The sequence below is a fragment of the Salarias fasciatus genome, chromosome 10, assembly GCF_902148845.1.
Source record: "Salarias fasciatus chromosome 10, fSalaFa1.1, whole genome shotgun sequence".
Classification (NCBI taxonomy): domain Eukaryota; kingdom Metazoa; phylum Chordata; class Actinopteri; order Blenniiformes; family Blenniidae; genus Salarias; species Salarias fasciatus.
This window is the reverse complement of record NC_043754.1, coordinates 10,710,336-10,850,305: the sequence shown is the minus strand read 5'-3', so window position 1 is coordinate 10,850,305 and position 139,970 is coordinate 10,710,336. Positions and strand designations below refer to the sequence as shown.

The following is a 139,970-nucleotide window of genomic DNA, read 5'->3' as shown; positions in this document are numbered from 1 at the left end:
TTCACAACAGTTCAATGCGTCATCAGTCATTTTCAGCACCTTTTCCTTTAATGCGCGTCTTAAAAATCATATATTTGTCAGTTCCTTTTCACAACCCACAATACTCTCTGCGCTTGTGAACCAGCAGATTAACAACACACGTTTAATATCGTCATCTGGGCCTTCAGATCACGTGGATCACGAAGCCTTTCCCTCACACGGCGGATGAAACGGCCAGATGTGACGGTCTCTTAGAAAATCCTTCATCTGCCACAAATGAAGAAAAAAAAAAAAAAAAGAAGAAGATAAAATAAAAATAAAAAAGGTGGGCGGGTAGGATCTCAGTAAGTGCAACGAAAAAAAACAAAAGGAATGAAATCGCTAAGCTGAATTAACACACATTAACATCTTCAGGTAGGCACAGAGTCAGAGTTAACACGAGTTTGACCATCCATTCTGACAGAGGAGATTCACTCATTAAGGCGTACCTCATGGTGTTTTAAGACCTTATTAAATATGTAACAGCTGCTGCCGAAGCAGCCCAGAACTAGGATGATAGCAAGATCCACAGTTACATTAAGTGAGAGGATCAGAGAGCTTTTTGTCGTGTTATATCAGAGTTGTTGGTTTGTCTACAAAAAAAACAAAAAAAAAAAACCCAAAGAAAAGTTCAATAACCGAGCCCAAGGTTCTTTTCTCTGTCCTATTTCACATTTCCATCCCCGCAGCTTCTTTCCAGTTTAAACAGCTACAAGAAAAAAATCCACATTTGCATGATTAATAAGTTACATTTTATACATACACACGTACAGAGAGGGAGCTCGGGAGTTGCTTGGCACATTCTCATGCTTCACCAACCTCCTACAATCTAAATAGCTATACAAGACACAGTCAGACAGGTCTTCTCACGTCGACGTCTGCGTCCCCGTTCAGTCGTGAGGCTTCAGCATGTGGAGGAGACGAGTACGAGAGCCCGCAACGGCCGTGATTAACGCTCGTCTGCATAATCATCCTGCAAAAGAGAGGGCGTGCACGACCCAATGCACTAACATGGAACAGTTCCGCTGTACATACAGTATCTTCACATACTGATAAAGTTTAGATTCATAATTTAATCTGTATATACCGTTTTCTTAATATGCTGGTACCAAGTATTCACAGTGACTCTAAAATAAAATTACAAGAGGAGGTTTGTACAAGAAGAAACTTCAGAGTCTGGCGAATGTTTGGCATCCCTTCATGTTCAGAGTTTGTGGTCGCAGATTGGCTTCAGCTCAGTTTGTTTGACTTCAGTTGGGGTTCGGTAGAGCTGCCTGGGCTTTTTCATTGGCACTAAGGAGGAGACGGTCCAGCTCCTCCGGACGTTTTTGTGATTCGCGCCATCAGCGGTGGACACAGGAGGAGGAGGAGGTCAAGTGGTGTCAGGAGGGAGGATGGGATTTTATCCACCTTTTTGAGCAACACACACACAACCCTGGGCAGACTAAATAAAGTACAGTACGTGCCCGGTACAGTGCTTGAGTTGACCGAGAAATGAAAATGTGCAAGAACAACACAGAAACACACACAAACACACACTAAGGTGGGAAGGTAAGATTTCACCTACTGTCCTTACCGCCACCACTCGTAAGCCATAGTAAACAGTTACCCCAAAAAATATTCACCGAGGACATCCAGCCAAACACAAAACATGTTTAAATACACTAAGTCTGGACTTCACTATTTCAGGTCAAGGTGTCTCGTTCACCTAAAGCTATTTTGCCAGCTGAGAAATAAGCTGCCGTTTGGCATTCAGTGGTTCAGGCCAGCAGGAGGAAATCTTCTACAGTATGGCTGCTACAATAGTGAGGTTAGAAGATTACAGCTACAGGCAATCGTGGAAGGAAGCTGAAGCCATTCTTTCCTGCCATAAGTCTGTGTCTTCTTGAGAGGTATTACCCTTTTTCAGTATCCCTTTAATACTGGTCTCATACATACTTCCATTAAGGAACAAGCATGCTCATTTCTTTCTTTTTTTTTTTTTTAAATGCATTTCCAGTTTATGCCCTGTTTGTTTTTTCAAAGTCTTTCCCTATAACGACTAAATACAGTACTACTGAGACGTGAGGAGGGCAGAGAATGATGTCTTTACGTAACAGGCCTCGCTCTGAGGCGAGTCGGTCGGCGGCGTCGCGTCTTTTGAAGTAGAAGGCGGCCTACGGGCTCCTAATTGTCACGTTCCCTTTTGTTTCCCCGGCCGTCCCATCAAATGCCCTGCAGAACCACACGCAGACCTACAGATCTGGCAGAGAGGACAGCAATACTACTGCTCACATATATTATTGGTGAGTTTATATATATATATATATATATATATATGTATACATATATATATATACTTTTGGTCATTTCAGATAAGACACCACCAAACATGCTATACAGTGTCTCTCAGTCTTCATTGCCACTTTGTTTTTTTTTTTTTATGCAAGTGCGATTTCAGCCCAGTTTGTCAAGTATTTGAAGCAGAGAAATAAACACACACGCATACGCTCGCGCACGCACACGCGCGCACACACACCAGGAGAAGCACTGTGGCATAGCGCGTCAACACAGCAGCCTGTGCTGGTGAGTCTGTGAGGGAGGCTGAAAGAGTCTTTTTGCTGAGTTGTTTTTGCACCAGCAGGCAGGACAGAGACTACGGTTAATGCACAGATTGAGAGGGGGCAAGTATTTGTGTGTACACTCTTGCAAAAAATAATCAAAAAAATTGCACAAACGAAATCGATGGTACTGAGCCGCACTGTGCGATTTGCATCTTTCTGGCGATTTCTGGAATTGTGCGCACGGCGGAGCTAACAGGGCTTGTTGACGTTGCACAGCAGCTCGGTGACTTTGATGAGGCGGGCCACCGTGCTCTGCGACTCCTCCTGCAGCCGCTGGTTGTTCTGCCTGAGGCTCTGCACCTCGGCCTGCAGGACCGCCTTGTCCTCTTTCTCCTGAAAGACATCGGCACACAACAAGACAAAAGCTGTCGCTCAGATCACTGTGGCAGGGACGGGGGTGGGGGGGGGGAGGCGAGCGACAGGCACAGCGGTGGCTTTAAAGGAATCTGGTGGTCAGACATGACGGCGGGACGTCGGATGTAAACGACACAGACAGTGCAGAGAAGCACATCAAACAGCAGTAAGGAAGCATGAAGTCGCAATCCCAAACAGTGCAGGAACATGGAAGTCAATGAAGTGATGACTGGCTGAACATTAAAGTCTTTATATAGCAGGTAAACACAACCAAACAGTTTCTGATTTTTTTTCACCGTTGGACATCATTTATTAAAATCAGTGCTTTAAGGTCTGCTGCTTGGTTAAGCAGGTGACTACAGGTACAGGGCTGCAACTATTTATTTTCGTGATTGAATAGTCTGATGATTATTCTTCGTGAAAATGTTTCAGCTTTAAAACGTTCCATAAAACAAATGAGTTGTTTTGTTACAAAACACAGGAAAGCAGGAAACTCTCATGTTTGAGAACATGAATCTACCTGCTCAACGTTATTCTTTCTTTAAAATGTTTTCACTTGAAAGAGGATTGTCCAATTAGAAAAATAGTCATTGGAATAATCAATAATGAAAATAGTTATAGTTGCAATCCTAATAAATGACTTTGGAACACAGGTCACAGAATTTGGAGAAATACCATGCTTTGTACACAGAGAGACAAATACAGAGTTGACAAAAAAAAAATAAATAAAAAAAACAAGATTATATTAACACAAGGCCTGCTTGTCTGTAATTGAAGGAGAAACTCTATCTGCCGAGAGCGGCCATGAAAGCTCCGAAGAGGCGGTGGGAGTTTCATTCGTGAAGTGGTCTCTGAGCTTTTTCACATACAGCTTTCCAGTGCAGCAACATGTGGAATAAACAAGAGCAACACAGACTTGCGTTCAGCAGAAATGTGCACAAACAAGCACAGGTAACACAGATTCATGTAAAAAAATCTAGGAGTATTTGAAATATCTGAAAATGTCTGTACACAAAGTTATAAATAAATACATAAATAAATAAATGCCTATTAGAGTGTTTTTTTTTTTTTTTAATTTATTACATTTCTACAGTGAGTCAGCAGTGACTGGCATGGATGACAAAACAAAAGGCTGCTTCAAAAAAAGAAAGCGCTGCACTCCAGCGACAGAAGCTGAGCGGCTGATGTAATTTCCTCCTACCTGCTGACTTTCCCAGCGTATTGAGAACATTACCACAGAATTAAAAAAAACATTCATGGAAGTCAAAACACCTTTTGCAGGTCATCCTGCAGCTTCTTCAGCATGGCCTCCAGCTGCGACACCTTCTCTTCGAGGTGGCCTGGAGAGTCACTGCGAAGAAGAGGAGCAGTGACACTTCATCAAAAGCAATTATGGTATTTTCGCGGCCTGTAAATGGATAAATGCGGCAAATGGTCCTGAGCGGTTTTGGTTTCGGGGCCGTCAAATCAACAAATGCACTCTTCAGAGAGATAAAGTTCTCATCTCCTGGAGTGAAACCTCCCTCCGTCTCTCACAGGCGTACTGAACCTCTCAATTTGCCTGATTGGCCGTGGAGCAGCCCGCCGCTCCAGCTGGAGAGCGCGTCCCCGTCGCCCTTAATGAAACCCGTAACGCTCGCTGATCAATTTATAGTAATTGCTCCATCTGACAAACAGATCTATTCTGAGTGGGTGCAGTCATCCCGTGATGCATTGCGTCTGGCTGCGGTCGTACATAATGACTGCGCCCTGCAGAGCACACGGAATCGGCCTCCCGGTGATGCATCTGAAGAGTCTGAAGGGAGAAGCGCGGCGCTGCTGTTAAATGATCTGAGTTTGAGCGGCGTATTTTTAGACCCAGGACGGGGCTGCGCGTTCGATCTCACGGCTGAAAACGAGGGAGTTCAGGTTCCGATGCAACCGAGCCTCGATGCTCTCTAACATGCACTTATAGCATATTACAGGCACTATCAGTTCCAGCAGTGATATGGTAATCTGACCTCTGCAGAGGCTGGCACAGAAGCTTTACTTTAGTGTCTATTGTGTTCTTTTATTGGCACTTTTTGAAGCTTCATAAGTTCACTCACAGCATGGAAGAGGAGAATATGGCAACCTAAAAGCCGGAAGGACTATTACCAAAAATTAAAATGGATTAGAGCTGGGGTTTTCACAAAAAGGAAGGCGACGGTGGAGAATCCGGCATGCTGTGCCTGCACAAAAGTGCATCACTGAGTCAGCAAGAGGTCGCTCTTTACGAGGGCAGAGGAGCCATCGCACTGAATCAAACAGTCAGATGGAGCCAATAAAGTCAAAATAATGGAGGCAGAATAGAGGTGCAGATCTTACTGAGTTCAGGAAAAGAGTGTAAATGTGTGTGTGTGTGTGTAATGACTGAGGCAAAGAAAAGGGAGAGACTAACTACAGAGGAATCAAACTGGTTCCATTTGCATGCGCTGCGCAGGAACCCACCTGTCCTTCGAGTCTCTCAGCTTGCCGTCGGTCTGGTCGCCTCCCGCCTGGCTGGGGTCGCTGGCTTTTCGGTCTGTGGACAACGATAATATCAATGATCTTTCAAACAGTTTTGACATCCGGATGAGAAAAAGACGGAGAAACTCCTCTTTAGAAATGAGTTCATGTTTAATTATAAGAGCAGCTTTGCTTGATAAACCAAAGTTAATCCATGATGGATTAATAAGAGCCATGATATTAACACAATACTTTCATAATGCAAACATGGTGAGAAGAACTAAGACACTTTATCTCATTTCAAATCTATAACCATCAGTAAGCCGATACAGCAGCTTCCAGCAGAACTTCCCGTTTCATAACCTGCCTGCAGGAATTTGATTCCATCCAGAAATTCCAATTACTGGACTGAGCAAACTTTTTAAGATTCATGCAAAAGGTGCAGGATCAGGTTAAGACCAAGACTCTGCGCCAAATAAAACCGTCTTCCCGTAAACACGGGCTTAATCTGTGAGGCTGTTAAGTATAAAACACACTCAGCCCTCACTAATATTCACAGTGTCTCATGCTTTGAGGAGTGATCTTTAAACAATTTACTAAAAATTTTGACATGTGAAACTGTAAGAAATAAGGTAAATTTAAAAAAGCTGTTTTCAATTAAATGTTATTTATTGCTGATAACTGAATCTATTCAGGCTGCCTTGATTTATTTGAATTTTTGACTGTAGAATTAACAAAAATGTAAAATCAGCGAGTGCTTCTGCTTTTCAAGATAAATTTGACATTCAGTGTGTCAGTTTTTCAGTATTACTGTGAATTTCTGGTGAGGGAAAAACTCTATTTCTATATTTTTGGTCTTGTTCGAATTTCTTTGATATGATAAGAATAATTTTGCATATCATATTATATGTTCAGGTACGTGATCATTGGAGTTATCTCATGCCTCAAAAAGTGAAGAATGCGTGTGTCACACTACTGAGGTTTATTTGCTCATAGCAGTAACTTGAATGCATGCATAGATAGAAAAACATCAGGTTTGTGATTGTAGCTAGAACCATACAGACAACAGCAGCGCCTGTAAAGCGGACCTTCCCTCACCTTCTCGGGACAGAGCCTCCAGGATGCTGCGGCAGGCCGTGGCCAGGTCGGCGATGGACTGCCACTCCTCCTCGGTCGTATCTGTGGTCTCCGACAGAACTGCGGGAGAAAGTTTTATTCGTTTTTTAATGTCTGCACAGCACAGGAAAACTCAGATTTGCACCTTTTTTTTTTTTTTGCCTCATGGTGAATCTGTAGTAAGACAGAGTGGCCACTGTGGGGCGCTGCTGTGCTACAGCTGGGGGGAATCTGGTGTAGAGGACACAGAGAGGCAGGAAATGTTATCCTGTCTGCACCAGGCCTGCAGGGTTATAGATTTCTGACCTCTGAGAGGCGTTTGACGGCAGTAGAGATGAAATGTGAGCTCGAGGTGTAAATCTGGACGATAATGAGTCCGATGTAAAGTTTATTTAAGAAAAACCTTTTCAGGGTAACATGAGGAAATGACATGAAATATTGCAGCTGCTTGATAATTCGGCACTTTTCTTTAAGCTTCTTCTAAAATACTTCAGCATTTTCCAATGAGAAGACAAGGACTGAAGCAGTCAGAAGCCTTTTAAAGCTGCACCCCCAAAAATCAGAGGGATCTGACGAGAGGATGAGCAAGCGCGCTCTTATGGCGGTTAAACGATGAGTCTCATGGTCTCAGCGGAGGCCGAGCAGATGGCGTAAGAGGGGCTCCTTGATTTGGGGCTGCCTCGAAACTCCACCCCTCCCACTACCCATCTGTCCCCTTTTTATCCGGGCGCTGGCAGGGGGTGGCAACAGAGCAGGGGTGATATTAGATTAGCGGAATAGGGGGCAGCGGGGATGAAAGAAGGGGAACAAAGGGGGGATGCAGGGGGGGAAGAGACGGAGGATAATGAAGAGAGGGGTTTAAGGGAGGAAAAAAATCTCGGGGAAAAAGGAATTTGAGGATTAAATCGGGCAGATATGATTCGCAAACACGTGTAATTGTTTCATTCGGGCATCATTTGAGCAGCTGTTGTGTCTGAGAGGGGAGCTTTGTTTGAGTCCGTGACGGGGGGGCTTCGCTTCTCTGCTCTCGTGTGTCACTGGTTTTGTAAATATTTCTGGTAGTTTGAACTTAACTCAATTTACAAGGGAATATGTATTTTATTTGTCTGAAGGGATCTGCGGTGGTTCGGCCTCACAGTGAGAGCGTGTTGGTTTGATTCTTGGTTTGAAGACCTTCTAGTGTGTGTCAGGGTGTGTGTGTGTGTTTTCTCAGGGTGCTTTCGCATTGGCCAGATTTAGGCCAACCCTGTTGACTTTTGATCTGCGTTCGTCGTGGCTGGTCGGTGGCCTTGCAGCGACTCCAGATCAACTCTGGGACAACCAAAATGTGGTTTGAAGGCAAACTGAGGTCCGGATGCATCGTGTGTGCCTCAGATTTGAGTCTCGAAGGCTCTTGCAGTGCGATGCAGATGGTTTTACAAACACACTTCTGTCCACAACTCAGAGCAGGAGCGAAGTGAATGCTGTGTTCAGTAATCGCCTCAGGCAGAGGGGCTTTAATCGCTCTGTGTAACAATGCCGCATAAAAGCCAAAAAAAAAAAAAAAAACATTCCAGTCCGAGACCACGTGACCCTGACGATGTGAAAGCACTCTTAATTTTTTTGACTTTGAGTTTCCTGCCGGTGTGGATGTGAGCGGCTGATGATCCGTCCAGGATGCATCCCGCCATTTGCCAGCTGCCATCAGCTTCAGCGCTTCGCAGCGCCGAGTTGGATAAAGACGAATGGGCGCGGGTGTCTAGATGTGATAATAAAAATAGGTGCTCACTCTTGGTGATTGAGTTATGGAGACTCAGGGCCCGTGAGTTTCTCTCCGCCCGGTCTATGCAGGACAGCCGGGACGAGTCGCTGGCCGAAGCCCTGTCGTCGTCGAACTCGGCCGCCAGGAACTGAAGGCAGAGGTCAAACAAAAACTGTCAAAAGGACTGCGAGCCAGGAGAGAACGCCTCCCTTTCGTCCCCGGTTCGTCACCTGCTCGTCCTCCAGGGCCGCCTTGGGCTTGACGGCCAGGATCAGATCGGGCGTGGCGTCCCTCAGCTCCCCGGCGTTCTCGTAGATGTGGTGCTCCGCCTTCAGGCCCACGTTGTCGTATACGTGCCTGTCGGCCCGAGAAGGGCGGGAAGGAAAGACAGGAAATCAGCTGCCGATGCTCACAGGCATTTTTTTTTTTTTTTATCAAAATGAAATCCGGTCCAAAGGTCAAAAGAGAAACTGGCGCATGTGGAGACAGTAATCTTCGATGGCTCAGATACGGGTCCGATGTCCTGCTCTTACAGATTTATCTCTCAAAGGTATCATGAGATGCAGTCCGGTCAAATATTTCAGTTCTGTTTTGTGCGATGATAAAAAACAGATAAATTCAATTTGGTGAGCAGCAGAATTTAATATCCTCCTTATGAATATGTCCTTTGTCCGTCATTTCTTACTGCGGCTGACCGGAGTGTTTTCAAACGCCGACGCTGCTTTGAAGGACTCGACTGTCAGACCAGGACTCCGAACCTCGCAGCATCAAACAAATCAGAATTTACTGAAAATCATTTCACTTTATTCTCATAATTATCTTGGAAACAAGATCATTTTTAATTCCGCTTGTTTCACTCGCTTTAAAGATCAGAAGAACAACCAAACTGTCACACGAGTGAGGGATTGTGGGTATGCAGTGTGTGTTTTTTTAACTTAAAAATCCAAAGAACTCAGGATTTGCTTTAACTTTACTTAAAATTTGCTAAAATACTTAAAAAAGTTAGAAAACAGGAAGAACAACAGAAAGAACAATCAGAGTAAAAAAGTTCTGATGAGAAATTAAACATGGATTTTTGTGAAATCTGTAATGATTACGGACTGTTGGTCCTAATTTTCAAGATGAGGATAAACCCGGGTGTGACGGGCGGGGGGACGAGCGCCGCTGGGACTCACCTGTCACAGGAGTCCTTGTAGGACGGCTGTCTCTCCAGAGAGTAGCTGCGTGTGAGCTGCGAGGCGCTGCCCTCCTGGCTCTGATTGGCCGGCTGATCCTGCAGCGAAGTGGCCCGGAGCAGAGGTAAGCTGGGCGGCGCGAGGAGCGAGCCGTGACCCCGCTCGCCCGGCCCTTTGTCACACGGCCGCTCCTCGCCGTCCTCCGCCTCCACCTGCGCCTCCCGCTCCTCCGCCTCGCCGACCCCGGCCGCCTTCAGCTTGTCCTCCTTCGCCTCCTGCTCCTCCTCCTCCTCCTCCTCCTCCTCTTCCCTCTCGTCCAGCACCCACGCCTCCCCCGACTGGTCCTCGCCGGGCTTGCATTCCGCGTCCTTGATGGCTTTCTGGTAGAGCTCCGAGAAACTTCTGCGCAACACGAAACAAGAGCGTTGTTCAGAAAAAAAACCACGAGTCAAAGGCGAACCAAGGAGAGGAGGAAAACAGTGACGACATGCAGCAAAACTGCTGCATCAGTCTGAGCTTCTGTTACACTGGAATCACACAGCTTCAGCTTTCTCTCACGATTCATGAGCTCCTCGTGACAATTTGTGCTTTGCTGTTAGAAAGGAAGTATAAATAAATCAGGGGTGTTCTCTGAGAACGTTTCTGCTGTCAGCTTTAAAATGTTGCCTGGGTTTAACTCTGGGCTGTTTGGACCCGTTTGTTTCATTAATTCAGCCCTTTCTCTGATTTCAGCCTGGATAGACTCAATATGTTCGGGAAAGTCTTTCCAAATGTGACAGCCACATTCTGACATTCATTCAGTCACATACATTCATTCAGACCAATAATCAATTTTAAAAGACATCAATTCCATCTCATATCCATCACGCTGACTGCAGGAGGAAACCTGAGCACACACACACGTGCACAGTAAGAAGCTCCACACAGGAAGAAGCTCCACAGCCCAGGATTCTAGCTGCTGTTCTTTTTGCTGTGTGAAAAGTTCAAACCAGTCCGGCGTCGAGCAGCCTTCACCTCAACTGATCCGTTTTACATTTCTTGCAAAAGAATTTTTTTTTTATTTTGCTGTATTCTGTCTAATGTGTAGCTTCAATCAAATCTGATAGGTTCTTGATTTTCTATTTCTCTGAGTTTATTCAGGTTCAGTTTCTGTTATCCTTTTATTTGACTGTTCTTTTTTCGTTAGTTTCTGTCAGTTTGGTTTAGCTTCTTTCATAGAACGGTTCAGAGTGACACGCTGGACTGACTCATAGTTTTAAAGGGTAGGATAATATCCCGTGCTCAAGTCATGTAAATTGGCCCAATATGTAAATTCCTTTAAATGAATGTTCCTGTCTAATAATCTAAACGGATCCGTCGCTCTAATAGGTTGCTGGTTAGAGTGAAATCCTTTTCGGGATGCGTTGCTTGTTATCCAGTTAGCGTGTCTCTGACTTCAGGCCAGCAGCATCAGAACAAGCTGTGACCCCACAGCGGCCCTCGTCTATTCTCAGTGACCTCCTCTTTCCTCCTCCTCCGCCTCTCTCTACTTCCTCCTGCTTCAGAGTGTGTGTGGTCGCTATTCTCTTCTCTCTCTCTCTCTCTGTCTCGTTTCCACACCGACCTGCGAGGCTTCCCGTTCTCGTCCGGCGGGATGACGGTGATGTGGATCTTGTGCGCCGTGCGCAGCAGCCTGGTCCTCTCCTCGGGGCTCAGGTGAACCAGCGAGTGTCCGCACAGGCGCACCACCCGGGCCCACAGCTGCAGGCCGCCGCTCTCGGCGTAGCAGAACCGCTGCAGCTCCGTCACGAAGCCCTCCTCGTTCATCAGGAAGCCCGGCTGCCCGACGCCGTCCCGCAGCGGGGTGACCTCCAGCGCCTCGCAGCCCCGCGTGATCAGCTGGGTGGAAAGCGCGCGCGTGAGATTCAGAAATACACAAACTAAACACAACAGCGTGATCACCCACCTCCAGCCGCTGCACTATCTCCCGTATGTCCTCCGCCTGGTTCTCCATCACAGTGATCGACACCGACTCCCCTCGCTCGTAGTAAATATCCAAGCAGGGCCCGCCGTCCTTGGCCTCCGTCACCGCCTTCCAGCCGATGACGTCGCGGCAGGAGCAGTTAAACACCACCCGGCGCGTCAGCCTCTCGATCAGCACCACCGACTCGGCCGACACCCCCAGCAGGCAGGGCAGCCGGTGCTCTCCGGCCTCCCACTCGCTGACCATCACCGCCCACACCAGCGCCCCGGCGCTGTGCAGCTCGGCTCCCTTGGCGCCTTTCAGCTTGTCTTTGCGCTTGCCGCCCAGCGAGAGCAGGGGGAACTTGGTGGAGGAGTCTATAGGCGTGGTGGTCACGTAGTTCTCCGCCAGGTCCTTCAGGTATTCCTGCCGCGTCCGGGTGGCCATGGAGCGGAACTTCTCGGACTTCTCCGCCGCGTTTTCGGCGTTTACGGCCTTCGCCAGGAGGAAGTCTCTGAAGGCGGGCGAGCGAGGGAACCGAGCCCCCTTAGGGAACAGAGGGCCAAATAACGGCATGTCCTTAGAGCGAGTCACAGCCACCCTGAGACAGAGAGAGAGAGAGAGGGAAAACAGACATTCACCACATGCTTTAGATGTCGTGTGGTGTGAAAACCACAGCGGACCCAGTCAGACCTGTAGTAGGTGTTGTCGGTGCAGGGCTCATGGACCTGAACGATGATAAAGACGTGCTGGAAATGGGAGCGGATGGACTTGGGGGTGAAAGGCAGAGCGCCGGGCTCCTGGAACACGATGGTCACGATGTCGTTGCCGATGTGCCGCTTCCGCAGCAACTGAGGAGCGAGACCGGGAGGGGAAAGAGACAACCGGGTCAGAGAGACGGGATAAACTGATTCGCCGGGTTTGCTTTGATCGAACATCTGCTGTGATTCCTGCGACACCGAGGTTCGTTTTTGCGAAAGCAGAAACAACAGTTGTCGTCTGAAACGCTGCCATCCTGTTGTGCATCAAACAAACAGGCTGAGACTGTGTGAAAAGCGGCTCTCAGTTCTCAGACAGCGGAGACAGATTTTAATGCCTGCTGGTGTAAATGGACTCGGTGACGCTGACTGAAATATCAATAAACTGCTGCAGGAGTTACACTGGATGTCTGTTATTTCAGGTATCATACACTGATTATACTTTCATTACATAAAAAAAAAACACCTGTTCAAGGAATCTGAAATGAAATCTAAGAGTGAACATTATTTTCTTTAAATTCACAGGATTATTCTAAAATCAAAACCCAAATCTCTCCTGCTAAAATACAGGCAGTTTGAAGATGAATTCTACGGCTTGGAGCTCATCTTTTTTTAGTTTCAGAGGAAGAAACAAATTCCAAATCCTGACATGGTTTTTAAGTGATATTCTGTATCAGCTATTTGTATTTTTCATGCATGTAATTCAAATCATAAGTTAAATCACACTTTTTTAAAAATGACAACTCATCACAGCGTACTCTGGCAATCTGATATTGATATGAGATTATTGTAAATTCCTGGATGCATCAACTAATCACCGTAACTATTACTCCGAGCGGTTATTAAGAAACAGTTTCCACTCGATTGCTTTTAACAACCGAGCACAAATTAAGCAGCGCAGCTTTGACATGAGCAGAGCAGAGCCGTGCTCTTTTCACCTCTGCACACACGCCTTCCGGTTTCTTTGTAAATGACAACAGACTGGTTTAAACCACAGATCACACATGAGGAGGTGACAGCCGGCTGCTCAGGAAGACAGCCTGCGAGTTACAAAGACCTTTCAGGGTGGGAGGGGCAGCATCGTCTCTCCGACAATATGAGTCGGTACAAAAAAAAAAAAGCGTGAATTATATCTCAGTTGGATGATGCTTATTTTACCTGTTGTGTGTTGTTGGCTGTGTATGGCAGCATGGTAGACACGTGGAACATAATCTCATAGTCCTGGTAGCGAGTGTAGAGGGAGTGCGTTCCGGTCGAGTCCGCTGTGCAGCCACAAAACACAGAGACACACACTTTATATCACACGGAGAGACATGCATGTGGAGATTTAGTTGAATAAGTGGACACATCTGAATGAAAGACTGAAGTCAAACTGTCACAGTCAGGATAGATCTGTCCCATTTTCTGTCTCCTGCTGCCCACTGAGGGGAAAACAGCTCTCAGATAATCAGCAGTGACTATGCTATTTTGCAGGCATTACTCAGATTACATGTGGCCAGATAGGAGTTATCTTGGGCTTTCAGTGGTGCTCTGATGCCCTTCGGATAATGGCGCCGCGACAAGGTGAGATGCGGCCGACAGATCCGGGCGTAGCGCGCGATTTCAGCTCACTCTTGTTGTCCAGCTGAGCCCGGTATTTCTCCCAGCCCTTCAGCCGCACCCGCTCCCCGAGCAGGTCCAGGAACTCCTCGAAGGCCGGTCCGGAGCTCTCGTTGTTGTACATGTCCTCCTCGGAGCTCTGCCCGGCCCGGCAGTACATCACTCCCACCTTTCGCTGAAAATTCAGCTGCGATTCAAAGACAGACAATTTAAAGATTTATTATTAGAAATGTATATAAGAAACATCCAGAGACTAAAGGGGTATCCTGACTTGGTTCCACTGAAAGCACCAAGCATCTGACACTGGGAAGAAGCTTCATGATTCTAGTTACTCACTCCCTGTTCATCCAGTTTGAGGAGGGTGTCCCGCACTTTAGGTGAGTTTGAGGCCAAGCGGAGGCAGTGCAGGTTCAGCTCAGGCATGATGAACTCCAGCAGCCTCTTGGGAGACAAGCCCCTCGGGGTGGTGTGACGAGCCGCGGAGGGCACCGACTCCTCCAGGATGGATCCTCGCAGCGTTTTCATCTGAGGGTGGGGGGGGATTGGCGTTCAGCGCAGCCGGTCAATTTTTTTTTTTACGCGCTGAACCCAAAGTGAGCTTCGAGGAGAGAGAAGTGGTGCTTTTACCTCGGTGGTGCGAAAGATGACTCGGTAGTTATACTGAGCTCCGCTTGATCCTTCTTTCTCATCCCGACGGAAGCTGATGGCCACGGGACCGAGACGATCGTCCATCCCGAAGAAGTTCTGGTGTTCTGTGATTGAATTACATCCATGTAAATACAGTGACGTGCACTAATATGAATGAAAAAAAATAAACTGACAGTATAGAGGCTCTGACAGGCATTAAGGTTCAGGAATGACAGTCTAATGATGTCTCTTTCATACATGAGGAATATTCTTCCAAGGGTTTCCTATAGAGAAGCTGAAAAAACAAGATATGATGCAAATAAAAACTCTTTATCTTCACAACTTTATCCAGTTTAGGCTGATCACAGCTGACTTTAGGTAAAAATCACCAGTTAGATACACACAAAAGCACACACAGAGACAATCATACTTACAGGTAATCAAAGTCACTAATTCCCTTCAAACACATGGCTGCAGGAGGAAACCAACCTATATCCATCTTCTATAATATTTTTCAGACTAAAGGCCGAGGCACTGAAACTGATCCCAGCTGACGGCAAGTGAAAGCAAGGTGTCCCCCGGACAGGTCGCCTCTCCGTCACAAAGCAAACACAGACGCCACAATCCAGCCCAGAGGCAGCTCCTCACTCCATCCTACTGTCTGAAACATGCTTCCCTCTCTCCATGAAGACCTCCACCTTCCTTCTCTCCACCTTCCAGTATCCCTGTTGCTCCACCGATGCACGACATTGCACAAATTTAAAGTGTAAATTGCGGCAGTCTCTTCACTTTGCCAGCTGTAGTTCCACAGCATCACAGAGCAGATCTATTTACATCAGACGGCGCAGAAAGGTTCCTAAACGTTAAAGCTGTTTGCAATTTGATGGATTATTGTGCAAGGAATTTTTTTTTTCCCTCAGTGACATTATCATTGAAAAAGACAAAAAACAAAACAAGAAAAGTGGATGAACTTCAAAGAAATCATGACAAGATGAAAGCAATATTAATCCATTTATCCAAAAGCTTTAACAGCAGTTTAAAGTCTGAACTTCTTCTTCAAGTTGACAAAAGCATGTCACAACATACTTGGATGTACCTGACATTGCAGCATCGTACTGAAAATATATCTAAATATGAATAAAAGTGAATATATGAATAAGAATCGAGTTACATTTCCCATCACTGCAGTGAGACACAAACCTTTCATGTAGAAATATTTGCGATAGTAATGAGCTCCCAGGTCGGCGTGCTCGATGAAGTAGTTGCTCTTGCCCTGCTGCTGGACGTTGCTCTCTCTGGGCTCCTCCAGGACCGAGACGGCGTCGTTGGGGGTTCTCAGGCTCGACCAGAGCCCCCTCCTGCCCTGCGATCGGCCCAGACCCACCTGCTCCTCTCCCCCCGTCTCGTTGCGGAAGTGGGGGCAGCTGAGGAGGAGCTCGTTGTCGTTGCCGTCGCCTTCGTCCAGCAGCAGCGACTGCTCGGGGTCGTCCGGGTTCCCCCCGTTGCCTCCTCCGCCCTGCGCCGGCGAGGACGGGGTGGACTGGCAGAGGGGGCGCAGCTGGGAGGCGGCCGAAGCCCCCGAGGTGATGTTCTTTTTCCGTCCGATGCTGTCTCTGTTCGTGGCCGCCTCGGTCAGGTCGAACAGGATGCTCTGAACGTCATAGTGGGCAAAGTTCCTCACCCAAGCTCCGCCCCCGAGGTTGTCATACGGACCCGGCTGAGGGATTTGGGGAGGACCGGGTTTGGACTTTTTACCCAGACCTTCGGGCTTCGGTGGCTTGACGGGTTTCGGCGAGTCGCTGGAGGAAATGGACAGACCCCGGAAGAATCCGTCAGGCTCGGGAGGCGTGCCCTGCAGGCCCAGCAGGAGGAACGGGTCCTTGAAGCGGAGGGCGTTGGGGCTCAGAGGGCCTTGCTCGTCCCTGCTGGCCTCCTGGATTTGAGTCTGCCTCTCCAGTGACGACAGACTCCCATATTCCCTGTGTAGCAACACGCCCGAGTCCCCTTGAGCCCCCGGGCCCGCCTTCTCCCCCGCCACCCGCGCTGCCTTCCCCCCGGCCTTCCCGGAGGAGTCCAGGTCTCCTAAGGTCACGTCGCTGTTGCTCCTCTGCATGATGTGGCCCCGGCCCACCGACCGCAGGTTGAGCCCCACTCGGCTCGGGGTGAGGCTGTCCGCGTCGGCCCCGTCGCCGTCCCTCCTGGGGGGCCACTCCACCACGCCCGCCTCCGGCTTGGGCTCGTAGTTGACGGTGGCGATGGGCGGTCGCACATTCTGGCGGCGGAACTTGCGGATGAAGAGGTCGTCCGACTGCATGGCGCCTGAGATTCTGCTCAGAGCGATGATTCCTTCTCCCTGGTCCAGCGCGTCGCGCCGTCCCCCGTCAGATCTGAGCGGCGGTCTCCGAGGTGCTGGTGAGAAATGGAAACGGCGTGCACCAAGATGGAAAATCCCACTGAGCGAAATCAACGAATGCAGTCCTCATTCACACCACTTAAATCGGCTGAACCCTCTCAGCCCTCCGGCTCCCGTGGATCCCTCCGAGAGACGCCGCGCTTCGTCAAAGAGTCCCGGGGCGTGAACGGTGAAGACGGGGGACAGAATGCGGACACTGCTCGCTGTGGCGGTCCATCCAGGTGTGCGGGTGCGCGGCGTTGGGGAAGTAATCCAGTTTCGGGGTGCTCCTTCCTGTGGGGCGAAGATGAGACGACCATCACTGGAGCCTCGGTCCTCTGTGCGGGGGAGGCTCTGTCTGCGTCAGCGCGGCGTCCATCCGATCTCCGGCGCCTGCAGCCTGCCGTTCGCTCTCATCCGCTGTCCACCTGCGCAGACAGAGAAACAAGAAAGTCTCCTTAACCTGGCTTTTCTCTGGATTCACCCACACTCGCTCTAATTTTAATCAGCAGCTTTCTATTCAGGCCCTCGCTGCTTGTCGGAGGCCGCTGAAACACTGTGGAGGAGAAACGCTCCGATAAACAAATGCTGGATGCTAACAATAAAACCAGCAGGTCTGACGTGTGTTTTATTGTTGAGTAATGCCTTGTACCTCTGTTTTCTGTTTTCTCTCCCTATTATTCTTTCCTTCAGACACTTTCCGTCCCAAAGTTTCCCTAAATAGTTCCACAGCAAACTTAATACTCACCACATCCACCCTGCACACGCTCACAATAGACAGTATTAACAGAGGGGAGGGGGCCTTCCTGGCCGACTGAAAATGTGGCGGCGTGCAAGAGAAACGAGTGTAGGCTGCTGTCTCTCTCTCTCGCATACGTTCACACAGGAACAGACGGTCCTGTAGTTTACTTATGGACAACTATTTAAAGCACCGTGTAAGTTTTCACAACAGAAACAGTTACAGCCAGAAACACCCGGATCAGATTTTAACTGAATCAAGAGGTTAAGAAATATTAAATGGAAACAGCTTTTTGACTGAGAACCGAACCCCCCCTTTTTTTTTTTTTTTTTAAAGTCTGGATAAAATATATTGTTTTAGGTTTGCAGCTCAACTTACCCCAAAGTAAATTCATCAGCCAGCGGCAGATCGGCCTCTTTCTGCGTCACCTGCTGCTCACACGGCTTCACTGACCAGACTGACGACAATCAACTCGAGCTGAAACCTGTTTGTCTCTGCGAGGTGCAGACCTTCTTCCTGTCGAGCTTTTTCACACGTATCTCCTCACTCGCCCTCGCAGCCTGAAGAGCAGGTGCAGCGGTGCAGAGCAGCTGCCAGAAGAAGCCACTCCATCTCACACACACACACACACACACACACACACACACACACACACACACACACACACACACACACACACACACACACACACACACACACACACACACACACACACACGTTTCCATCACTTCTGACTTCATTCACTTCCTGATGACTTACAGCAAAACCATAACCTGCTACATGCTCGAACCGAAATGTTGCAGAACAACTTCACCTCAAAATCGAAGTTATGGGAACTTGAGCTCATCATCGCACACACGCGCACGCACACACACACACACACACACACAAACACCATAAAGTGAGGAAGTCGCAAGAAATCACTTCCCCCCCGCCGTGCCTTCGTTTTGTCCCAGTGCCACAGTGAACGAGCACATGTTCAACTTTTGTGAATAAAAGCTCTTTGAACGTGTAAATCTTCACTAGCTGTTAGCAGAATCAAGCAAGCTTTGTGTTTAGATTCCATCAGTGCCCACTTGTTGAAAGTCAACGCGATCAGTCAGCAGGAAGAGCTGGTGGAGTGGATTCTGTCAGCTCCTTAAAAAGAGGAAACAAAGCTCGTAATAGACTCGTCTGCTATTGTTTTATACAAAATGAGTCAGCAAATGATCACTGTCGGCTTTGTCGGTGTTATTTACAATCTCATTACGACTGATATTCTTGAATGCATCATTTGTTTTTGGAGCTTTGAAAACGGACACACGCTTTTCTTGTGTGTGAACGACTTTTGATCCATTTTCTGTAGATGTGTGTGCCACACATGAAAATTGTATTTTTGTAACATGAGGTCCTGATTGTGGGTAAACTTGTCATTCATTTCAAACATTAAGTCATTTAATAGTCACAATTTTACTCTAAGCTGTCAGTTTACTTTTGTCTTATTCAAATCTGCCTGATTATTTTGTCAATTGTTTGACTTGCACTTTTTCCATGATGCATTTTGCTGAAGCTCAGTTTGCCAAAGCACTTTGTAAAGCTCTTGCTACATAAATAAAGCTTTGAAGATCATGATGTACCGGTTTAAATTATTCATAACAACAATCATATATATTTGACTGAGGTGGAGTCGCTCTGCTTTAAAGAACAAGCAGGCTGCTCCTCAACCCAAGTAATCGCCATATACAATATTGTTGGGTGTAAATGTGTCTTTCTGTCACATAATCCTATTTTTTTTCCCCCAGAACAAAATAAAGGACACAACCTTCATGATGATCCCGACTCCTCCCTGCCCAGCCACCTGACACATGAGCCCCGGGTCACATAGAGCCGCCTCTGTGCGCCGGCTCAACGATGCCAAGGCTTCTGACATTCAAAACCTGCTCATGCTCCTTTCTGGGAACTCTCAGATAATCTGTAGCATTGTCGGCCGCGTAACAAACGTCCGCCTGTGTCATTAGGTACGACACCATCCTCTGCATGCCTCACAATGCCGTGAAAAAAGTGTGAGCAATCCTCTTTATATCCGCTGCGTCTAAAAGTAGGAGTGCGGAATATTGGCAGCTGTTTTCGCTCTTTTTCTTTCTTTCTTTCTTTTTTTTTTTGTTAGAAAACCACAGATTTCCTTCATGTTGTTCCAGCATCAGACTGAACTTCCAGGCTCGGCCAGAAACGCTCCTGTTCTCCACCGACACAGCGCAGGCGTTGAACTTGGACACTTATCACTCACCGCTGTTGTTAAAAATAAAACCGAAAAAAAAAAAAAAAACAAAAGAAAGAAATAGCATGTTCCCGGGTCTCTTAAGACCCCCTTAACTCATGAATCAGTCCTTGTTTCCATAGCAACGTGTCCGGTGCCCACCCTCTCCTGGTGGTATTCAGTCCATCGCAGCTTCAACAGAACAACGCTGCCTGTTTGAGTGGAAGTTATTTAAACCGTTGAAACCTCGACTGACGATGCTCGTATCGGTGACCTGGTTCCTGTTAGTCATCAAATAAACCAGGCAAAACGCATGCAAATGGACGAAATGAACACAACTTCCACGGACATTCTTGCTCTTAGTATGGAGGCTACAGTTAAGGATCTGTTTGTATTTAGTCAGCTGGGCAAGAAGAAGAGAGTCTCAATTTATACACAGATAAATCAAATGTTACTGTTCACATTCCAGCTGGATGCTTATCAGTGAAACAATTTCTTTAAAAAAAAGGAAAATTGTGAGAAAAGGGCTGAAAAGTAACTTCATCAATCAGTTTAATTTGATTTATTTATTTATTTAGTACACCAAACTATAATGCCAAAATGTGACTAAAACGTCAATAAATGTCATTTTGATGGTTTTTATAAATCACACTCACACATACACTCCACCTCAGGAACAAGGTACGACACCCTGATCTTCTGAGTGAAGAACTGCCTTTGTTCTTTGAAATGTTGAAGACTGACAGCCAGAATACAGCAAAGTGATCGACATGTGTAACTGGAGCTTAAACTATGATCATTAAGGTTCCGGTATGTGTAACTCCACTCAGTTAAGCTCCCGTTCAGAGGATGCTAGATTGATATTTAACAGCCCATCAAACTTTTGCTGTTCACGCCAAATTCTGATGTGACCTTTGGTGGCGGAAATTAAGGCTGAATAAAACCAACATCTTTCTCACATGTGGCCTCAGTTTCCTGTTCTTGGCAGAGAGCAGCGCAAACCGACGTGGTATTTAAACATCGGAGCCCATCTGATTTAAAGTTCAACAACTTTCATTAGTCTGCGTCGGTTATTTCAATTACTGGGGCTTACAGGTCACCTCGAAACATTCTTCATCAATAAGATGCTTATTCAACCCGAGAGCTGCGCCTCACGGTGTGTTTTCTAGAAATTCTGTGTGAAAATTGGAGCAAATCAGAAGTTTTTCAGCCCGTCGGAAAACAACAAGACCCTGTTTTAAAGTCTCCGATGCTCAGTTTGATCCTGATGAACGCTGAATGCAGTCCCACCGCCGTGGGATTGGCTGATTAGATATTTATGCTCACATGCTGTTGAGCAAGAGTACCTAATGTTTTAGACAGTCAGTGTGTGTGTGTGTGTGTGTGTGTGTGTGCCAAAGAGCAGGCTGATGCCAGAACCCATCCAGTAGAGCAGGATGTGTCTTCGTTCATCACTGAATGGACACAAGTGATTCTATGATATTTGTCTTAAAGATTAGCCCCTCATTTGTTTTTATGAGGATCTTTAAAACGGAAACAACTCAAAATGTTACCCTTTTATGTTCCTAATGGGTTTGGACTAAACTGTGAGCAGCTTTGAGCAGGAACCACACAGACCTCAGATCAGTTTATCTGCCTCTTCAGCGTCTCTCCAGAAACCAGTATTAGGGTGTTTTTCATCTGTTTACCACCGTGACAGAGCAATAAACACATTTCCTGTGAGTGAAAATGAAGAAATAGAACAAATAGTTCTCACCAAAAAGATTTTCAATCATTCGAAGAGGTCAAACGTTCAAAAAGCAAGTCAGTCATCTTCTTACCGTCTGTGAAACGCAGCGTCTCCGATCAGGGCTTCGGCAGAGCGCACTAATGCTTAAATTACAGGTTGGCTGCGTCTCCAGCGGTGATGTGTTACTCAGCGAGAGCGGTCCTTTGAGCGGCCGCTATGGAGAAGTGTGTGATATACCTTAACGGCTCACACACAGAAGAGGAACTGCAGGGTTCTGCCTCTGCCTCGGAGTTTCGGCTCAGTTCATTTGGCCCGTCGTTGTCATTCCTGTTTCCTTCTGCGTACGTTGCGGTGATGGTTAAAGAGTCACTGTACGGTACATCCTCCCAATAAAAAAGAAAAATCTGCCAAGTTTTGTGATTTGAACAGCTGTGTTTTGATCCACGAACCAACTGCTAGCAATAAAATAAAACAAGAAAAAACACAGAATATTATGAAGAAGCTTATTTTATCCCCATGTTTTTCTTAGCTTAACAATCCAGTGAGCCAATAGCAGTTTGGCCTAAAACCATAACATGATTAAAAATGGATGATTTCGTGATGATGGGATCAATAAAGAAACGATGAAATTACGACTGGAGACAATAAAGTGTGATGGGAGGCATTCTTTTCAGTTGTCGAGTGATTTTGCTGTGACCAAATACGATTTATAAACAGTTTGCAAATCTCATTTTATTGCACACAAACTCATCCATGCTCAATCTCTCAAACATCCAGATTTGTTATTTCGATAGAGCAAAATGGTACAAATGCATCACTTTTGAACAAACGCATCACCTGAATATGCAAAAGCATTTTTGTCCACAAAACCATCTGAAAGCAGCGCAGACTGGCGGCTCTCTGTCCTGTCAGGGAAGCACATGCTCCACAGCTCCACAGCTCCAGCAGTAGATGTCCGGACCACATACTGTACACTCAGAGGAGCTGTTGATGGAAGCCAGGCTTGACCCCAGATGCCTCTTGAACCACAGCCCTATCACCAGAAGCTTGACCCTGAGCCGGACTGGGCAGCAGAAACCACTTCAGCTCTCCCGATTAAAAGGCCTCAGCAAAGCACTGCTGCTCTCTGTCTGATCTGGAAAAATTTGCAATGTGCAAAGTCGTCCTTTGTCCAGCCGTTTTACCATAATCTGTGGGATTATTAATGAGACACAATATGCGCTGTGGAGTAATCGAAGGGGAAGTCTCCCATGCATATCCTGTAACTATTCTCACGGCGTCACGCAAATATAATCTGTGTCCGGTTGAATTTGGGGTCTAAGAAAATTAAAATTCACCACTAAAACGGGCTCGTCTGTTTTCTGTGGCCACAAATTAAATCCAAACATGCAGCTTATGCTCTCCAGGATTTTTTTTTTTTTTTTTTTTTTAAGTATAGAGCATCCATAAAGGCTAGAGGGAGGCGGCGGGCCGCTGCCCTCCACAGATTCCCTGGTGGCACCAGAGCCAGTCTCTACCTCTGGGAAACTCAATAATGCATGCAGACAGGGGTGTTTAATCCTGCTTCCATCAACCTAAAACTCAGCCTGTGGACGGTAATGATCTGAGTATTGTGCTCACTGTGAAAAGACCACTTCTCAGTTTGCTCAGCATAGGTTTTTCTTTTTAAAAGGTTTATTATTATTTATGATTATCTGCAAGTAGAAGCCAGTTTCTCAAGGCCTGCAGTGCACAAGATGGAGAAACTCCTGTGATCAGATATTAATACTACAGCTCAGCATGCAAGAAAAAAAAAATGCTTATAGACAAACATACCTGGAGGAAATCTTCACACACTTCTGCCTGGACATGTCTCTGCATTACCTCACTGGATTAATGTCCACAACAGGCCAGGTTTGAGGTTTTCATTTAAATGAAGACAGCGTGCAAAGCCCTGCTCTGAACCGTGTCAATTCCAGGACAAGGTCAATGGGCCCCGCGAGTCCCGCCTCAGGACACGAGCGGAAGTCAGAAGAGAGGCGTATTAAACGCACCGATTTGGGGAAGTCACGGCCGCCTGACTTCTTCTGCACCCACACATGCGAGTCTGCGTCCTGTGAAACAGGAAGAGACGACTGACTTTTGAACTCCGAGAGGATGAGTTTCGTCATCGCTTCTGCTCAACGCTTTTCTTCTTCCACACCTAGAGCCGGGCTGCCTCGCTGCAGCTCCAACACGCAGACGTCCCACAGACACAGCCGAACTTTCAGCTTTTTACCGTGATTGCTGCAGCAGCTTGAAGACTTCAACTGTTTAAGTAAAGAGAGCGTCCTCATCCAGACGACAGAGATTTGATCTGTTTTCCCTTCAGGTGCAGCTGCAGCAATCGGCTTAGCAGCTTAGCGGCAATTAGATGTGATCAGTGACAAAACTTGTGCTCTTACGGCGAGCTTATCAAGCCCATCACATCGGGCTGCGCTGCTTGTTGTGTGGAGTCGCAACTCCATGCGGCGATTGTTTTCTGTCGGAGAAAATGCAGGCCCCAATTGCAAAAGACACCACCTGCCTGCACACATGACGCACAGAGATGAAGAAACACATGCATGTCCCTGTAAACGTTAAAAATAGTGATTCAGTCTGCAGGTCAGATGCTCCTGTGTCACCGTCTGACTGTAGTTAAAAGCCAACATCGCCGATTCTTAACCACAAGATCTACATTAACTCCTAATAGTGATTGATTTTTTTGGGGGGAATTCAAAGCCGGGCTCAGCCTCACTCTCAGCATCGATCGCACACAACGCTGACATATTTGAGATCAGGTTGCGTTCCTGAAAATGTGACCTGAACCGAAGCAACTGCGACTCTTTTAAAGGGAGTAAATGTGTATTAATGCGGCTGGATCTGATTCAGAGAGCGAGTTCATTCTGATGCCCAGCACTTGCTCCCAGGCATCCACCATCTCCCCTCCCACCGCCACACTGCGGACAGCGAACTGGGCCAAGTCCACAGGCTTTTAAGTGGATGCTTCTGCTGCACTCTCTCTATTTTTTTTTTTCCAGAGTGTTTTTATGTCTCTTTTTCATTCAAACTGTTTTGCAAATGTCAGTCTGAGCCATTGCTCCCCAAAGACAAATAAACACGCATCTCCCCGACACCTGGTGCTCAATTGGGCTGATACAAAGTAAAAAAACTAAAGAGAAAAAAATAACAAGCTAATGTCAAGGTGAGAAGAGAAAAACTGATTTATGAAGAACTTCAATCTGCCATTAGCCTGAGTGGCATTTTTCAGAAACTGACTCTGCTTGTCAAGTCAACAAGGTTTAAACACCAAGTTTACCCTGTCAATTATTTCATTCCAAACAAGCATCTCTACATATATTTTTACTCTGTATTCCTTTCATACTTTTCCCGAGTTCTCACTCTAATGATGTTTTTCCCGCGCCGCCGGGCGACGCTGGCAGGCTTCAGAGGAGCGGTTAACTCGCTTCCCCATGTTCTCGGTGATTATATTCTTCAAGTATGACAATTAAAGAGTCGCAGCGCCCCGTATATAAAGACGTACAGCATTAGCTACACCTGTCTTCCTTCATCCTTTGTCATGTCAGCGACGGTTCAAGCTTAATAAAGCTGCTTAAACAGCGACTTTAATTATTTTCTGTGTCAAAGAAACGACGACATTCGCTCCGAAAAAATCTGCAGAGGAAAATGTGGTCAGAGAAAAAAGACCAATCAGCAAAAAGAATGTGAGAAAGCTGTGTAGCACTGTTGCTGTGGTCTTATTCATGTGGAGGTCAAGGCTCCCTCGAGGCTCTGCAGGGTAAAGCGATCTCTGCACAAAGAAATAACATAGCTCCATCGAACTGCCATTCTTCCAATATGTCCTTCAAAAATTGAAAAATAATTCTTCCAACAGATAAATTATAAATAGGGCTGGGCAAAATAAGGGCGAGGGTTACGCTGTGGTTAATTATTCATTGTTTGGTTGCTCCCTTGTCCACTCTCATACCGGTGAGGAGGATGCACATGCAGACCCTGGAGTTGGCTTGTTACGGTTCATGCCTACGTCCGACTTCCCTTTGCATGCCTTCCTCTTGGCTTACAGTAAACTCGCATGCTTTAAGGTCATCTACCATATGACTTCAGTGGCGTCGGGTCCGCTTTCAGTTCATTTTGGATTGCCTTTTTTGCAAAGACGTGAGGCTTTACCGAGAAACGGAGCTGTGGAAGCATTAGAGAGTCTGAATATTCAGTTGGAGTTGAAGCCAAAAACATAACTTATCCCGTGCACGCACGCTGGCTTGTATTATTTTTACACAGTGAACCTCCCCCTTGAGTAAATGCAAAGAGGAAGTATGCTCAAATCAGCTCCTTCTATAGTATTGTCCATATTAAAACCTGACTTCCTCCTGCAATAAATAGACCAATCTTGATGCTGAAGCACGGCAGATACAATACAAATTTCAATGCCATTGTTCCAATCAGGCTCTCTAGGTGCTGCTTTGAAACAGCCAAATGAAGGTACCGAGCTGCGGCTATTGTTTGACATGTTTTGAACCGTGACATCAACGCTACGTGCTCTCAGAGCACCGCCGTTTCCTGTGTATCTGAAAATACACCTTACGGCAAACCGCGAGGGCCAGCAAGGGTCGGGCCGCAGAGATGGTGCGAAAGCAGTTCTGTCTTTGCTGACTCTATAAAACAGTGTCCACATGTGGCACGCTGTCCACACAGTGACAGGAAGAGCAGCTGCCTCTCTGTGACTGCCTGTGTGTGTGCGTGTGTGTGAGTGTGTGTGTCAGTGAAAGGAACTGGCCCTCAGCTTCATGACTGTATCTATTATGTTGAGCTCAACGGTTCACTGTCGAGCCTCTGAGCCGCCGTCATCCGAGCGAGAGGAAGAGAGATTGCTCAATATCGCTTTAATAGGACTCGACTCTACCTTGTCTGCTTTCAGAGGAAGAGCCGCTGACCTTCTCCGCTTCCTCGCCGTCCCTGTTGTTCGCTGACATGTAGCCAAGCGCCTATGAAATGGCTGCAACGCCGACACAATCCAAACCAACCCACATTTTTCGACGGAAAAAAAAAAAAAAAAAAAAAAAAAAATCTTCCTTCGTGGGAGAAAAATCGAACCAGAAGCTGTTTACACTTACTCTCAGCAAGTGTTGCTGACGTTGATCGGCGGGAAAAGGCCATTTCGAAATGACTGCCATCAAACTTACAAGCCGCACTTGTTCTCTAAATGTCCGACTATGAGCTCAGTGAAAACAACATGCGTCATTATTGGGAAAGAAATAGACACTCACAGCGAAAGCCTCCAAACAGGTGATTATTTCTGCATTTCTAACAAGTCCACACACCATTAAAGTTTATATACTGGAGAAAGAGTTTGTCATTTTTCTGTTTTTTTTTTTCTTCTCATTATAAAATAAGCCTCAACACACCAAGGAAATAAATAAAAAAAAATCCAATGTAAAGGGTCACAATATCTCTGAAATGCAAAAAATGAAACAGGAAAATGAACTCTACATTTTACAGAGTAAAATGCAAATGTAGATTTGCATGTAGAGTTTCTTGTATCTCCGTTTGATTTGAGGTTTGGGCCGTAGCGTCTGCAGCCAAAAACCGGCCGACAGCGGACGACGTGCAGGAGACACCGTGAGCGAGTGACACGTCCATCGTCACCAGGCGAACACAAAGAGACAGTCACCGATGCATCCCGACACTCGCATCTACCAGCAACGTACAGCCATCAGTTACGCTGACAAGCATGTCTTTAGATTGCTGGAGAAAGCCAAGAGTACTGCTATAAAAGTCCCAGGAAAAAAAGTAAAAAAGTCCCATACGAATATCATATATAATTAAATGTAACTTTACATTAAATGTTTTTTTAATGCTTAATGTTATGGAGGAACGGTGCAGCAGCATTACAGGGTTCACGCTACAGCAAAGCTCTCAAGCTAAAGCCTCAGAATGACCCATTTTGACTCCGGCAGTTACAAATGATGCGAAGTCAAAACAATCATCTGCATAAATATGTGAGATGAACTCGCGCTAACAGGAGGGGGGTTGTTCGCTGCGTATATCCACATTATAGACAGGCCTTTGTTGCAGCGCCGAGCCTGTTTTCTGCCTGGTGGCCTTGTGTCACACCAGCAGCTCTGCACCTTCTGACCTACATAAAAACGAGCAGCTCGTGCACCAGTATGGTAACTCCAGCGATACAAACAGAGACTTTCCTCTGAGAAGCCATGTGGGGGAGATAGTAGTCGCGAGACGGAGCGGGTTCCGTGCATCCGCCGCCTCACAGCTGTGAATGAAAACATAAAGAGGGTTGTTCACCATTCCTTTGAAAGCCAGCGTGTTGCTAAATGCGAGTTTATCAGCTTCTGCCCGGAGCCAGCAGAGTTAATGCACCTATTAATTCTTTCTTCAATAAGGTGTAAAATTGACGCGTAACTTCTGTGACAGCGCGGCGCATATTTCCACCGCATTAATAAACATATGGATGAGAATTAGAGGAAGAGTGGCAAAAAAAAACGATATTTGAAGCAAATGTGAGACATCCCTCCGACCCTCCTGACCCAGAGACACTGAGTTCACACAACCTTTCAGCCAGTTCCCCTGTGAGCCACCATAAGAGCAGACAGACAAAGCAGTACCGAAACATATCTACTCTCACTTCTTCATCAGTGACGCCTCCAACATGCAAATGACGGCTGAGGTTACAGCTTCCTCCTCAGACTTGTGACAGGAACAAAGAGAGCGGAGACGTCCAGCGATCGTCACTCTCGGATGTCTTCGCTCTGACGGCGGCGCGGGGACGTCTTCCCGGCTCTCTGATCTCTATCGACCAGGCGGGGTGATGAAGTGACGTGATGCGAGGAGCGCGTACGGTTGATCCCGCTCAGCTTTCAGCGGCGCTGAATACCCCAGAGTGCTCTCCTCCAGCAATAGCAGTGAGGACAATGAGAAGGAGCCGCTGCACTGCCTAATGGTTTAATGTATTGATGACATAACCCAGAGAGGCTTTGTGATTAAGGACAATACGCCTGAATATATTTCTGGAAGTGGGGGGGAATGTCACATCGTGGAATTGGAAGATTATTGGCTGGACCTGCGTTGGTCACCACTCCTTACTCTGATCGCAAAAGATGAAATCATTACCAAAACAAACACAACTTCATGTATTCATATGGGTCTGAAACATAATTTGGCAAAAGGAATTGTATTCAGAAGTGTTATTTCTCTGTTCGTTCTCAATTTCACACTCAAACAGCTGATGGATTTTCAGAGGGGTTTCTAAAGTGATAATGATGACTATTACGGCTTCGTGCCATTTCGTCAATCTCACTAAATTGTCTTGTGCACACCGTGGGTGCAGCAAAAAAACCCACACAGGAACATTTAATGGCACAAGTTTTTTTTAAAGCTGCAGCACTGAGGGACTAAAGTAAATCAGTACGAGAGAGAGAGAGAGAGAGAGAGAGTCGACTCCTCAAATGTTAGAAATCTCATCGAATGTTTGTCTGAATGATGCGGCGCGATTACATCAGCCCTGAACCATGAGTCATTCTTTGACATTTCTGAATATTTTATGCTGCTTTCTATTTATGCAAAGTACTACTGGGTGGTTACACGAGGGCAAGGAGAGGCCGAGGCCGGATCCGCAATTAAGATCACAGGCAGGCGGGAGACAGGTGACGACGGAGCGCAGAGAGGCTGCGGCGACGCACCCCGGCGGCCGGCGCCGCCGGCACCCTGCCATCCCGCGAAGGGGGGAGGCTCCGCCTGCCCAACTGCCTCCCTCGCTGAGCCCCCCGCAGGGAGCCTGCCGGGGAGTAGCCATGCAAAATGGCTCCAAATGAGAGGGATGATACCGTGCTGACTCAGACCACAACGAAATCTGCCTGGTAACTCCGTCTGAATCGCGGTGACTGAGTGCAAACTCTTATCTCAGTCACTCTGCAGGGATCCATGCAGCATTTTGGACAACCTGGTGTCTGAATCCACCCGTGGAGACGGTTTCATTACTAGCAGTATTTGTGTTGTTTTTTTACCTTCCACTCGAGCTCACGTGAGGAGTCCCAGTTTCCCTCTGGACAGAAACAGGCAACCAAAGTTGAAAACTGGCAGGTGAGCCGAGTCAGAACTTATCAGCTTGGATCGACTGGCGATGGTCAGAAGCTCGGGCTGGCAGGAACACCTTTATGGTTTGCCAACCAAAAAACAATGAAGAGTGACAACTAAACCTGAGTTCACAGCTTTTTTTTTGGCTCTCATGCAGTGCGGGAAGCAAAACTGGGCTCATCCTTTCTTGCGATTGAAATGCACACTCATAGGTGAAAAACGATTACGATATCAACGCTTCCTTTTTCACCCTCTTAGTCCACATTTTTTTATTTTCCTGTAAACATATAGAACTCATGTCAAACCAGAAGTACAAAAAAAAAAAAAAAACAAGTATTGTACAAAGATATGATCTGACTTCAATTTCTGCTAATATTCCAAATATGGAATTATCCAAACTGGAGCTGAAATCGACTCTATTAATCAGCCTGCAGATATATTTTACTAATTTTCCATTTCGAGGAAGTAAACTAATTATTTGTTGATTTGGTTGGTGGAAAAAAAAAATGTGATTACTGAAGACTTCTTTATTTATTTACTCAGTATTCTCACTACCAGAAATTAGGAAACAACCCAACACCTAATCAATAATAAAAACAATCATAAGTGGTGTGTGACCCAATCCGCACACTTCTCATCTTTCATTATCACCAACACACTAACTCCAACTCCAAAGTAATAGCGGGCTGACATGTAACTCTGTGAGGTGATTAGATTATAGGAAATAATGGGAAACCAGCTGGCTCTCATTGCTACAGCCGCAGAGCCGATCCATCAGGTGGACCGACGCAACATCTAGCGTGGCTCTGTTTGGAAAAATTGCGATTAAAAACTATTTTACACAGAAAAACGCACCAGACAAGAAGAGGCTTTTAAATCACATTTTCCGTTCTCTGTCAGTAATGTGGTTTGGTCAGGAGGTGCACGACGTACGGCTCGCAGCGTACGGAGTTCAGAGGATGGCGGCTGAACTGAAGTCCGGAGCAGCCGCTGGTCGGCCTGGACGGCGAGCGGCGAGCACTCGGATGTCCGTGCACTTTACTGCAGACGTACTTACCATTCATCATAATGAATAACTATGGACGGACCCGGCAGGGTGGTTTCTGATACACGAGGTAAACGTCTGGTCAGTGTTAACCCTGATGAACAACATTCCCACCCTCCTGTCAGCCTCACTGGGACCACACACACACAAACACACACACACACACACACACACACACACACAGCTGAGTCACATTGAAATGTGACACATCTTTCCTCCGTGCAGCAAATTATCAGTTAAAATAAAAAGCTAATATCAACCACAGCGAAGACCACATCGGACAGGAAGCCGTGCAGCTCAATGGAAATTAAATGCCCCGTCCTTTGAGTGCATTGGCTTATGTAAGCTGCTGCTGCTGCTGCTGCTGCTGCTGCTGCTGCTCGTCGTCCCCCCCATCAGCTCTCCATCCCTGCTTTTCTCTCCCTACAGCAGCCCGTCCGGCCCCCGAACGTCTCATAGCCCCGTCTAACACCGGAGAGGGCGGCGCGGGGGGCTGAGGGGGGGGGGGAACCGGGGTGCGGGACTAAAGCCGTCCCCTCATTTTTCGTCTCTGCCACCTTGAAAACAACACCCCAATTCAGGTTGTGTGTGTGTGTCTCCATTCCATCATTGTCTGAGCACATCACATGCAGCCGTGCAAACAATCCTCTTTATCCACGCAAATCCAGAGCACACTGCAGACCGACGGCTTCCTTTCATCCTTCAGAATCATGCATCCAGAATAAAGCCTGATCTTCTTTTTGTCCCTGCATCTTCTTTCTTTCATTCACTGACTGTCCCTCCATCCAGCCCCCCCCCCCTCCACCTTGCCCTCATCTCTGAGTCCTGCAGCCACGAGCGCTCTACAGCGAGGTTTCGCAGTGCCTTCCTGACAATGTCATAACACTGTTTTTAAGAACAATCTCGCCCCATTGCAGAGAGCACAATGGAGAGAGACAGGAAAAATGTTGGAGGTGAGGAAGAGGGGGGGGTTACAGTCGGGTGATGAGGAGGAGGAGGAGGAGGAGGAGGAGGAGGGAAGGAGGGCAGGCCTGGGATGAAATGCGACAAAGGTTGCGAGTTGGTTTCAAATGTACAATGCTGCGTGTAAACGCCGTGCGCCGGGCACCTCGGCCCGCCGGATAAAACGCAACTGAAAGAGGGTGACAACAGCACAATGGGTCCAGAGGCAGAGGGAGGACGAACTGCATGATATGATAATGCCAAGCCATTATTTCGGATCCCCTGTCGCTCTGAGACATTGTCTCTGAGTGGATTGTATGACTACGGCGGCACATGCATGCCTGCACAGAGGTTTCAGGCGCACACGGCGTGCACAGGGTCGTCCATCCGAATCCATTATCATCAGAAAGAGGACGCGGGGAGGCTGGAATGTGATTTCTCAGTGCGGAAAGAAAAGGGCTTACCTCCACATTTCAGTTGTGCTGGACCCTGCCTTGTTTCATCCTGTTCCTCTCCGCCGACTCCCTCCCCTCGTCTCCCCATGACAGCATTTTTCTGCTATCTATCTCCACGGTGAGGCTCGTTCTCCTCCTCCTCCTTCAGTTCCTCCTTTTCTGATGTTCTCTTCCTCTCCCTGCTAATAAAAATAAAACCCAAGGCGTGCGCACACTTCCTCGATCGCCCGCCCCCCCCCGGTGTCTGCCGGCTCCTCTATTCTGTTGTTAAAGTCAAGAGGCAGGTTGATTTGCGCCGTCCTCCTCCCTGTTTCTCCCTCTCGCGCTGATTCTATTCCATTCACATCACACTAAAGCCAACCCCCTCTTTCTCCTCCTCCTCCTCCTCCTCTCTCTCCCTCTCACACACAGCTTCACCCGGCCTCTCTCTCTCTCTCCTCCCCCCCCCTCCTCCTCCTCGTCTCCTTGTCAGAGGGGTTGAGGCAGCGGCGGACGGACAGCAGCGGCCGAGAGCGGCGAGCTCGCCGTGAAACGAGACCTCAGCAGCCGCCAGTGTGAATTTCAACATTTGCTCCGGCAAAAAAAAAAAAATCCCGGTGTGGCAACATGACACACACACACACACACACACACACACACACACACACACACAATCAGAAATGTGGCAGATTAGCGGATGATGCAATGCTGTATCAAGACAGCCGCCACCTCCTCCTCCGGTTTCTCCACCTTTCGTTCTCTGATGGGAACAGATCAAACACGTCCATTTCAAGTCTACTTCTTTGGTGCCAAAACGGACGCTTCTGCACAAGACTGATAAAGACACAAAAGCTTGGGGGCAGAGGTGAAAATGCCAGTGTGTGTGTGTGTGTGTCGGTGTGTTTATTTGCAGAGAGCTCTGTGTACTCCACAAACGCGGCCAGTGTGGGTCGAGGTCATAACAAACAATCAACCTGCTTGAGAGCAGCGGCGGCGCAACAGCCTGGCCGGGATCCTCCTTACCCATCAGCCATTGCGCCATCTTTTAAAACAAACACATACCTGTGAACGCCCAATTAAATGACGATCGGGAGCGGAGGAGATGAATCACGGTGCTTAACCTACACGGCGGCGGAGCCCGGCGCCCGGCACCATCCCCCTAATTACTGCGCTGAGTTTCGTCCCGGCTGTACCATATGGCTGTGTGTGTGTGTGTGTGTGTGTGTGTGTGTATGCATGTGTGTGTTACGAGGTCATCGGCTCTGGTCTGGGGTTTGGGGGTGGGTGCAGGAGGAGGGAGGAGGAGAGGGGAGGCCTGCGTTGCTGGCGGAGAGTGTCTTGTTGAGATAAGGGGAATAAAAACCGAGGCGAGAGGTGATAGTGGTTCCAACTGCTCGTCCAAGACACAAACATACCTCACAGCGCTGATCAGCAGGGCCTTCTGGATCCGTCTGCCTCCATCAGTGCCTGTTTAAACCAAATGCACATTAATTAGTATAAAAAAGCATGTTATTATTTTATACCTCATAAAAAAGAGAAATAAGAAACATCAGAAAAATCCAGTGAGGCATCATCTTAATTCAACAGTGAAAAGAGTGAAACAAACTGATATTATTGCTATACTGGTTTAACGTCCCACATTACGGCAAAGTCTATAACAACCTGAACCCAACCAACTAGAGAAGACATTTAATTTGTTATTTTTTAGTGTTGGAGCAGGATCTGTGATCATGAGGATGAGGTGAGTTTGGGAAACGGCCTCAGTCAGGGCTGCAGTGACACCATGTGGACTTTCTGCGTCAGGAACAGACGGGGCAAAACTACACAAATTACACCAGCAGGTTTTACAAAGCCCTTTAAAAATGACTGTGTGGATGAAATCTGACGCTGCTCTGCATAATGCTCTTTTATATCTATTCTATCTTCAGCTGTGTCATCAGTAATTCTTATTTTCATAGAACCCACATTAGGTGTTTTTTAAAAGACAGTGATTGTAGCCATTTGAGTTTCATCTTTAGTGTAGATCACAAGATGCACACACACCTGAAGACTTGACATTTTCTCTCCTAAGTCCAAAAAAGCAAAATGAATGGGAAAATGAATGACTTGGAATAGAAGTAAAGACTTCAGGCTAAGACAAAAACAAGACACACTCTAAAAACACACCCCAGAGGGCCGGATTTGACCCCCGGGACTTATGTTTCACGCTCCTGTTTTAGAGCCTTTTTGCTACAACATCCCATCCAGCCACAGATCAGGATGAGGAAATGTGTAACGCGGGGCGGATGTGAGAGGAGTGTGAAATTCCTGCAGGATCTCTGGAGGGCCGAGGCTCCGGCCAGGTGCAGAGAGATGGAGATGGGTGTGATGTGATGTGGTGTTGGGAGAGGCTGGAGCAGAGCTGCAGGCAGAGTGTGTGTGTGTGTGTGTGAGTGTGTGTGTGCATCACCAACCTGCTGGCTTAATATAAAGCAGATGACTCACCTGTTTAAGAAACAGTGTTCAGTGTGTGGCGCAACCTGCAAACAAGAAACCACACAAAGCTATTTTTAACTGAGCTGCCTCAAAAGTATGAAGTCCAGCTGCTCATGATGATGAACCTACAGAGGATTCACACATGGCTGGAAAAGTTTAACATCTGCTTTTACCTTCAAAAACAAAGTTGTATCTTGACTTACCGGACTGGATGCAGTGCAGGAGTTCATCTGCTGCTCAGGTATCTTCAGTTCCTGGAGGTTGTGGCACCGTGCACGTGGTCGGAGAGGCTGAATTATTGCATTTTGCTTTGAACCAAAATGTGCTCACAGCAGTAGTTTTCGACAGCGCCCCCTCGTGGTCATCCAGACAAAGTTCCTGCCTTGACATCCAGTTGGATTTTTTTTTTTTTTTTTTAATCTACTTTGACCTCTACATTGCTGAACCCAAAGACATTACAGTGCTGGCATATGTGCAAAAATAATTCCCCAAATCATTGACAAGTTATTTTTGCTGTAACGTCATATCTCAAGTTGTTGCACCTGACTGACGCCTTTTTACAGATGCAACACGATGCTTGAACATATAATGCGCGCACAAGGAAAGTATTTGAAGTAAAAATAGTCTTATCAAATATACACCATTAAGTCCAGCAAGTTCTAATTCTTCTTTTCAAACACGGTATTTGAGGACAGTAATACTCGATAATCTAGGCAATGTCTGTAATCCCACTTTAAGGGGGATTAAAAAAAAGGTGTGGTTTTAGTTCAGTTTTACAGCTGGAGGTTTGGTAGCATGAAGTAAAAATATTACACGTCAACTAAACAGACTTTAAGAGTAAAAGGCAGGATCTGAAATGCTTACTGAACGACTGCATGTTGGTATAACCTCTACTTCCTGTTTGCTTCCGTTGGATCTTCTAAGTTTGCTGTACTGAAGGAAAGAGTGCTAATCTGTGGATGGAGGACTGTCTGTTTCTGCTGTATCGCCACATTCTGACAGACATCCCGGCGCAGTGTGAGATATTGTAATTGCAATCAAACTTACTCCCCACCTCATCGACAGGCCTGTGAACGGCGGGTTTGCATGAGAAAGCTTCAAAGACAATTATGACGATTTTAAAAGCTTTTTTTTTTTTTTTTATCAATTCAACATGTTTTTTTTCATATCAAACGTTCAAATGATAGTCTCAACTGTGTTTCACATAAAGATATACTAAATGATTTCAACAAAGAAATTTTAACAACCTTCTCGACATGTAAACATAAAAACACAAAGTCAATGTCAGATATCATTTTTAAGTCTTTTCCTGGTAATATTGTGCAGCCTGTTCGATAACACTGAGTAAAAAAAAAAAAAAAAAAAAAAATACAACTGTACAATAAATTTACATTCCTCTAACAGTTCAACATGGCTTCAGTCTTCAGTATGTACAGTCACAGGGAACAGAAGTCAAACAGAGGGAACATGACTTGTCTCACTGATCACGACGGGGGATTATCAGAAACGCGCCGACCGCGGTCGTCACAGACCGACTGCGGCGCGACTTCTGACCAGTTCAAACACGAGAAAAAAAAACGAGATTAAGATTTCACTTTGTGAAAAAAAACAAAAAAAAACCTGAATCGACCAAGCTGGTTCTCGAGCTACAATGTAAAAGGTTTTCATGTTTTCATTGTTTAAGGTTTTCATGTTTAAAAAGAGACAATTTACAGGAGTGAGACGAACTAATAAAAAGGTATAAGCACGTTATTAAACGACACTAATCTTTGTGCTCTGTCAGATGAATGATGCTGAAATTCAGGCACTCGAAGAGGATTACTATAAAATACTTCTTACTCTAATGTGTTGGGAAGTGATTTGAAGGGCCAGGGACCTTCTACCAAAGATATGAGTGACTGATTTATTCCACATCCTCCCTTGTTAACACACCCAGCTCAGTAATGGAGTGTGGAAATTAACCAACGATGACCAGGAGAGAAGCAAAAAACTTCTGCTCAGAGCAACACAAGCGGAGCAATTTTTCCAAAAAAGCATCATCAGGTATCGTAAACGGAGAAGTCTGTAGGAGTTTAGTGTTGGTGGCATAAAGGTTGTAAAGTGCCAGCAGCTGAGAATCCCTCTTCTGAGCCGTCTCTTCAAAATGTAACAGAAACAAGAGGCCACGGCTTGAAATGCTAAATTCTCTTTGTGGAACCACTGTGTGTTTCTCTCCTGACCTACTGTGAAAACATGGCTGTGCAAAACGTCGAGGATCTACTCATGAAAAGACCAGCGTCATAAAGTAATCTATGAGAAAGAAAACACGTGTGTATATATATATTAGACTATATTCGACTTCTGCCAGTAGCTCGTCCTGAATCCTGCATCGTGGTCCTCGGGCTGAAAATCAACAGCGATGTTTCACTTGACGACTTCTACAATCAAACCTGTCTGGGGTTCATAAATAATTATAATTACAACATTTTCACTTTGCAGATGGAGAAGACAAATCTGTTTCAAATTAAAAAAAAAAAAAAGATAAAAGTCTGAATTTTACAAAATGCAGACATGTCAAATGACGGAGTGAATTGATGTCGACTAGAATTTAGCGATAAAATGAGCATAACCTCATGTGTACGTTTTGCAATTTGAGGCAAATTTTTTTTTTTTTACAATATTAAACAGACACCTTTTATTATTTTAAAGCACTGTTTTGGTCATCAACAGGATCTTTTTACACAGAAAATGATTTTTTTTTCTTCTTTTCCCCACCAGTGTTATTGTTACCAGTCTCTCCTTTGTTCCCACGTTTCAGCTCCAGATTCACAATCAGTCATTTCAAAGTTTGTGAATCATTTTTTTCCATCTGAAAAGTTCTGTTAAAATAATAATAATAATAAAAAAAAAAGTCCTCAGACAGTGCAACAAAACCTTTATGTGATCCGTTATTTGTTCACACTGTTGGCTTTGAGAAGGCTGGGGTTCTACCACTTGCCCCTCTTGCTCCAGTCCTTGGGCGTGAAGTGGAGACATTTAGGATCGATGCGCAGGTGCCTCTTCTTCATGGCCTTCTCGTGACCGTCCACGATGTCCTCCGACAGAGTCAGGATGTACTGGCCCTGAACCCAAGAGACGACAGGGTCAGCGTTTCACTTCATCTGCTGCTTAACGAACTCAAATCCTTACATAAAATTAAATATTTTTTACTTTGTACAGCCAATTTCAATTACAAAAAAAAAAAAAAAAAATCCTTAAACCTAAATACATTTGTAAAAATTTCACTTAAATATGAGTTGTTTTTTTTTCCTTTTTGTGTTTGTCCCTGATTGACACTCAGGGTCAGGGGTCAAGCTACACCTGAGCCGAGTCAGCTGGGATTCGATTGACCCCAATGACCTCCAGTCAGGTGAAGTTACTGTCTCCACTGTAATTCACGCTTGATTGATATTTTCTGCTTTTCTTTAAAAACGGCAAGCAGGTTCTTCTCTCTTTCTGAAGCAGGTCCCAGGCATCAGCTTCTAATTCTTAAAACATTTCACTCAAAAGGAGCAGAAGCAGAACGCTCCTCTCTCACCTTGTAATAGTTGATTAAGTTGAGGTACTGAAGCGTTGAAATAACATCTTCTTTCTTGACACTCGTGATCTCGCTGATCTCACTGTGCAGAAATGAAAAACAAATCAGCATCTTAATTCTGGGAGTGATTCTCTGAAAACAAGGGAAGAAAAAAAAACAAACGAGTCTCATACTTGATGGTGATTTGTGGCCTCTCTCCGTTGTCGGGTTTAAGGTCCATGAGGATTTCCAGGATGGTCTGTGACCAGTAGGAGCGGTACGACAGCAGGCCGAGGTCAGACAGCGGCTTCTCGGGCGTGCCCGTCTTACCCTCCACTTTGGAAAGCTCGTAACCTGAAAGGTGAGAACCGATCACACACACACGCACACGTCAGGTCAAAAAGCACAAGTATCGAAATGCAAGTAGGAAAACAGGGACTTACTGAACTCGATGAGCAGTTTGCCGTAACCTCTTCGCTGGTAAGGAGGCAAAGTAAGGATGCAGGCAACGTTATAATCTTCAGTTGATTCTTTTTCCTGCACACAGGGATCAGAATCCGGGTTACTTTGGCCCTGGGTGGACTGAGGACTGGTTCCAAAAGATCATGAAAAGTCTAAATGTGCACAATGAAGCCAGCGTGACCTGCATGCCATCAGTACCTTGGAGAAGTAGCCCACTATGTGAAACCCTTTGGAGTCATACTCTGTCATTACATAGAAAAGGAAAGGGTCCGTGTCGTAATACAGTGTTTTGTGGTCCAAGAAACACTTTGCAAGTAAACACAGGTTCTGGGAATAATTCTGGGGGAAAAAAAAAACCAAAAAGGAAAAAGAAGATGTGAGTTAATCTGAAATGAATCAACAGTACAAATGTTGTGAGGATGAGGAGATAAAGACGCTGGCACTGACTTTGTTTTTCCTGCCGTCGATCTCAAAGAAGGAGATGGTGCCTTTGCGGTAGATCTCGTTGCCTGGAGGATGTCTTAGATTACATTTGGTCTGCAGAAAAATCAGAAAACAGACTTAAACTATGACAAACAGCCACAAGATTAAAAAAAAAAGCAGTGTGATACAGACGATCCAGAGAGATTCTTACCAAATGTCTCTGCAGACATTTGAGGCTTTTGAGATACTTGAGACAGAATTCACAGAGGTAGAGGATGGGCAAGGCGGTGAGCTCCTGCGGGTACGGCGAGAAGTACCAGGGCTTCAGGCGGTGCCGGCCCAGCTCGATGCACTCGATGTTTTTCATGCGCGTCACGATGTCGTCGTGGCTGCGATCGGACACCAGGCTGCCCGTCATGCGCGGCGCAGACGGGATGCCGTCCGAACTGTCCTGCGAGTCCTGGAGGCAAACCATAACATTTACACACTTCTTTCTCAAGTTGTTCTCCAGTCGTTAAAATTATGCTAAAACAAAAAAACTGCTTGATTAATATGCGTTGTAGGATTTCTCTTTAAAATCCCGCGGAGGCACAGCTGAATTTGGAAAGCAACACACAATCGACGGGCAAAAACAGAAAATAAAACAGACCTCTGGTGGTGGCAGAAAGACACTGGCACTTTGGGGGTTGTTGTACTGCAAAACCTTTATCATCTGGCAGAAAAAAAGACAAAAACACAGGCTTTTTGAAACTAAAGAGGAGAATAAAATGATGCTCAATGACAGGTGTTGGTTGAAGGATGATCGAAAGCAACATTTGTAGTTTTAGTACATCAAGTGGGGGTTCATCAGGAGTCCGCAAGAGATGAGGAATGAAAGAGACGGCAAACATTAAATACAACCATTCAGCGACCGTGGATTATGTTAGAAAGTGTGTTTCTGTAAAAACCCGCTTGGTGGTGAGAACATGGGAGGACGGCAGTGGCATATATGCAAACTCAATACATGTGAAATTCATTCTGAAATTGAGTTTTTTTCTTTCATGTGTTGATCTTACTGTCAGTAACAATGTTGACTCTCAAGATATTTCATTCCTCATGACTTTTGATTAAAAACACAAAACTAAACGAATCTCTGACCCTGATAAAAAAAAAAAAAAAAAAACCATAACAAAATGAGCTTCTGTTTCTGTCAGGTTACTGTTTGCTGCTGCGCCTTTTGAGAATCGGCTGAAGTGGCTGTTATAACACTAACGCGTTCTGCCGTGGGGATGTCAAAAAATAATAACGGAAAAATACAACCTGAAATTAGGAGTAAATATTTCACAATTCATCACAAAAAAAACCTGAAAAAAAAAAAAAAGACGGGATGGAGAAACTTTCTATACTGTCCATAATGCCATTTGTTAGTCAGAAAATTCCAGCCCAACATGAAGAGAACACTTCAGATTCAGAACACATCACAAAGAGTCGGGAGATGCAACAATCAACGTCTCACTGCAAACTGACAATCAGATCATGCAGACACACAAATGAAAAGTATTAACAGGAAACTATTACATTTTAAAACAAGCCTTGAACCTTCTGAGCATGAATAGAAGAAGCACCATTCATTCACAGAGAGGAAATAAAAGAGGACGATTTTTCACTCTTCTTGTTAATTTATCTGAATTGATTGAAAAAAACGTGAAACCCTCTCTATGTGGAGCGATTTTCACCCAAACTGTGAGCCCATACGGAGATCAATATCAATGCTCTCCTTGTGTGGCAAATATGTAAATGTGTTGCAGAACAAAGCTTCTGTAACTCTGATTAAATTGCATTTTTGTGTGAGTGCTCAAAATACATAAAAAAAACCCCCCACAAAACAACAACAACAACTATAAAACAAGTGAACGGTCTGAGAGTCACTCACCTCATCCGTCCCCCCACAGTTAGCTTTCCGCTTCCTGCCGGGCTGAGCCGGGATGATTCGTCTGGCGTTGCCGTTCTGCTGTTTATAGAAAGTCGTTTATGAGTAAAAATATGAAAAGACCTGATCACGACATGAGACGGAGAGGAATATTCCCCACCGTTGTGAGCGAGGCGAGCTGTTCATGGTCTGGGTCTCGGGACTTGAAGGGGGTGGTCTCTCTCACCGCAGGGAAAACAGCCGCCTGAGGGGCTTCAGCTGGAGTTGACAGGGTGGTGACGGGGGCGGCCGGGGATACCTGAGCTGGCACGGGGACGGGCTCCACTTTCCTCTTCTGCGGCAGACAGACGTGGTCAGACATGCGGCTCGCGGTCTGCGGACAAAAAAAAAAAACAAACTCCGAGTCACACGTCTGCTTCGGCTGTTCGGCCTGACCGGAGGCTTCTGGTTGTTTTTTTTATGCAAAACACAAAAACGTCATGAATGAAAGCTGGGAGCTCCAGTTTTGCGTCATGAGCAGGTTCATGTTGTATCAGTTTTCACACTGACGAGAGCCAAAACTGTGTTGAATAGCCACAGCAAATCAAATTGGAAAGGTTTCCCAATTGCAGATTTTATTTGCCCAATGTGAATTAAGCTCTGTTTAAACCTGGTATTAAGATGTGATGAGCACAGACCAGTCTTCAGGAGTCGGTCCTGCAATTACAGGTGAATCTACAGGCTCTCTGCTGTCATCTCCATGTCATTTCATTTTTTTACATTTTAAATCAACACTTGCTGATCATAAAAGCTCGTAACAGAATCCGCCTTTGACAAGATGTACAGCAGAGCACCTCGTCTGAAGAGCTGAGATACGGCTGATAAGTCCAGTGAATACAAAACATTTATCATCTACACAACTGGATCAACGTCAAGGCTGCATTTGAGTGCAGTCCTGTGCAGATTCGGCCCACAGCGGTCGGTCACACTGGACAGATGTTAACACCAGGTTTAAAAGAGGTTTCAGTCATGTCTGGAATGGGTAAATTCAACTTGTACCGGTGTGGGGAGGGTTTTGCCTCTGGAAGGAGCTGTGGCAGTTTGTTGTAGGTTGAGATCTAGACTCTTCCTCTGAATCGAACAGAAAGGAAGAGAAGGAAGAGGATTAAGCGACATTCACGTTAACCCCCAGGTCGTAGCTCAGCTACTCACTGTACACACAACTCAATTAGTGACTCCAGGATCAATCAGCACCTGACACGGACACTGTAATGCGTGTCATTTCATGAAATTGGTTAGTAGACGACTGAGTGAATATCAAAGTGCTTTCATTTTAAAATGCTTTGCCAAATTATTTTTTCTAAAATCATCATTTGAAGTACCAAAATTGCATTTCCTGTTGGGAGAATTGAACAGACCAGTTAATACACAACATGATAAAATCAGCATACTGTCATTTATCAAACAACACATTAAGATGTTTTCAGTTAAGATGGTTGCAGTAATGAGCAGTGATCACATCTACTAACATGTTCAATCCTTAATCATCATCAAAGTTTTCATATGCGATTTTGCAGCAACTTTTACTTTTACATAGTTGCATTTGCAGATGTCAACAAACAAAAACAAATATCAGCTAAACTCATAATAAAATACATAAAATTGTTAAAGCTGCTTATTTAGATTGTTTTTTTTTTAAACAATATTTTAAAAAAAAACCTGATATAGTTATTTTTAATGGGGTGTCCTGCACTCACCACCACTTCTCGCTCCGGAGAGCTGGGACGGGATCCTGGAAGACCATTCTTGGTTGGCGTTTTAGCTTCTTTCTTAGGAAACTGAAGCTTCTTCATGTCCAACCTGTCCGATGTGACCCATTCGTCCAGGCGCTTGTTGACTTTAAAACAAGAAGAAATTTAACACTGTAGCGACGTGACACTTTTCAATCCAATCTCAGATGAAAGTCAGTCACTGAGGCAAAATGTGTGAAAGAGTAAATCCACATGTGAAACATGTAAGCCCTAAGGCACGACTGAGCAGGGCTACATGACATAAAACTGGTACTGAGTCACTGCAAAGAACTTTTTCAAAAAAGGGGTGATTTTTTTAATTTTATTTTTAAGATTAAGACGTAAAATAAAATACTCCAATATTGCAGAATTTTGTTTCTCTGGGAACTAAATAAATACGTGTAAAGCATAATTGTACCTATGAACAGCACAGAGAGACTCAAGACACAGAGGAACCTTATGCTTGGACCACTACTAGGGTATAAATCATTAGTCCTATCTCCTACATTAAAAGTGATCATTTTAAAAACAAGAAAAAAAAAACTTTACTTACAGTCAATGTAGTGAACATAGAAGAGTTTTCTCGACGAGACTTCTTTCACACTGAGAATTTCAGCCAATGCTGTAAAAAGCAGAAAATTAGCAAAAACTTTGAACGTCATTCTCACAAGCAGACATTAGTGTGACAGTTCTTGCTACGAGACGACTCGCTCTCTGGGGATCCTTTATCCTTGTGTTTACCTTCTCACTACTCCAAAATAAGGGTCCAGTGTAACAACAAGAAGAAGTACCGGTAAGTTATGAGAAGCTGTGCAAAAACCCTTACTTGTATAGGGCCCAAAAGTTTTTATGATTAAAATGTTTGCGTTTTATTAAACTGATGGCGACATTATAGGTAATTTTTAAGTATTACAATATTGTGCTTTAAAAGTATCACGATCATGTCATGCTGGATTGAATCACAGTGTTTCTGTGTGTGTAACAGAGGAAATTGAGTCCTTAGCAAAGCCAGAAAAGGTTGAATTTCTCCTAATGAATGATGGGCTGCATTTGTAAACATCAGCCTGATGTCACATGGTTCTCGGCTCCTTCGCGATAATAAAAAGTGACTTTAACATATTGTCACTAAGGACTGTCTGGTGAGATGTGTGAGTGAATAAAAGTGTCTCCAGCACAGTTTAGAATGAACCTAGGAGGCAGGATGTGAGTACATGTGTCCTCTGAAGTGTGTACAGCTCCTCACTGGAGGCCGCGGCTCCCTAACAACAGCTGAGGCTCGCTGGCTGTTAGCATTAGCTTAGCATCGGAAAAACAAACGGACCACACTCACGCCACTCGTCTTCGTGTTCTTGGTTTTTGCGAAGAACAGGAAGGCGACAGCCCTCGACGATCTCGACCTGCACAAAAACACGCATGAGTGGGAGCCACAAAACCAACCACTGGCTGTAAAATAACGTTATATATTTGGAAAACCTACCGATGATGAGTTGTCCGCCATTTTCGTCATCTGTGAGAGGTGGAGCGGGGTGTTGTGGGAAAATGCCGGTCCGCGACAAAGACGATACAAACGTCAAGATGAGCCGGTCGGAATCAACCAACGTCGTAAAACCAACCCGGAAAAAGGGAGGTTCTCTTATTTCAACAAGTCCCGCCCCCAAGACATGTGATGTTGATTTTACCTTTGGCCTAATGGTTTTGGGGAACATTAAATTGACATTTGAAAGATTAAAGTTGCTTTACTTTAAGATTGTATTTTCTTTTTTTTTTTTTTGGTTCATTTATTCTGCTTCAAATTCACACTTTACTTGGCTTGGTTCTCTACTTCACATCATGGACCTTTAACCTTTGGTCAAGAGAAACTGGCTGTGTTTTATTTGTCTTTCTTATGGATACTCTGAATATGAAATTCTACAGTCCCTAAGCAACGTTCAAAGTATTTCAAAGAAGAGCCTCACTTCCTGTTGGAGATAAATTCTGTTTGTTTTTTTTGTTTTTTTTGCAGTTAAAGAGGGAGACAGATGGTGTCAGAATAATATACTTGCCCCATCTTTATCCCATTAGCACAACTTTATATCTTGTTACCTATTTCTCAAGGCCTGGGGTGTCAACTCAGCTGCTAATGAGTTACACCCTTAACCACACTCTCCTTTATTCAAACTCACTGCTCATCAGACAGTATTGCTAACCAGAAGTAATGGGAAATTCGAGTATTACGATTTAACTACATTCTTTTGAGCGCCAGGTTTGTGGATTTAAGGTGTGCACAGCATTTCAGTTCACTCTGCTGAATCAAGCTGCATCAGGCTGCTGACAGACCTTTATCAGGTTATTTCTTAAAAACTTTATTTGACAAAGGTTTCCATGTCACATTATGCAATAAATCTGACTGTATAAAGAACCTATAAGATAATTTGCTTTCTTGCAGTAATCAGGCCTTGAAAAACACTGAAAATGAATAAATATAGTTGTACTTTGGTTGGTGATGGTGATTCATTTTCATCTGAACTCAAGCAGGTCTCAGAGGTTTTACACAGTTTGTACCTTTTGTTTGACTATTCCAGGAATTTCAACCCTGAGCTGTTTACCACACAGTAGGGACAGCTTGAAGTGGGATGTGCAGTAGCGCAACAATTCCCAGATGGGATATTAAAGGGTCTGATGCATGTTGTGCTGCATGGTAATGTGCAATATTCAAAGTTTGTGTGGTGGAGCACTTCAGCAATCTGATTACACCCAGGTGGGAGCTAAATTTCAGACTGGATGTTTTTGCAGGGGTGCAGCCCAGCTTGAAGACACAGGATGCAGGAGGATCTATACCTGCATGTGGTGGTCTTTATCTTCCTGATGGATAGTAATAGTAATCAGGTAATTAGCCACTTTTATTATTCCTATTAATCCCAGGTCACTTTTTCAACCCACAGCTTTTTTGACATTTATAATGCAACATAACATCTACATATGTGCCTAGATAAATACAACATAAGGGATGTTGGATTAATGTTTTTTAAAAGCTGAGAATTCACCTACAGCATATGAGATAAACAAAGGAGCCAAAACAAGAACAAGAATAACTTGAAAAACTCTTTCACTTTGTAGTCTGCTTCGAGCTCTTTGTTTCGTGCTGCGTTCAGAACATAAATGGATTTCAATCACCTGCACCGGAGCTTGTTTGTAACCTGGAGCACCTGGATCAGCTTCTCAAGCAGCGGCAGCCTGCAAGTTTCAACGATGGGCAGCATTCACACCTCTACAACAGGACTGCAATCAACACCAGGGTCTGATTTAATCAGATGTGATAAGTGTGAAAAGATTCTAAATGCTTCAGTTGACAACAAATGACACAATTAACTAACTGAACGATGAAAGTGTTGCATACTGTTAAATATTGAAAAGGATGCCGTTGACAGTGTGTGCTGTACTCACAGCTTGTAAATACTTGATGAAAAAACAAAAAGACCACAAACCCATTGAAGCTGTGATGAGCTTCAGTGATTTGAACGTGGCTTCACGTAAATTACGTGAGCAAATCATCTCAACTGGCACTGACAAAGGTTATAAATTTTCTTTATTATAATCCTTGAAACAGCGTTCAGTATACAGAAGTTGCATTTTTTGAGTTGAGAAACCATAAATTGAACAGAAAATGTTTTTTTTTTTTAAATGAACAAAAACAAAACAATAATCGGTGTAAAACAGTCTCCATGTCCATCAGTCATTATCAGATTGAAAATAAAAGCTTTCTGTAGGGATAGCCTGCATATCATTATTTACCATGCATGATAGAGTGCACAAAGGTCTGGTGGCTACTAATGATGAACTGACAAAGCTGTGAAAAGGTTAAAAAAAAAAGGAAGTAAGTGTCAAAAGACCGTGGAAGATTTTGATCTGAACATCTACCCATCAGCAGCAGCGTCCCCCTTAACGTTAAAACCTCTTAATGTTTCATTTTGCTTGATAATTTAATCAGTCTGGATCTCGTCACTTTCATGAGCTTGAATAGACAACAGTCATGAAACCTCCCGAAACAGCACAGTATCATAGAAGTGTAGGATGTATATTTGGGATCATGCACTTTCTAAATGAGAAGTCTGGAAAATAATTGCTCCCAGTTCAGGGCAGAAGAAGGACAATTATTTTATCCTTTGGTACGACAAGCCTTCAACCTTTGGACAAACTTCCCCCGACTGCACAACTGTGCCGACACGGCTAATTATCTGTGGGCTGGAGTGTTTCTGTTCATGCAGTAATGTCATATTCAAAGGGATTCTATTATTGCCTCTGAAAGAATTTAAGGACTGAGTTACATATCTTCGAGAAAAAAAAAAAAAAAACTGCCTTGACGGGATTTTTCCCTCCATGCTACACGTTTTCTGGCCTGGCTTGTGAACCAATAATCTTGGCAACGTCTGATGTTAAAATGCACAACATCTGTCCAGAGGCACCAACTCAAGACGGCGCTCTCTCATCTCCTTCTGGTCATGCTGCACGTGTCCCTCAGATTGAAAATCAGATTATAAGATAACAAAAAATAAAAACTTCAGATTGCAGCGTCACATTTTTTTCTCCCTCCTGGAGAGTGAAAATACCTTTGGATGGTTATTGCACATAATAAGTACAGAAACAAGTGTGCCATGATGGATGCCAGAGGACTGCGGTCGAGGTATAACAATGAAACTTCACAATGTGGACTATTGCTATCGGTGACAGGATCGAAACTTCTGCCTCTGAGTGAAGCCGATCATTAATGACTGATCTGCTAACTGATCCGACTGCCGCTCGCTTTACGCACTCAATGACTTACCCTCACTTTCCTCCGTCTATCACACTTCACACACTTTCATCTTATCGTTATTCTCTTTCTTCTTTCTTTTTTTACCCACAGCAGTGACGCACACTCGAGTCCAGAGTTTCTAAAAATATTTTGTTGGAGAGGAGAGGACTTTGCACGTCCTCAGACATTCCTGGATACTTTACATTTGGGTGAAATAAATAAATAAATAATAATAATAATAATAAAAATCATGATGCTATACGTTGAAATTTAATATTCCATAAATTTCATTCCTAGAGTGAACATGCAACAGTCAGTTGCTGTTTTCTCGTTATACTTTGAAGCAGCACTTGTCACATGGATATATAAAAATAAAATTAAATACAAATAAATAAATTAAAAAAAAAACATACACAGAAAAAAGTGCAAATGTACATTTGTTTACAGCATGACATATTCACTGTACAATCATTGATTATATACTCACATTATTTTTATGCATTATAATAAGGATTACTAAGTAGCATAGTTTGAGTAAGAAATATTTCATAGCAAGTCTATTTGAAAATATTTGCATTGCCTTGTGACTAGGAGAGGCTTTTCTAACATTGCTGAGGTGAATGTGTGTGTATGTGTGTGTGCGTATGTGTGTGTGTGTATGCGTATGTGTGTGTTTGTGTGTGTGTGTGTGTGGGGGGGGCCCAGCAATATGTAAGTAGACATGAGGTGTGTGTGCAAACAAATAAAGCGGAGGAAACTCATATCATTCTAGTTTAGAGGCACAAAAAAACTGCCCAGCCAGCATTTCAAGTATCTAGCATTGTTTTTGGACAAACACACATCTGTCAGACATCAGCAAAGCAGGGAGAACGAGAGGGGAAGGGGGGGTGGGGGGGGACCAGGGTGCTTCCGGTCGCAGCTCAGGGAGGAGGCAGCTAGAGTCATACGAGTGGAAACAAGCATTTCAAAGAGTCGTGTCAAAACAGTGACACTGATTAGAGAAACATCAGGAGTTTGTTTTTTTTTTTTTTTAAACTGTAGAACAGTATGTTGTTTGCTATTGCACTTCACTCACACACAGATTCCCTCCAGACAGCGTCGCTTTCACATTTTGCTCCGGATTTGCCAGACGCTTCCTCGTTCATGGCAGAAACAAACATGTTCAGCAGGAGACGGCCTGCTTGCAGGTGTGGTCACGTGGGGCGGATCCACATCGGGCCGCATCTGCCAAAGAGTTTCACGAGGACTTCATCCCTCTTTTTCAGAACGTTCGACCGCCGTCCGTCGTCCGTGACGGGAGGGAAATTCCGCAAAGATAATCCACGCCGGAGACGGAAAGCAGAGAAGGTCGTCCTCCGGCAGTCGGTTTTATCGGAGAAGTTATCGGGTTCTTGGCAAATTCATCTGATAAGACCATCGTGCGGGAGAGCGAGATAAGCCGTTGTTAGAGCATCCACTCAGAAGAGGGGGAAATCTCGCTCCTGGGTGATTTTGTTGCGTTTGGAGCAATCACGTACCAATTCACTGGATTTGGATGCTGATCTGGGATTATTTCTCAGGCACTGGATTGAGAAGCTACAGTTTACTGGACACTCCTGCACCAAGACGCGTTATATGGCTCCACTTCAGACCCCAGGCTTCGCTTTAGGCTTCGGCCCGGGACTCAAATTTAACAAAAATGACAGATCCAAACATGCTGTCTGGTTCTTTGTTGGAGGTTGTGTTCATTTATGGTGCAGATACACAATAGTATATAGTTTTTTGAGGAATTTGAGGAATTATGTTGCCTTGTGGGCAACTAATAACGGGCAGGAGATAGGATAACTATAATTTAGTTTTTCTTGAATAGCAAATAGCTCCAGTCTGTGTTCTACTGTACAGTTTGTGTAATGGTGCAGCACAGCTTTCTGATGATGATATGTGTCGGATTTGTCTTTGTATATGTGGCAGAGGAAGAGAGACTATATGGTTTCTTGCTATCTCACACTGTCGGGATATGCACGAGCATCCAGATCCACCAGTGGCCGCGTCCGGAAACCTCAGCGCTCCGACTTGACTTTGTAGCGCAGAACGAAGTAGGTGGCCAGTCTGAGGATGAGGAAGAAGACGCCCAGCACCATGAAGTCCACGTAAAGCTTGGCGTCCTCCACATCCAGCAGCTGCAGGACCTCCTCCGGCTTCTGAAACTTGCAGATGGGATCTGGACACTCCAGTTCAGACCGGTTCATCCCGTAGATGGAGAGTATCACCCCCTCGAAGCCATACCTGACACATTAAAAACAGGATCAGACATGAGAACACATTAGTCTAAGATTTATAATGTTTCACATTAAGTCCTGATTAGAAGGTTCAGGTTCTGTCTTGGGATATTAACAGTACCTGACGTAGGACACGTAGGAGCTCCACTGCAGGTATTTGGGAATGGTGTCAAAATTGACGAAGAAGCCGGAGAAGAGGAGGACGGGTATGGCTGTGACGGGACCCACGAATGTTGCCACCTGTTAAACACAGTGGCAGCATAAAACCTACATTACCAATATTCAAATCATCAAAACAAAAAAAAACATCGAAAAATTTTACTCTCACATCAGTGTTTAAAAAAAATGTACTTGCATTCAGAAAAAGGTCACAACTGAGCCTAATTCACTCATTCATTGATCTTAATCCGGCTAATGGACGCTCATTAGCACACTCCACTCTGTAATTAGGATTCTGGAGAATCACCGATCATCATTTTGTAACGACACCATTACTGCTGAGTAATGTGATATTCACTCCTACATCTGTTCACTGGGTGTGGATGTTGTCATCATTCAAATGACTGTCAACAGTTGTAATCTGACTGTTATTTGTAACTATAAGCTAGTTTTTAAATTTTCCTACCGACACACACTGATTGGAGATTGGACCACAGGAAGGCTTTGGAACACGAGTTACATGAAAACCGAGTCACTGCATTACTTCACACTTTGAGCATTTTCGCTATTAGTTTATATTTGCTATAATCTCTAATTGAAATTAAAAAATAATGACTTAATGAAATGTGACGAGCTTTTCTTTCTAAAATAAAGTGCTTTTTCAATTTACTCAAACGAAATGGAAAGGTGCCTGACCGTCACTGGGTATAAGAACAGTCGGACAACTGGAGAATGCCAGATTGGGGAATCAAACTACCAACCCTGGAGTGGAAATATGACCCACTTTCCCAGCTGAGGCTGCTGACCTGCAGGGACGTGGACGCAGCTCCTATCAGCAGACCCAGCGACTGGGCTACCAGGGCTGTGGAGGTGGACAAGGCTACGAAAAGCAGATAGCGTCCGGCTTCCGGCGGCTGTTCGGTCATCCAGTAGACTATACTGCAGTACATGATCGGACATATCACCTGCGGAAAGTCATCTTTAGACACTTTCTGTCCAAACTGTGTTCGACACACACAGAAATCAATGCGAGATGATTGAAAAGTTACCTGGAACGGTATGTCGGCCATAGTTTTAGCCAAATAGTACGCCTTCAGGCTGTACCAGTAGTTGAGATGTTCCCTCACAAACACAGACATCTCCAGTGGAACTGTGTAAAAAAAAACAAAAAAAAAAAACAGGAGCGTTAAAAAGTCTTTCCACTTCAGTCCCTCGAACACACACGAAACCGGGCTTCCAGTCGCTAAACCGAGCATCTTACAGGTTAGTACTGTTGGCATCAGCGCAGCAAACATGAGGAACAGCATGGAGAAGAAGAGGAAGCCAGTGTTGTTGAAAACCTTGCTGGCGTCATTTCCAATTTTCAGGTAAAGCAGACCAATCAGCACTCCGATTGACAGATGGGACATCACCCTGAGGTGAGTAAGCACCTGGAAAGGAAGCAACAAAAATATTAGCGCTACCCAAATTATAGCGTTTCATGCCAAGAAATGAAAAGGAGTGCAAAAAATGTGCAAATGTAGTATTTTACCGTGTCCCTGCATATTGTAACAAAAGTCCTTTTGAAGAGGATACAGAATTGCGTGAATGTACTGGTGGCAAAGCTGTGCTTCTCCAGGGTCCCCGTGTCCTGTGGAATCATAAACAATGAGAATAAAGACGCATGAAGCACCAACAAGACATGATCCAACCATCAACCTTGAATAAATCAATGAGGAGTACATTTATTTAGTGACAAAGTCTTTTCCCTGTAACTTGTAATTTGTTGTCGTGGAAAAAGTGCACTAATGTCTTCTGAGAATAGTCTGGAGGAGCTACATATTTCAACTGAGTGGATGTTGAGAATTTCCTCCGGCTCAGATTTATTGTCACCCCGATACCTCGTGTTATATCTCCTTTGTATTAAATCTGATCAAGCAGTATTTTTCAGTGAGAGGAGTAATGGTGGAAGAAACATGCACGGGAACAGGTGAACACAGACAATTCATCCTGTTGTAAACTACTGACTCCACTGCCTCCAGAAGAGATGATTTAAACAGTTTGATGCTCTCGGTACATATGCAGGTCTTCTGCAGTCTGACAGGGGGTGCTGCACCACCCTCCGCAGTCCCACCTCCCACCCAGCATGCCACATGGTTAATGTACTGTTTACAGAGCTCATTTTCACTGCTTCAGCAGTCAGACGCTCGGCTCGATGGAAAGACTGAGACTGGAGCTGGAACCACCAACCTCGGGACTAAAAGGTGGTATTTTACACACTTTATCACGCCGATAATAAATTCACTTTGATTCATATTGATAATACTATTAATGGTTTTAACCTGCGCTTACAGCTTTTCAGCGATCAAAGAGGCAAAACATCATGCTTTCTGCTGAAGCTCCAGCTTCCTGATGTCTTCCCTGCTACATCCGGCCCACACGTTAAAAACCACACATTTAAATGATGCATGAGGTGAACGCAGTATTGGCTCCTTTTCACTGTCAGCGGCGAAAACACTGCTCAGATTTGCTTTGTGTCATCAAGTAGAACAAAAACACAAAGGACGGCGAGTCTGTGAAATGCTGGGCTTCAGCCAGTGATTAAATGTTAAAACAACAACGTATAAGTCTGTTTCTCTCTCACTGTGCTTAAAATAGCACAATGAGAGAAAAACTTAAAAAAAAAAAAAAGCTGTTATACAAGAGAGGTACCAGCCTTGTCACTCCAAAACAAAGAGTGTTAAAATATATCTGAGGACGAGAAAAGAAAAGAAAAGAAAAAAAACTGTAAATGTTTGATGGAGCAGGAAGTTTAAACTGCACAACGGACGAGAAAAGATGAAGTAGAGCGTGCCGAATGGTTTATATACAGTGTTAGTGATTAGATGATAAAGAGTAACTTATGAGGTTGAGAAAGGCAAAGCGGAGCCGAAAGAGGCTTGGAAAGATCAATAAAATGGAGAAAATACTGAAAACTAAGGTAAAAAAAAAAAAATCCAAGTGATATATAATGTGATCAGCTGTAATGTGACCTGGATTTTGTTTCAGTGGAGCGACCTACCTATCTACCTATATCTGAGCACTGCAGAAATGCAGGAAACAACACGTTCAGTGAAGGGCGTATTTGCAATTTCATCCAACTGTCCGTGTTGAAAGGCTGGCATGTCAGCTGCATGTCAGGGCTGCGTTACTCACACTGTGACACTGAGAGGGGCAGGACGAGTCGCTCTTGTCCCTGGAGTTCTTCTTGCCCTCCTCTGAGCACAGCCCACCCTGCACCGCCTGGAACAGCACTTGATTCAGGTCTCCGTACTCCCCCGACGCCACCTCAATGACTGGGCAAAGAGAGGAAAAGCCAGTAAGAATTAAAAATAAAATCGCGAAACGAGACATGCGTGCATTTTGCAGTGCCCGACTTACTGAAATCGGCGGGATTGTGGTACGTGGGGCAGTGGAGGTTCAGGTTCTTCAGGTAAGGGATGAGGTACGGGACTGTGCCCTTGTATATGCACTGACCCTGACTGAGGATGTACAGCTGGCGGATGGACAAGGTTTTTCAGAGAGATGAACACGGCTTACAAGACAGCGAATCCCTGAACAATACATCAAGAAGTGGCAGAACAACAGGACTGGATCTCGACTGCCGGGCTGCTTCGGCCGCACAGAGTGAACGGCGCTAGCCTGCAGTGACCTGTCTGAGCAGCAGGCAGTGGAGGGTTTGACGGCTACAGCAGCAAAAGCACTTCAGTTACCTTATCAAACATCTCGAAGAGCTTGGCACTGGGCTGATGAATGGTGCAGATGATTGTCCTTCCTCCCTGAGCCAGAGACTTCATGAGGGAAACTACCTGGAAGCACGACGCGCTATCCAGGCCACTGGGATGGAACGGAGAACCAACAGAAAGATGCAATGAATGTTAACGTTAATGTTATGTTGAATTTCTTTGCAATTTAAGCATTGTATCATAGTGAAAGACATCCATACCTGGTGGGTTCATCAAAGAACATGACGGGCGGGTTGTTGACCAGCTCCAGAGCAATGGCCAGTCGTTTGCACTGACCCCCGGAGAGAGCGTTGGTGCGCGTCTGAGCACACTCCTGAAGGCCCAGAGCGGTCAGGATCTCATCCACCTTCGACCCGAACAAACGATGGAAGACAATGACACACACAGTCGACCAGGTGGGTGAGTAATGAATCTTCTTTAATGGTATACGTGACCTTAAACCCTAAATGTCGATGGATGTTGTAAAGAAGGAACTGGTTGTCAATTACTGAGGAAATCAATGCAACGTTGTGCTTTTTGTGACGCTGTTGGAGATATTTTTGGGATTGTTGGGGGGAATATTTTGAATTATAAGTCCAAATTAAAGTATTAAATACAAAATCTCTCGCTTCCTCCTGCTCTCTACATATATTCCAACTCACCAGCTCTTTTTTGACCTGCATGCTCTCATTCAGTTTCAGATTGGCTGAAACCTGAAAGACAGACACGAATTCAGGAATTCTCTTCTCAACATTACGGCTCAATAAGCGGCCCGTGATAATCAGTGGGCTCACCATCATGGCCTCCCTCGCGGTGAGGTGCGGCAGCAGCATGTCGTCCTGCATGATGTAGCAGGACATCTTCCTGAAAGTCCTCAAGTCTCTCGGCCGGCCGTTCACCAGGATGGTGCCTTTCATGCCGGTCTCCCTGTTTCCGCAGGTACATTTAATCAGCTTTAAATAAACCCGGTCATGCATGCAGAACTGCATTAAGTTCAAAAGACCAAACAATTTGACATAAGCCTTAAAGCTCCAGAGCTCACCTGTACCCTGCCAGAATATTCATCAAAGTGGATTTCCCGGCACCAGACGGCCCCATGATGCCGATCAGCTCTCTGCTGCTAAATCTTCCAGACAAACACTTAAGGAGGGCTTTGTAACCTGATAGAGAGAGAAGAAGAAATATGTCTTCTGTATGTTTTTAAATGCTTTTTCATTATGTACTTTCTTCTTCTGCTGTCCAAATTTTACATTCGTCCACTGGTTTTATGAAATATCAACAGCGACTCGTATAGTTTACAACAATCTTTTATACTTATGTATTCAACTTCACACAGGGCATTGGGGTGTAGTAACTACAAGTGAGCGAAGGGGACACCCGGGACTTTCCACCATTATTGAAGGCTGCAAATTTTACACAAACACACACAAAGAGCTAAACTACAGAGAACTAAACTTGTGTAAAAGTTTGCATTCGATAAAATTCAGCAAAAAAGCAAACCATTGCAAACAGGTTTCTGATGTCTGTTGTTCGACGTTGAGGGTGTTAAATTACAATTTTAGTGAACTGATAAGTAGTTGTGTACTCATGTAAGATAGGCTAAAAAGACAGTCAGAGGTTAAAAGACTGTCTAATGTGTGTTTCTTTAAAGAATAATATGGAAGAAAAGACATTACTATAAGTATTCAGTTATCTTTACCCCATGGTGTGAGGTTAAAGACAGTCCACTTGTTCAATTATATGTCTGCTCTTTTTTAAAACATCCTTTTAACCTCGTGGCAGAGGGAAAGATAACCAGCTGCTCCGTTTCACTCGAATATCTTGAGCCGTGCGGCACTCTAAAAGTCGGTTCGCTGAGTTTTGAAGTATTTCGTCAGGATTTTTGAAGATAGAAAGAATAATTTTGTTCTCTCGGCGCTAATCACAGTCTGTCAAACCTGAATCCCAAGAGATAACGGTACAGTCAAATAAGTGGTCAAGCAAATGTCTTGTTCACATTGTCCCTGATAACAGCCACTATAGAAACCCTTAAAAATATATTTAAAAAAAAAAGTATTCTGGGACGTGTGAACTAGAAACAGGTGCATATGCAGCTATTCGTGACTCAAGAAAAGACAATATTCAAGGTGAAGCTGGCAGCAAAAAATACAATGAAAAAAAACACAACACTGCATTGTGGGAGGGCTGGGCATCAGGTGAACAGCAAAGCAGTGCTGGGGGGGAGAGGAAGAGTACACAACATTATAGAAGAGTTAAGATTAGGATGTACACCAGGAGAAGCACGGTGTTGCTTTCCTGCGGCAGTTCTAAAAACAGTTGCTGCGGTGTGGCCTGCAAACGAAGAAGACTGAGATTTTTATGATGCATTTCCTAACCTCAGTGGTTCCTGGAACACAGCAGGAACCGTAAAACAACCAGCCTGATGGATGACAGGTTCTGAAAGCCTGTAGAAATGGAGAGTTAAAAAGGGGGCTGTGAGCATCCTGCCCGCCGCCACCTTTGCCTCCCTCGCCTTCCTCATCTCTCCAGGGTCCACGCCGGCTCTTGTTCCCGTCTTGAGCTGTGTGATTAGGGTCTCGGCAGGGCTGCCTGCCAGCCACCTTAAGCCTAAAGCACCCGACGGCAGCGCCCCTTCCTCCTCGCTCAGTCATTACATCAGGCAGCCTCCGCTCAGACGGCGGCCGGAGGAGCAGCCGTGCCCCGGCATGTGGTGCATACTGATGATCTAACCGCTGCTGTAGGTCGCGCATGATAATGGTCTTATCTGGGTAGGGCGTGCTGGCTCACCAGAGCGCCAGCGTCCACTCCTGATGCCCCTGAGATGCACAAACATAACAGCGAGTGACAGTATAGACTCAGAGAGTCCAGCCCGATCCCACAGGTGATCTCACAGCCTGATCAATAGGGTGTGGTCGAAGAGCATGACTCAAACTGAGGGCCTGAACGGAAATCGCACGTGGGATTGCAGAATAACACGGTGAGACTCTTGATTAAAGACATAAGACCTATAACAAATTAAATTTATATTAAATATTAATGATGTGATGTGGTAAAAGAGTATTAATGATGAATAAACTGTGCTCTGCTTAAAAAAACATCATTAACTCTGCAGAGTAATACACATACATCAGTCTGTGCATTATTATTTGTCAAAGTCAGCGATCTGATTTACTCACAGTGCAACTTTACCACCCACAGTGCAGTAACAGATCTGCACGTGGCACAGAGGTGGCGGCTAATGCAACCCGGAGCCGCTGGTCTCAGGAGGAGACGTGGAGGGAGCTACACTGCTCTGATAAGCTCACTCCTCTCTGCACAACATTATGAGCAATCTCACTCCAAGAAGCAAACCTAATAACGCAGAGGACATCATTAAATTAATTGGTCCAAGCCGTGAAATTATACAGAGTGTAAAGTGGAAATGAACAAATGCAGGAACCCAAATGAAGCAATGAGATGTGTCCTTATGTCCTTGGTTAGTTGTGGCTCGTCCCCTCCTCACACATCAGAATGATCAGTACATGAAAGCCTTGGAAACACTGCTTTATTAATTAATTAATCTATTAAAAATGTTTCTTTCTTTCTTTATTTTTTTGCTTAAGCTCGCAGTACAAAATCTGTGCGGCATGAACAAAATTTCTTTTAGTTCCCAATTGATTATAATCTTAAATTTTCAAAACCTAACTCCCAGAAACATTGAACATTTTAGTACTGAAGAACGGACTGCTTCCATCACACAGTCATAAATTAGAGTTATCACGTGCATGGCGATGCATTTTAAAAGGAGCGCTGGTGTGGAAGCTGTGTCTCTGCATGAGAGCATCCCTCCTTTCTCCTCCTAACACGCGGAGTTCGGTGGTGCAGGTGCAGAACGGAAGCACATGCTAAATCACCTAAAGGCATGTAAACATTTCCCGCTCAGCTCCCCCTGCTTTCCAGGGCTGGGCTAGTGTTTCACCAGTTATCTCCCACGGGGGGGAAAATACCGTCAACACGAATGCAGGTCACGGCGGCTTCATCCTCGCAGGGATAAATGGTCGGACCATTTGTCGCAACCGGAGTAACCTACAATAACAAATGCAGCAGAGGGGCCGCTCATACATCAGCCGACCCTCCTCAGCCCTTTCATAATAAAAGAAGTGACTCTACATTCACTGTAACTCGCAAGAGCTTCCTTTTGGTGATCCTTCCTGTTTCACGGAGACATCTGAAGAGATGATTCATAAGTAATGTGATTCAAGGCCCAAAACGCATTAAAACACAAATGACTTCATGGGTTTATGGCTGATGCTGTGCGTCATGCACTTTCTCCTATTTCCTCACGACCAGCTATTTACGAGCGTATAATTCAGCAGAGACGACACAGAAAAAATGAAATTCACTGACAATGAAAGGAAGGAGCTCCACAGCATTGCTAAGCTGCCCATGATTATGCCTGTTTTCCAGCTTTCACCAGACAGCTGGAGGAAAAAAACTCAGAGCTTAGCTTGTTAAATAAGACACAAGCAGTGACAAGCCCCCTCCGTGTGAACGACAACGTATGTCAGAAATAAACAGGTATTAATAAAGATGAGCGGCAGAGCGGGTTTCAAGGTTCATAATGTGATGCAAACAGTGAGATCGGACTGCGAGGATTCAACGCCTTTGTAAAGCTTGAAGAAAAAGACTTTGTTTTCACACATCATCAGCCTGATGAGCTCAAGCAGCAGGCGCCCCGAGGAGACGACACAAACAAAAGCACAAACCACGGCTTGATCGTAAGTGGAAAAACATGCTAATCAAGGCACAGCCAAAAAGTTATTGATCTCATCCCGAGAGACCCCCAGTAGCTTTTATTCAAGCCACAATCCTCTTTGATTCTGTACATGTGCCGAAGTCTCAGAGAAGAACAGCCGGCACGCCTCGGCCAGACTTCCATAATGGACATCAATATTACACAAGACTTTAAATAACAACACCTGCAATACTTCATGTAAAGCCCTCCCCAGGATGCTATGTGGACGACGTAGATAAAGAATTCATCTGAGGCGGCCGCTTCCCACCCTGCTGAACACACAGGGCGGGACCGGTTTGCACAGGGAGGCTTTGTTTGACGGGCAGGGGTAGCTGAAGGTTGGAGGGCTTCATCAGGATCGAGGGCAACGGGTTTAAACGGCACCTATCGTCACAACAGAGGAGGAAGACAGCCGAGCACCGTGCCAGCCTGCGAGTGTAAATTATTTACTATGTCTAAACTCTGCTGAGCGCAGCAGACCTTACAGGCCGACACAGCATGGCGAAAGGCCCAAGGCCCCAAAGTGTTCATGGGTAACTGGACCGGGCCACACGTGGCAGGATAACGGAGCGAGACAACAAAGACAACGGAGGAAAAATATATTTCTCTCAGATGTCGGGTCGGCTTTGAAAAGGCCTCCCTCGGAATTTCTGCACTCCGGTTATCGATCGTCAAGGGTGGAGCCTGCCGTGCTCATCCATCATGGTTACTACGGCGAGCAGAGCTGACAGTACCTCTCCTCCTCCACCAGGGACCCTCCCGGATGGTGTAAGAGAGCTCAATGAACTCCAGGTCCACGGCGGAGCGGCGTGGGAGGTGGGAGAAGCGCTGGGCCTCGGTGATGTGGTTCTCCACCTTCTTGAGGTGGGTGAGCAGCGGCGCCTCCTGGGGGGCCCCGCCGGGGAGCTTGGTCTCCTCCATGGGGATGCTGACGGAGCCCGGCTCCATTGTCTTTTCAGCCATACTGGAAATCTGCAAAGAGGAACACATATACTGTATCAGTGCAATTTTTTTTAAAAGATGGTGGACTCCTGCCTCATGTTCCTACATTTTTTTTTTTTTAGAATACATAAATGTTGTTTTTTTGTTTTTCTTTTGTGACAAAACAATTATTCAGTTCTTTTACATTAACAGTGAGAGCATATGGAATAATTTGCAAACTGACACACGTTAAAGAACTGTATGCATTCCTTTAGAAATCTTTCAGACTCATGACTGATGCAGCAATAAAACAGGCCTTGACGGCCACAGCCAGCCTCACTCTCACTCACACTTCCTTTTTTAAGTTTCAGACAGCCACACCCCAAACATCTCCTGTTTACTCCACACAAATTATTTCATTAATTCATTTATCTAAGCCTTACACTGTTTAAATGGAGTGCACACATTTACACACTGAAAGACTATCATTACCACATTTTGTTTTGTTTAGATAATGTTATCTTTTTGAGTTACCCTGCTGTTGGGAGGCCCCATCCTGGGGAGGCGAAAAGTCAAAGGCCCAGAAACTCTTTCATGATCAAGACTATGTAATCAGCTAAACCATCTGTTGCCAAGTTGGGGGGGGGGGCGGGGGGTGACTTCAGTTAAGTTGCCCCCACTATTACCCATGAGTGACGTTATTCCTGTTTCCCCCTCTGGTCTCAGTTGGTTTTACCCAGTCATGATAAATACTCCCTCTCAGCTCAGTAAGTTAGTTAGTTATGTTAATACTTAATTTTCAGTTTGTTCTTTTCACTTCTAATCAGTTAAGAAGTTTTATTTGTATTTTCTTGCGGATAAAAGAAACAGTTTTCAATAAACTCCTGTTTTGCTGTTACTGCTTGGTCCCTGACACAGAAGAAACAACATGAAACCGGATGGACACTGATCACCAAACAAGGCTTTTCATTGATTACCATTGATTGATTGTTTTCTGAAGATCTTATTGTCCTATAGGAATTTATCACCTCTGCAAACAAGTCGACACGAAGGTGTGCTCCATGAACGATTTTAGAATTCCTGCAGACATCATCTCAAAACAGGCTCTGGACATGATCTGATTAGGATTTTTTTCGATGGACTGACTGCTTGGAGGGAATGAGATTCAGAGTGTTAGGAGCTGGGATCTGGTTTCAGTCCTGCAGCATGCTTACAGGACTGCTGATTCACATGGATTTCCTCCTAGACGAGGCGGCCTGTCTGAAGCGTAAACTGAAGAGCTAAAGCCAGTTCAAAAGCTCTGTAAAAACGTGAAACTGAAAGAAACAACAATTTACCCTTAAAGGATCAATCCACAAAGAGGGTCTTGTAAATATCATTTCATTGATTGTGTACATTAGTAAATGTAATGAATTACTGGATATTTTAAGAAATGTTTCAACTACAGTCAGACAAAAAAATAACGTTTTTGAGTGCCAACCTGCATTAAAAGGGTCCATTAAAATTAACATGCTGATTAATTTACATTTCCAACACATAAGCTTTCCTGTATGTCACCATCCAATACTTCTGTGATTATGCAATACAATCATAACAAAAAACAGCAGTGAAAACAAGGCAATATCTAAATAGTTAGGATCATTGTTTCCTAATGCATTATATGAAAAAAAATGTGATTAAGCAGGCTGGAAATTGTTGCTAATTGTAATCCACCACACCACAACGCAAATAGCTCTCTTTGGGATGGATAAAACAGATGAAACAGCACAAGATGACAAATGAGTCGCTCATCCCCGCTGTCCTCTCCAAACTGTGATCACTTTAGGAACATTAATCCTCGCGAAATCATCTTTCCAAATGGATGACAGAGAAAGCAAGGGAGCCCTCAAAGGGACTCGCAGACATCAGAGCTGTAAACACAACCACTGAAAACGAGCATGTTCTGCTGCCATGCAATACCCCGCAGTGTTGTAGTACACTCCACCAACTGTCTACGATCCATGACCTACTGTACGTGTAATAAAATATCTTCACGTGAAGTGGTCCACTGATGAAAATTGACCATGGCTTCTATTGATCAGGCTGCCATTAGTGACTTTCCATTACCAGACTGCATATGAGCCATGTAAAACACTGACAGACTTTAATGGCCTCTCAGGCGGAGGAAGGCCTCCGTGTCCTGTCATGTGCGGCCCCAAAGGCGGGACACGTGAGCACACACAGCCACAGATAGTAAAAGTCTCCTGCAAGAGGATGAAATATGGTTATTCGGTGCATCTGTAGAGCTTTGCGTTGACGTGGTCATTCTGTGTTCCAGACTCAGGAGGGATGGGGGGGATGCTCTCAGGACGCACCTGTTAACAGTAAACTGATGAAGATGAAAGCATCAGTGAGTTTTCAATGTGGGTGAGGGAAATGTGGCTTCACCAATCAGTTACACCGCACATGCACAGAGAGCACAACAGTTGGACGTACTTCTTGCTGTATGCGGAGATGGAGCGGGTGGGCAGCTCACCCCTGGACGAGAGCAACAGGGCTCAGTGGATCCCGGCAGACGAAACAGCCCGGTCCGTCCACATGAGAGGCTCTCTCAAACAGTGCCAGAAAACAACAAAAACAAACACACACACACACTCACTCACACACACACACACACACACATACACACACACACACAGGAATTAAGATGCTCACTGTGCACCACAGTCTAGGAAAAATCCGGATGTGCTGTGGGGCACTGAAGGACCGAGCCGTGTTCTTCTTATCGATGTCTCCAGGGGTGCGGCGCACATCATCCTGCATCCACCACAGCGACCCCCGAGATTCACACCATGTCCGGCCTCACAACTATGACTGCATCCCGGAGAACCGTCAGGGGAGCAGGACGCCTGTCATGTTTTCTCCCTCGCCAGGATTATTTCCCCGCTCTTATGAAATCCGTCCGATCCCGAAGCAGCCCGCTCACGTACATCTTCCTCCTCCTCCCCCTCCTCCTCCTCCTCCGCGGTGCTGATGGCGATCTTCGCTCCCCGGCATGAGGGGAATCAAACGCAGGGGGGGTTAAAATGGAAATCCTCCAAACGGTGTTGCGGATGCTGGAGCAGCATCAGCTGCAGCTCGATGGAGCAGCCGCCGTCATCCTCTGGCCGGCTCGTGCGTCTGTGCGCCGCTGCGCGCGCCGGTCTGGGATACAGGGCGTTGCTGAGAGGAGAGGATGCTACGGAGGAAGCACTGCTTGGATCCACTCATTATTCCCTCTGATCTCCCCCTGTGTGATGAATAAAGTCCAACATGAAAAGAAAAGAACCTCCAAAAAAAAAAATCAGTGTCTTGTTTGAAGGATCATTGCAGAGACATTAATATTGGACTTCCTGTCAGGACATTTTGTGATTTAATGCTGGGAGGCTAATCTAAAAGTTGTTATAACTTCAGAGGTAATCATATTAATACAGATAATCCTGAATTATTAAAAGTTTTTCTACTTTTATCTGTTGTGTCTCGGATGGATGAGGGAGAGGGAGTTGAAATCCAGCCTCTGTTATTGATAACATATCCCTTCCTGCCAGACTCCGCTGCTACAAACACGCTGATAAATAGGCTTGATGTGTGTGACAGTGGGAGTAAACACGGGGGAGGTTTCTGGGTGAGATGTAGGCCCCGATCTGTCTCTTTAAAGGCCGCACCTGCGCAGCTGCCGGGTGCTGATGCTGCAGTGCCCGGGTTATTTTCGGTAAAACAGCCGGGGTTACTCGCGTTCAAAGCGGGCCCTACACGGCTTACATCACCCCCGAGAGGGAATCAAAACCATTTTTAGCCAATCGCACCTTCCTCTTAATCAGACCAATTTAAAACGAGGCTCTCTGGTCGCCGCTTGAGCAGTCTCAGCACGCCACGGCCCATCTCTGGCTGTGTGACTTACCTCCTTATGGTGGCTAATATTATCACTCAGGACTGGGATCGAGACACATGCACAAAAAAAATCTCTTCATCGCACCGTTATAAAGATAAATCACTTCGTGATAATGTTTTTTCTTCTTCTCCTCACCTTGGTGTACTGAAGATGATTCAGTTTGGACCATCTGAACAAAATGATCCCACCTTACTGGATACACTTTGAACAAAATCTCTTCTATTCTTAAAAAAGTGTGTTTTTATTGGGGGTTCAATCTTTTTCATGCTTCACTGATAAGTTTGTTTCTTCCATTTATTCTTCCACTTCAAAGGCCAAGTCCTCATTGCATTATGTAGTGCATGAAGCGATGTGACCTTTAACCTTCTCAAGTGTGCATACATGGATTACCTAAAAAAAAAAGAAACCCTTCTAATGAACATAACTACAAGAGAGAATTATCAATCAAGTAAATGACTATTATATAACTTTACAGATTACAGTTTTCTACCTTTCATGTCACACTGACAGTGAAGGGCTGTGGATTTTTGTGTGGACATAAGAACACATGTTTCTGTGAATATTTAAACTCTATTCTGGGTCTGGGTGTGTTTGCAAAGGTGGGTTCGGCCTTCTATAAGTACTGAGGAGATGTGATGTTAGGCATGTGAGGAGAAAGAGATCGACCAGGATGTCACCGATAACAGCCGCTCTGCTCTCTGTGGGCTTTCTCCTGGCGCTGACACGAGGAGCTCCCACAAACACAGGTAATGTAAAGAAACATGACCTCTGGCTTGTATTTCATGACTCACCGCATCTCTAGTGAGTATGACTCTGCTTGTAGATGGAGCGTCTCTCCCGATCCGGCTGTCTGTGGAGAACGACCTGTCTAACGTGCCCCCTGAGTTTTACCAGACCTCCGTGGTGGAGGGAGGCGTGCTGCTGGGAGCTCTGAGGAGACTGCAGGGAATGCAGCGTGGCTTCGAGTAAGACCAAACACACACTCCCTCTTTAATATCTCTGAATTTCACCTCTCTTAACAGGTGATCAAGCAGTTTTCCTCTTGCATAGTTAAGCTGATGGTGACCAGTTTTTTTTTTTTGTACTTGACCCCTAAAAAACAAACAAACCCTCCTGTCGGTAGGTTCACGGTGAAGGAGGACCCAGATTTGGGCCTGCTGATCGAGAGCGTGAACAGAGTGGCTGGAAATAAACACGCGCAAACGTACTGGGAGATCCTGTCGGAAAGCTCCGGAGTGCAGAGCAGGCTGGATGTGGGTGAGTTTCCTCCCTGGAGTTTAAGCGCAGCACATCTGAGGAGGACTTAATGAACTGTAATGACACTGGAGAATTAGCCGTTCTTTCACTTACTGCTTCGGGTTATTCTTTAATGTGATTATTCAAAAATTGGTCTGTCATCGTCATCATCGTGAGAGATTTGCTAAAATCACTCCTGGATTTTCAAGAGATGCTGAACTTATCTTGTAATTAATAACACATTGACCTCACATAATTTGAAAATTCAAATACGTCTCCTCTCCGCAGGGGTCGGCTGCTACAGACCCAGAGCAGATGAACACATCATCCTGAGATTCAGCACCTGGAAACCCCAAGAGTGACGACAGCCATGAAGTTCTGAGTCTGGAACATGAAACCTGGGTTTTCTTTGACATTTTCATTTCGAGGGTTCTCTGTGGATCAGTGCTTCTGCCTGCTGTTATGGGAATCAGAACAGCAGCATCTAGTGGCTGTAATCGGTAATGTCATCTTCTCAGTGCAAACAGAAAATAAAAGTGAATCATCCATCCATCTCCTGCATCACTTCATCCAGATGAGGGCCACTGGAGGCGATAATGAGAATCTGTGCTTTACATTTTATAAACTTCTCTCCTGTGGCTCAGAAATAATAAATATTTGAGGAAATAATCATATTGGAATGATCGAGTTGTGATTTCTGTCAGTTATTCTGTCAGGGGATATTAAAAAAATTGGATATCTCTGAAAAATAATGTTTTATTGACTAGAATTGCATGAGGAGAGTGAATAAAAGATATAGATATGTGAATAATTCCCCCAAAACAGATCTAATAAAGGTGTGTGTGACCGGCGGCTTAAAAGAAACATAATCCGTTTAAATGCTGACTAATCCTTTATTTTTTAAAATGCATCACAAATCATTTTTCATTTTTAAAATTAATATGTAGAATATAAAAATAAAGATCTTAATTTACAGAAAATACTTTGCCATTTCTAGTAAATGAATGAAAGTGTGAAAAACAGCAGCCAGCCACGGTGTGAGGTTCAGTGCAGCGTTCGTGTTAACCCCCGACTGACTCTTTGCCCTCTGGAAACAGGATTAAGGTTTCAGCTCCGTCCAGGACAGATGGACACAGACGAGCAGCGACACTCCGATGCTAATCTTTATAGCTTCACTTCCCTTTCCTGTCGTCTTTTAATGCTGACCTTCATCTTTCCTTCACAAATCCGCCTGTTGACATGTTGAAGGGAGGGAATAATATGTTGAGAAGTCAGAAAGAAATGAAAAACTGAATCACCAGAAATTGTTTAACTTAACAAAAACTGTCATCTGTTCACTAATAAGCCTGAATTTAACAATTTCCTTAATAATAATAATAATAATAATAATAATAAAAAAAGAGCCTGGCACTTCAGTTTTTGATATTTCATTTCATTACATCGCTAAAGTTTGATACAACCTCAGCGGCATAAATCTCCCAAACTTACTCTTTTTGACGTTTTTGCCATAACTTATCACATAAATTGACTTGCAGCTCGAACTGAATCAAGACAAACTTGAACTTCAGGCACGGACAAGAGGTGGCCAAACTATGGCCCTGGGTCCAGCTGTGAGACGTCTACTTGTACTTCTGAGTTTTAACACTGTCGTGAATGAAGCCAAAGCTAATTAAAGAACCAAAACAACACCATATTCCCCTTCGATTGGTATATATATATATATATATATATATTTATGTGGCCCTCAGTATAAGTTGGGACACAGAGTCTTATGCTTTAGAGAAAGTGGGGTGGGGTTGCTGACACAGAGACTAAAGTTTTAAAACATCCTGGTTTTAGTTCACTAACTTTTCCACACAATTGGATGAAAGAGTAAAAAGCAGAGCACGATTCTGGGACTGTGTGCGCTTGCGGTCTGTATCTCTTCTTTGCGCTGTCAATTTCTGTTTCCCAGTGTTTCACCCTGCAGACACTACACACGGAAAGGACAGAATTACTGCACGATTCTCTCTGTGTGATGTTGAAGTCTCGTGTTTAGTTCCTTTAGAAACGACTCACCGCAGGATAAAGCACAGTCGCAGATGCAGGGGACGCAGTGTGCGAAGAAGCGCTTCCAGCCCGTCTCCTTCTTCTTGCAGTTGTCTAACCGGGTGCAGCCTTGTTTCGGGGGGCCAAAGTAGCTCTTATTTGTGCAGGTGGAGCTGCACGGCCCATCCAGCTCCCCCTCGTTGACTTCAACCCGCCCCAGCTGACACATCCCTGCAAGGCAGGGTGAAGAGCTGAAAGGTAGGCGAACGTCTGAATGTCTCGCCACGTGGTTGGAGGTTACTCACGAAGGCAGGTGGGCTTCGGCGTCCAGAGGCCGTTGGGCTGGCAGGACCGGACCGGGTTCCCCACCAGCATGAACCCGGGACGGCAGGTGTACCTGACCACTGAGCCCACCCACCAGTCGTTACCGAACACCGCGCCGTTATAGTCCACGTCCGGCCGGCCGCAGTTCACTGGCGCACGGAGGAAAGACGTCAGAACTCGAGAGGACGGCGACTTCCAACGTGCTTGACTGATATAAACAGCCTGACCTCTGCAGAGGGACTTGTAGCCGAGCCAGCAGCAGTCCGAGTCTCCGCAGGCGTCTCTCCTCAGCTCCCGGTGCCGGCCCCGGCAGCCGCCCACACACAGAGGCGCCGACCCGGACCAGTAAGTGTCCTCAATCAGATCCGGCTGAGGAATCCATTCAGTTTCACCTACGGAGCATTAAACACATTAATTCACGAGCACCGAGAGAATCATCTCGTCATCAGGCTGCTCTCACTCAACTCTCATCAGCGGAGGTCTTACCACTACCTTCCAGCTCTCCGGTCCACTCAGGAAGCTGAGAAATCCCCTGGTGAAAGCACCCAAACAGCAGCAGCAGCAGCAGCGTATTTAACCTCATCTTCTGCTGCTCTTAGTTTCTGTTGAAAAACTGGCAAAGCATCTGGGAATTGAGCAGAAACATTACGCCGCACATCAAAGTGGACCAGATCATCACTCAGCAGTCAACAGACGTGGAGCCATTAGAAGCCGTCCCAGCGGAGCCCGGTTCACCCACCGTTAAGAAGCACACAGAGTTTAAGTAACACTACTACTAAGCTGTGTGTGTGTGTCGTCTAATCTTCTGCTCACAGCTAATGCCGCGCGCCGCGTATCACGCTGTGACTTTGGAAAAGATTTCAATCACAGGAACAAAAACCAGAACGAAAACTTTAAGAAGCTCAAAGCAAAAAACAAACCGAGTGGAATAAAAAGCCATTTTTGTGTCTATTTTAGATAAAATATGAGGCAAAAATCTCTTAAGTGTGTACTTAAATTCTGTTGATCTTCACGGAGCTCCTCTATTTACCATGATTAACACACTCCTCTGTAGTGAGGCCGAGTCTAAATCCCAGCCAGAGCTGCAGTAGAGCAGCTGAGTTCAGCAGAGGGAGCCACACAGACTGTGGAAAACCCAGTAAAACCAGATCTTGTGCAAATTTCAGAAAAAAAACCTTCCAACAAGATGAGAAGCTTACTCATTTATTCAAGTCAAAGTGAAATATTCAAAAAGACAAACCCTTCTGAAGCTGGTGAGGTAAGTTTACACACATTTTGCTGAATGTTAAGAGCCACTTAAAACATTTGGCACATGAACTTCTATGTTGTTGTGCATGAGAGGTCACTGGGTAGGAATAAACTGAAACTGATTCAGAAACTGGATGATCAACAGAAGACATATAAATAGTTCCGTTACCTAATATAGGCTTATCGTGAAAATGGTTCATTATGGAGTCGCGTCCCTTCATCGCTGATGTTCTTCAAACATTTCTCAATATAAATACGAGCAGCATCTTAAACGGTTCAGAAGTCCAAAAGTTGTCCTTCGTAGATTTACTGTGGATCTGGAAAACTCTACAGAGAGAGAGGCGCACGGCGTCAGACCACCGGCATCCCTTGCTGCTGCGCGGCGTCCTGCAGCTGCAGCATGACGGCGTCCTCCCCCGCCGGGGTCAAGCTCTCCGTGAGGACGTAGAGCACGCTCTCCTCCTGGCCCTCGGCCGGCTCCTCCGTCCGCTGCTCCTCCAGCAGCACTTCTCGCAGCTCCACCTGCACCTCTGGCGGAGCAGCGCGAGCCGACCCCTCCTCCACCCCGCCGCCGCCGCCACCGCCGTCCTCCTCCTCCGCCTGCCTGCTCTGCCTCTCCCTCATCAGCTGCTCCGTCAGCTCCACGCTCTCGTAGCGAATCAGCTGCAGGCGCAGGAAGCCGTCCTCATGTTCTTTGTACCTGACGGAGCCGCGAAACGTCATGTTTAGATTTTGATCGATGAGAAGTAACATCTGTTTTCTCTACCCTCATATAACCAAATATAACTTTTAGGTTAAAAAGATGTGAAAAAGGTGTGAAGTAAATTTAAAACATGATGGGGCTTCACTGTTTGATATTTAATTATGTAAAAAAATGAACTTCTAAAATTGAATTCAGTTTTTTTCAAAATGCACCTGAACTCTACATGTCAGAAGTGAGTATCATGAATCAAAGGATTTGGTGAAATCGCCCATAAAAAAAACCTCACATATATTTGTGAGGGCAACCTTACACTGAAAATTTGGGCTATACAAAAAAAGTTTTTCTTGAATTTCCTATTTAAAAATATAAGCTTGCTGTATTGTATTTAGGTCAACTCAATTTGACAATTAAAATAAAAATGTATTCTGACGATAAACTCAACTTCCAGATTCATTCTTCAGCTGATTCATAGTAAATTTACAAACTGAACACACTCTAAAATTAACTGTTAGTGTTAAATGTTTACATTTTTGGAGATTTATTTCCAGAAAAACCATCTCAGTTCAGTTTCTTTGTTTTACACACAGTACTAGAATCACATCTATTTGTTGTGAGGTTTTTGAAAAAAAAACGGCTGCCGAATTTTCATAGTTGACCATTAAATCCTAAAGATTAAACAAGGAAACTGCATATGCTTCATTCTGTAGAGTCAAACTCACATTCAGACCGACATGCTCTTCAGTGTAAACAGTTAACCTCACAGATGTCCTTTCTCCATCATGGTTACAGTATAAATCTTAAAACATTTCTGATTATATTATCTGAAACGGCACACCCCTGATCAATACGAGCCTGACCTGAACCTGGGGTGTCCAGACGGCCATTTGAACTGGTGCTTTTTGTGCAGATGCACAGTGAGGTTGTTGCCCCGAGTGAAGCACTGGTCACAGACGTGGCATTTGTAGCGAGCGATGAAACTCCCCTAATAACAGAGAGTAAAGGGAAAAGAACCATGAGAGGCCTTCAAACTCTAAATGTGAACAAAGTCAACAGTTATTAAAATAAACAACACACACAGATATGGACAGGGACCCATTACCTCGTGCTCTCTTTTGTAGTGGATCTTCATCGTGCCGAACGTCCGGCAGCTGAAGCTGCAGCCGGGAGCGTCGCAGCGGAAGGCCGGCTCACTGCTGTGGGTGTCCAGGTGTTTGCGAAGGTCCACCAGATTCTTGCAGCTACAAAACAACAACAACAACACTACTTAAGCGATAACCAGGCGAGCGGGAATTCGCATGACTGAAGCTCAGGGTGGCGTTCTACCTGTACTCGCAGTATTCACAGCTGTACGGCTTCTCGTTGCTGTGGCGGAACTTGATGTGGTTACGCAGTGAAGAGGGCGATGGACAGGTCATGTCGCACAGCGGGCATTTATAGTGGCTCACTGTCCAGACGAGAAAAAGACAAACAGTTATGAGATTCAAACTATTCATGTACAAACTAATCTAAAAGTCAGCTCAAGGTCAGCTGAACACAGATCTGATCCTGTGAACCTCCGGGCGAGCTGGCGGTTACAGTGGCAGGTGTAAAACAGGAGGAGCTCACCATGAGTGCGCATGTGGTCTCTCAGGAGTCTCTCTGTTGCAAAACGTTTGGAGCAATGAGAACACTGGAATCTCTGACCTACAGCCAAACACACACAATGGAGAGGATATCAGTGGATTAAAGCTGAATTTAGCCGATCTCGTACCGCTGACTTGACATTTGGAGTAAATTCACCTTCCATGGCGCTCTGCCGAATGATGTGGTCGAACAGCTTGGTGTTATTGGCGTACATGCCCCCGCAGCCCGGACAGGCCACCACCTTCTCCTGGGTGTGGCTACGCAGGTGCTCCCGCAGCTTCGGGCGGCCTTTAACACTGGCTTCACAGTCTGAAGGATGACAGGCGAAAAAATTTGGAATTTCCAATACTACACCCTTGGCATGAAAACAATACATGCTCACGTAATACTTTATTTGAACCACATTTCCGGAAAAAAAATGTTTGCAGAATTTCTGAGAAACCAAGAAAACCCACACCTTTCCATCCACAGCGTATTGGAAATTCACACTCGCCTGCTGGGACTTCGACGCAGAGACTGTGCATCTCCACGTGCCGATAAAACCACTCTGGATTCTCATACGGCGGTTGCTTCGACAGAAACAGAGAGGGAAGAGGAAGTTAAAAATTAAAACCAATCCATTTCACAAAGCCGCACAGCAGCACGTTCTATTTCTATATCCACCTACCTCACAGTCGTCCCAAAGGCAGGTGAAATTGTCTGGGATTTCAGGGACGACGTTGCGGTTCTGGTAGGCGATTGAGCAGCTCCCAATTTCCGGCTGGGCATTGAGAACCTGCTGACCCAGCTGCTTCAGCTTGGTGTGGTAGCAGTGAAAGAACACGTGGCGTCTCAGCTCTTCTGAACCCTCCACAGAACAGAAGCCACAGTCCCTCCAAAGACAGTTTTTCTCTCCTTGGGACAAGAAGCAAAGACACGGCATAAGGAGGGGTCACACGTTTCAGGCTCTGCTGTAGACTCGTTTTATTATTTTACATAAGATTTTCATGTCGAGTGATGGGCAGCTGCAAAGAGATGTACTGGTCTCCACGTTTGCTTTAGCGAGATATTCCCCCTAGTTGAAGTTCAGGACGCACTTTGGGGCTTTTCTACAGGCATACCTCAAAAAATTTGAATATCATGAAAATGCTACATTTTATTGTCACTTATTTCAGAAAGCCAAACCCAGATGTGATGTAGGCTCATGACACAGAGTGGAATATTTAAAGCCTTGGAAATTTTGAGGATGATGGCTTAAAAGATAATGAAAATCCAATATTCAGTGTCTCATAAAATTGGAATATTCCATTTAGATTTAAAAAAAAAAAAGAATATTTTAAACCAAAATATAAGGCTGCTGAAAAGTATGTTCATTTCTATGCACTCAATACTTCATTAAGCCTCCTTTAGCATGAATTGCTGCGTCAATGCGGCGTGGCGTGGAGGCGATCGCCCTGTGGTTCTGCTCAGGCGTAATGGAAGCTCAGGTTGCTTTGACAGCAGCCTTCAGCTCATCTGCACTGCTGGGTCTGGTCTCTCCCCTTCCTCTTGAGAACAGTCCAGAGATTCTCTGTGATGTTCAGATCAGACCAGGTCACTCAGGCAAAGTAACACCACGGTCACTGAACCAGCTTTCGTACCTTTGGCAGTGTGGGCAGGTGTTAAGTCCTGCTGGAAAATGAAATCAGCATCCCCACAAAGCTTGACAGCAGAAGGAAGCATGAAGTGCTCTAAAATATTCTGCTAGATGGCTGCATTGACTGGACTTCAGAAAGCTCAGTGGAGAAACCAGCAGATGACATGGCAGCACAAATCATTGCAGAAACGTCACACTGGACTTTAAGCAACCAGCTTGTTTAGCAATGGCCTTTTGTGGCAGCCCTCCTTTTGGAGGGAGTCACTGTCTTCTGGACATCTTTTAAGTCAGCAGTCTGCGGAGACTCATGCGGAGTCTCCTCCATGACAGTGTAGCCGACCGACCCCGACTGAGACCATTGAAAGGTTGAGGGAACCTTTGCAAGTGTTTTGAGTTCATTAGCTGAATAGGGTGTGATACCACGTCTTACCAAAACTTATCTATTTCACAATATTCTAACTCTGAGACACTGAATTTTGGGTTTTCATTATCTGAAAGTCATCATCCCGAAAATGTCAAGCGATAAAGGCTTGAAACCTTTAACTCGATGTGTCATGAACCTACATCATATACGGGTTTGACTTTCTGAGATGACACAAAACAAAACTTTTCATGATATTCTAATTTTTTAGTATACCTGTGTGTGTCATGCTCTTGTTCTGCAGGGACAGATTATCTCTGAACAGTGGTCACCAAATTGGTTTCATATTTTATAGGAGAGAACCAGAATACACTCATTCAAATAAATTCAAAAGAATGACAAATGAGCAGTTGAAGGAGTGACAGCTGTGCGACTCATGAAGATATTTTTAGTCAGAAGTTGACTAAATGTGATGTCAGTGAGTAAATCTAAACTACATGGCACGGACACAAGCAGAACTTAGGGCAGCAACAGGCTCACTGCTGGAAAAGATCATAGAAATTGCATGTAGGAACAGCTTATAAATAATGCAAATACTACTTTGCACAAAAGTGGAACCAGTATTTCTTTTAAAGACCAATATTCACAGACACATGAGAGAACTGAGGTCCACAGAGATTCACTGGTTTCTGTCAGGTCCAGGGACAGTTTCAGTGTGAACCCCACCAGGTTTGGAAGAAACAACCACATTTCTAGAAAGGAGGTCAGCTCTGTTTAACAGACCTGCTAAGTGTCGCCTCACCTTCCTCCGAGTCTTCTTCGTCCTTCTCTGCCGAGCTCTCCGCACTGAGATGAGTCTCCGCATGTTTACAGAAGTTTTCCATGCGACTGAACGACTCCTGACACGACCCCCATTCACAGCCCAGTTTGAGAGTTTCCTTCTGAATGCGTTTGTTGGGAGGCATCGCTCAGTCTCACCTGTTTCACCGACAGGCTGATGCTACCTCCATCTAGCTAACAGCGAACAGCCTCTGGTAGTGTCTTTAAATCTTCAGCACTTCTACACACGAGTCCTAAACCTCGCCGAAACCATCTGACAAGGCAAGAGAAAAGTTATAAAGCAAGCGTTAATACGCGTTAGCGGCAGACATGAGCAAGCTAAAGCTGCGAAGAAGACATTGCACTCATTTTCAAAGGGGTCCTACACGTGTGCAACACAAACATAGACCGTGAGGAAACAACGAGCCAGTACTACAGTTCCGCCTAAAAACCGTCTTCAAATTCTCTCTTTAAATAGGTGCGTTGATTATTGGTGGGAGAAGTTTTTGCCACTTGCACATGTTTATGCAGAGCTCGTGTGTGACTGACTCAAAAATGGTTCATGATCAACTAAACTTTTATGCTATAGAAACAAATCATGATGTATTGGAGTCACAGTGATTGGTGTCAAAAATATGTAATAATGATCACACGAATTTTCAGCCTTTTATTTCATAACTTGCTTTTTCAATCTCAATAGTGTACAGTATGTTGTAGTTACATTCTTCAACAAAACAGTCCAGTGCCAGCTGACTTCACATTGATGTTTGTTAAACCCCTTGGAGAAAGGGTAGTTCGATTATGTTTGGTATGTCAATCACAATCAATTTACATTAGTCTGGACATCCTGAACCATCTTTCATCCTAAAGCCTTTTTTTTAACAAGACTCCACACAAATCATCTCCCTGGAGGGGTTTGGATTGATTTTTCGCACCCTCATATTTTCCTCACAATAACTGCTTTGTTTATGTTGGTTCCAGAGGTAAAAAAAAAAAAAAAAAGAAAGAAAAGAAAAGAAATAAGCAAAAGAAAAAAAAGATCTTCACTTTTCCACTCATGCATGGATCAGTAGTCATGCAAAGTAATGTTTGAAGTGTGAGGTACATTTTCCTGATCCCCACTCGGCCCAAGCAGGGACACTGTTCTGTTATTCTTTTACATTTTGTCAAAGGGCTATCAAATATTTACATTTGAAAAGCATGTCAGCCCAGGAATTCGACTACATCTGAGATCACATTATCTCACGGTTGCTGTACTTTCCTTTACAAAACCAAGTACAAAAATATACTTTCAGGCAAGACACACGTGTTAGTTCAGACTCAGTAACAATTGCTTGCCTGTAATTACTGAAAATCCTGTGAATAAAATGCAGAACTGCTGTCAAACCAATAGTGCTTAACCTTGTATGAGATATGATCTAACAATGTGACATATATAATTGAGACTTTCAGTTTCTCAATTGCAGAAGGAATCAGAGGCAGAAGAAGGAACGATGAGGTCATGAAATCTTTAAAAAGGCAGATGAATCATGAGCCTGTGAAACGGTTCCATAACAATATGGGCTTCAGTCAGCTGTGTGCGCTCTTCCCTGGGAGAGCCGTCTAGACGTCGTAGAAGAGACGCACCAGATGGTAACGGATCCCAAAAGCCACTGCGCTGCCCATTACCTGAGTGAGACACAGACATGAGCTCCATCATGTGGCTAACGCGATTAGAACAATACTCAGGTAGAGTAGGTTGTACCTGTATGATGAGCATGATGACTGTGAGGTTTCTCTCGTGGATGGGGCCAAACACTTTCAGGACCAGATTTATTAAAGTCATGTTGTTGCACTCAATAAATTCATCGTCCCCCTCGTGGCCTCTCCGCACCTCGAGCAGCTTCAATAACTCCGCCACCTGTTGGGGGTCAAAGATGTTATTGTTTTCAACCAATAAACACAGACTGCCTCTGATCCGCCTCATGCCTGTTTACCTGCGTTCCTTGATGTATTTTATTAAGAGGCAAGCTTAAAATCTGACATGATCTCTACTTGTGAAGATTTTTTTTTAAGCGACTGAAGTTGCAATAATGAAACAGTGATTACAGGAGGCTGACAACATGAGTGAAATAGAGCAGAAACAATCAGCTTTGCTGTTCAAAGCAACTCGCAAGTAATATCGCTGAGTGAAAGGGAGGATTTGCTGCACAAATTGTGGGGTGGTGAATTGTTCATGAGAAAAGAAAAGAAAAGAAAAGCAAGAGAGACTTTTCCAGATTTTCATCAAAAAGAATGAATGTCAAATAGTAAAAAAACAAACAACAACCATACCTTCATAATGAGTTGTCCCAATTTAGAGAGGTCCTTCATTTTGAATTTAGAGTAGCTCATGCCCAGTTTGCCAGATTCAGGATTCAGTCTTTCACAGATAACAACAAAGACAACGAAAAAATGTTAATCGACACAAACAACAACAACAGAAAACAATTCCAGGCTGCTGGAATTAAAGCTGTAATGAGCAGGTTACCTGGGGAGCCGATGTCTGGGACAAGGGATGATGTGGAAAAGCTGAGGCAAGGAGTAGATAAAGTTGACCACTTGAGGAATGAAGAACAGCAACATGGTTTTGCTGAAGTGTCCCAGAATGCCAACCACGGCAAACGTCATGCCGGCAAAGTAGCAGAAAGTGTCCCCGACAAACACGGACGAAGGATACCTGTGACCAAACAGGATCATGTCACCAGACTGCAAATGTGTGAAACTGGTCTTTTCACTTTAAAATATAGAAACAGAAATTAAAGTTCCTCAGATGATGAGTGTAACTCACCAGTTGTGATAAAAAAGTGCCAGCGTGGTGAAGAAGAATGGAATCATGAAGTAAAGGGAGAAAACGTGGTCATCACGATAATCTCCTGATGCATAAAAGAAAAAGAAATCAACCAAAAAAGAAATCAACCAAAAGTTAGATCAAATGTGTTCAGCTCCCAATACTATCATTTCATAATGGCTGATATGCTTTAAAATTGTAAATGATGTGATCGCAGGATATTTCAACCATGATTTCATGAGAAACAACAAAGCACACACCACTGAGCTCCAGCAGGTTGAAGATGATGATGGAACCGGAGATAAACAGAGCCTGACCCGACTCGATGCCGTTGATGCCGGCCAAAATGTTAATGGCATTTGTGCAGAACACTGCAAGCATTCCCATGTAGACGTAGTAAAGGATACCTACAGTGGGGAGAGCACTTTAATGCAGTAGGAGTAACAATTCAGACATCAGGTGGAATGACTTTAATAAAATATATTCATGTATTCAATGATTTAATCAAAGTCAATGACAATTTTGACAAATAATATTATTTTTCCTGATACTGATAGAGTTGTCTGTGACAGATGTCTGTATTTCAAATGATATGCCCTGGAAAAAGAAGACACTAAAAAGATTAGATATCCAATCCTTTGTTGCCCTTCAGAGCATGTAACAAAGAACTACTTTTTTACTTGTTGTTCCTTTCAGGGAATCCCAGGATCGAGCAACAAGAAGTTGTGGAGGACTACTTGCTTACCCAGATCCAGGTGGAGTCCAAGCAGAGCTCTGAAGGGCTTCGGCACGACTATGACTGTGTTGCCAAAGTTGGTAAAATAGACCATGAGCAACGGGAGGGAAGCCATCGTTGGAAGCAGGAGCTTGTGTCTCCACCTGAGGTTCAACACATCATCGGCAAAGCCCAGGAAGATCATGCAGCAGATGGCCAGAAGTGCACCTATCAGCTGCACAAACTGACACGAAGACCACAGGGATCAGAGCTGCACTTCAGGTTTGAGAAGGAACGTGATGCTCATCACTCGACTCACCTCATCATGAGGGAAGCCCGTGCACTGATCTCCTACAAAGCAGCTGAGAAAAGGCACTGGGATGAAGCAGAACAGGATGATGAGGAAGACTGTCCCACTGATGACTCCTTGAGACTCTGGACTGCAGGAAGCGGGCAACAGAAAGAGAAACAAAACCAGATTGATCACAAAGAAATAATCTCACTGACAAAACAGTCACACTGAATTCATGTGATGGATATGAAGCAGACTCACACTTCCTTCTTGGATGTTTTGTTTAGGTCCATTCCGTACAATCTTGCTGAAATAAAATGATCTTTGAAAGCCGGGATGAGTTTCAGCGTGGCCATGCAGCCCAGGGCGGACATTAAACAGTTGATCACCAGCGGCAGGACGGGTACTGGTGACATGTTTCCAGGCATTTCGGTGGATCTGTCTGTGACAGATCAGATCACGTTTCAAGCTAATCTGACGTTGCCTTCACAGGCGATCGATGAAGGAGCTGTGGCAGTTCACAGAGGGACAAAGCATGTCACGTCGTCTTCCTGACAACAAAACGCACTGCAGCAAATCCACTGTTAAAGGAAAACTGCTCCATAATTCAGAGAGATAATCCACGATCTGTCATTGCGGTTTGTTGATGGCATTATCTGCAGACTGTGTAAACTCCACGACTCACACCAGTTTGTCAATGAAGTCTAGAATATTAGGATATGAGGATACTTCCGGTCAGAATTCTCAAAACAAAAGTATCCAAATTGTTCATCCTTACGATCGAATATCCGTTCTATGAGACTGCATCAGCATTGAAAAAAATACAATATTTTACTTCAACTATAGGTCGCATGCAACAATCGGCTTTAGCGCAACGTTCAAGTGGCTCGGACGACGCATTTGTGAATATATTTTGAAGTTTCACTTCCGCTAACGATCCAAACAGAGCTGCCTTAACCCGGAAGACATTTCTTCTTCTGTGGTGGTTCGCTGGAGTGCTGCCATCTGTGGACAGTTTCTTTCTTTTTCTTTCCCAGATCTCTCCTCTTGGTGCTCTTTTGTGATTTATTGATTATTATTCAACAAGTATTTTCAAGTATTTTCTGATAGTCATCAGATAAAAACAATTGTTCCAGCTGTTTTAATCAAATTAGAAACATAAACAGATTCAAGAAGTGCAATCAGAGATTGTTATTAATTATCACTTCACCTGAATACATTTTCTCTGACATTTATTAGAGGGGATATGAGTATCTAATAACAAAATGTAATAGTAATAACCAGCAAAGAAAACGAAAATGAAAACATGCATTTATACAGTTCCTCACACAGATCTTGGATTTTTAACACCTGTGTTGGTGACTGTCAGTTGCATCAGTTTCAACCTTAAGTTACATCAGGGTTTCAGTTCTGCTTTCAGAATGATGTACCTTTATTGCAATCAGTCAGCTATTGATGAGGGCAAAGTACACCAGAGACAGGGCACCAGTCCATCGCAAACACAAAGAGACGGGCAACTAAGACTGATTTAGGGTAATCAGTTAACCTGACATGCATGATTTTGGGCTGTGGTGGGATACCTGAGCACCTGGATGCATGAGGGAGAGCATGCAAACTCTACACATAAAGGTCTGGCCATTATTTGAACCCCTAATATTCTCACTGTAAGGCAAGTTTGTTAATCACTGCTCCACTGCTCGTGTCATATGTATATTTTCCCTTTTGAAGTCTCCACTTTTGGAATTTTTGTTCCAAATAGAGACACGTTTTTAATTGCAAACTCTTATTTACAGTTAATATTGCTTGTTGTATAATGTAATTATTATACTATAATCTAATTATTGTTTTCTGACAATGCAATAGTGTTTTTTTAATATAAATATTCTCATCTTTTTTGCTATGTGGATCTGCTGAGAGAATGGAATTTTCCCATGTATGATGAAGTATTATCTCTAAAAAGACACCACACTGTATTTTGTTCGCTTGAGTTCAGTTTGAGAAATGTAACTATTCTTTTTTATCAATACTGAAGTTGGAAATAATAAAGAAACAAAAAAAAAAAAACATCCTGGAAAAATATGTTGTAATACTGTTTCTTCCTCCTGCTTATAAACATTAAAAAGACGTGCTGCGCTGTGTACTTCCTGCGCTGCGGCGCCCCCTGCTGGCCGATCCGCTCATTGTAATTGAAGTCATTGTAGAGGGGCTGCAGAGGTAGGAGGGTCCGACCAGCGGAGGGTTTAGACCCGCAGCAGCCCGGAGTGCTCGCAGGGAGAGCAGGCGGCTTGTTCCTGAACCGAAAGCGGAGTTAAACCGGTCCTGAAGCTCGCCGATCGCTCGGAGATGCGACGGAGACGTTGTTGTCGGGAGCGCTCCTCCACATCGCCATGAAGACGGCTCCGTGCGCTTCCAGCTACCTGCAGCCTGCAGCTCGGCCCGTTTGAATTAGACCTCAGGTCGGTAAGGAGCTCCGATTTGTTGTGGGCTTCCCCAAACAATGAGCGCTCATTCGCTCTCTCTGCAGGATACTCGCTAAAATAATAATTAAAGAAAAAAAAAAAAGCTGCGCAACGTGAACGCAGCTTGTAATGCACGCGATCTGCTTCGCACACATACATAATCAGCATTTCATTATGGCACATGAAATAATCTAATTAAAGTAGAAGCTGTTTAAACAATCACGTGAGTGTATTTGGGGTATTCCTCAGTTATAACGCTTTGCTGCCACTCACTGACAGGCTGAAGGGACCTGATCTGCCCTGACTGACAGCTCAGGCATTTTGCTGGACCAGATGATATGAGAGGCTCCAGGAGGCGCTGATGGAGCTCCAGGAGTTGGGCTGGCTGTGTCTGGTCTGCCTCTTCCTCGCCTCCTTGCTCATCGTGCTGGGATGGCTGTTCCAGTACTCGCTGGCGGTGCTGCGCGTGTGGAGAGCCAGGAGGACAGCTCAGCGTGGCAGCAGACCGGCAGCCTGGCAGAGGCAGCTCTCCCTCTCGCAGCCCTGCCACAGCCTGGCCGCAGGGGTGTGGGGCTTCCTGCTCCGGCTCCGCTCGGGCAGAGATGGAGGACCTGCGTCTGAGGCCGGGGTCAAAGGCCTGTTGACCTCGCTGTTCTCCTTCAAGTCCTTCAGGGAGCACTGGCAGAGGACCTGGGTGAAGGCTCTGAACGAGCAAGCCTGCAGGGACGGGGTGAGTGGACATCTTTACTCCGCCGATGCAAGGATGTGCAGCCCTCATCATATTGCAAATGAGAGCTGAATAAACATGACGGCCATGTGTAGAAGAGTACGCCTAAGGTTACTCCACTAAGCAGGGGCATAAATAGTTAAGCAGGAGCTGATACAGTCGGTGTGCCCATGTGCGCTGGAAGTGTGTGTAGGCAGGGAGGTGGAGGTGTGGGAGTAAGAGTGTCTCTAATCGGTAAGAGCATGGGGGGGTAGAGCCTTGCATAACAGCTCCGAATCGATGCACAAAAGAGTAGAGAGGCAAGTCCAGTCAGCATACGCACACTAACACCCACAGCTTTTAAAAATAGACTGATACCCCCATGGATAGCGGGGAAATGAAAGTGTTTGATCACACGGGGAGTGAGAAGTGTTGTTGATGGAGACAGGAGATGTGGTCGTCTCACCTTTACTGTTCATGATCCTTCCTGTTAGTGTGTGAGTGAGCGAGGTACGGCACTGGCCGCCTCCCAGTTCTTTTGGTGAGTCACAGCAAGACATCCCCAGTTTTGAGTCCAGGTGTGTGTGTGTGTGTATCATGTCCATTTCAGCCCCTGATTAATATGAAATGCATAAAGCCATTGAGGTCCACCACTGGCCCTCATGTTGTCCGATTCAGGGTGGTCAGTATTCCAGACAGTTCAAAGTTTCAGGCTAAACGTGAGTTTCTAAAGGTCTCTGCTTTTAAGAAGGTCCTTTGATGGTGCGAATCAAAGTCTGCCACACACAGCGATGGACCCTCCACCCCCCAACTTGTAAACTCAGTGTGTGCGAGAGACGAGTTGGCGGGGAGTTTAAAGGGGCCAGATCAATCTGCACGGTGAACAACTAGCGCTCGATTGTGATTCGTAAGGGTCACGTCGCCTCCGTTGATTGAAAGCCTCCCTTCAGATGTTTAAGTAAACACGGGGAACTATTTATTGAGTGACGGAGCAAGCGATGAGTATCAGTCTGGTGAAAATATGCAAAAAGACGGTTTGTCACACCCAGATGGAAATCTAAACAAACAACAGCAAACATCAGACAGCAGGGAAGCTCAGATGTCACATTCTTCCTAAAGGTCTTTAGAACTAGAAGAGTGTGGCAACAGAATATTTCTGTATTTTAAACCCTGAACAGCCCTTTGATATCAAAGAAAATCTACTGAAATGCATTATGTGACCAAAATCACACACATAATTCAACATTTCTTACTAGATCCCTCTAACAGCTACAGAGATGTTTTATGCGTTCCAGCACATTTTTAAATTTTTCCCTCACATGTTGAAGACGCATCAGTCAAATGCAGCGCCTGGAACAAAGTCCTGCTTTCCCAGACTGACTCAGTAACGTCGGGATGAAGGCTGATGCTCGTCTTCTGGGCTCCAGCTGTATTGCAGCAGAATGAATCTGTGTGATCCAACGCCTCCACAGTGATGTTGGTACAGGATCAGAACATCAAAAGCAGCTATTTCATGTTTATTCATGTCACTCTTTTCATACTTTATTGCCTCGACTTGCCACGTGTGTTTCCTGTGCAGCTTGAAGCTCTCATGTCTGAACTACTCATCTGGCCTCATTCTGTGTCACTAATGGGAGGTCAGAGCTTTTTTTAATACGTTTGTAGTAAATGGGAACGTGCCAGCTTAGTTATCTTACGATGGCCTAATTAGCTGATCCGTTGTGACCTTTGTTACCAGGAAACTTGATAACACTGCAGTGACCTTTGTATGCGCTTAAAAACTGTGACTGTGGAGTTTCCTGGTGCCGAACACACTCAGTTTTGTTTAGTCATTCTGTTTTGGGTTTTACATGAGCAAAACAAAAAAAAAATTACAATACTGTATGAGACCTTTTGGGTTTATGATTTTTTTTTTTTTTTTTTTTTTTAATCTTTGGTGTGTTTTGATGTAAACTACGTAATCTGTGTAGAAAATACCAGGTCTTTATTTGGATTTGTCGTGGGATTGATATTTCATCCCCATCCAAGTGACTTTGCCCGTCTCTGCTGACTGCAAATACGACCATTGCCGTGAAGGATTCATTTGCATAATGGCCGAAACCTCCACAGTTGTATAACAATGAACACTGACAATCGGTTTCATGCTCAAATTGCTGTGACCAGTAATTGCGATCAGCCGTGTGTGGTTCTCACAGAGGACTGAGGAATGGCTGCAATCACAGTATTGTGAGACAATCAAGATGCACTCAAGAGGCGCTCCTCATGCCCGGGCCGGGTTATTCTTTATCAGGCTGCGATTGACTGGGATGTATTATTTTGTCATTGACAAATGTGTCAGTTAAAAGCTGAATGTGAATACACCTTTATGTGCAAAACATGACGTTATTTTTATATAACTCATCCCATGTAAGTCAGAACTTAAACTCTTATTTGACTGATGTCTTACATTATTTGAAATATTCAATCAGCCTGATGGTTTTGTTCAATTTTAAACCCAGTAATCACATTATGTGAACAGGAATAAAGGGGGGGGGAAAAAAATGGCTCCTCTAGAAGTATCTCAGCCCTCAGCATGAGCACAGTAATGTAACATCTGCTGGTGAAGTGGACGGTATAGCAAAGCACAGCGACTCTGTCAGATCAAGACTGTGCGGTCTACGCCCACCTACAGGCCAGTGACCACTGTTTCAGTGTTGTGTGCAGTTTTGAGAGGGAGAAAGCCTGGAGGGGCTTTCAGAGTACATCTGTTGCCATCTTATGATGCTGTGATTTGCAGCTATTCCTCAGCCCTCTGTGAAAGAGTGCACATGCTAATGTACACATGAAGCCGGTTTTATTCTTTTACAGCAGCGCCGGTTCCGGCTGTTATGCAAAGATCATATTGAATGATGGGTGATAAAACATTTCTCCACTGAAACGCTCAGTCCAGTCGGCTGGTTGAGCTCTCTGAGAAACAGGAACATGTTTTCTGCAGTGATAAGATGTTCATCACAGACCATGCTGGTGGAGACAGAGACAGAAACAGGCTGCCTGTGTCTGTTTGTGCATGTGGTGCTCGGTTCGGGATGTGAGTGTGTGAACAATCGCTGGCTGCATGGACTCACTCATCTCAATAATATATCTGCAAGTCACTGTCTGCTTGCTGAGCAATCTGTTATTCCAAATGTGTCTGGAGCATATGCAAATCAACTTTGGATGGTTTAATGAATTTAAAAACAGGAGTTATTAAATAAATGTTCAGGATCCAGTTGTCGAGTCAGAGAACCATGGAGGGTGAAGACTATAAGTAGTGACTTTCAGTGATCATCGAGTTGTCTTTAATTGGGTGGATAAACCTGCTGGATGAGTTTTGAGCGATTACACAAATATCATGATATTCTTCTCCTCTGATGTACAGTGAGCACTTGAAGCCTGCGAGCCATGTTTCTGCTAAAGCAGACATGAGAAGAACAACCCCCCCCCATCGTGGCCTCGAAAGCCTGCGTTCACCTTGAAGTTACAATTCATGATTCTGTTTCTACATCAGGCAAAACACGAGCTTCCCTGGAGGAACGCAGCTCGGTGGAGATACAGCTCGAGCGTTATCGTGTGGGGATTAGGATGCAAATCCTTCGTAGCATTAAGCTAAGTACTTCTCCAGTATTTAAGATTGGTGCTGAAAGACGTCTTTAAATTAATACAGTGAAATTTACCCAAATAAAGACAAACTGACTGAGCCTTTAAGAGGAAAGTGGGAGCAGCAGAGAGAGTTTCCCTTTGCAGAGTTCATGCTGTTCAGTCCTTGAGGTTCTACTCAACAGACATAAAAGACTCTGAAAAATACAAGAGATTATTATTCTTACACAAATACTTTTTCTTTTGGTTTGACCAAGATCCTTGTGGGTCTCATAAACTATGAATTTATTGACTGGTTTTATGACTTTCTGGAAGAAAACCAATCAACTGAGGTAAATAGCAAACAAACAAACACAAAAAAATCAATACACTTATCATGACCCTTGAACAAACAGCCAGTTAGCTTATCTATCATGTAGACTTCAGGAATCATCTTCTGCTGCTTGCTCGTATCAACAGCAGATGAAGAGGAACACATCTGTTTGTGTGTTCGTGCTAAAATGAAGTGTGGTTCAGCACATTTATTGCTATCTATATATTAAAAAAGACTATATATTAAACATTTATTAACTTTTAACTGTGGAGGAGTGACGAGCGCAGACTCAGTTTGTCTCAGTAGTGTTTTGCCAAACTGGTATCAAGAGCTTAAGTCGTCTGTGTTAATACCTGCAGTTAGATCTGTAGGTGAATCTCCAAAGAAAAACAGTAGACAGTTTAAATAGGCGACAATAAAATCCTAATCTACAGTCTGAGAGCACTTAATATTATGTACATTTCCACAGTCAAGACAGCTGAATTAAACTGAAAGTGTTTGTAAGTTGGACATCAGGTATCCTCAGTGGACTGTCTGATCTTCAGCTGTTGCTTTCACCGCTGAGTGGCAAATTCCCCTAATTCCAACACGCCAACCTCACGTGATCCTTTAAGCTGCATATCAACTAGTCTGACTTTCTCCCGGGGCTTTGAGAGCAATCACTATGTCCGATACATTCATTTCACTGGAAACTGAAGTGTGACGAGGACCGTTAAAGGCTTTGCCATGGGTTTTGCACACTGACCTTTCAAAAATCTTGAAAAGTTGTCAGCCGGAGGAGAAACCAGACAGACCGTCACCTAATTCATTAGAAGCCTGTAAAAGCTGGTATACAAATGATGAACTACTCATTTAATTAAGAAATGTTTTATCACCCACCTGTACTCTATCCCTAAATGGAACAAGCTTTCACTTATCATCAGTCATAAGGTTTAATTTCCTTTTCCTCAACTCTGCTGAACAGATCTGCTGACTGCTTTTTGTGCATTTCAATATTACTGTCCTGAAATAGATTGAGAAAGGTTTACTCAGAGTTTGGCAATGCGCCACAACTTATTACAGAGACAACGAGCTCCTCACACAGGATGCAGGAGGAAAAAAAGCACTGACTGCTGCATTCTGTCCAGATGGCCTTTAAAGCCAATGTTTTTGACACCGTGTTTCCTCACTCTTCTATTGCAAAATGTCTTTTTTGCACTAAGAATAAATTCATCCCAGTCACTCTGAGCACTGATGTGGCGGATCACGGCGAGTATTTCAGGTCGCTGCCTTTGGCGATGTTCACACCTCTCAGTGTGAGAACGTAGTATTCACTGTCACATCCGAACAATCATACACACTGCCGAAGGGTCGCTTGTTATTTATAAGACAACACAAGTTCGAATTAATCTGGAGGTTTCAATCTGATCTGCTTGACAATGATCAGTCGACTCCAGCAGACTGCAGCACGGTCTGTGCTGCGTTGCCAGACTGCTGCGCCTCTTGTGGGAAAAATGCTCTTGAGGGGAGACCGTGACCCCCGAAGACGAGACAACGGGATGATTCAGAGGAGTGAATACAAGACGGAGGGGTCTGGGGTTGTTACATAAACAAAAGCAAACGTTTTCTACTGATGCATCATTGTTTAGGTGCACCAATGCGTACACACAAGACAAAAAGACGTGATGCAAAAGCTAACTTGTGTGTTTGTTAGCAGTTTAATCTCAACATGCTTAAGGTAAGGTAAGGGATAAGTTAAATGACCATCTGTCATCAAGGCACAAAATCATTAAACAGTACATTCTTTGAGTTTTGCTATTTAAAATTATTTTATTGTGTTTCTGAAAATGTGGAGATCAACTTATTTTTTTTCTTTTAGAAGATTAAAAAAAGGGAAAATACTCATATCAAACTCCTGTTGGATTAGCTGAAAACAACCACAATATGAAATAATGTCTTGTTGTGATTCTAGAACTCTCATTTGCGTGAACTTTATCTCTTTTAAGTGTAAAAAAAGTGTAGTATCTTTCAGTGAGACAGAAAATAGAGGGGGAGACTAATTTGGAAGTATTTTTCCTTTTATCAAAGAAGTCATATTGCTCTTGTCAGTTGAGGTTTCTGTGGCTCACCAAATATGACCACTTATGGGCAGGGATGTCTTCCGTTATTCGACACTGTCAAAATACATCAAAATAAAGGATAATTACGCTTTCAGCTCCAGGAAAGACACTTGGGATATTTTCAGCATATACCACATCTATCTCTTGTGTGACAACAGCTTAATCCTGAAAATACCTGCTACCATCACCGCCGCCGCCGCTCCCTTTGCATTTTTCGTGCGTGCCTTAAGGCCATGGACTGACCCGGGGCTTCACTGCTGCTGCACATGTGCACTGATGCTACCAGTGCATCTCCGTGCTGCATAAGCACACACTCGTGACCAGGCCAGATAATGTAACAGGGCGAACGTGATCAACGGCGTCTGTCTTTCTGGTTTCCTCCGCCACCTTTTGGAGCGTAATCCCGCCTCATGACTCAGTTGTTTATGCGGTGAAAATGTCACTCTGCTCAAGTATTACCGCGCGTGCCTCTGGATGTAATCGTGCCTCAGAAGAAATGACTTGATACGGAGCTACTCACATGTCTCCGGGTGGATTAGTCGGTGGCGGAGGCTTGACGGACCGGACCGGTTGGCCTCGCCGGCCTGCGTGCGCATCTGCAGCTGACACACGACCGGCTGCTGCTGGACGGCAACGGAGGACGAAGCAAGTGTGCATCTGCAGGAAAGGAAGCTCCCTGTCCATTCACAAGCATCAATTATAAAGAGCTTGATGAATAGCTGGAGGACACAGTTCACTTCTTCCCTCTCCGAGCTGCTGGTGGATGATTAATGCCCTGCGATTATGCTCAATAGGTTCCTACTTACCGACGGGGGACATTAAGCTCTCAGCGCTCATTTGATATTATAGTGCAGGAAACTAACCTTTTCTTTGCTCAGAAGCAGCTGCTCATACGATTCAACTTTTTCAGCCAGTTTTATTTTGACAGCCAAAATTTACAACTTCATGAAGTTTTTATGGAAGGAATTCACCCGCAGAGTGGCTGCTTTGATTCCGTATTTAAAAAGAGACAGAATAAGCCTTTTTTACATTCTGTTAGAGTCAGATCCTAAATACTCAGTAAGTATATAAGAATATAAAACCAAACAATTGAAAAAAATACATTTAACCAAATTCAATTATGACTGATCAATGATTTTAGAAGTTGAACAAGGGTGTGTTTTGTTATTATGGTAAATTCATTAATATTATCAGTGAAAGTAATTCAGGCTATGTCTTTTTTCTATGCTCTGCCCTCACTAATAAGAATACTTTCAAGTAATCTAAAACATGTTTTCAATAACCTTTAACAACTTAATTTGAAATGCAGACAAAACTAAAATATTCTAATTATTTAGTCAGAAACGGTCAACAAATAAAGTATATGTGGTTAAGAAAACATCTCACGGTTTCTTCTTTGCCGTTCTTTTATGTTCACCGAGTGCAATCTACACAATCTCAGACAGCGTCAGTCCTGTTTAATTGATGACTCAGCGTTCTTAAACTTCATCCCAGCACATAGACTGAAGGCACCATGAGGTTAAATCAAGAAACACAAAAAAAGGAAAGTTAGAGAAATTGCCATCTGAGGCGAATGAGCTGGATACTGAAAAGTAACAATAATAGCAGAAACAAGAGAACATTTCAGAATGACCATAACAATATGTATTTTTGTTAAATGAACTAAACATTGTTCCAAAAACGTATTGGCACGGTACAAAAGAATGTTTAAACCTTTTTAAAAAATTGTGTATGTTACCTAAAATGTTGTATTTTGATGTAACTTGAACATGAGGTATGCATAACGAAGAAAATATGGGAAAATAAAAATGAGGGTCATTCAAAGCCAGAGGGGAAGTGTATTTCTGGTTGACCCACATGCTTTTTCAGAGGCGTTCAGCCAGCTGGGCCCGAAGGGGGCGACGCTGATAAACCTGAAGTGACACCGTGGATGTCCTCGGGAACTGTCTCTCTCCAGAAATACTCTTCACACATGTAGACTGGACAGCAGTGGCTCACAAGGACAAATCAGTGGCGATGCTATCAGCGCTGCAGCCGCTCTGTATCGGAATGAGCCCTGCTGCCTGCGATGAGAGGATACCCAACGCCACCGTGCACCGCAGAGATGCCAGGGAAGCCAAGCGATGACAGACGTCACAATAAACTCTCAGGAATGACAAGAAACCAACCCCCAAACAATCAAGAATCATTCATGATGATGGATAAAGACAATACAAAATCTCCCAAATAAGCTTCTTCGCTGCAACAAAATCCAGTATTTTTTTTTTTTTTTTTTTTTTTGCCACCACGCCTGGCGGCAGAACCACCACAGATCAGAAAACTTGTGGCCTGATCTTCTCTCAGGCAGGCGGGTTTCTTGACTGACATATCTTGACAATCTTGCACAGCTGCGTTTCTGAAAGAATGTTGTCGCTTTCCATTTTTCTCATGTTTCTTCATGTTTGACTAAAGAAGCATCTTGTAAATAAATGGCATTGGATTTGTTAGAAATAACTTTTGGTTTGGGAATTTTTCAGTAGTTTCATGGAATGTTTCACAAATCTGAAAATAGACAGAAAACTGTATCAGAAACATTTACCAGTTGCAAATATCAACCATTGATGCTGTAGACAAACTTCATATAAGTGGATTATATAGTGTGAGTGAGTATTGGTGGCATTTGTCAAAAAAAGTCGCAAGAGAAAAAGACACAAACCACTCATAATCTGATTGTTCAATTTTGCTTTGCAAAGAAATTTGCAGGTGAGAGACAACCGTTGGTGCGATAGCTGTGTATTGTGGGTATTTGTGAAGCCTGGCAATCTGAAATCCTTCATATCGTATTTGTTCTGCACGTCGGATGCCGTGTACGGTTGAGTGACTGAGTAGCTCTACAGGCTCCAGCCAACCGGAGGAAACACAGCCGTACGCCGTGGTCATGTGACCGCGGTTTTGGTCCCGGGAACCTACGTCAGCCCGCAGCATTGCGCTTGGCTTCCCGCCCTTCTGCCTGGAATGCACAGACACACACACGCGTGCATGCAAACACACACACGCACGCATGCACACGTTTTGCATTCACTACCTTCCAGGGACATTGCATTGACTTACATTCACTTCCTGCAGACTAATTCTAGCCTCAGTCATAACCGCTACATGCCCAACACTAATCTAACCTTCACCCATGTTTTTAACCATGATTTTCTTTTGTGGATTAGATTTTTGCCCTCACAGATCCCTTTGATGAGTGTGTGTGAACCTAAACCGATATGAACGCCCATTCACGGACATTTATTCAGACGCACACTAAAAGCTTTGTGATATCATCCTCTGACCTCTGCCCCGCCCCCACCGTTGTGTTTGATACAGATTGGACATGGACCTTGTGGAACATATGTGCTGACAACGGGGGATTTGTTTCCTCTCTCCTGCGTCTCCTGAGCCAGTTAAAGTGGTCCAGTACAAGAGATTTTCTGGCAAAGGCAGACGGTGATAGCAGGCCACCGGGTTCTCCCTGCCTTTTAGTCAATCTTTTCTTAAAGCCGAGCGACTGATTCTTTCTGTTTGGGGTGTCCTCCAAGTCTGACACTCATGCAGGAAGAGCTGCCTGGCTGGAAGCATGACTAAGCACTGATGGTTTCACTTATGATTATGAATCCTGCCGTCTTGTCTGGGGCATGATGCTGTCTGAGCGGCCTCGACCACTTGCAGTTTGATGAAAAGCAATCCATAGCTTTTTTTTTTTTTTTTTTTTAACATCACAAAGTCTCAGAATGATTCCTCTTTGCCACCATTTAGTCAAATATATGGCATCATTTCTTTTCTTTTTTGGCTAATATCTTCAGGCACAGTTCATCTCAATCCGCTCCCCGCCTTCAATCACATTTGTGCTCCGTCGTTCTTGGTAAACATAATAACTCCAGTGCGTTTGCTGGCAGCAGCAGTTTTACATCCATATCAATAATGTCGCTTTACAAGAGCGTTTACAAGTTTGCAGTGCTTTTTATCGCCTGGCTTTGACATGAGAAAACGATCGCAAAATTTGTCATGGCGACGCGGTCCAGAGAGAATGTCTTGTTCTCTGCAGAAACAATGTCATTGCAGAAGGAGGGTGGTGCATAAAAATAAGTTGGATGTGTTTAATAAGTGAGTGATTGTCCAGTTGCTCTGAGGCAGAACAGTCTTCGATATCCACTCATTCTCTTTACTGCTTTGGGCACTGATCGCAGTTCACACTGAAGAAGAGGCAGGACACACTCTGCACAGGTTATCAGTCCGCCAAACAGCAAACAGAAGTGGACGCAATCACACTCATCCACGGGCAATTTAGAATCACCAGTTCACATAATAAACCTGCCTCAATATGCAGGGTAATATCTCTTTTACAGTGAAGGCTGCGTCACTGCAGTACAACATTGTTCACGTTGTCCTCAAATTAGTTTTTTTCTTCTTTTATGTAATATTCAGGGCATTTTTTTCCCCTTTTTCTCTGTCCCTGCCAGAGCTCCATCCAGATAACGTTTGACAGCAGTCTCCAGTTGACTGCTGCCTCTGCAATACAGAGCGTGACCTGCACAGACCAGTCGGCCAACCGGATGGTATGTAATCCCTGCAGCCTCCGCTCACCGGGGCTGGGCTAAACTCTGAAGCCGGCCGACTCGGAAGTCCGCCAGTCAATTTTTATTGGTGCAACGTGCGATAAGTGACTGTACTGCTCGTGTTTTTTGCAGGTTTTACACTGTAACTGTTGGGTGGACTCAGTTACGCTACCTGTGACAGTCACCCAGCAGTCACATGCTGCCGTTTCCATGGACACCTATCAGATCAATATATCACCTATGTCGTGGAAGGTACCAAAAAAAACAAAAAAACAAAACAACACACCTTAATTTTTTCAGTGTTCTCTCTATTGTTAAAAGCTTCCTGAATCGTACCGTGCTTCCCCTGTCGCTCTCCATCAGGTGGTGGTGTGCCTGGAGGAGGTGGAGGACGAGGGTCTCCTCATTTCCTGGACTCTTCCCAAGCAGCCCTCGTTCTCTCTGAGCGTGTCTCCCTGCAAGCTGCAGACACAGGTGAGGGCATTTGATACTGAGACTCCGAATGTGATATTTCTGCATTCGGCAAAAGGTTTCATCTCCCTTCAGTGTTTACTGAGTATAAGCACGCATGCATAAACAGCATAAAAAGCTCATTATGCATTTTCCCGGTCACGCTTTCTGTCAGATTGTTTTCATAAATCTCAGTCAGCATGTAATGTTTTGCATGTGAGTCACTTTCACCCAACATGAGTCACGGAGGAAATGCCATTCGTGGATGTTACATAAATGTGCATGCCATTTCAAGCCTTTAATCTCGGGCCGTGACAGAAATGAAAAAGAAGGAAACACGTAGCACCATAAGTTGTTTTCACCACTGGAGAGAGCCCTGCGGGGATACTCTCTCAATTTGAAAACAAGAGCATAAAGAGTGCACATTATACTTTATAGCTGGTCAAATGTAAGAAATATTAGATCAGTCCTCCAGAAGCAGATGCTTTTTTTAAAAAAACACATTAGCTTTGTATGAAAGCAACAGCTGCAATGTTTTTTGTTTATTTCCATTCTAAAGAGACGCTTGCCACAGTGTTTGTAAGTTAATTCAGTTCAAAGTGGATTTTCTCAACATCAGACAGTAATTAGTTGCTGTTCTCTTCTCAGGCCACTGAGGGTGAGCTGGACCTGGACATGGTGAAGGGACTGATAGAGGACACTCTGTTCAGCACTCAGCCAGCCATGGTCCTCAACCTCAAGAACTTTGTATCCAGCCCTTCGGTGAGAAACGTGCTGCTAAAACAAGCCAACATGAGCTCCACATCTGAAGGAATTTCACTGATATAACTTCACACTACGTGATAGGATTGTTTGCCTGAAATGATTTTGCTGTAAAGCTCTGCGTCCTTCTTCCCGGTACACTCCCAGGTCCCTATGGACCATCTCTCAGTGGGACTGAACTCTGTATCCCAGAGTGTCTTGGTGAGACGACTGCTCCTGCGGCAGCTCAGTGCGACCTTAAGTAAAGGTCAGACATCCTCCCCAAGCATCAGCTCACTTCCGCCCAGCTTCCTGCTGAGCTGATTGCTGAGGTCTGACTGTATTGCTGTGCGCTTTGCAGGCCAGTGGTCCCGGTCAGGGGAGCTGTGCTGCGTCCTGAGTCTGGACCAACCGTGTACGGAGAGGACCACCCGCTTCCTGTCCGTGCCCACTAATCCCAACATTGCACTCGAATGGAGTGAAGAGATTTCTCTGTAAGAAGTCATTCATCATTCACAACTACTGTATCATACCTGTTATATTTATTATTATATACAATATTAAAATGAGTTATAGATACGTATGTGAAAAATAGTGCATCGAGAGCCTAAAAATACCTAAGCTGCAGCAGCTCAGTTAATGTGAAGTTCATGGCACTGTGGCTTTCACTTCAGTTCTGACACAGTTGTTTGTGTGTTAAAGGGAGCTGGGCCCGGGGACCAAAGAGCTCAGAATAAGACTGCTGGAGCGGAGCGGCAAGAGGGAACGTAAGCCTGAGCTCAATACCAATTTACTGCTGGCTGCTGTTCAGAAAACCTGATCAGCAGGAATGTTTAGACTGCTTAAGCAAAATCATTGATGCCTAAAAGGCCTTGCCGGCGGACTCTCTGGCATTTTGGATTGCATAAAATATCAAGAGATTCTCTGAAAGACAGTAAAATACTACTTTCATTCTGAAGTTTTCTATTTTTTTTCTGTAAAATCTTGTTAGAATTTCTGCCTGGTCATGCCTCCATTGCCTTGGACCTCCAGAGCAAAGTTCCCACTGGACAGCACATATTAACAATAAGTCCTGGTCATGGCCTGGCGCCGAACGCGACCGTCACTGCTGAGGTGAGTGTCCAAGCAGCGCTAGTGCTTTAAAGCAGGTGCACCAAATATGAGCCAAAATTTAAAAAAATCACCTTGTTAAAAGGTTCTGTCAAAACTTGGACGTGAACATTTTCAGGATATTTGTAGGGTATAATGCTGTAGCTTTAGCAATCCGGTCCAATTGAGACTGCAGTTGACTTGTAATGACCCCTAAACTAAAATGAGTTTGACACCCTTCCTTTAAAATAAGCACACAGTTACATCACGGTTTATTATCTAACATCAAGCAAGCTGGAATTTCACAAAGGTTCACAACAAAAGGAGAGAGTTGTGTAACAGCTGACACACAGCTCATTGTCACGCCTGGAACGGTTTTCATTCCAGCAGCATAACTGGTTGACTTCTTAAGTCTTGCAATCTACATGCGTCTTCAAAGTAAGCAGAAACATCTGCACCATGTTTTAACGTTTCCCATGGGTACATTCTGTTCTCTAACCAAAGATACATTAAAAAAGCCATGATGCTAAATAAAAGCTCCTGTGCCAGTCCTGCAGCTTGTCATACACACTGATTAGTCATTTAAAAATGCCCTGCAGGCCCAAGTGTCAGTTCAAATGAAGCACTAATCTCTTTTATAAAATGCCATTATTTCTTTTAATGCAGTTGCTTTTCCCTCTAGAAATTTTATTTATTTTTTTCCATTAAATGTGGCGGTTTATCCGACTTCATGCTCTGGTCCATTTTCTTCTCACTCTGCGCTTTTAGCTGCTGTATCTGGAAGCCGAGGAGCCTCGCAGCGTCCACAATGCTTTGCCGCTGCGTTCCTCGCTGACCCCCACCAAGAAAGTCGACGTGGACCGAACCATCATGCCGGACGGAACCATCGTCACAACAGTCACAACTGTCCAGTCTCGACTTAAACTAGATCGCAGTCCAGGTAAAATGGACAGAATCAAACACCGAAGTGCATTTTGATAATGATCTTATCAATGACTGCGCTGTCTTCCAGGTGAATCTCCTTTGCGGTCTCCGTCCAAGGTGGAGGTGACTGAGAAGAAACCCACCATCCTGTCCGACGGCAGAGGCGGCAGCAGCCCCAACCCCAGCAGTGAGTTCCACGCCGAAACCCGGGCCTCGTTTTACATAACGGATGCAAAGCAGGAGAAGCGCGAGGCAGCAGTGTAACACGAGTTGAGAGGAAGGTCGCTCTTCAGCACCAATCATATACATTATGTGCAGGTGCTTGTGTTCAAAAACTTAACATAGCAGGTATGTACTAGAGAGCCACTTTTGACAAAGCGCTGGACCCAACCAGAATGGCAAAAAAAAGAAAACAAAAAAGAGCCTGATGTTTTTCTTTATTTAAATTGTGTCATTTGTTCAGTATTGTGCTCTTGCAAATTAGATTATGCTTTCCAGTTTGCTAGTATAGTGCTGATTTACATATTTGTGTTTTTGTTGCTCAGAGTGCAGTCGCCTTTCTAATGGCCTAGATCCTGTTGCAGAGACCGCCATCCGGCAGCTGACAGAGTCTGCGTCCAAAGCAGCGCGAAAGACACCAACAAAGAGAAGCACACTGATCATCTCGGGAGTCTCCAAGGTCAGGAATGACAAAACTGTTTTAGACAATTTTTGCCATCACTGGTTAAAAAATAAAGAAAGACTTGTCACAGCAAGTAAGATGACAGTAAGACGTATGTCATCATCACACATCCCTCTTTCAGTACAATGGACAGTTTGAAATTTTACCTGTAGTATCAAACGCTGACATGAAGCCAAGCAAAGTGAGTGTAATCTAAATTTAGTGCACAGCTACACCCCCTCCGCTGAACTACTTTATCAAGGATAGAGAGCCTTATGACCCGATTTTTACTGGAAAATGTGTAGAGGCATCCATCCTCTACATATTCATCCAACTCAGGTTCACAAGATGTTGGAGCTGGCCAGAGATGACTATAGCTGAAGGTAAATTGAGCTCTAGACAGGTAAACTTAGATAAGAAAATCCCTTGAGAACATGCAAACTACACAAAAAGGCCCTCAAATCCTGGAGTTGAAGCAGGAATATCGTTTCAAGTCAATGTACTTGAAACACATCAGTTCAGATACTTCATGTGACTCAAACTGTACTTACGCTGTGAAACTAAAAGTAAAGTGTACCTGTGTCCAATTTTGACGCTCCTCAGGTTCCGCTGTCAGAGGATAACTGTGCTTTATCAAGCGGCTACGCTGCAGCCATGGATGCAGCCATGCACGGCAACCATTACGGTGCGGGGCATCACCAGGATCCAGATGAAACGACTCCCTCTGACGTGTCCGAGCGCCCGTCTGTGGACGACGTGGAGTCGGACACCGGATCCACTGGTGCCTTGGAAACCCGCAGCCTCAAGGACCATAAAGGTACCACTGTCCTCACTGTTTTAATATTTGGGCTGCAAAAGATTCACTAGCTCTGAGCATGAATATTTCAGAACAGTTTTTGATTTAAAATTCTTCTATTCATGATTTATGCTTTTGCTCATTGCTTAATTTTAGATGACTTCTTGGTCTTTGGAATAAAAATAACATTGTTAAAAAAGATTTAATTCATCGTGATGTATTCTAATGTGTTACTTTGTTCTTTTAAATTGTTCTGAGCATTAGATATGCATGCAAATAATATAGACTACAGCTTTATATAATTCAGTCACAGATACACACTCTGTCTCTGTTACTGCTGCTGCTCTCTGGTGGCCAAAGTGTACCACCTACATTAAATTGAATAATTCCACTTTATAGAAAGCTTTTCATCAATGTATTTAATTCATAAGACTGAAAGATGTTTAGTGTTTTTCACTATTTTCCAGTCATCGTAACCCCACAGGCATGAGCTATCAGTTTCATGCTGTGATGTATTGTGAACTCTGATAAATGTTATCTGTTTCCTGCAGTGGGCTTTCTTCAGAGTGGGACCAAACTGTTGTTCCGCAGGAGACACAGAGAGAAGGAATCCTGCCTCAGTCAGTCTCATGAAGATATCTCCAACATGGGAAATAACTTCTCTCCTGCTGCTAACAGCAACCGCAAAAAGTCTGGCAGCTTCTCGCGGCGTCTCATCAAACGCTTCTCTTTTCGCTCATCGGGCAAATCAAAAAGCAAAACTGCTGCGAGCAATGGAGGAGCAAGCTCACTGGATAACTGAATTTCACAAAAAAAAAAACAAAAAAAAAACACTGTCTTATCAGCATTGTACAAAGGCCAATGCAAAAGCCTGTTTATATCATTGTAAGAAGAACAACTGCAGCTGACACCCCAGGTGGGATGTCGCCTGTGCGTCCGGACAGGAGGAGACCTCTGGCAGGGCTCTACTCCAGAAGAGTAATATTGCACCTTCAGGACAGAATCATGTTTAATCACATTACTGAATCCTGAACATGATCCTGCAAATGTTTGAGGAAAAACATGCTGCTTGAATTGGAGGAAACAGAAAGCTACATTGAAAGGTTTTGTGGCCTGATCGAACACAGACGACTGTGGGTGTGTTTAGTTGTGTTGATGGTGGTAGAAATGCTCTTTTTTTTTGATAATGTAAAATAACATTATAATGCTCTTGGTTGCACTTTGAACTTTAATGTTTTTTTTATAACATCTGCATTTTGTTTATTGTACAAATCTGATTTATTATGTGGGACTCATGACACAAGTGCTATTTATTTTATCCCCAGAAACTACTCATCATAGCTGCATAAAACTGTAAAGACATTTTTGTGTTTCTCCATGCAAATGCAATTTAAACAGATAATTTAAGTAATATAACAATAAGCTGACTTATTCTAGCTGTAATGTCCATTCATAATTATTCATATGTTGGGTTTAGAAAATAAATTAATGTTATGTCTTATGTAAAGAGCAGAAACGATAATATATTTATTGTATTTTTATTGCATAAGTTGTGTTATGTAAAATACTATAACTTTGCTTTTGAAACTTCAACCAGCCAGCATCAAGCAAAACATTTAAAAGCAGGGTAATGAGTTTAAACAGTTTAAATTCTGACTGTTATCAGGTATTGCTTTCCTCCTGGCTCTGGTTCACTAAAACTATATTGATAATCATTATTGCTGTACAGCAGAAGTCATTATATTGGGCTAAATGCTTTGCTAAAGTTGCAGGCAAAACATGTTTAGCAGAAAACTCTGCCATGCAGCAAAACACTCCATAACATCAATAGAAAATTCATGCATTAGGAGCATTCTTGAAATCCAATGTTTATAAGTAGTTCTCACCTGACTAACTGAAATGCAACATTTTTTTCTGTTTGGACAAAAAAAAAAAAAAGAATCTTGGTGCGTCTCAAAGAATGTTGAGCTGCTGACTTCAGTATGAGATTGGGTGGGGTGGACGTGCTGCACTCAGGGCTAATGGTAAATTGCATCTTGCATACATTAACAACTAAAACTTCAAAAGCAAAGACAACTAGTATGTAAAAATGTACATATGTTTTGGGGTCTTTTTTTGTCTAAGAACATAATTTTTAAAACACATCAATGATAAACCTTTTGAACAACCGAATGACATGATGTGATTTCTGGTTTATTCCTTCTGTTTGCACCAACATAAAAATATTAACTAAAATAGATTGCAGGGATGGAGTCAAAATACATGTTATGTACTTTACATAACATTGACAAATTCAAAATGTTGAACAAAAGAGCAAAGCCACTTCAGAAAAAATAAAAATATAGCTATGTGGCTGTAATGTGAAACAGAAAATGCTGCACATTCTAACATTATGTATGAATTCTGATGTTATATTTTAAATATTTAATTTATTGCAAATAAATTATTTTTTAAACATCACACAGCTTGTATTTCTTTTGCCTGTTTTCACTCTTTTCCATAGAAAAGGTAAAATGCTTTTGATTTTTCAAAGAACAAATGCCCCCTTTCTTAGTTTGCTTGCTTTGTTGTCTCTTTTCAATTTGTCCTACTCAGTTGTCTAAATATTATTACAGGACCGCTTTAATCATAAGTCATATCTTCTTCTTTTTGTTGTTTTATGGCGGGTGGCAGCCGACTTTTAGGAGCAAGAAGTCATATCCTAAAGAGAGCTTCAGCTTTGTAAGATATTTGCTCTTCGAGCATACAATGGTGAGTGACCCGCCTCGGGGTTAAACTGGAGGGAAGACACTCTATTGGTTCCCTATTCGCGCCTCTTTCCGTTTGGACCAATCAGCGTTGTTTCTTCCACAGACTCCTCTATCATTAGTTTGGGCCTGCGCGGGTCGACCAATAGCCACCGACTTCCGGTTCAAGCGCCAATCGCTGCTGGAGGCGGGACAAGGGTCAGGGTTTATATCCAGGTCGTGCAGAGCCTCAGCATTCACCGTTCTACGATTTTTCTTACGAACATTCAGAGCGCTTGCTGACCATGTCTGGAAGAGGAAAGACTAGCGTGAAGGCCCGCGCCAAGGCGAAGACCCGCAGCTCCCGCGCCGGGCTGCAGTTCCCCGTGGGCCGTGTTCACCGTCTCCTCCGCAAAGGTAACTACGCCGAGAGAGTGGGCGCCGGGGCCCCCGTCTACCTGGCCGCTGTCCTCGAATACCTCACCGCTGAGATCCTGGAGCTGGCGGGCAACGCCGCCAGGGACAACAAGAAGACCCGCATCATCCCCCGCCACCTCCAGCTGGCCGTGCGCAACGACGAGGAGCTCAACAAGCTTCTTGGCGGAGTGACCATCGCGCAGGGTGGAGTCCTCCCCAACATCCAGGCTGTCCTGCTGCCCAAGAAGACCGGCCAGTCCGCACCGAGCTCCGGCAAGGGGGGGAAGAAGGCCTCCTCTCAGTCTCAAGAGTATTAGCCGGCTGGCTAGTAGCTCACAACCCAAAGGCCCTTTTAAGGGCCACCCACTCCCCGCTGAAAGAGCAATCTTCCTCTGACTTTCCATGTGCCACTCTATAACTTTCTTGACCTGACGTTTGTTTTGTATATAGAAGAAATGCCGAACATCAGCCAGTTACACGTTCATCTGGTTCATGCATCGAACTGCTCAGTGTTCCTGAAACCACAAGACACCGTTTTAATTCGTTTTGTTGAAAAAGGTGGCGTCCATGGCTGGCTGAACACCACAGTATGTAGCAGGCCCTTAACTACTAGCCAGAGTTTTGAAGGGAATTCCTTCACTGGCCATGTGCACTGTGGCCTCATGGGCCAAAAGCCTGCAGCCATTCTTGCTGCCCCACTCTGGTTCTTTGTTGCATGACTTTACAGATTTCTTCGAGCTCAATTCGCATCTCATTTTCAAGAAATAAAAGTGCTAACCTAAACTGTTTAAAGGTTGTTTTTGTGGCCTTATAAGCCCCTCTTTAAAATGAGTAAATCTAATTCTGCTTCTCTGGGTTGAATGCATTCATGCTTTACTTGAGAAAAGGTTTCCTCAACCCCCCCACCCCCCCACATGGCTGATTCATAAGAATAGATTGCTAATGAGCCTGGCTGTGATCTATTCACTCGAGTCTGCAGGATAAGCTGCTGGGGTGACATTCTAGTGGAGACACTGCATAAGAAGCTTTTCAGAAATCCTACTGAAAGGGTGGGGGTTTGAGGGCTCTTATTTGTACAGTTGAGAAATTGAAAACTGAAGCTAAACTTGTTAAAAAGGTTTTGTTTCACATGACCTCAATAGTGTTAAACTTCAAGCACACTTGTGGTTAAAGCTTGAAAAATATCTCAACGGCTCCTCCAGGTGTTTCCTTGCCATGCACAAGTAAACAGGGCGAGGTTTCATGCACAACTTCCCACTTGGATGTGAAATCAAGCATGATATCAAAGCATTAAATATTCTGTAGCATTTTTTTAAATTCACATTAGGTTGTATATCACCATGTTCAAGACTTAAGTGTGATTCAACACGTATGAAAGTTGAAAGACGTTCACAGCACCCAGCCTAAAACACCCCTTAAACTCATTTTTAGTCAGTCCCGTTTTCTTGGGAAAACACTTTTGTGGAGTGGGGTTTATTTGTAGTCATAGCAGCAGTGACAAATGTTAGTGCTAGCCTCAAGACAAGGCTCTGCAATCCACAGCATGTAGATCTTTAGCTGCTTTGCAGTGGCTGCTCAAGCTTTTAACACAACTGTGTGCTAATAAACACTTTAGCTCAATACTTTTTATCTCTTGAATGGTTCAGTATTTTGTCAAAAGAAAAAAAGCACCACATCCTAGCATGTTATACTGCTAGAGCAGATGACATTTAAAAAGTAGCTAAATGACTAAACCTGATAATATGGCAATAATGGCTAAAAGCTGTAAGGCACATGAATTTGGAGGAAAATTGAGAGAAAGTGATATATTAGTGCTAGAAGTTGCGGAGTCCTGCCAGAGACCCATGTTGTAGAAACAATGGTCAGTGCAAACAACATAAATCCAAAGCTATTTTCTATTAAGTTTGCGACGAGTAGCCATTTATATTATGTACTGTTGTTGAAAAGGTTCTCAGAGCTGTGGGTTGATCATGTGTTAGTGTAGTTCACACTTTCTCCCACTAGGGGTCGACTCTTTCATGTCCTACACAGTGGGACACGTGTGTTTCTTTTTAAAAACAATTGAAGACAGATCACAGCGGTACTGGTCAGACGAGTTTCTTGCGCCACCACATTGTGAAACCTTTAAAAATGTGATGCTTCCTTCAGTGAATGAATAACCATATCAAGAGCCATCAATTAAAAGAACATGTCCCAAGAAATACAATCAGAATCTTTTGTCACCTAGGTTCAGACTGTGGGTGACATGCATCAAGACATGGCTTTTTATGAAGTCTGAAATATCTGAAATGTTAATTTTCATTAGACGTCTTCTGAAATGACCAATACGTAACCTTTCCGCTTGTGGAGAGCACGCAGACATTTCTGTCTGCTTTGGGTGTTTTATTAGTGGCACAGGCAGCATGACGCAGTGGGCCGAGCACAGGCTGAACCAATTACACAGACCCTGACGACGTGTCCAACACCGACATCCAGACTAAAAATTCCAGCCTGGAAGGAAAACAGAAAAAAAAAAAAAAAGAACAGAGCCCGCTGGCTGTGATAACTATAATTTCCCGATTCATCGCTGTCAAAGGCTCTAAATTTACCAGGACTGCTCATTGCAGTTGTTTGCGGTGAAGGAAATCTCTCGGTTGAAAGCAGTTTTAGTCATTTCATGGTATTTCTGTTATTTCATGAGGCAGGGATTTGAGAAACTGAAATGTCAACTGCTCCTTTCAAACTGCAAACAACTGCTGCCCATTCACAAATAAGCCTTCATTATACATTTTAAATTAGTTGATATAAACTAATGTTTTATAGTAGCAAGAGGAACCACAAAGGCATAAAAATGGAGAAAGGAACACTTGTGGTCAGATTTTCCCAGTTTTTTTTTTTCAATTATGAATAAATAAAAGTCAAGTGCAATCCAGCCAAGTAATTTAACACCATGGTATGAGTACTCGACTTTAGATGAGGAGAGAATCAAGATAACCAAAGAACAAATGAGTTCTGTGAGAAATGCAGGGACAGACTGGAGGGACATGAATGGATGGGGAAAAGGAGTGATACGTAAGGGAGAGAAAAGGGACTGGAAAGAGGGGAGGACCTGGCAGGAAGATGGATGCAGACACACCAAAACAGTCACTTTGAGAATAACTCCACAGCAGTGAAGAGGAAACATGTTTCCATCCCTGCAGGATGACAGGAGACTTATGGGAGAGCGCCTCGTCTTGTGCTGTTGACCTGTGGACTAAATCATTCAGCAGACACGAAGTTAGTCCTGGCCAGCTCGGGTAATGACAAACAAAAACATTTGCTTGTGTGTGTGTGTGTGTGTTTCAGGGAGAGAAGGGGATAATGGAGCTATTGTGGCGGTTTACACTCATGGTTTTCTGCCTGCCATGACCCAGTTATGTTTCACTCACCGCTCACTGAGTGACACGGTCTGAACATGTTGACTAGACATGATATTTCATCACTGTCTTCATGAGAAACTTTAATTTCAGAGGGCAGAGAGAGAGCAGGTAGAAGCCATTTGATTTTGAGGGAAAGATAGGAGCCAGACACACCTGGCTTTATGAATGGACACTTGTGTGTGAGATCGGATTGCCTCTGGAGCTCAGACCATTTTGGTGGAGTTACAGGACGATGAAGTATTCCTCCGACATGCATGTGAGGTGCACATATGCCTGACTGAGTAAGTACACTTTTAACTCTGACACGCTAAAAACAAACATCTAGTTGATTGCATTCTGGTGTGACAGTGGAAGGCAACATCTCGGAGTACCATAGACTCTATTGTTCAGAGCAGTGTTAGAAAGAAGACAGGTTTGGGGATGTCTGCATTAATCTGTTACTTTTTCTGACTGTTCTGGCAGGACCAGAGAAGAATTTTACTTTCTGTACATGAAAACTGGTTCAATGTTGATCAACGAAATGCAAACATGAACAACAAAATGACTTTTTCAGCAAAGTTACTGCCATCATGAAACATGACAAGGATGATAAAGAAATAGGATTTCATACTACAACACAATGTTGTTTTTAACTACATTTGTTTGTGCTGTGGATGATGTGAAGCTCTTGAGATAATTTGTTTGGATCCTACAGTATATATTAGGTCCAGAGACAGGTCCACAGATATTTCTTATGGGTACAAAGAGTAAAGATTGAGTGTTATCTTATTCATCAGTGTAGTTAGCTAATTTTTCAACATGATTTTGTCGCAACAAGAACACCACAAATGTTATTTAAACATTTTTTTAATGAAAAACATACAGAAACATTCTCAAAGTTAAATCAAGAGCCTCATAAATCCAGCCTTACAGTAGATATTACTGCCAGATTTCAGTTTATTTTCATTCTATAATACAATGTTTGGTGGAAGCTTTCCATAATGGTTGGCTGCCCAAAGCAGAGCCTTTCATCCGGCATTCCTCTCAAAACATAGTCTAACATAACAAGTTCTGGTCACGTTTCAGCTGAGGTAAAAAGGTCAAAGGTCGTGTTGTGGTCTGTCAGGACTAGCGGAAGAGACGGGATTTGTGGTGGCCAAGGAAGTGAATCTGCTTCATGGATCTAATGGAGAGGAAAGGTGAACTGTTTTTCATCTGCCTCACAAGCACCCTGAGTGTACGCTGACTACTCTGACTGAGCTCCCACTCAGCGTAATTGTTACCGTCCTCCCTGATCCACCTGTTCACTGTCATGTCCAGACACACATGCAGGAAACTGCACCACGGTAATTAGAAGTGTCGACACCACCTGACCGGTTCAAACCTCCCATCAGACCCGTAATTCTAAAAATGTGAGATAAACATATAAACTGAGTAGGAAAGCCGATAATCCCACAGTGGGGATTTTTTTTTTCACATCGATCCTGTTGTGTTCATAGACAGAAGTGGAGGTGAAATTACATTATTTCTTCACTAAAGTATATAAAATGGTATGAACATCCTGAATCTTACTGATTACAGGAAATATGACACAGAAAACATTGTGTGTCTGAAGTAGAAATGAGGTTCTCTTTGTGTATAAATGTAGTAAAGGGACTATCCATCCTTCCTTAATGCTTCATTCAACTTAGGATTACAGGGAGAACATGCAAACTCTACACAAAAATGCGGCAAACCCAGACTCGAAGAAATATTAACATGAGCTGCTCCTTCAGGGATTAATATTAAACTCTTCCTCTTAACATCTCTGATTGTTTCAGTGGAAGATGAAATGTTCTGGCGCTTTCATCTGCTCTGCAGGGAGCCTTATCTCAAACATACCACGTTAAACAAATCCTCTTCAAAGCACCTTTTCTTTAAGTCTTCCTCTCTTGTCTTGTCTCTAGTTTATGCGTGTCATGTGTTTTCATCTTTTCACGTCTGATTCTGTATGAAATACGCAGAGGAGTAACAAAGGGAGTCATTCTTCTATTTGCAACTGTCCCATTTATTCACATTAAGCTATTAATGTTTGGAGTGAAAATTCAGCAATTCTGTTTCCACTCAGTTATTTATTTGCAGCCACCAATCTCCCACCAGCCATTATTTAAAAGCCGATCTGCAGAGCGTTCCTCCTCTCAGCTGCGACGTTGACATCATCTCCAAGCTTCAGTCGTCTTTGCAGACTTCACCAGTCAGCGCTCCATCTGGTTACTTAGCTCCTCGCTTGTTTGTTTTTATTTTCCTCAGTGAGTCATCATCTGCTTCACTTCCTCCCTCTCCTCTCTGGCCCCCCGACCATGGGAAAAAGCCTTCAGAGATCAATAGTGAACCCTTTCTCCCACTCTCTCCTACTTGCTTTTTCTGCTGGTCTCTGAGCCAAACGGCTCCTGTGGGACGGGGCTGAAAAGATGCACACATGTGCTCGCTCACTTCCTGTGGAACATCGGACTTCTCTGTCCCACTCTCTTCCACTGTGGGCGCAGTATTATCCACTGTTATCATACGTTGCCGTTCAATAGTTTTCCAGAGTGGAAACAGACCTTTTAGACTTGGTTAAATCAGTGGCACAGAGCTCAAAGCAGGAAGCCAGAGGACACAAGGTCTTTTCCATATCCCACTCCCACACCACAACTTATTTCCTTGTAGGATCAGACTGTTAACACCTGCTTTTACAATACACAGGCCTGACAACACCGCCCAGCTCTCTGTGATCAGCTGGTGTGGTCCATCTGAACTCCCAATGGGAATCTGACAGGACTCGGTCCGTTTTGGGGGACAGGATGTGAACTTATTTACTCAAATGGTTTGTTTTCCAAAAAAAAAAAGAAAAGGGAGGAATCAACAGGAAGAAATAAGAGACTGCTGTGGAGGGGAGTGCCGATGCCTGGTCCCCTTTCTGCAGCACGTAACTCTGATGGGATGTAATTCTGCACCGGGATGGGGAGGAGAAGAGAAGGGGAGGAGGGAAATAGCGGAGGAGCACAGTGAGTAAATGAAAAAAGCAAGGCACCAGACACACACAATAATGTGGATACTGTTCTGTGCATTAATAATCTTCAAACAAGCTCATGGATCTGGCTGTTATCTGGAGTCAGTAAGAGAAGAGAGATGGTAAGAACCGCATGTCTGTCAGAGAAGTACGTAAACTATCCAGTTGTACCTGCCAAGATTACTCAGTGTTTACTTTTGTACGCTTTCCTGAAAAAATATCACTACCAACAGATTTTTTAAAACTATTTCTTATGTTGAATTTTGAAAATCTTTTTTTTTAATTTTGTCAGTGTTCACTCTCAGCAGAAGTTGTTCCTCTTTAAAAGTAGCAGCCCAGACTGTGTAGCTGGTGGAATCTATTTTCAGAAGCGCATGGCAACTCTGAAGGGCATAACTGCCTCCATAATGACAGGTTACAGAGCAAGGCCCTGCATTTTCAAGCATTAAAACTGTTCTCTGGCCTGGGTGTGTACACCAAATCACTGAGGTTTGTGGGTACGGGAGCATGTGTGTGCGTTTGAGAGAGACTCGGTCAGACAGACACACATTACCCTGCCCACTCTCCTGTCCTGTGTCTGAGTGTGCGGCTCAAAGAGGGCCAGTGTTGACAGCCAGTGGGCTGACGGCGGAGGCGTGAGGGGGCTTAGCGTCAGTGCTAAACAGAGCTAAACAGAGGAGACGGTCTGTTCTCCGTGTCAGTGGGTCCTCTGAGATCCACACACTGGACGTGATTGTCAGATCGGTGTGGCTTCACGTGGTGGCCTTGTCTGGAGTGACATCAGACGCAGGCTGAACGCTCTGTTGTCTCGAGCTGTGTGGACTAAACTTGGCTCACAGCAGCTGTAGACGCTGTTTGGACCATTCTTTTTTTCAAATATGATAATAATCAGGGATGACAAAGATGGAGCGGTAAAGGACTCATGCACATGTGACTGATACATCACTAATGAATGCTAGAGAAAAAGGTGTTGCAGTCACTTTGTGGCACAGAAAGACTGGTGGAGAAAGAACGATGTGTGTGATAAGTGCACAATACCTCCTATTATATTATCTGCTTGGTATAAAAATCATATGATTCATATGCTCTGGACTTTGGATAAAGTGAGTTTATCTGTGCATCCAGAGCAGAGAAACACACAACATGCAGCAGTCCAGGTTTCCTCTCCGACAGACAAAACAGACGCCAGATAGCAACAAGTTGTGTCTACCTCAGTTTCGCTTGGGATGCTGAGATTGCAAACAAGCCCCTGTGTGTGTGATCGTTCAGGACGCGGACCGCAGCTTTGAGCAGAAAATATGGTGAGTCATCTGGACAGCTTATGCGTCTGCGAGCGATTGTTTGAGGCATGTCTGGTCCACTCGGCTTGTTGTTTCCCTCTTCGTCTGGCGGGAGCGCGATGAGCAGACAGCTGGATCTAATCTGCAGCATCTGTCTACAAACACGGAGTGTGTGTGTCTGTAAGATCTGAGCATGAGTCACACTGACTCAGTGCCATCAGAGGAAGAGGTGCTCTGACCCCTGAAGAGGAAGGCACCTGCAGAGCTCCTTCACACCCTCTGCTACAGATCAACGCCACATCTGTGTCATATCTCTTTCAGTCTTGAGCTTAATGTGTTGATTTCTAAAATGTAAATGTTCTTCCTAAGTTTAGACTATAATCTGTAGCAGCTTTTCTGATGGACTGTTTTTTTCTGTGCAGTTCTGGAGAGACAATTACTTTGTATAATGGTTTGGTCACGTGGGCTTATAAGTGGGGCAGAAGGTTTCTAAGGAAAGCTCTGTTCCCATTGTAGTACAACTGTAGTAGCAGTATTCCCAGTGCTCCCATTCATGCCACTTTCTCTCCCTCTCGCTCTCTGCCTCTGCGCTTCAGGACGCACATGTGTCAGATAATTCTGACAGCTCTGCCGACATGGACCGCGTGAGCAGGAACACAGGGGGACATGTGCTGCAGACACACCAGGTCTTACAGGTGAGTTATTGCTGCCACTGATCTGACGGAAGTTGAACGCCTAACATTTGTGTTGCAGTATTTATGAACAAGCATGTAGCTCCCATTGTATGTACGATGCATGCTTCTGTCGTAACATAAGAGGTTATATTTCTACAGTGTTTGATCATAAACATGATTGTCTTCACCTCTATCTGCGTACTTGTATTGTGTAATTTAATGGTCTGTGAAATCTGCAACATTTTTATGTGAGGGCATGTAGTCCGTTTACTTGGTTGACTGTCCGTAATGTGGCGCTCAGCAGTGACTTCAGCAGTTGTCACTCTCAAACTGTTTTCCTCTTCATCTCGTGGCGACACTTTCTGTATGTAAAGAGAAGCTCCACAGTTTCAGGATTATGTAATGATGGCTTCCAATGCACGCTATTTCACCAGAGCACTCCTCTAGACCTGATTGAAACAGGCAAATCCCTCAAGGTCCAGGCAGAGCGCCCCCACCTGGTGAGTCTGGGAAGTGGCCGCTTGAGCACAGCCATCACTTTGCTGCCGCTGCTGGAAGGTGAGGACCTGTGTTTGTGTGTGTGTGTGTGTGTGGTGTGTGTCGAGATAGCAGGTATTGAGTTTAGTTTTTGTTCAAATGGAAGCAGGAGCCCTGATGTAAAATAACTGCAAAACTCAGAAGCTATGTAAAATATTCAAGAGCCTTTTTCATGAAATCTTTCTTATCAGATACTCAAAACTTGCCTCCATATAAAACAGCATTACATCAAGCTTAACTTGCTTTTGAGAAAGAAACTGAACCTGTTTGCCTGAAAAGTAGCTGCAGACTTTTCTTTGCTAGCTAAAGCATTTGTAATCAGTGTCACAGTTCGTGCCAAAAGGAATGTGGACAAACATAGAAGCCAATATTCTTATTATGTGTATGTGCAAAAAGATATAATGACAGATAAACTGAGGAGGACTGATCTTCTCAGTCTTGATCTTACTCGCAAAAGTTGCGGCTTCACTGTCTGTGATTTTCATTCGACTGCCTTTGTCTCACACTGAGCTTTACCATCCAGAGAAACAGGCAAGAGAGGGTGTGACGGAGGCTTTACAGAGAACTGTCTTGTGGGACTTTATGTGGCTTAACCTCTATGATATCCAATTACACCAAACAATGTGAGTTTGTGTTGAGCTCCATCTTATGCATGAAGACAGCGAAGGAATTCACCATCACAGAATAGCACAGTGAATAGTTGCAGATGATCAAATTAATTCACGCTGACAAGTTGCCTGTCGTCTGCAAGGCGAAGCACATCTCGAGAGACCACCACCTGTTGCTCGACATTCATTCACATGTTGATTTCCACTCGACTCCGCCCATGACGCCTTGCCCCCAAGGACCCTGCCGGCTTTGAACTTCAGACCTAAGAATACTTCTCTAAAGTATTCAAGGCCACACAGCTTTCCAGTAATTGCCGCTCAGAAAAAAAAATGTTTTCTCCCACTGCAGGACGGACCACTTTGGGGAGTGGAGCCACAGATATCTCTCTGCAGGGCCCCGGCATCGCAGCTCAGCACTGCTACATCGAAAACCAGGCAGGCAGCATCACCCTGTACCCATGTGGAAACCAGTGTGTTGTGGATGGCATTCCTATCACCAAGCCCTATCGCCTTACACAAGGTAGTACAGTCACGTGCGACCGTAATATGATTACTAGTCGCAAAGAAACTCACAAATTAAGCTGCCCTTGAAGTTTCTTTTTAGTCTTCCATGTAAAATGTAAAAGAGTATCCACAGTAAACGAGTAGAACAGAAGCTTAAATAAACCTTCACACTCAGGCACAGATGGTGACTTCATCTGAACCACTGCACAGCAAAACTGGGGAAAAACAATAAAACTTCTAAGTGTTGAACTGTAGTTAAAATTACCCAAAACAGCGTCTAGCAGCACAATAGAAAAACAGTCTCGTGTCCCTGCAGTAACATGCGTACTCGCCATAAAAAAAGCCAAAACAGTCCCGCCCCATCAGCCCCCTCTCTATGGGACCCCAGCCAGCAGCTACACCAACGTGTCATTTGAAGCCGGTGTGTGAGGAGGCAGCAGCTGCTGAACAAGAATACTTGAGGCTTTGCTTCATTGAGAGGACAATCAAGAAGGTTTGAATCAAACGAGTCAGGAACGGAGGAAATTACATTGTTTGTATTAAACGGGATAACGCCGGCAGCCGTTTGGACCCCGACGGACAAAATACATCTAAATTAAACTTCACTACAGGACAACTGGAAACAAAACTTCAGCTGTGACTCTCAGGAAAGTTTTCCTGCATTATTGAAAGATACAAGAAATGAAGGGAAATGATAAGACACTGACTCCACTCACTGGTTAATCACAAGTAAGTTCAACTAGTCAGCATATATGGTTTCTCTGAATTGTAAATATTCTGTCTGAAGTTTGGGGGGATGGATACATCTCTGCTTAACCATTTTGCCATAACAAATTTTAATTTAAATATATCTCACTGAATAATTCACATGAGAAGATACAGTGGTTATTTTATAACTGATAAACAGAACACCATCCTGATATTATCTGCAACACAATACTATACGTGTACACTATGGTCTGTAGACGTAAAACCGCTTCAGCCTGCAACGATTTAAAACATTGTTCCTATTTGTGCGAATCAAGCTGGATTTTGAATAGAAGAACTCCTGCATTAACCATCAGCCCACATGTAGTGTGAGAGCTGTACGTTTATGGCAGAGCATCTTCAATGAGGAAAACTAAAGTATTTAAATGCATAAATTTTGTCTCCTGACAGGGTGCATGCTGTGTTTTGGTCAGTCGGCCTTTTTCCGCTTCAACCATCCAGAAGAGGCTCAAAGGATGAAGAACATGCTGCCTGAAAAGAACCAAGGTCTGAACATAGGAAAAACCCTTCCTTCAGGTAAAAAAAATATATATATATTTTTTTTTTTTTGCTTTTTTGTAAGCATTTATTATGTCAGTGTAACTCCATCTAATTGGAGCCCAGACTGAGTAATTCCAATGATCCAGAAATAAGCACGTCGTGACAACTGTGAGTATGAAGGTTGTACAGTTTCCTCAGCAGCTATTCTGAGCAGAGCAAATGTTTTGGGCAGACAAAACACTTTAGATTCTTACGTCTTTACTGTCAAAATGAATCAGTTGCTTTCTGGTAATGGGAAGGCAGAATCTTAGGCACACACGCTGGCAAACGATTGTGTTCAGATTTAACTGGGTAGATAATTGAATGTGAAGAAGTGATTTCATGTGCTCCTAAAATCTGACACATTTACACATGGGCTCCATGTTGAAATTCCCCTGAAATATTATAATACATGACAGTGTGCAAAAATAGCTTCTTCAGAGCTAATTATCTGCGTCCTACATTGTGATCTACTTCACAAGTTCAGTATGTGACCCCATTGTTATGTAAGACTTCACACCACTTTCACGAAAATAAATAATCTTTGCTTTAAATCTTTACGGTTATTTTCCAATGATGTTTTATTATCTTGGCGCCCTACCCGCTCTAACTGCTGCTGGTGATATTTAGACCCCATTCTCTTTTGACCTTCTTGGCTTGGCTGTCAGTGCTCGAGCGGTGAGAGCCGCCACACCCTACCCTCTGTGTATATGGCCCACTCTTTCCTGACCAAGCCCTGATTTCATCTGCTCTGAATGAGCTACGCGGCTGCAGCTTTTATATTTAGCTGCTTCAGATCCCTGTAGGATTACGGCACAACTTAGGAGCATCACGACCACCGGGTTTGGTTCATATAGGAGACGACTGGCTCTGAGACATTTAACACTATTTAAAGTGGGCCACTGAGACGCCGTACATCAATGTGTTCATGGTAGGTGGTGCAGACGTGTATTTTCCCTTATACGGACTTCCCTCTTTGTCCTACAGCTGACCTGAGGCATTGTGGGTGTCAAAAGGACAAAGATGACACACACTTCACTCACCTATGTGTTTGTTTGTTTGTGTGTGTTTTTGCAACTGCTCACTTCATTCACCTAACCGGCATGCACAAACACAACTGTTTCTGTCTCCACTTTGCAGACCCCCACAGTGTCCTAAATGGGAACCATGAGTCTTTCTTGAACAACAATGTCACCAAAATCAGCAACATGGCTAGAAACCTACAGGAGACCTTGGTGCTGAAGGCTTCATCGGGATTTGACAAACAGCCCGTTGCTCAGCCACGCGCACAAGACATAATGAACGGAAGGAACAGCTCGACAAGGGATAACTATAACTATGTTAATGAAAACAGCAACAACCTTGGAAACAAAACCCCTCCAATACCGACCCGGTCCACTCATAGCAATCTAAACCCTGTCCCTCATCCACGGACTTCCCTCTCTGTGGCCACATGCGGTAGCACTGGAGGTCAGAGGGCCCAGGGGAGCCCAAAGGCTCAAAGAAGCATATGGCCAGAGGGTATATCACCACATATCAGGGAGTCAAGTCAGAGCCCAGAAAGCTCGAGCATTAGTCACCACTCATCCTCCATCAAGTTTTCCCCGTCAGCTCCATCGAGCCCACGATTGAGAGGCTCCTCCCTACAGAAGAGATCGCAAAGCCCCATGCGAGAGCAAGGCCAGTATCTCTCCCATGTAGACGTCCCTCAGAGGCTCAGGACTCCAGATACAACTGGGTCTAGTGGCCTGAAGGAACTTCCTCCCCCCAGCCCCCACATGGCCCGCAGACCGACTCCAGGATCACAGGGCTTCACTGCTAAACCCGTGCCGGACAGTCCCCAGGGGCACCGCAAACTCACAACTAGTTCAAAAGCAGAAGCCATGAGGGTTTTGTACGCCCAGAGTCCGTCACCACTCACTGGGATGGAGAAAGAAGCAGGAGGACGGCAGTCAAGGCCAGGCATCGGGGGTTCCGTCATGTCAGGTCTGGCTTCAGGATCTGGATTATCTCCCCTCGCCAGCCCCAACAACCGAAGAAAGATCTCCGGTATGACCGCAAAAGGATCCTCCAACAAGGAACTGAACCCTATGAAACCATACACCCGGGAACGCAAGAACAGTATCTCTGAGATCAGTGACAATGAGGACGAGTTGCTGGAATACCACCGATGGCAGAGAGAGGAGAGGCTGCGAGAGCAGGAGATGGAGAAACTGGTAAGTGGGCAGCTGTGAGCTTGCATAGCGATGTCCAAATTCAGCCAAACCTTGATCTGCTAAATGTTTTACTTTCTCCTGTATATGGATGGATTTTTAATCAAACCACTTAAAAAACTCAAATACAACATGAAAATGTGTTGGCACACACTGAGTCACAATCAAACATGGAGAAGTACTACTTTGTGTTGAAAATTTGATGAGGCAAACTAGTCTAATGTGAAAATAAAAAGTTTTCGAAATGCAGTTCATTGGTTGAGTACAGGCTTTAGCTTGAGGTAAATATTCACACGGGACAACTGATAAACACACGGCTGACAAATGGAAATTTTCAAGTTTTCAAGGACTGGTGAGAGACTCCATGTCTGACTTTAGATATGTTTCCCAAATCCTCTGGCGCACAGCCAGCAGCTCCTCAGAGCATTACTGGCATTGTAGACCCACGTGGCCCAAGTGACACGGGGTGAGCATTCTCCCAGAAGTCTAGTGGTCTAGAATGGAGGGCGTGACTGATTATTGCTCAACGCTGTATTTACAGGAAGGGCTGCAGGACTCCCAGTACTTTCAAAGCTGCCTCGGTGTGACTCAGTGCTCCTGATCAAATTATACTACCTATACCTGTTACCCATCTTCACTCACTACCCCCAACCCACCCAGTCTGCCATTCTTCAGCCCTCTACCCCATCCCATCCCCTTCCCCACTGACAGCTGACGCAACCACAGAGGCGGGTGATCACGGCTGGCCCGACACATCCAACGACTATTTCAGGAACCAGACGGTTTCTGGTAACAAATAAGACGGTCACTAACAGAGACACTGTACCGATGTGTTGAGTCATCCAGTATGTGATGACAGCCTTTACCAGAAAATGGATAAAGGGTTGATATTTCTCAAGCAGAGACTTTGTTGAGCAGTGCTTCTGGTTCAGATCCATCTTGTATTTTATTTCGTTGTATAGCTTTCAATTTGCACAATCACTGTTTTGCCAAAACACTACCTTCATAATCAGATTGGGCTTTTTATATTATATAAGAATTATATTATATTATATAAGAATAATTCAAATGTGACATATCACACTATTATCATTTCTCCCAGTGTTTATTCCCTTATCAATATCAGTCACACCAAGACTGGCTTCTTAAAAATAATGAAATATAAAAATGAGCCGTGGAGTCAGTCTTCTGAGCGGCTCTTTGAAACGAACAGATGATCAAGCGTCGGCTTCCTTCAAAGACCCAAATGACTCGTGGTGACAGATACAGGAGGGCACCAGCAGAGACTCTGCAGCTGTTTACACAGGAGGCCACTGACCGCTTAAGTCAAAAGATTCAGCATGAACACAATTTGTATATAAATTGATGATTTTTGTATGTTGATTAAATGTTCACAAATTGTGCTATTAATCGTGAATAATTTTTTTAATCAATTGACACACCTGTAGGGATGAGACTTCTACTGTTCTCATCTTATCCAGCAAGAATAGAGACTCTGTGGTCTGTTCAACTTAGAGTTCCTTCTTACTTCTTCTGCAATAACATGCCGAATAATTTTTATGTTAACACCAAAGGCATTCAAAGGCAAACTAGCTGGCATGACCAGGGTCCTTATTTATTTCTGTGGACAGGTTTGAATTGAGCTTCCAAAAAACATTAATTGTTGACCTGTAGAGAAAGACAAAGAGAGGATTTCCTTTAGTGAAATGAATTCCCTATATTTAGCTCAGTTCTAGGAACAGTTGGCACAAATGAGCAAAACTCAACCTATACGTGGGGATAATGCTGTACTTTAAAAGTCTGGGTGGTTACTCTCTCAGTGAAATTAAAGAGCATAACGGGAGATGAAGAAATGTACTTTGAATTCACTTTCAACATCAAATTCTGTTTTGAAACAAAATAAATAAGCATTTTAATAATGGTGTCTGGGACGTTGAATGCTGCCTCACTGTGTTCCTAAGAAATCTGAAAAATCTCTCTCTTGTTCTAATGATATCAAACAAACACACGACTCATGAATTTACACAAGAGGTTGAATTAAATATTTGTTATTAATTAAATTTTGATCAGTTTACCACTAAACAACTTAATGCAATTTATCAAAAGTCCTTATAACTGCATGGGCAATAATTTATTAAGTCTACATCAATGCTGTCTAGAGTTTAGTATTGTTTTATAGTGTCTAAATATAAAAAGTGGTTCATTGTCCATTCAACTTTATCATGTGTTTTATGTTAAATAAAAAAGGGACTAAAGAAACAGAGCAGACACAATTGGTTTTCAAGTTCCTAATGACTGTCAGACTGGAATGGTGATTACAAATGCCCCATTCTGTTTTATTTTAGAACATTAAAGCAAGCATCCCATTGTTTGGTGTAACAAGAGACAACAGCGTGGTCACAAATAACAACCATGTGGTCATCAAACAACTATATAAAGCAATGGACAAAAACATAAAAACTACCATTTCTCCGTAATTGGAACGGTGTGTGAAAAACCGAGAACAGTGAGTTGGTAGAAATCCTAGAAATGTCTCACAGTTACACTCTTTATGTAAATCACTCCTGTTTTCATAAACAACTTGAGCTCTGACAGGTATTACTATGAAGTCTCTCCCTCCGGCTGGCTGCATCAGCTCTGGCCCTCCTGCTATCAGGTTACAGCTGTCCCATGCCAGCGGCTGAGGGACAGCTGCCCGAACGGGACAATGTCACTCAAGGACACTTGAGAGAGAATCCGCAATATGATCCATACTTTCAGACTGTACGCTCACCTCTCACACCTCCTCCGCAGGAGCGGCAGAGACTGGAGACCATCCTGAATCTGTGCGCCGAGTACAACCACGGAGACAACGCCGCGGAGCTGGTGAGGAGCGGGCTGCTCGGGGGTGCAACGGGGACCTGTTCCAACTCAGCGGGAGGGATGTCTCTTCAGGGAGTCGACAGACCGCTGAGGGCGAGAGGAGAGAACGATGAGGAAATCCAGAGAGAGGAGTCCAGCAGCACGGAGAGCACACACCAAGAGGTACAAGACACATTCGACGATGTGCGACATTTGATTTGTGTTGTTTCAGTTGTTCGTTAACAAATGTGCCCACAGTGTGAGGAGTTGCTAGCTGGACAGGAGCAAGCCTACCTGGAGGAGGAGAGGAACAGGATCTTGTCCAGGGTTGATGACTTGAAGCACCGAGTTGGCGACCTGGAGCAGCAGCTGCAAGAGACCAAACAAGAGGTCAGAGACACACCAACGTTGTTATTGGCGGAACCTGCAGCTGCCTGCAGAGGCATGAAGTAAAGCGTATTTGTGTGTAGGTGGAGATGGAGCAGGCCCTGCTGCAGGCGGAGAGTCGGGCTGAGCAGGAGCAGGTGGAGGCCGAGAATGAAATTATATCTCAGCTGCAGCTCAGACTCAGCCAGCTGGATAAGACCACCCAGAATGAGAAGGACAAGGTGGGCACCCAGGACACAGTCATGTGACCCTATAAATACCATCAATTTGCCAAAGGTCATTGATGTAATATGTAAAAACTGCACGAGAATGTCTGGATCTGAGACATGTTTGCACACCTAAATCTCACTCCTTTCTGATTGTGCAAAACTATACTGTTGGATATTTCCATTGACCTGCACTGCTTATATATGAGTCAACTGTCCTAAAACACAAAGCACATCCTGTCTTCTGTTTAAAGTTTGCAATAGACAAAAAAAAAAACCCTCTGAAGTCTTGCTTACATGTGTTGAGCTTTTAGCTGAATGTGAACAAAACAACTTGAAAAAAACATTTAGAAATGCACAAATTCCCATCACCACACGAGTGAAGTAATGCTACTGCTAACACCTCTACCAACTTAACCTCTGCACCCTCTAATGCTTCTTTAACTGCCTTGGCTGCCTGTTAGCTTTAAAGCTTTTATTGCATGGATTTGAGTTGTCCGTGATTTTTTATTTTTTTTTCCCCTGGTGTGGTATGCGTGTCTGAATACGGACACCATTGTGTGTGTGTGTGTGTGTGTGTTTCTGTGTGTTTTTAGGGGAGGGCTAATGTGTCGGCTGAGCGGAAGGCCCTGGAAAAGCAGAGGAATGAGTACAATGAGCTGAAGAGGCAGTTTGATAAGTGCCCCTTGTCTCTAAGGGAACAGTTACAGGAGCAGCTCAGCAGGGTCAGTGTTCTCACGCAGCCCACTGGCTGGCAACAGTGAGTTATAATATACTGAACGCCGCAGTACTGTACGTATGATGTGCACAGACACAGCCGCAGATGCATCTGGCTCTGCGGCGAGGTACTTAAAACTTCCCATAAACCTGCAGACTGTGCATTTCTCTCCGTTTTTCTGCTGTTGTGCTTCATTACATGAACATGTCGGGTTCGTTGCAACAACACCATTTGTAAGTGTAGCCACACAGCGGGCGTTTGCTACTGCAGCAGCAGTTTTCGTCTGAGACTTAATCACCACTGTTCCCTCGTTCTGGATGCCTGACAGTGTCAACTGCAGTTAGCGATAATTAATGATGGCATTAACTGCTTTGCTCTAAAAAAATTTGCATGTCCTATTACCATGAATGACTCAGGCCACTTCCACTCACTTTGTAGAGAGAAAAGCACTTCAATAGACGATTTTAAAATCTTGAGAATTTCATCATAAGCCAGAATAAGACTCTTTTTGAATATATTGTTCATTGGCATTAAAAAGAAATGAAAAGACCAAAAACAATTATAAATGAACTTGCTTGCAAAATTAGTTATCATCTTGGTGGATTTAAAGAGCTTTACACAGTCCGTGTCTTTCACCTATTCCCACACACACACACACACACACACACACACACACACACACACACACACACACAGGCGTAGAAATTCATGCAAGGATTCCTTTTGCCACTGCGAGCAACGGGTGGTTTGTGATCTAGACTTTTCTCGGAGGACGGGAGGAGCTGGGGATCAAACTACAGCGTCTGTGGTTAGAGAAAGTCTGCGTGAGAAACTGCTGCCATAGAAAGTAACAATATGCCCAAACGCCATCCATCCATCCATCCATCCATCCATCCTTCCATCCAGCCATCCATTTTCTTTAATTCACAGAGTAACTTCAATTGCTCATTGACACATTCATTCATTTCCTGCACTGCGGGGTGCTATAGCTGATCCCAGATCTGTGGTGACTTTCTCTCTATGAGGCGAGAGTGTTCAGCATGACATGAAATGCAGCCCTGACTGATAAATACCTGTTAAAATACGTGAGAGAATACATGTTGGCGTATAATAAATTCTACTCTGGATAAATACTCTCCTTTGGGGGGGGCTTCTTATTGGATTCTGGTAACAATACATGATGTAGCCAGTCTTATCTTTCATAACACTCAGTGATTTCTAACAGCGTCAATAACCTAGATGTATATGTGTCCGTGGACAGAAAGCTGAAGCTCTGGAGTCTGGGACCAAGCAGTTTGAGGAGCTGGAGTTCTGCCAGCTGGAGGAGGAGAGCAGTCTGGAGGAGAAGAAGGACGCTCAGAGCTCACAGCTTCTCCAGGAGCGAGCAGAGTACCACTGCAGCGTGGCCAAGAGGAAGGTAAGCAGCAGAAAACCCACACGTCCATATACTCTGATCGCCACCAGCATGGCATCAACAAAGCGGTCATGTCTCTTTACAGGAGCGAATGGCAGCACTGGAAGCTCAGGTGAAGCAGCTGGGGTTCCAGGCATCTCTGGACACTGAGCGGCTGGCAAAGGACAGATCGCTGACTCTGCAGCTGTTACACAAGGTGAGATGTCGTTCATGATTGATTCGGCATAGTGACAAATGTCCAGTAAAACTGTTAAAGTTAGAAAAGTAAGCTGAATATTAGGTTAACAGTTGAATTTGGATGGTATTTATTTCACAGACAGGAAACAAAAAACATGTCGGCAGCTGTTACAAATCAACATTTTTCTTCCATCTTGTTCCCACACTCTGAACAATAGATAGTCTGAAGATGTGTGTACGCCTGCAAGCTGGATGGAAAAAAAATGAATTCCTTGCTGTTAAAAGTTGCTTTTAACGTATGTGACGATATCAATAGTTTCTTGGTAGGATTGAGATATCCCGCATTGTCCAGTCCAAACACTGTGAGAAAGAGGGGCATGTGGGACTGATCACTGGAGACATCAGCAGCACTAAATATGCATCCCACATGTACACACACACCGTCTGATGAGCCACTTACATGACCAGTTACAAACAATGAAAAGAACATGGAAAGAAGAAACATGAGGGAAACACTCTAATTGAAAATAAGTCTATAATGAATGTTTTGTTTAATGGTAAGATGACATTCTTTGTGGAAAAACAGCCTAAATATTGACGCTTTTTGAAAATGATTCAATTATTCTTCAAACTGAAATGGACAGGTATGGAAAGACCTTTAAAAAAAGTGTATTTTCCACATCATAAAGACTTTAATCGCTTTTTTAATACTATGGCTACATCTGAGAAACACCTATATGTGCACATTTGTTCCACCCTTCAGGAGCAGGACCGGCTGAATGCCCTTGAGAAAAGGTACCACATCCTCACAGGAGGGAGAAACTTTCCCAGGTCCAACAGCAATATGAAAGAGGTGAGCAGGTACATGCGAGACATTGTATGACAAACCACCTGTGGTGTGTGACCTGGAGGAAAATTACTGCAAAAGTGGATTTCTTCTTACTTAGGTGAACTTTTTAAACAGGAATTGCTTCACATCAGCGAACCTGACCTTGTATATGGGGACGGTCCTCCTCATAGCCCCTGTCCCTCCTCTGCTTCCTTCTCCTCCTCCTCTCACATCCCTTCCCCTGAACTCTGTCCTGTCAGACTCCAAGAGGTAAATCTGTGTAAAATCCTCTCTGTGAGTGAGTGAAATGCTGTGTCTCCACAGTGAACCTGAGCATGGCGGTGTGTTAGACGCTGACAAACTAAAGCAAGCGTGCAGCGCGTCTGTTTCTAGGTTCAACCTGGTCCTTTATGTTTGTGATTCTTGATGAATAATTTGTAATATCACTGCCAACAGTCTTTCGTTTAGAGACAATTCAGACACGCTCGCGTTTGCTTTGTGAATCTTCCGAGTGATTTCGAGTGCTGCAGTCTTTAGCCCTCTTTATCTCTGTGTTGTGGCTGTTGATGCAGGAGTACCTCAGGCTGTCTGATGTCTATAGGATGTATGGAAATGCTTCTGTGCCGCCTCACTCTCCCTCTCCCGCCGCTCTCCACTGCCTCTCGCTCACTGTCGCTCCAGCTCTGCCGTGCGAGGTACAAACTGTTCCTGCTCTCTGCCGCTGTCTGATTCCTGTCTGATTGCTAAAACACTGACTGATGAAAGCATTTTGACTTAATCTCTAAAACAGGCGCGTCCTCCAAACCTGCTCCCTCACCTTCTGCTCTCTCTGTGTTTTCCGGTTTTATATTGATTTCCCGTGTGAAGGAGTACATCACAGTCAGCCAGTTAAGCCAGATCTTTGGGATGCAGAGAGTTGATTCCTCCTCTTCCTCCTCTATCCCTTCATTCCAACTTGCCTCTGCTGAGTCCACCTTCTCATGCCACTCAGCTGCACGTGGCCCTTCCTCCTTTCTCTCACAGGTTTGTCCCTCCCTAATTTAAGCTCCACACTTTCTGAAAAAAGCACTTTGGAATTTCTGCTTTGCTCTTTTTCCATTCCTGAAAGCTTCCTGTTTGTTTTTCCTCCCTCCGCCTGATGGCTGACGCTCCTGTTACTGACGATGTTGCTTTGCTGCTCCTGTTTCTCTTTGGCCGGACGCTTTTCATCACCTCAGAGCCAGACTGAGCTGAGCAGGAATGCAATGACTCCTCTTAATCTCGAGCGCTGGTACCAGGACATCATGGCTGCCGGAGAGCCTCTGTCATGTCCTCCACCGCTACCCGCAAAGTCTTTTTCCGCACGCAGACACGGGCAGGTAAATCCATTCGAGCTCTCCTGGTGGCTGGTTGTCTGTGTCTCACTAACAGGCACTGATACGGTTACGGATGAAACCCCAACACACTCTTCTCCCGGGGCGATCCTCTCATTAGCGCCTCGATGATCAATAATCTTACGACTAGGCGGCCTTCTTGTGGGTTGCCAGGACTAAGCATATTTTATTCACTCAACTAAAACTGATAAAATACCCCCCAAAATTTGAAAATCACAATCACATATTCTAACCTCAAATCAAAAAGTGACCTCCGATTTGTTTCTTCCCTCAGCTGCTGAAGTCTAAATCAGACGGAGAGGTTGGACACGGGTCCAGCAATAATGTCTGCAGCGCCGCGGCTCTGCCGCACTCCAGCGGCGCTCCGCATGAGAAAAATGCCGCCTCGAAGGTCAGTTTCCCACAATGCGAGCTAATTAAATATTTAAAATTGTTCACCGCGTGATGCTTTTCATGTGTGTCTCAGGAGTTACAGTTGGCGCTGAGAGAGATGTCACTGCCGTTAGACATGGACTCCAGGAGGCAGATGGTCCTGCAGTGCAAAGGTGCTTTGACTCGCAAGTAACTCTCCACATCACAGCTGAGGATTTCAATATGAAGGAAAATGTACTGCGGCTCACTTAAAAAGACTCATCTCAGTGAACTAATGAGATAATTATCGCAGAAAAAAGGAGGAATGTTTTCATGAAAAAAAAATCAACACGGTTTCTGCATTAATGAGATAATTAAGATCTTAAATCAGAAAAACAGGGCAATTTTACCCCCTTAAGTGATGTTTCCATAGGTGTGCCTCCAAAACTCTGAACAGAAAAAAAACAGCTGAAGTTTTATATTTTGTTCCTTTTTTTCAAATTAGAGACAGACTAAAAAAAATAATGTCTGTGGCAGGAAGACTCAACTTTGGTCACTGTGAGGGCCAGAGGTTGATTTAAGACAAATAGATGATTCAAAACTGAATTAATTTATTCATGTGAATTAAATAAATGAATCTGACATCTCCCACACAGTGCTGAGAGCTCAGCTCATGTTTCTTTATCACAATGATTATGCAACGCATCAGGATTAAAACAGACTTAATCCTGACAAAAACACTAATAGTAAGGTTACTTTTCCAAGTGACTGGTGACGTTTTAATTTTTTTTATTAGACTTTGTTATTTTGGTTTTTTTTTTGTCATTAGTGAGGTAATTCCAGTCCTTTTCAATAATGTGACTAATAATTGCAGTGAAAAACAAATTCTCCTTAACCAGATAGAGAGAGAAATATAAGGTAATGGGCCAAAACCGGTCTGTCTGAGGGTTGAATCCCACCTGAAGCAAAGAAAACAACAATTGCTATGAAGAACATATTAACTGCAATTCTTTAATAAAGTGACTGCTGTTGCTAATTTGAATTTACAAATTACAAATTACAGCAGACGGGGTGTCAATAAATCTAATGTGGGTGTCTGTAGAAAACCTGTTCTTGCAAGAATGTTCTATTTATTCTACCCTTCAACACTGATACCAAGAACTAAGCTGGAATATGCCACACAATCCATACTGTGAGGGAGAGTTTGTAAAAAAAAAACATCCATACCCTGGATGAATGGACTCTGAGCAGTAACGTGGCACCATCAGTAGGGGGCGGTGTGAGTCTGTGACAGCTGACGCCCTCTCTGCCTGTACAGACCCATCTCCCACGGTCCATCACTCCATCCTCCACCACCAGACGCCACCCAGCGGCAGCCAGGCGTACGACACCCTGAGCCTGGAGAGTTCAGACAGCATGGAGACCAGCGTCTCCACCGGCAACTCCGCCTGTACCCCGGAAAGGTGAGAGACGGGGAGACGAGCAGTTGGCTCTGTTTCCATGGGAACACTCAAGTCTGCCCCGTCTCTTCGGGAGAAGGGTCACCGCGCTTTGTTCCCGTGACAACATGTTTTGTTACACGCCTTGCACCACGTGACAGCCAGGTACACCGTCTGTTGCCATGCCAACCTTTTCAAGTTGCCCCTGCTTTTGTGAAGTTAAGTTTCCGCGGTGTTAATGAAGAAGCCCGTGTCTTTCTCTCCCGCTGAGAGAGTTTGGTTTCCAGGCGTGTCCGTGTGCTTTGTTCATTGTCACAGGCAGATCGTGAGATGATCCTGTGTGTGTGTGTGTGTGTGTGTGTGTGTGTGTGTGTGTGTGTGTGTGTGTGTGTGTGTGTGTGTGTGTGCGTGCGTGTGCACTGCAGTGCCTGTGGGTTAGAGGCCCAGAGGATAGAGGAGATGGAGAAGATGCTGAAGGAGGCGCAGCAGGAGAAAGCCAGACTGATTGAGAACCGAGTGAGTTCCCAACTTCACCTCCTCACAGTTTCTCAGACATAAAGCTTCATCGGGACACGGCTGGGCTGAAAAACAGCCTCGCTTCTGATAATTAATCTCCTTCATATTTACAGAGCTGCAACAAATCGATATTCAGAAAGCAAATCCATAAAATAACACTTATTTATCAAGCAGGGGGGACAGAAAAATGGAAAATAACACATCTTTTGATTTGAAAAAGATCTGATCAATATGGTGTTCACTTGCATTTCTATTTGAAGATGATAAAGTCAAACTTGTGTTTTCATTCCGAGCATCACAGACACTGTGAATATATTTATGCTGTTTTCAGATTTAACCAGGAAACATGTCGCGCAACTATAATAATAAATAATAAAATATTCTAGTTTTGTTAGGACAAACTTTTGAGTGACTGCAGGAGTACCATATTTCACCTTTTCAATAGATTTAAAAAAAAAAAACTATAGAAGTGATCAAAGTGATCTGAAGATGTGGTGAAACAAAGTTGTAATTATTTTATTTGTGTCATTTCTTCATGTTGAAACAAAGCAAAAGTGTATGTAAGTATCTGAAAGCTGCAAAGGATCATTTTACATCAGCAAAGCTTCCTCTTCCATACACAGATTTAAGAGATATATTTTACAAAACCCTGGATTGGGACTTGAATTCTCATGTGCGTCTTCTGACAGTCATTTGCTTTGTATTGCAATATTTGCCTACCATTAACATATTCTCCCCGTCTCCCTCTTCCCCATTATTTTTTTTTTTTTCCTTCTCTCCTCTCCATCTGTTCCTCTTTCCCCTGTCCCGACGCTCCCAGGAGAGGGAGGTGCAGACTCGGCGGCAGATGCTGGAGGAGGAGCGGAGGAGGCGAGAGGAGGCCGAGAGGAGGCTCCAGGACGAGACGGCCCACAGGCAGAGGCTGGTGGAGGAGGAGGTGAAGATGAGAGAGAAGCACTTCTCCCAGGTCAGTGGAGCAGCGGGAGGAGACGGGAGGCGGGGAGGGGGAGCGGGGAGGGGGAGGGAGGGGGAGGAAGGGAAGGGAGACTTTAGGGAGAGGATGAGAGACGAGACACTAAAGAGAAGCTGGGTGAAGGGGAAGATCAAAGATTGTCAAGGAAGGGAGAAAAGCGGAGAGAATGGAGGGGAGGGCAAAGAGAGCGGAGGGAGAAATTACAAGGGGTGGGTGGAGGGGGGGTGTTTAAAAATATAATACCCACAAAATTCAACTTTAATACCGGTTGAGTCGGTTTGCCAACAAACCCTTATTGTAAACAAGGACAGGGTGCTTAATATAAAACAGCCCAAGGTCGGCCTTTGTTCTCGGGTCAGGCTCAGAGCTGCTGTAATCAATACTTTCAAATGAACAGATCAAATGCGCGACGCTAACAACACTCGTGCTGTTAGTGGTGACAAACACAAACAGCAGCCACCCGGCTGTACAGTTACCCCGTGCTCAGGGGAGTTTTTAGAGCCTTCCAGCTTTCACACTTTGCAGTTTTTACTGTTTCGACATGACCAAGTGAACGGCTCTCAGTAGGATCGTTTTTGGGCGGAAAAACGAGCTCTTTTCTGCGAAAAGAAACAATAAACCAGAACAGTGCCACATAACAAGCAGAAACAGCATTTCACAAAGCACGAAACATAAAAACAACTACATAAAGGGTTAGCGGAGGTCACTGATTGTCAGTTTACAGCTGGACAAAATGATGATGCCAAATAATAATATCATGTTTGCGGGAGGTTTAAAGCAGGAATTCAATTTACTCAACATTGTGAATTTAGATCTTATTATATAAAACATCTTGATTTTATAAAGTGAAATCAGAGCAACTCAGCTCTGCGCCGTAACAGCAATAAAACAACACCAGACGTTTTGTTCATAGGCTCGCCCGATGACTCGCTACCTGCCCAACCGCAAGGAGGAGTTCGACCTGCGCGCCCACGTGGAGTCGTCCGGCCACAACATCGACACCTGTCCCTTCGTCATCCTCACCGAGAAGATGTGCAAAGGCCACCTGGTGAAGATGGGAGGCAAAATCAAGTCGTGGAAGAAACGCTGGTTCGTTTTCGACCGTCTCAAGAGGAACTTCTGTTACTACGTGGGTAAGGAAAGGCAACGCCACTTTCAAATTCCACACTGATCTTCCTCCTGTTGATGCCAGTTTTGTCAGGAAGACATAAAGAAAACCTCTGTACGCCTCGACAGAACACGCAACCTCCAGGATATTCTGACTGTGAGGCAATAGACCTGACCAATACATCACAACGCAGCTTTTGATCAATAGTAACGGTGACAAAAGAGAGAAAATATTCAACAAAAAGAGGAATAAGTATAAGAGATTCAGTTATTTCATTGTTGCCCGATTTGAAAGTGACAGACTCTTTCTTCACCAGGATAAAGAAACTACACGGGTCCTCAAATGCAACAATACACGACGATGAAAAAACATTGTTGTCACCTGACAAATCAAACAAGGATAGAAAACACAGCTGTCACAGCAGGAACAAGCAGTCATAATGAAACTCACTAAATGCAAAGATTTCAGTTTGTAGCAGTTTCTCTAAAGCAGGAGTCCAAACTTTAAACAGTGCTCATTTCCAAGTCTGTACATTTGTATTAAAGCGCTTCAGGAGCCACGAGACATCCGGCCTGAAAGTTACTGCGATCAGGCCTCGGATTTGACCCCCACTGTGTTCAGGGCCGACCCAGTTGCAGTTTTCACGTTATCTGATAAAGTTTCATAGACGGTGGATGGATCCAGAGTTTAAAGTGAACTTTTTCAGAAAGTTTTCCTCCTTCACACGGGGCCTTAACCTGATTTTTTTTTTTTTTTTTTCCCGCTCGCCCAGCAGCAGTGCCTGCGCTCCTCTGAAGAATTCACACTCTGCTCTCACACTGTTGGTTTTTGGCAAAACCGCGACTTCTGTCCCGGCCGGCGTTTCCTCTCCGAGCCGCTCGCGCTCATTAAAGCGCCTCTGAGTGAGATTTCCCTGCGTGTCCTTGTGCTTGAAAACAGAAGTCAGTTTGAGTTTCCTGTCGATCGGAACTGTCCCCTGAATTCGGAATGAGCACACTTAGTTTCCTGAATTATTCACCGGCGCATTTTGAGACATTATGTTGCGATCGAGTTCAAAATAGAAGCCAAGTATATTTTCATTACTGACGCCCCTGTTCTCTTTGCTTCTCTCTCTCTCTCCACTCACTTGCCTAGCCTTTTCACCCCCTCACTCCTGACGAAGATGATGGTGATGACGGTGATGAAATAAGATGCAATACTTTCTCTAGATGTTTTTCTTGGGGAGGAGGCTAGCTCCTGGCTTGTTCGTGACTAATAAAACGAAACTCACATTTCAAAAACATTTATCTCATTACTAAGCAGATTTGACTTCTGGAAGAAGGGGGAAAGCAAGAAAAAGTGTCCGACGTATTTCAAAAGGGGGTTTTTAATTGTTGGCGGATGTGTGTGTTTCGTCGCCGCGCGGTTTCGGCGTGCGTGGAGGACACTAACATAAAACACGGATGAAAGTCCAGAAAGTCTTTAAACAGGTTTTATTTGAGAGAAAGAAAAAAAAACTTAAGCGCCCACAGTTTCGCCTTAAACTAGGAAAAACCATCCAAAGAGCTTCATCCGCAGGTTTCACTGAAACACAGCGACCGAACGCCCTGGCTTCCAGTGACTTTAAAATGCTCAAAGGTATCTGGTGGATAGAGAAGTACGATCCAGAGCACCGGACAAGAGGTCTGACCTGCTTCAAGGGAAACGCTGAGCGCAAAGATCAAATGTGATATTCAAAAGAGGCATTTCTTTTTAAGATGTACAAAAAAGTCCCATCCGTGCCAGCAGGGAAAAGGCTACAAAAAAAAAAAAAAAAAAAAAAAAAAGCCACAGAGACAATTCAGAGTGAAGAAAACAAGTCATATTAGTGGGATGGTAAAGACTCCAGGCATAGCTTGAAATAGACTCGCACTTTTAATTAACTTTTACTGTGATACAGTGCTCCTCATACCTATTCATGGGTTGTGTGTTGCTGGGAAAAAAAAAAGGAAAGCGTTGACACCTTTTTCCTGTTTTTCTGCCTGACTTTTTTTCATGGAGACTCTTTACCACACTTGATCCGTTTTGACGAGTTACAGGAAGAGTAAGGGAAATCATTCTGAAAAAGACTGACGCTTCATGTTTAAAGGGATTCAGTTAAGTTGTAAAGAACAAAAGACATTCGTTCAAATACGGCAACTTGAGGCCCATCGGACTGTATTGAGTCAAGTCGATATTAATTTCTAAAAAAGGCAGAAAAATATCTGCAAAAGCCAGATGATAGAGTAAAGAGTGTTAGTGGACGGCACCTGTCTATAGGACAGGCTCTGGCGCTCACCGACTGGATAAAGCTGTATCAAAGACGGAAGAATGGAGAATCTGACTGATGTGGGCCGAGCGGAGCAACCACTGAATACATTAAGGGAAAAAAATAACAAGAACTTACTCAAAAAAAGTCGAGAAATTCCTAAAAATGCTTCATAAATTAATAAAAACAAATTAGATGATTGTCAGTTGTGCTTTTAAAATTGTGTGAAGAGCCAATTCCCTTTACAAAGAGAAATGTCAAGTTAAATTGATAAAAAGAAACTGAAAATGTTTGTTCTGAAATGTCTTTTGTCACCAAATACCTGCTGTTCTCTGCAGGTAGTAATAATAACCCCTCTCACCATTCTCTCCATCCGTTATTGTTATTATTGTGCATCCAGGCATCACCGGCTGACTGCTGTCTTGTACTGATGCTGGCAGAGGTCTTGCATCACTACAGATGTAATGTAATCTATCTTAATATATTTATTTTCCTTTTTCTTCTCTCAGACAAGCATGAGACCAAGCTGAAAGGGCTCATTTACTTTCAGGCTATTGAAGAGGTTTATTATGACCACCTGCGCAGCGCCACCAAGGTAAAACACTCTCACTTCTTCATTACTCTCCATTCAGAAATTCAATTAGCAAATTTGATAACAATCTACATAGATTTTTATTGTTTTTAAAAATAAGAAACAGGGAAATTTGGACGAGGTTTTGATTTCTTTTGCTTAACATGTGAGTGTGTGTGCGTGTTTTCTAAAATTCCTGATTACGTGTCACTTTTATGTAAGAGTTTTAAACCAGCTTGTAAAAATAAAGTTTAATTAAAAGTATGACAGGTGTCTTAAAATACAGATGTATTCATTTTGTGATTGAAAATACATTTTGGCATTCAGAGTGAAAATACTCTTTCTGAGATCTATAAAACAGAATTAAAATGCTTTGAGGCTGATTGTGTCTGTAGAAGATAAAATAAGCAAATATTCAAAGGGAGAATTATACTCAAAAGACAGAAATGGTCAAAAATGGATTTCAATAATTCAGTTTTTTGTTGATTTGAGCAAATTGTTCACTTTGGTTAATAAAAGCTGTCGTGTGAGAAAGAGGAAGCTGTTTGTGAATTTCACTTTATTCTGCAGGAATGATAAAAAAAAAAAAGAAAAAAAAAAGGATGCAACAGGTGCGATCATCCAGTTTTTGTTCTCGCGATCTTCCAGAGCCCAAATCCATCTCTGACCTTCTGCGTGAAAACCCACGACCGGCTTTACTACATGGTGGCCCCGTCCCCGGAGGCCATGCGCATCTGGATGGATGTCATAGTGACGGGTGCAGAGGGCTACACGCAGTTCATGAGCTGAGGGACCACTGGAGACGGGAGGAGGATGACGGGGACTGAGCGGACTCATACACACACACACTCACACACAGACACACACACACACACCTGCACGCCAACCTGAGCTGCTCCTCGCCGCAGCCGCGGCCGGTGGCAGCACACACACACACACACACCGCCTGATGGTGTGATGGACATCTGAGGACAAGGATAACCTGGGGCTCGCTTAAAAATACACACAACCATAAACAGCCCGATGCGCTCCAGCAGATGAGGGCTCGGCCGCGACAAAAGGTGCTTTTAAAAAGAAAAAGGAATTCAGAGTTGTACTTGTGTTTCAGTCCGGCGCGTAGGAAGAAAGACTGTTTTGAGCTGCCTGCTGGTGGATTTTCCACTCGACTACATCAATCACACTCTGTTACCAAAATGTATTGATAATAATCACAGCACAGTAACCGGGATTTCAGGAGGAGTTCTCTAAAGACTTCCTACTTTATATAAGCTCAAACTGTTTACACCTCTGAAGCCGCTCTATGCATGCAGTGTTATCACTCTAACCTTTTTGATACGTTTCTACTTTTTTCCCTCGAGTTTGTAACTTAAAAAAAAAAAAAAAAAAACACGCGCAAAAAAAAGTAGCTAATAAAAACACCAGAACTTTAACAGAACTCACTGGCAATAACTGTAAAATGTTTCATAATGTTAAATATTATTTGATTCCAAATATTTTGTCAACGCAGTTGTTCATAACAGTCGATATACTGTTCCAATAGACTTACACTTAAAATAACACAGTGTATGTATTTTACATAAATATATAACTAAATGAATTAGCATTTTAATTAAATGAATTATAGAGACATTATATTATTCTGACTTTATCATGTACATCTAATAAATAAAATATATGGTGCTTCTGTTGCTTTGTTTTCTTCTGTGTGATAATAGTTTGTTGTTGACAAATTGTCTAAACTGGAAACATTCAGTTAAATTTCTCTCCTCTTTAATTAGCGCTTCTCTCCGGCTCGTCCTTAATTACCATGTTTTCTTTAAATAATCTGGTAATGAGAAGCCGGTATTCATGAAGGTGTTTCCCTTTAAAACACTACAACATGTCTGTTTACATAAGGTGGTTTGATGAGTTAATTGCTTCATTAACTCTTATAATCAACAGCAGCTGGCTCACAAGTATTGAAATTCCTGCTCTGTATATATATTTCTGGGCCAGTCTAATTAATTATGAGACTCGCCTGCACTAGGTGGGCCACATGAAAACATGAACTGAAATTACATGCAACTTATCATGCATGATTCAATATCGAGAAATTTGAGTTCATGTGTGAAACCGCAAGCATGAAGTTTCCACAAACAAGAGCAGCAGATTCGCTCAGCGTAACTCTTCCCATGTCCTGGGATCACATATGAAATGGCAATACTGTGGCAACGATTTAGGGAATGGGGAATAAATAGATGTGTAGGTTATTAAAGATACACACACACCTGTATTTACAGGCAACAATCAGAATTAAAAATTTTGCTGCTTTAAGTTAAAAAAAAGAAAAAAAAAACATCTAAAATACATCCGGTTCAGCCCAGGTAAGTGTTTCGACTTCTCTAACACACACGAACCGCCGCTCACAGGATTTGGGTTTCTCTGACCTTGGGAGAGATTTCCAAATATCGTGGCACTTGGTATGTTTGAGCCTGTGGAGCGCCCAGCTGCATAATAAACAGATCTTTAAGAGGGCAGTGTGCGCTCATTACCGCTGTGATGAGCGTGAGTGACACCCAGCCTTATTGTTGGTGAAATATTAATGAGCCCAGGGTGATCTCCCTTCACTTTCACACACGCCGGCTGGCTTTTCTCCCCTTAAGCACACAAATAAGCCGGTCGGTCTGCGAATTAGCGAAAGGTCTCACATGATTTTGTCAATATTAATGGGAGGTATTAACCCTGTCTGAAAACAAAATTCTGATGAAATGGAGACATCTCTCGGCTCGGGGGGGGCATTTCTAACATCACCTGTCAGAGACCAGCAGGCTGATGCGCTTCACAGCATCTCAGAGCAGACATTTGTAAGTTTTCACATCCACATGTGGGTTCAGATTAATTTAGGAGATTAAAGAGAAAAATATTTTGCCCTTTCCTTAGTATGTACCCCCGCTTTCACCCATCACAGTGTATCTCTATATATGTGTTAAGCGCGGAGTAACACACACACTCTCAGACATTACAGATGAAAGCATCTTTCACTAAGTGCATCTGATTCACCGGTGAGATTTCCACTCCTAATGTGCTACTTTGAACAAATCACTCCCACTTTCTTTGAAGTAAGTGTAAAATGACAATCACTGATTCAAAAAAAAATAAAAAAATAAAACCAGGCTGCACAATACACAAATCATTAAACTGCAGTGTTTTCAGATTCCGTGGCAAGCGCAACAATGATATGTGAAAAATATCCGGAGGGGCGCAGCGCCAGCGTTGACCTAATGAGGCCAACAAAGACATACGTTGAGAACATAACTGCAGCCCACTGCGGGACGCTGGGCTTTTTATGCTGCTGATCCTCAAACGCTACACTACAGCGATTTTTACACAGTCGGTTGTTTTCTCGCCCCGTTATATGCATTTACTCTTACCTTTAGATAAGAACTGACACACTGGATGGTTATTGATTTTTTTCTTAGCCTTATCCTTCCTTCATTGTTCAATTACTACTGGAGTGGCCGTCTATGTTTTCTAACTGAAATTCAATTCAGAAAAGATAATGGTGTTCATTGAATGTGGTAAAAATGTCACTGTGAATCATCATTAACAAGCCATATAAATAAAACTCAATATAATTCATGTCATTGTCTTATAAGCCAGCAGTTTAAGTTCGGTTACGAGTGCGAAGCATATGGCCTGAATGAATATCGGCTGCTTAAAGCCTGGAGGTGACAGACGCCGAGCCTCTGGGGTTTAAATGGATGCGTACTGCAGCATCACACAGTCTGAGTGCTGTAAATGACACAGAGGAGTCTTTAGGGACCTGTTTGCTTAAAGAGCTAAAATGTTCAACACAAGTGATGCACGAACAACATGCGAGAGTGAAAATCTGCAACACCCAGCCATCCAGTCCTAATTTCAGGCCATTGTTCCTCTACTAAAAACATTCTAATCTCTGAACCTGCTGATATTTAAGCCTCAAAAGTGAGCAGTTCACATTTTAACACCATGTCAGTGCAAGCAGAGCTGTGTGCATGCTTTCCATTGGAAATGTCCTTTAGGAGTTCAAGTTAGTTATGAGTGATCTACTAAAAGCTGTGAGGTCCCAAAGGAGGGCAGAACAGACACTGTAGTCCGTAACATCAAACACCTCTAATTTACCATGAGGTCCTTTAGGAATAGAGAATAAACATAACCCTGTGACCGACCGGTTCCTCTCGGTCACGGCTAAATGCAAACGAAGCTACAGGAATGAAAACATTCGCATATGAAAAGTATGTTATGCTCATCGTTTACCTCCAAACACGGTAACCTGTTTTCATGCCGGGCATGAAGGAAACAACAGCAAGTGATCGGAAGGTGCGCGCTCACACACACACACACACACACACACACACATACACACAAAAACATCCACAAATCCGCTCACATCCATTCACAAGTCGTAACTGAATTCCATGTTTTCTTCATATGTTCAAAGAGGGGCAAAAGTTGAGGACAATAAATTCTGAGAGAGATGATGATGAAATGATGGTGTAACCCTTACTAACGTGCCATACGTGCACTTGGCATGCAGCATCGACTTTTCTGACTTCTCGGCTCAAACACAAGATCCAGACAATGAATCTGCGTATTGATGGACAGCTTCGACGACTGATAGAAAACAAATCTCGAATGTATCTGATGTCAGGTTCGATCCCAAGCTCTTTACCTCGGCTTGTAAAGTTCAAACAACTTGACAACGCCATAAAATGCGACTGTCATCACAGACGCTGCGTCCAGCGGTTTCAATGAGGAGACACAGAGGTGCCTCTGTATGTGATGGAGACATTTGACATCTTGTTCTATCCCGCGATAAGGTGAAGTGTACTCTGTCATGGAGACATCGGGGAAATGCAGCCGTGCTGTCATGAGGAGCACCTTGGATTTCTCTCATGGTGCGCAAACAGGAAGCCCTCAGTGGACCAATTAATACAGATAGAGAGAGCAGTCAGCTATTTCCTGGGAGACTCGCCAACTTCACCAGCTACTATCTCAATCTGGTCTCCATTACGACCACATTTATCTAGATTGCATCAGGCTGCCTTTTTACAAATCTTCCAAAGCGGCGCTCATATGGTAGCTTTCACACAGTGGGCATTTTGCTGAATAGCTCCTCTGTAGCATAGCTGTCCCTTTAAATTCATCAGATTAATGCAGACGGACACTCTTAGAGTCTTAAGCGGACACTTTGTTCAAATTGATTAGAATTACTAGCTGTCAAAGCTTCTGTGATTACACACACAATCAATTCACACTGAATATTTGGTTGAACCTGACACGCTCCTCAGTGGACATATCTACTACCAGGCTATGACACCGGGGTTTAACATCAATATGTAAATTCAGCAGAACTGGAAATAAACCTGTTGGTTTTGGCCAAATGATACTGTCACAGAGATGCAACTCAGCAAATGAGATAGAGGTATGGGTGGACTGGGAGGGGTGTCAAAGTAGAGGTGAGGCGGAGGGAAAACAGTAGGTATGTAGAAAGAGAGAGGGAGCGAGCGAGCGAGCGAGAGATGCAAATCCCATGGCAACAGCCACCAGAAAACAAGTCTAAAATAGGGGGCAGTGTCCGCTATTACTATAGCAACAGGAGAACAGCACATTCGCTAAGCTATGGGATTTGCTGAAAAGAGAAAAACAAGGCTTTATTCCTTAAAAAATGTGTTGCTGACAGTCATTACCAGTAACTTCATGTGGTTCCAACAGCTGTGTTGCACTAAATTGGCTTAAAAAAAGAAAAGAAAAAAAAAAGAATAACAACCCACAACGTGGGGTGAATAATTCAGCTGTCATTATTTTGTAGACATGCTATTACTTCATTCTGTTGTGAGCGGACAGCTGATGTGAGCTGACAGAGAGAGAATAACCAGATTGTCATAATCACTGCAGAGAGACTTTATCCCAGCGGGGTCAATGTGGAAACAATAACAGAATGTGATATTACAATAAAAAAAATGCATATTATATTTAATTCACTGTCATCAGTTTTCTTAACAGTCACATTCACAAACCACTGCTGTCTTGATGTGAGTGACACTAATGAAAAATAATAAAACTGAGACCTTATAGACTTCAGAAAGTGCTGCACTACTCTCCACACCCCGTTTGTTTACCTGAAACATGTGCAGTCTGTGCTGCAGGAGAAAAAAAAAAAGATAACAACACAGTGATGCTCTGCCTTGCCTACCAGCGACCAATCATATTTCACCTGGAGCCAATTCCAACCAATGAGAGCGCAGCAATCCGAGCCCGCACAGCCAATCACAGCGAGGTGGGGACTACTGATGCAACGGAGATGCAACAGACTTCCACTAAACAACAAAGTGTGTTGTGAATCAAATAGTCCCTCTACAAAACAATACCATGCCTCATAGTAATGTACAGTGCGCGAGCTGCGGCGGTGTGTACGGGAGAGCGGCATCCACGTGAATCAACCCGCCCAGCAGGCTGTGGACGGTGATTTTAGGGAGCGGCTGCGCCCTGTCGCGCGAAGAAACGAACGGTCCCGGTTCGTCTCTATAGCAACAGAAGAGTCAGGAAAAACAACGAGAAGCGTGTCCCTTAACAATAATACAATCACTTTTTTTAGGGTTTTTTTTTTTTATGTCGGCGCTATTTATCCTCAGCGTGTGCACTGTGCAGGAATGATTCCTTAAAATTAAACATTTCTAGCGAACTTATGGGAAAATATCCGTTTAAGGGTCTTTATTTCGACTTCTTATATCACCAATACGAGGAATTACAAGTAATCCCTTATGTCACCAATTCAGGGAATTACAAGTAATTCCGACAAACTGCATTAAAGTAGTAACTTTTTACAGGCGAGCGCCTCGCCACGGAGAGCGTTTGGGACCTCCTCCGGCGCGCCGCGGCGGGAGGGGCGGGGTGAGCCGCGCTGAGCGGCGCGCGCTTTATCCCGGTGACGCACTCGGTTGCTAGGTGTGAATGAACTGATGCTTTGGGACAATTAAGCCGCTCCTCAGTTTACAGGTCGACCACAACAAAGCAACATCTCGTCCTTTTTTTTTGCGTCGTCCCGGACATTCCGAGCTCGAACATGGCTCTTTAATTCCCTCCAAGTTGCTGGACCCTAGAAAGAAGTCGTGCTTTGCTTTTGCAACGCACCCCCAAGTGCTCTACACATTTTTCTGCAAGAATGGAGTAAGTCCAAGTCTTTCTTCTCTGTCTGCACGGCTGCTCGTTGATGTTGTTGTTGTTTATCACTTGTGTCCGTAGTGACTTGGTGGTTTTATGTTCTTTAGAATAGTTTTCATTCATTTATCCACCTTATTTATAACTACTCCAACGACACTGCTCCCATGATTGACTTCAACTGCGTATGAGAATCAGCATTAAAACACATTTTGTTATGTTTACGTTGAGATCTTCACGTTTGTTGATGCACTTTAGACTACTATCATCACATTTATTCGAGCTTCGTGCCTCCGCGAATCTTCATCAAGACATCTTATTGTTTATCCAAACAGCTTAAGCAATTCAAATAGAGGTGATTAATTTAAAAGGAGCACGGCTTGTAACCAGTTGATCCTCTCCGTTAATCCGATTTAAGCAGTGGGGTGTCTCTCACTTGAAAGAGAGATTTACTCTACCTGTCAACAGTTGGGCCCTTGACAGCGTCACGAGGTCCCACGTGTTTTGAGGACGTCAAGCACATTTTGCTCAGAGGCAGCTGAAAGCCCAGAGGAGACTGCTCCCACTTCTCTGTCAGTCACTGTGCAAAACCCCAGGGTTCTGCTCTGCTTCTTCAATACTTCAGATTTTAGATGTTTTCATGTGAGTGAAGTTTGTGTGTTCTGTCCCAATACATATGACCTCCAGGTGATTCTTTTGTAGACTTTCTCGGAAAGGGAGAAAAACTCGCTGATGATATTTTCCAGTGCATCAATAAAGTGAAAGAGCTCGATGTTTGTTTTGTTTCTTCGCACAGTCTTCTAATCTGTTTGTGTTCACCCTCCAGGTTTCATTATGCCCACCCAGCCCTGCTCTCTGTGGCCCATCTGTCAGACCCCGCTCGCTCTCAGCATATGCTCGGACTTGGACTGAATCAACGCACCAACAGACAAAATGATGGCAACATCAGCTCCTGTTTGGATGACTCTTCGTGTCTACCCGGCAGACCCCCTCGCTCTCTCTCACCCACAGGCTAACCACAGCCAATCACAGGGGTGCAGGGGGGAGGTGTCAGAGGAGAGTCAGCACTTAATTGGTGAGTTGCAGCAAGTGCGCTTTTTTATATTTTTCCCCATTTCAGGTGGGCTCGGCACTGCAGCACATTCGTCCTTCTTGAACAGTAAGTAATAAACTAGCTACGTCCGTTTCGTCGACGAACTGCAACTTCGTTTTACATTTTTGTAGCCTTGCATTTTTCTGCCGACATACGGATTATGATTTCTGACAACTGTTGGATGAATTATATTTTTATATTTGCATGAATGTGTTTTTTAACTATATTATTTTATTGTATCAAACAGAATTTGTCACAAATGCATTTTTTTCTCCTCCTTCCTCGACAGGTGATGGTCTCACTGACTGGATGACGGAAGAAGTGGATTTCTCCTCGTACCTCCCAAACCCTCCTTCCCCTCCCTCCTCCACCAATGCCTCCCTTCCCCCTTCGCCCCTCCAGAATGATATCCAGGTGCCCTCTGACTTGGAGGTCATGACCTCTCTGCTGCAAGAGGAACTCGCCCAACTAGAGGACTACTTCCTGTCTGAGCCACTGCCTGAGAAAGGGCCGAGGCTGGGAAAATGCGACAGGGGTCCACAGCCGGCAGGTCCTCAGCCCTTCAGTCAGCTGCCATATGCATCATACTCGACATCCACCCAATCGGAAACAAGCCCACTTCTTGTTACCCTGGCAACCGGAGAACTGGACCTGCTCAGCATCTGTGGCGGGCCCATTGGGCGATCCAAAATTCCAAGACACGCCCCGTACAGCTGCAGTCGCCCCAGTGGGTGTGGTAGGAAGAGAGTTCCCGACGGCGTGAGGCTCAGCGACGGCTACGACAGCAGTTTGTTGAGTTCCAAAGGCAATAACTCAGGTAACTCAGCTGTGACCCTCGCGAGTAATTACAGCTGCGTAGAGGACGACCAGCTGGTAGGCAAAAGCTACTGTCTGGGCAGTGCAGTCGAACTTAGGCGATGTGCTGTTTTACCCAAAGAAGAGAAAAATTGTTGTTTCACCCAAGATGCGATCGGCGGCGGAAAGGTTGTTGGTGGCGGATTTGGTTTTGGTGGATCGTTCGATGTCCCACACAAGAAAGAGGATCTGTTGATGTACAGCATGAGGGAGGTCAGCGCAGGCACAAGCAACAGCGAAGTGCTCAACAGCATCAAGGCCAGCGTGGAGGTGACAAAGGCCTCCGTGTCTTGGAAAAGCGAGAGTAGTGAAGCTTATCTCCCAGCAGCACCACAGTCCGAGGCCTATCACAGTTTCTTGGGCAGCATGAACGAGCAGGTGAAAACAGAAAGTCTACAGTTGGCTCAGCACGACTTACACTGTAATTTCCTTGAGGATCAGGGCCCCGAGTGTCTTTTAATGGCCAGGGAGAGTCTGAGTATGGAGTCTTCAGGCATCAGGCAAGCATGCAGGCTGAAGGAAGACCAATGTGCTGTGAAATACGAAGTGGACCTCCTTCCAGCTGAGGGTGGGGAGCGCAAACAAAAGAAGCGAGATCAGAACAAAACCGCCGCTCACAGGTAAGAACAACTTTCTACTTGAGGTTAACGTGGTTTTACCCAAAAGACATCTTTGCTAAATCTTCTCGTTTTGTTTGTGTTTGTGTTTTGACCAATACAGGTACCGCCAGCGGAAAAGGGCGGAGCTAGATTCCCTGGAGGAGCAGCTGCATTGTCTCGAAGGCAGGAACCGGGAACTCCGGGACAAGGCTGAGTCTGTAGAACGCGAAATCCAGTACGTCAAAGACCTGCTGATTGAAGTTTACAAGGCCCGTAGCCAAAGGCTCAAGCAGGACACCACAGCGTAACACCGACCTCCTGCAAGTACACCTGAAGAGCGCGCAACAGGGAAAATGCCAAGCGCTTTGTGTCTTTAAGTCTGTCCAGAATTGAATGTTTCGATTCTATATTTTTTTTATGGCGAGGGGGTGATTGCATGCTTTGCTAATGTGTTTTTTTTTTTTTTTTGTTCTACTTTTTAATATTTTAAATCAATATTTTATCCAATGCTTCCATGGCTTTCGCACTCAAATCACTTGAGTCTCCACTGTGGCATTGCAATGCTTTAAATGACAATCATTTTGAAAGAGGTCTCGCACCTCGAGAATCCAACAACTGAGTTAGAATCGACTCTGAAGAAGCAATGTTTTTCATGATGCAGGTTTTATATTTTTGATAGCCTTACATTTGAATCGATGTCAGCAATATAACATATTTTCTATTTCATTATTTCCATTTTTTTTTGTTTTTGCAATCATTGTATCACCCTTTCCTAATGGTAGATGTGTGTTGCTGTCATTTCTTTTGAAACATGTCTTTCAAATCAAACATTTCTAAAAAATGTTTCTCTTCCTTCAACTACTACTTCAATTAGTTTTAATTTAGCAAAATATGAAAACCGCTGTTGAAATTCTGTTTACTTTTGCAGCAGCGGCTCGAACCACTGATACCGAAAATAAGAAAAAAGCATCTTTAAACAATGTTTTTGTTATTTTTTGGCACTTTCGTTTGAATGTTTGAACATTTTCGTGATTTATTATTTCTTCTATTATTTTTTTTTTTTTTTGTCCAAACAAAGATTTTCACTAACTTCAGGCATCCCTAGTTAATTGGCAATGGGCTCGGTTTATTTTATAAACTTTACTGGTTTGTCTTGCAGTTTTAACTTTCATTTGATTCCCTTTTGCTGATATTTAATTGCAGTTTATTTTCTTTTGCAGCAGTTGAAAGTAATATCTTAATTTTACATTGTGTGACCAAGAGAAGATCAATTTATCATCAATACTGCTTTAAAGTTGTAAAGTGGGGGTAGTTTTCTCTTGCATATTGCAATATATACAATCTGTTTTGCAGCTCAGGATATGCAGTTAATCCTCCAGTTTTACAAGCATCAGTAGAACATCAAGAGCAGACATAGCACTGTTCTTTAATTTTAAGCTGCAGAGATCTCAGCAATGCAGTGGTTTTCCTCATGTAAAAAAATGGTTTTTCCATTTGTACAAATATTGTAATTATAGTGGCATTTTAGCAGCCTCACTCTGCATGCCTTTGCATAATCGTACTCTTTCTCTCTGAAATAGGATATGTAGAATTTCAGAATAAGTGGGGATTCTTTCTCTAAACTGCTTGTTAAGGCAATAAGTTTTTTAGGCCTCTGGCTGATCTGCACTAATTTGTAACAACTTTTGTATGTTCAGGGAGAAGAGCGTTAACCCTTTTCTTTGTGTGGAATCAAATAAAAATATCTCATTAGAATATTTGTTCAGGCTTTTTGCAGCTGGCTTTTTGTCTGAGAGATTTCCGTCTCTATTATTTCGGAGTGCATTTGTTGCTATTTTAAGCAAACGTTTATGTTAATTTCTTCCTATGCATATTTATTTTAATGACAATCTTGGAAAATAATAGTGCTCACATATTTATAATTTATTTTTGTTGGTATTTTAGATATAGGAACTCATGCTGTTCGAGCGGTGTACTATCAACTGATTGTTAAAAACCAAAAAACGTGTCCTGGCAGCACATTTTAATGATATGTTGAGATTATTTGTTCTTATGCGCCTTTTTTCTTTTTTCCTCAGTGTGATGTCTGCCGTTTTTTTTTTTCCCCTGAAGAAAATAAAGCGTGTCATCAACTCGGCCCGAAGTGTGTGTGTGTGTGTGTGTGTGTGTGTGAGTGTGTGTGTGTTTTAGTTTCACTTCTCGACTGGTCATTTTTAGATATTGTAATTTTCATCATTCTTAGAGTTATTTTCGGACTTCGCGCTGTATTTGGGTGATAAATGACCAACCTGCGGGGCCTGGTCGACTCTGACAGGCGCTCTGCTCACTTTCCGTCGACACTTCCGACACACGTACTGAGAGGAATGAAGGGAAAAAAAATTATTCACAACAAAATGCAGCGAAATCACCCGACGGCCGCAAAATAATATCTGACGTATCGTTTTTAGCACCCTTTTTACGCGTCTTACCATCCCGAAAATATCGTTTAGCCGCCTGCTTTGATCCGGAAATTAATCCGCCCGGTTTAAATCTGACTAGAAGCTCAGGAAGAGTGGAAACGGCCTGAGCTCGGATATTGAAAAAGAAGAAAAAAAAAAAAGGAATGAAAAGAAAAACAAAAAATTCCGTCGTGTGATTCATTTAACGGAACTTTTAATCTCATATAAAAGTTAAAACAGTGAAAAACACTCCTATTACAAAGGTTTACTTAACCAATTGTGCGTCTACAGATCTTAAAAATGTCAAAATGAAATTAATAACAGTTTTTTTTTAAATTTATTTTCACTTAAAGTTGCGAAATTTATCAACACACTTAAAACTATCAATTTAAGAAACAGCAGCATTCTTTTACTGAAAAACGTGTCTGCTTCTATTAGTGCTGTCAGAAGTCTTCCTCCAGCAGGACGATGTTCAGAAAGTTCAGAAAGATGAGATCTTCTTCTCCAGACATTTGTCACAGCTGCCTGATGAGCTGCTGATAGTCACACTGTGAAGGGCTGTTTAGTGAAGCTTGTAGAAGTTTCTTCCTGGCATCAAGGGAGAGCAGAGCCTTAAAATAAAAGAAACATTTTTTTTAAAACACGATTA

At 44.1% G+C, this 139,970-nt stretch overlaps 10 protein-coding genes across 24 annotated transcripts in view; 4 read left to right on the top strand and 6 right to left on the bottom strand.

Moving 5' to 3' along the window:
* Positions 1-2,357: 2,357 nt before the first annotated feature.
* On the bottom strand, positions 2,358-33,233 carry sipa1 (signal-induced proliferation-associated 1). 6 transcript variants are annotated; one of them, XM_030100380.1, is made up of 16 exons: positions 33,085-33,233; positions 15,600-17,219; positions 14,400-14,524; positions 14,109-14,297; positions 13,785-13,959; positions 13,332-13,435; positions 12,109-12,266; positions 11,419-12,016; positions 11,077-11,351; positions 9,474-9,875; positions 8,529-8,655; positions 8,326-8,446; positions 6,540-6,638; positions 5,445-5,517; positions 4,248-4,326; positions 2,358-2,954 (listed from the first exon to the last, which is right to left on the bottom strand). In XM_030100380.1, the coding sequence occupies exons 2-16, from the start codon at positions 16,711-16,713 to the stop codon at positions 2,811-2,813; spliced, it is 3,783 nt and encodes a 1,260-aa protein (XP_029956240.1). In that variant the 5' UTR covers positions 16,714-17,219; positions 33,085-33,233; the 3' UTR covers positions 2,358-2,810. The 6 variants fall into 6 exon arrangements, with proteins under 6 accessions (XP_029956240.1, XP_029956238.1, XP_029956241.1 ...); XM_030100378.1 differs by lacking the exon at positions 33,085-33,233 and adding an exon at positions 32,053-32,412; XM_030100381.1 differs by lacking the exon at positions 33,085-33,233 and adding an exon at positions 21,587-21,605.
* A 2,374-nt stretch (positions 33,234-35,607) lies between these two features.
* On the bottom strand, positions 35,608-44,165 carry LOC115395039 (histone acetyltransferase KAT5). Of its 4 annotated transcripts, none has more exons than XM_030100387.1 (15): positions 44,073-44,165; positions 43,926-43,992; positions 43,149-43,217; positions 42,563-42,702; positions 41,865-41,936; positions 40,987-41,199; positions 40,830-40,907; positions 39,567-39,629; positions 39,129-39,377; positions 38,942-39,031; positions 38,693-38,833; positions 38,476-38,569; positions 38,227-38,386; positions 38,054-38,135; positions 35,608-37,598 (listed from the first exon to the last, which is right to left on the bottom strand). In XM_030100387.1, exons 1-15 carry the CDS (start codon positions 44,100-44,102, stop codon positions 37,464-37,466), a joined length of 1,683 nt encoding a protein of 560 aa, XP_029956247.1. In that variant the 5' UTR covers positions 44,103-44,165; the 3' UTR covers positions 35,608-37,463. The 4 variants fall into 4 exon arrangements, with proteins under 4 accessions (XP_029956247.1, XP_029956248.1, XP_029956249.1 ...); XM_030100388.1 differs by having other exon boundaries at positions 40,830-40,904; XM_030100389.1 differs by having other exon boundaries at positions 39,096-39,377; positions 40,830-40,904; positions 40,987-41,160.
* A 1,978-nt stretch (positions 44,166-46,143) lies between these two features.
* On the bottom strand, positions 46,144-62,132 carry abcg4a (ATP-binding cassette, sub-family G (WHITE), member 4a). Of its 2 annotated transcripts, none has more exons than XM_030100385.1 (15): positions 61,916-62,132; positions 59,035-59,272; positions 54,569-54,686; positions 54,321-54,453; positions 54,189-54,239; positions 53,748-53,893; positions 53,515-53,638; positions 53,183-53,297; positions 52,958-53,097; positions 51,315-51,413; positions 51,045-51,213; positions 50,833-50,933; positions 50,590-50,748; positions 49,746-49,864; positions 46,144-49,631 (listed from the first exon to the last, which is right to left on the bottom strand). In XM_030100385.1, exons 1-15 carry the CDS (start codon positions 62,021-62,023, stop codon positions 49,406-49,408), a joined length of 2,046 nt encoding a protein of 681 aa, XP_029956245.1. In that variant the 5' UTR covers positions 62,024-62,132; the 3' UTR covers positions 46,144-49,405. The 2 variants fall into 2 exon arrangements, with proteins under 2 accessions (XP_029956245.1, XP_029956244.1); XM_030100384.1 differs by lacking the exon at positions 61,916-62,132 and adding an exon at positions 59,756-59,787.
* A 5,776-nt stretch (positions 62,133-67,908) lies between these two features.
* hinfp (histone H4 transcription factor) lies at positions 67,909-73,472 on the bottom strand. Of its 2 annotated transcripts, none has more exons than XM_030100391.1 (9): positions 73,072-73,472; positions 70,961-71,187; positions 70,751-70,862; positions 70,450-70,602; positions 70,276-70,353; positions 69,994-70,114; positions 69,770-69,908; positions 69,528-69,652; positions 67,909-68,667 (listed from the first exon to the last, which is right to left on the bottom strand). In XM_030100391.1, exons 1-9 carry the CDS (start codon positions 73,232-73,234, stop codon positions 68,319-68,321), a joined length of 1,467 nt encoding a protein of 488 aa, XP_029956251.1. In that variant the 5' UTR covers positions 73,235-73,472; the 3' UTR covers positions 67,909-68,318. The 2 variants fall into 2 exon arrangements, with proteins under 2 accessions (XP_029956251.1, XP_029956252.1); XM_030100392.1 differs by having other exon boundaries at positions 70,787-70,862.
* Positions 73,473-73,753: 281 nt separating this feature from the next.
* Positions 73,754-77,592, bottom strand: dpagt1 (dolichyl-phosphate (UDP-N-acetylglucosamine) N-acetylglucosaminephosphotransferase 1 (GlcNAc-1-P transferase)). Its single transcript, XM_030101688.1, has 9 exons — positions 77,166-77,592; positions 76,932-77,052; positions 76,643-76,856; positions 76,158-76,304; positions 75,898-75,982; positions 75,598-75,786; positions 75,402-75,489; positions 74,833-74,988; positions 73,754-74,756 (listed from the first exon to the last, which is right to left on the bottom strand). The coding sequence occupies exons 1-9, from the start codon at positions 77,330-77,332 to the stop codon at positions 74,691-74,693; spliced, it is 1,233 nt and encodes a 410-aa protein (XP_029957548.1). The 5' UTR covers positions 77,333-77,592; the 3' UTR covers positions 73,754-74,690.
* Positions 77,593-79,099: 1,507 nt separating this feature from the next.
* Positions 79,100-97,794, top strand: c2cd2l (c2cd2 like). Of its 3 annotated transcripts, none has more exons than XM_030100877.1 (15): positions 79,100-79,360; positions 79,643-80,093; positions 90,578-90,673; positions 90,806-90,925; positions 91,037-91,147; positions 91,772-91,885; positions 92,033-92,132; positions 92,226-92,358; positions 92,567-92,631; positions 92,856-92,977; positions 93,722-93,893; positions 93,966-94,064; positions 94,462-94,556; positions 95,142-95,355; positions 95,886-97,794. In XM_030100877.1, exons 2-15 carry the CDS (start codon positions 79,725-79,727, stop codon positions 96,134-96,136), a joined length of 2,061 nt encoding a protein of 686 aa, XP_029956737.1. In that variant the 5' UTR covers positions 79,100-79,360; positions 79,643-79,724; the 3' UTR covers positions 96,137-97,794. The 3 variants fall into 3 exon arrangements, with proteins under 3 accessions (XP_029956737.1, XP_029956735.1, XP_029956736.1); XM_030100875.1 differs by having other exon boundaries at positions 79,101-79,360; positions 94,423-94,556; XM_030100876.1 differs by having other exon boundaries at positions 79,101-79,364; positions 94,423-94,556.
* Positions 97,795-98,290: 496 nt separating this feature from the next.
* h2ax (H2A.X variant histone) lies at positions 98,291-99,330 on the top strand. The gene has a single exon (XM_030100527.1). The coding sequence runs from the start codon at positions 98,366-98,368 to the stop codon at positions 98,792-98,794; it is 429 nt and encodes a 142-aa protein (XP_029956387.1). The 5' UTR covers positions 98,291-98,365; the 3' UTR covers positions 98,795-99,330.
* A 5,544-nt stretch (positions 99,331-104,874) lies between these two features.
* Positions 104,875-128,587, top strand: phldb1a (pleckstrin homology-like domain, family B, member 1a). Of its 3 annotated transcripts, XM_030100525.1 has the most exons (26): positions 104,875-105,007; positions 106,762-106,860; positions 107,274-107,397; positions 108,334-108,504; positions 109,647-109,772; positions 110,916-111,991; positions 114,782-114,853; positions 114,923-115,012; positions 115,088-115,219; positions 115,300-115,437; positions 116,019-116,147; positions 117,402-117,557; positions 117,640-117,750; positions 118,495-118,584; positions 118,696-118,830; positions 119,133-119,255; positions 119,428-119,583; positions 119,778-119,918; positions 120,208-120,324; positions 120,400-120,478; positions 121,603-121,747; positions 122,149-122,239; positions 123,060-123,206; positions 124,126-124,345; positions 127,096-127,181; positions 127,806-128,587. In XM_030100525.1, exons 1-26 carry the CDS (start codon positions 105,005-105,007, stop codon positions 127,944-127,946), a joined length of 4,098 nt encoding a protein of 1,365 aa, XP_029956385.1. In that variant the 5' UTR covers positions 104,875-105,004; the 3' UTR covers positions 127,947-128,587. The 3 variants fall into 3 exon arrangements, with proteins under 3 accessions (XP_029956385.1, XP_029956384.1, XP_029956386.1); XM_030100524.1 differs by having other exon boundaries at positions 114,782-115,012; XM_030100526.1 differs by lacking the exon at positions 116,019-116,147 and having other exon boundaries at positions 114,782-115,012.
* A 5,425-nt stretch (positions 128,588-134,012) lies between these two features.
* atf5a (activating transcription factor 5a) lies at positions 134,013-137,645 on the top strand. Its single transcript, XM_030100872.1, has 4 exons — positions 134,013-134,345; positions 135,163-135,411; positions 135,719-136,904; positions 137,005-137,645. Exons 2-4 carry the CDS (start codon positions 135,270-135,272, stop codon positions 137,189-137,191), a joined length of 1,515 nt encoding a protein of 504 aa, XP_029956732.1. The 5' UTR covers positions 134,013-134,345; positions 135,163-135,269; the 3' UTR covers positions 137,192-137,645.
* A 1,993-nt stretch (positions 137,646-139,638) lies between these two features.
* stk36 (serine/threonine kinase 36 (fused homolog, Drosophila)) overlaps positions 139,639-139,970 on the bottom strand; it is a 6,275-nt gene continuing 5,943 nt past the window's right edge. Inside the window, exon 20 of the mRNA XM_030100870.1 lies at positions 139,639-139,932. Coding sequence (XP_029956730.1) covers positions 139,837-139,932 — 96 coding nt within the window. The 3' untranslated portion in view covers positions 139,639-139,836. The remainder of the gene's footprint in view (positions 139,933-139,970) is intronic.

Excerpts from the sequence above, each read along its gene's own strand:
- hinfp (XM_030100391.1), bottom strand. The coding sequence starts at position 73,234 with ATGCCTCCCAACAAACGCATTCAGAAGGAAACTCTCAAACTGGGCTGT. Across the intron at positions 70,115-70,275 it reads AGACCACATGCGCACTCATG|TGAGCCACTATAAATGCCCG; the intron begins GTGAGCTCCTCC and ends TCGTCTGGACAG. Across the intron at positions 69,653-69,769 it reads ACTACAAAAGAGAGCACGAG|GGGAGTTTCATCGCTCGCTA; the intron begins GTAATGGGTCCC and ends CTCTGTTATTAG.
- phldb1a (XM_030100524.1), top strand. Across the intron at positions 108,505-109,646 it reads GCCCTATCGCCTTACACAAG|GGTGCATGCTGTGTTTTGGT; the intron begins GTAGTACAGTCA and ends GTCTCCTGACAG. Across the intron at positions 117,558-117,639 it reads GCAGCGTGGCCAAGAGGAAG|GAGCGAATGGCAGCACTGGA; the intron begins GTAAGCAGCAGA and ends GTCTCTTTACAG.
- atf5a (XM_030100872.1), top strand. The coding sequence starts at position 135,270 with ATGATGGCAACATCAGCTCCTGTTTGGATGACTCTTCGTGTCTACCCG. Across the intron at positions 135,412-135,718 it reads GGAGAGTCAGCACTTAATTG|GTGATGGTCTCACTGACTGG; the intron begins GTGAGTTGCAGC and ends CTTCCTCGACAG. Across the intron at positions 136,905-137,004 it reads AACAAAACCGCCGCTCACAG|GTACCGCCAGCGGAAAAGGG; the intron begins GTAAGAACAACT and ends TGACCAATACAG.
- dpagt1 (XM_030101688.1), bottom strand. The coding sequence starts at position 77,332 with ATGCCTGGAAACATGTCACCAGTACCCGTCCTGCCGCTGGTGATCAAC. Across the intron at positions 74,989-75,401 it reads TGGGACAACTCATTATGAAG|GTGGCGGAGTTATTGAAGCT; the intron begins GTATGGTTGTTG and ends GACCCCCAACAG. Across the intron at positions 74,757-74,832 it reads TCATCATGCTCATCATACAG|GTAATGGGCAGCGCAGTGGC; the intron begins GTACAACCTACT and ends TGTCTCACTCAG.
- h2ax (XM_030100527.1), top strand. The coding sequence starts at position 98,366 with ATGTCTGGAAGAGGAAAGACTAGCGTGAAGGCCCGCGCCAAGGCGAAG.
- c2cd2l (XM_030100875.1), top strand. The coding sequence starts at position 79,725 with ATGGAGCTCCAGGAGTTGGGCTGGCTGTGTCTGGTCTGCCTCTTCCTC. Across the intron at positions 80,094-90,577 it reads AGCAAGCCTGCAGGGACGGG|AGCTCCATCCAGATAACGTT; the intron begins GTGAGTGGACAT and ends TGTCCCTGCCAG. Across the intron at positions 92,978-93,721 it reads ACGCGACCGTCACTGCTGAG|CTGCTGTATCTGGAAGCCGA; the intron begins GTGAGTGTCCAA and ends CTGCGCTTTTAG.
- abcg4a (XM_030100385.1), bottom strand. The coding sequence starts at position 62,023 with ATGCAGGATGATGTGCGCCGCACCCCTGGAGACATCGATAAGAAGAAC. Across the intron at positions 54,454-54,568 it reads AATATTCTGGCAGGGTACAG|GGAGACCGGCATGAAAGGCA; the intron begins GTGAGCTCTGGA and ends CTGCGGAAACAG. Across the intron at positions 49,632-49,745 it reads TCCTACGTGTCCTACGTCAG|GTATGGCTTCGAGGGGGTGA; the intron begins GTACTGTTAATA and ends TTAATGTGTCAG.
- sipa1 (XM_030100380.1), bottom strand. The coding sequence starts at position 16,713 with ATGCAGTCGGACGACCTCTTCATCCGCAAGTTCCGCCGCCAGAATGTG. Across the intron at positions 14,298-14,399 it reads TCATCTTTCGCACCACCGAG|ATGAAAACGCTGCGAGGATC; the intron begins GTAAAAGCACCA and ends CCCCACCCTCAG. Across the intron at positions 13,436-13,784 it reads GGCTCAGCTGGACAACAAGA|CGGACTCGACCGGAACGCAC; the intron begins GTGAGCTGAAAT and ends GTGGCTGCACAG.
- LOC115395039 (XM_030100387.1), bottom strand. The coding sequence starts at position 44,102 with ATGACGAAAATGGCGGACAACTCATCATCG. Across the intron at positions 41,937-42,562 it reads CTCCGGAGCGAGAAGTGGTG|AGGAAGAGTCTAGATCTCAA; the intron begins GTGAGTGCAGGA and ends TGTTCGATTCAG. Across the intron at positions 38,387-38,475 it reads CAAACTGCTCATCGAGTTCA|GTTACGAGCTTTCCAAAGTG; the intron begins GTAAGTCCCTGT and ends CTCACCTTTCAG.